This window comes from Onychomys torridus, chromosome 19 (genome assembly GCF_903995425.1).
Source record: "Onychomys torridus chromosome 19, mOncTor1.1, whole genome shotgun sequence".
Lineage (NCBI taxonomy): Eukaryota > Metazoa > Chordata > Mammalia > Rodentia > Cricetidae > Onychomys > Onychomys torridus.
Genome location: NC_050461.1, coordinates 32425726 through 32569904, shown reverse-complemented (window position 1 = coordinate 32569904; position 144179 = coordinate 32425726). Strand labels below are relative to the sequence as shown.

General features: G+C 43.3%; 2 protein-coding genes across 2 annotated transcripts; one reads left to right on the top strand and one right to left on the bottom strand.

Moving 5' to 3' along the window:
- The first annotated feature begins 24912 nt into the window (after positions 1-24912).
- Slc2a12 (solute carrier family 2 member 12) lies at positions 24913-82435 on the top strand. The gene is made up of 5 exons (XM_036168673.1): positions 24913-25151; positions 44830-46170; positions 67204-67326; positions 71502-71634; positions 80715-82435. The coding sequence occupies exons 1-5, from the start codon at positions 25037-25039 to the stop codon at positions 80866-80868; spliced, it is 1866 nt and encodes a 621-aa protein (XP_036024566.1). The 5' UTR covers positions 24913-25036; the 3' UTR covers positions 80869-82435.
- A 1859-nt stretch (positions 82436-84294) lies between these two features.
- Positions 84295-110216, bottom strand: Tbpl1 (TATA-box binding protein like 1). Its single transcript, XM_036168674.1, has 7 exons — positions 109889-110216; positions 91452-91630; positions 88967-89049; positions 88756-88819; positions 86864-86967; positions 86682-86776; positions 84295-84831 (listed from the first exon to the last, which is right to left on the bottom strand). Exons 2-7 carry the CDS (start codon positions 91584-91586, stop codon positions 84752-84754), a joined length of 561 nt encoding a protein of 186 aa, XP_036024567.1. The 5' UTR covers positions 91587-91630; positions 109889-110216; the 3' UTR covers positions 84295-84751.
- Between the last annotated feature and the right edge of the window lie 33963 nt (positions 110217-144179).

The window sequence follows — 144179 nt, the reverse complement described above, 5'->3', positions numbered from 1 at the left end:
GATTATCTCAGCCTTACAGTGTCTCCTCTGTTTATCAACAGAGACAGAATTGGAACTCTGGCCAGTGCCTTTTTCTGAGGGTAAACTATCCGACAATGGAGTTTGAGAAGTACGTTACCTAATCCTTATACCTGACGCTTCTCTTCCTGGCTGTTGCCAGGCCCAGGAAGGAAATACAGCTTTCAAACTTCTGCTTTGGAGTCATCATTCTTGCCAGGGGCCTCTAGCTGGGGGTGTGACTTTCCGGAATGTTGAGTCAGGTCACTCTGTTGTAAAGACAGGAGGAGATTTGGGGGGACCTTTTTGGTTCATCTCCCCTGCATCTGATGCCACACTGCTGTCACGTGCTGCTTCCAACGTCATTTATCAGGAGACTGTAGAGCTTGAATGGATAAATGGGCAAGTCGATAAGGCATCATCCTTCGATTCTCTTCTACGGGCTGTTGCCCTAGGGGATAGATCAGATTGTGTTCTCGTACTGCCGTCACAATTTTAGGCTGACTTCCAATCCTTTATCCATTTTTTTTAAAAATCTTAATTAACATCTTTTGAGAGAAATGTGTATTAGGAAATCTTTCTACTCGGGCTAATATTTGCCGAAAAAGTATTTGTGGCTTCAGAGCTGTCCATACAACTGTTAATAGAAGGGCAAAGCAAAGAACGGAGACTTGTAAAGACCCTTGAGGATTCAGGAGAATCAGGTGATGGGAGCTAGGGAAATGATCTTCAGCCAGAGACCTGTAGCCCCACCACCACCACCACCCGTTCCCCCACCCCCTTTTTGTCACCAGTTCCTAGGTAGAATAGCATCTCTTCCACCTACCATCTTGAAGGGTTACCAGAAGTTTAGAGGAACCCCATGTAGGCTGACATGGAAATTGGTGTCTTCTCTTGGGGCTTTAATCATATGAATGAAAGAATTTAAGAAACAGACTAATTAGGACACTCAGGGACAATTTTGTTAGCCTTTGAGAGAAAGCAACAAAGCAGGCGATCTGTGAATCTCCACAACCAGGCAGAGGAGGAAGGTGGAGAAGGCGAAGAGATGAAGTGATGCTGTGTGAGTCAGGCCAGCAAGTTCAGCCTCGGAGGCTTGGCAAGCAGCCTGTGATCGTGAACAGCCACACCATGGAAGAGAGGTATTCTCAAGAGAATGAGTGAGGACAATCAAAGTGTCAGCAAAAGCATAAGTAGACTTTAGCTAGGATCTAAGAGAAAGATAGGAAAGAAAAAACAGACAGTATGCTTCTCTGAGTTGGGACAGACATGGAGAGGCTGCACCAAAGCGACTTTGTAAGTGACACGCTGAGGGGCATTCTAGAAAGAACAGGTACATCATCTCATTAAAGGAATCATTATTCTTCCGTTTCTTTCATTGGCACGGCTTTAAGAGTTGCAGCCTTTCTGAGAAGAGGTCTCTTAGCCAGATGATCGACGTACCCAAATGGATTAAGTGTTTATTTTTATTTTACGCATATGAGTGTTTTGTGTGTACACAATGTGTGTGAACTGCTCGTGGATGCTAGAAAACGACTTCAGATTCGCTGGAACCGAGTTAATAGAGTTGTGAGCTCCCATGTAGGTGATGGGAACAGAACCCAAATCCTCTGCAGGACCAGTAAGTGCTCTTGATTGCCTAGCCATTTCTAGCCCCGATTAACTCTTAAATGGAGAGACGGTAGTATGAAACCTTCTAGGATTTGGAGCCAATCAGAAGGTCATGTCTCTCCCCAAGACCAGACATTTTCTATTCTTTTGACAGAGCTTTAAGGAGTACCAAAGGTGATGTTTACCCTTCCAGTGTTACCAGGGAAACAGGGGTTGGGATCAAAGGTAGCAATGCTTCTAAGGCTATGGTAGCAGAAGGACAAGCAAAGTTGGCAGGAAACAAGATCAGAAGTTCCACTCACTCTTCCCCTCAGCCCTAGGTTAGAATATCAAGTTATCGGTGCAGGCTGTTGCAAGCCTAGCTGTTGACGAGGGGGATGGGGTATGTTAGCTGGCAGGCTGTTGCAAGCCTACCCCTTGGCTAGAGGAAGGTATAGGTTCTCTGGCAGGCCCAGAAAATTGCTATTTCCCAGAAGAACACTACAGGAATATTGCCAAGTTGAGGACACTTGGTTTTGGGCAAACATTTAGCCACTTCACTGAAAGTCAATGTATGTCTCTTTGTCTTAAAGGTTTGAACTTACAAGGATTATTTAATTTTCCCAACGTCCAAACATAAGGATCAAACATTAGAATGTATGTTGTTTTGCCCTTGTGTTGGTTATTTTTTTAATGTTACTTTCTACATCCATGGAACTCTTGGCAGTAATATCAGCTGTCGTTTACTGAGGAGCATTATGTTCAAATATTGGCTTAAATCCTGCTTATGCATTAACTCACTTCATCCTCATGTGAACCCTAGGAGATGGATGGGTGTCATTATTATCCCATTATAGAGATGAGGAATCTGGGCATAAAGAGGCTCCAGAGTTACCAATGGTATAGCTATTATGGAAACCAAGTCCCAGAGTCTGCCTTCATACCACTTGGCAACAAATCAATGCAAAGCCAAGTGGGGTTTTATGATGCAAACCCTCTCCTCTTCATCCTGTTCTTCTGGACAGGGTTCAGCAAAATATTTAGTGAACAAGTTGGTCATGACTTTGCCTCAGCACTTAGAGACTATTAATTGGGGAAACAGAGCAGTGAGTTATTACAGCACTTTCCACTGAAGTCTTGCTGGCAATACAGCCTTGGGAGCAGAGAGAAGGGATTCTTGTCCCATCCTGGAACATAGGAGAACAGTAAAGGCTAGAGTACCTGAAAAATAGGAATGGGTAGGCAGCAATGAGGAGAGAAAAGAATGTGCCACCTCGTCATTACATTCCCAGTACCAGAAGGTATAAAATACAGCAGGGCTTTACAGAAACCCCAAACCAAGACTATGCTCTGTGGTGGTATTGTGTTCCCCAAAATATTGTGCACCCTAATAAATTTATCTGGGGCCAGAGAACAGACAGCCACTAGATACGGAGGCTAGAAAATGGTGGCACTCACGCTTTTAATCCTAGCATTTCAGAGACAGAAATCCCTCTGGATCTCTGTGAGTTCAAGGCCACACTGGAAACACACACCTTTAATCCCAGGAAGTGAGCCTTTAATCCCAGGGAGTGATGGCAGAAGCAGAAAGATATATAATGTGTGAAGACGAGAAACTAGAAGCATTTTGGCTGGTTAAACTTTTAGGCTTCTAGCAGCAGTTCAGCTGAGAGCCATTGGGATGAGGACATAGAGGCTTCCAGTCTGAGGAAACAGGATCAGCTGAGGAACTGGTGAGGTGAGATAGCTGTGGCTTGTTCTGCTTCTCTGATCTTCCAGCATTCACCCCAATAACTGGCCTCAGGTTTGGTTTTATTAATAAGAACCTTTAAGAATCCTGCTACAATGCTCATGAGACTATGGAGTTGCAGCTCCTTCCCATTGCCTCTGAAACCACCTTCACATCTCCTGTGTTTTTTTTTTTTTTGCATGTGTATATTATGTATATATGCATGTTCTCATGTATGTGGATACACATGAGTGTGGAAGTCCAAGATGGACATCAGGGTCTTCCTCACTCACTTTTCACCTTATTCATTGGTTCATGGTCTCTCACTGAACCCAGAGTTTGTCAGTATGGGCTATCAAGCTTGCTTCAAGGATGACATCTTTGCCTTCTGAGTGCTGCAATAACAGGTGAACCACTATACCCGTCCAGTGTTTCCATGAGTTCTGAGGGTCCAAATTCTAGTCCTCATGCTCATACAGCAAGTGCTTTACAATTGAGCCATCTCCCCAGCTCTAACTTCTCATATTTTGCGTGGTTTTCTTCTGGCTATGGTAACTCTAGCATCTGTGAGCTTGGACCTTCCATGACCCTGATACCAAACAATCAATTAACCCAAATCGTCACCATTGTAACAAGTACAGTAGAGTGATGCCGATCACCTCCATTCTCTCTTCCACCCCACTAGACAGAATAGAAATCTGCATATCCCAGACTTCCTTGCCACAGGTTTGCAAGGATCAGTTAGCTGCACTTGCATGAAGGCAGAGATAGTTGACAGGGGAGCTTCTGCTAGCCTCCGGGACCAGACAGGTCTGGGTTTTTCTGACGTTTTCTAGAATATATAGCTTCTTATGAACATAGTTTTGGGAGCAAAGATAGTCTAGTCCTAGAATAAAGCAATGAATTTATTTATTCTCTCTCTCTCTCTCTCTCTCTCTCTCTCTCTCTCTCCCTTACTTCCTGTGGTGTGTGTGTGTGTGTGTGTGTGTGTGTGTGTGTGTGTGTGTGTGTGTCTAGAGGTCAAAGTCCAGTGTCTTTCTGTATCACTTTGCACATTACTTTTTTGAGACATAGTCTCTCACTTTATCAGGAGCTTGCCATTAGGGCTATCCTGGCTGGTCAGTGAACCACAGAAATCTGCCTGGTTCTGCTTTCTCAGACTGTGATTTTAGATGTGACTAGCTATGCACAGCTTTTACATGTGAGCTAGGAACTTGAACTCGGGTCCCTATGCTCACATAGCAGGCATTTGACCTCCTTTCTGCCCTCTGCTATACGGCAGAAGCCTGGCCTTGGACTATTGATTCATTTCCCACCACCTCAGAGTGCTAGAATTCCAGGTATGGACCACAATGCCTTGCTCCCTCCTTCCTGTCTCCCTTTTTTTGTTTTTTAGGGACAGATTGTCTCTGTAGGCCAGACTTCAAACTCATGAGCCTTCTGTTTCTGCCTCTCAAGAGCTGTGTGTCATGGCACCTGACTAAGGCAACAACATATTCCTGTCCATTGCTCAATTTGGCAGCTTAGATGCAGGAGTTCAGCCTATGTATCAGGTCCACATTGTCCTGAGATGTGTTCCCGAATGATCAGAATCTGATTCTTCAGGCCTCACAATAATGGATTATAAGTCCTACAATTCCTGTGTTGACTTCCTTTCTGCTTAAAGTTCCTGCCCAACTCTGATGGACACACTTAGTCCCCAACTCATTCACAGAGAAAGGATCTGAAAAGAGTGCCTTCAGCTAGCCCTTGCTTCTCTGCCCATGCCTCTTGCCATGATTTTTTAGTTTTGTTGGAGAGGTGGAAGAGAATGAGAGTCCCAGTGAGTAACAAGAGAAGAGCATCTAAGAGGGAGGGGCTCCAGGTAGGAGCCTATGGGTTTGATCAGCAGAGTCCAGGATAGGACCAGATTACAGAGCTAAACCAGAAAAAGGTATGTCTGCAGGGTCAGCTCACATCAGGCCATTCAGGTATTTTAAGCATCATTAAGGAATTTTGAATAATCCTTAGAATCAATGGAAGCTGATGAAAGGTTTGTCATTTTGGTTGTAAGTAAGCCTAGACTCCAGTGACTGTGCCATCTCACCGGTCACGATGAAAGGTGTTGTGGGATATTTGTACACTGTGTGAAGATGTATTCCTGTGATTGGTTTAATACAGAGCTGAACAGTCACTAGCTAGGCAGGAGGTATAGATGGGACTTCAGGGCAGAAAGAAAGTGGAGGAGGAATCTAGGTGCTCAGGAGAAGTGAGATGCACTGAGGGAGCAGGATGGGCAGGATAGAGATAAGATTAAAAAGCCACAAGGCAAAATGCTGATTAATATAAATGGGTTAATTTAAGTTTTAAGAGCTAGTGGGACAAGCCTAAGCTAAGGCCAAGCTTTCATAATTAATAATAAGTCTCCATGTTGTTCCTTGGGAGCTGGCTGGTGGAGCAGAGAAAGACTTGTTACAGGAAGGCTTGAAAAATTGGAAGCCATTTAATAATTTTGATTTCAAGTCTGGCTTGGTAGTCCATGCCTAGAATATCAGCACTCAAGAGGCCGAAGAAGAAATATTCAAGGCCACTCAAGCTCAGTCTGGTCTGTATAGTGAGTTCCAGGCTACTGACAGCTACATACCAAGATCTTATCTCAAACAAAACAAACCTATCTAGATTTAGACCACTGTTTCTCAACTCATGGTTGCAACCCCTTGGGAGAGGGCCGCATATCAGATATTTACATTACAATTTATAATAGTAGCAAAGTTACAGTTGTGAAGTAGAAATGAAATAATTTTATGGCTGGGGGTCACTACTAAAAGGTCACAACATTAGGAAGGCTGAGAACCACTGATTAGACTAAATCCTTCTTGACTGCAATATGAAAGATGATCTTCTGAGGCAGGTGTGAAGACCTGTGCTGTGTGGTTGAATCTGTCCATGTGGGAGGTGGGACACAGAAAAAAAACAAGATGAGTGATACGTGGCAGAATGTAGATTAATATAAATAGGTTGATTTAAGTTATAAGAGCTAGTTGAGACAAACCTAAGCTAAAGGCCAAGCTTTCATAATTAATAATCAGTCTCTGTGTTGGTATTTGGGAGATACCTGGAGGGACAGAGAAAGACTCTTTAAAGATCACATCTGATGTGGGACTCAAATATCCAAACATAAGGCCTAAGAAAGGTAAGAAAAGTTCTAGACAAGGAGCCCATTGTGGGTCCCTAGTCCTGTAGTCTCTCAGGCCGGCTGCTGCTCAGCGGACACAGATGCGGCTTCTAGCCGCTGCCTGTGGGTTGAAGCCAGCTTCCAGCACCATGAACCAGCTGCATGCACTAAGCCAAGCTGTGCAGCGGCTGACATGGCAGCTTAAGATTTGTGTCATGAGAATGTAGCAGACACTTAGTAAAGCCAGGTCCAGACACAGAAAACCTCTATAAAAGGGCATGTTTTTTGTTTTTTGTTTTTTTTTAATGTGCTTAGACGCTGAAGAAAGAGAAGAAAATGGGTATAGACAGTCATAGGAAAGATAGTTTAAAAAAATAATAAAGGCTTTAAATTTTTTTATTCATTTAACATAACAACCACAGATCCCCCTCTCATTAAAAATAATAAAGCATAATAAAGTGAGTAAAGCAATATAAAAAAATAACCCATGTAAAGATGGGAAATATACAGAGTTTCTGGATCCTGTATGGTGTTTGGTTGACTTTGAATTTTTAAAATATGCTAATGTACAAAAAACAATAGCTGCTGAGAGACATCAGATTATGGAAACTGCTAAATTGAACCAACTTATCTATTTTTTAAATGTCTTAACTTCAAAATGGGAGTAAAAAAATATCTTGTGTTGAGCAAGAGGATGTGCCTTTGTTTCCAGAGGAAACAAAAAGTTATGGTTCTTTTAAAAATTAATATAGATCAAATTTAATTGGAGGATACCTCCTAAAAGTCTTGGCTACAGACCTTAAAAAAAGGAAACCAACATAGACTATAGGACAGGTATAACTGAAAGTTTTCCTGTGTCCCACCTGGTCTGAAGCCACTCAGACCCAAGTAAACACACAGAGGCTTATATTAAAACTGCTTGGCCATTAGCTCAGGCTTTCTACTGACTAGCCCTTACACTTAAACTTAGCTTATTTCTGTTAATTTATATGTTGCCACATGTTCTGTGGCTTTACCTGTGTGTCATTACATGCTGCTCCCTGGGTGGAAGGCTGGCATCTCCTCACTCAGCCTTCCTCTTCACAGAATTCTCCTTGTCTGCTTATCCCACCTATACTTCCTGCCTGGCTACTGGCCAATCAGTGTTTTATTAAACCAGTGTACAAAAGCATTATCCCACAGTAGACAGGTGACATATATGCTGATCCCTCTACTATAGAAACAGCTCTGAGACTGGATGAGACATGATAAATCTTGTTGGCTACAAGTTCTCATGACTTATTACTATGTGCCATCCTTTCATATGGCATGGATAGAGATTTGGTTATGCAATCCAAATGAACTTTTAAAGTTGATAGATATCATTTACCTGTTCAAACATAAAACAAAAAAATCATCTTTAACTAACTTGTACATGCTGAACATTCTGTACTTGCATATATATATATAATGTCTTTAAAAGTTTATGTGTTTTTGGAAAAATGGACCAGACACCAATAAAGACAAATAGCCCAGGTAATCCAGCCTCTCACAATGCCTCTGTTGTAGTTTCCTCAAAATTCTACATCCAGAACAACTTCAAAGTTGCTAGCTGTGATGGTCCAGCCTCACAGACTATCCAGCCAAGACTTCAGATAAGCACTACACTTTCTCATCGCACAGAGACTAAATACAACAACAATACAGCTAGCTCTCCCAGGACTTGACCATTATCCCAATTTTCTCAGAGTCTCCCCAATGATGCTGTTGCCCCCAGACAACAGGAAGCAGTCTAGAGAACATGACACTCACATTCCCAAGAGGTGGGGTGGACAGCTTTTGGTCATTCAGTGGGTGTTTATCATCATTTAAGGAGGTTGGTTACAAGTTGTTATTGGTCATGATAAGGGAGAAAACTAAACAAAGGAGATTATATTCTAGGATCTTATTCTGAAAAGAAAAAGGGGGATATAGAATAGAAGTGATGGGACAAAAGGGTGGATTGTTGAGTCTACTTTTGAACAACCACTAGTCAAATATTTTACATTGGTATAGATTTTTGTACATTGATTCAAATTTAAGGTTATTTTTTGATACAACATATTTTATATATATAATTCTACTCTTGTTTAATGTATTGTACCTATGCAACTCATTAAAAAATGTAATGTAAGGTTCTAGTCCTTGAAAATTATTATTATAAACCATTTAGGATAATTAAGAAGTGCAATTTAGTAGTTAGTCATCTATAACAATCAAACTTGTAGTCATGTTTGGTATGTCTTCAAGGTCATTTTGAAATATATTTTAGATAGACAGATGGTCTTCAAACACTTCAGAAACCTACAGAATGCCATATGGCATTTAAGATGTTTTAGTAACATAAGGCTTTTCACGATAGTGAGACATCTGCTCCTGGAAGCACCAACTTACTTAAAAAAAAGGGGGGGTGGGTAATGGGCATTGAAGAACCTCTATATGTAGTTCGCTTTAGTTGTAGCAAAATTCACCACTGGACAAGAAAACTGCCCTTTCCTTGACTGTTGACAGTATGCTGTACAAATTGAACAAACAGGACACAAAAGAAGGTGACTGCCAAACTTTGCCAAGACAAGGTAGGACAGCCCTTCAAAATTCCTGCTTCACAGAAAAGTCTGTCAGATATTATAGGCCAGTAGGCCAAAGATGGATGCCCCAATGTTGCAGGAACCTTGAATGACTGCCTAGGCAGCCAGCTGTTTCTGTCATTTCTATAGTTTTGAAAGTACCTTACTCTGTACTTCCTGTTTATTCTCTGATGGAGTTGAAATGAGATAGTTATAGTTACAGTTTTCCTTGTAACTTTGAGTTTTCCAAATTCAGAAAAGAAAATCACAAAAGTATAAAATGTAATAAGGTCAAGAGATACAAAAACTTAAATTGTTTATCTAAGAAAATGTTTTGAGGTCTAAGAAGGTAGTTCTTAGGATGGTAATACAATTTCAATAGAAAGTAAATTAGATACAAAACTTTAGACTCACCAAGATAGGATAGATAATGGAGTATTTTCTCTAAATTTGCCAAATGCAAATGGATTGGACATTGTGAATATAATTCTTACCTGTATACAGTTTTACTATGTTATATTTAAAACCCTTTCCTTTTTATTTAGACAAAAAAGGGGGAAATGTTGTGAGATATTTGAGTACACTGTGTAAAGATATGTCACTGTGATTGGTTTAATGAAAAGCTGAATGGCTGATAGCTAGGCAGGAGGTATAGGCAGGACTCCTGGGCAGAGAGAAAATGAGGAGGAGAGGAATCTAGAGGCATGAGAGAGATGCCAGGAGACACAGGAGAAACAGAATGGGCAGTACATGGCAGAAAATAGATTAATATAAATGGGTTAATTTAAGTTATAAGAGCTAATTGAGACACACCTAAGCTAAAGGCTGAGCTTTCGTAATTAATAATAAGTTGTCTCTGTGTCATTATTTGGGAGCTGACTAGAGGGACAGAGAAAGATTTGTTATAGGGAGGTGATAAGACAGTCTAGATTTAGAGAGTGGCAGTGGGGATGCTTGAGTAGACCCAAGAGGATTTTAGCAGGCACAGTTATATGGGAAAGCCCACATTTTCAAAATGTATTCACAGGGGATGGATTCAAGTTTTTAGGTCCAGGAATTGATAAAATGTGAGGCCTCTGTTTAAAACAAAAATTCAAAATTAAGTATTCATATTTGAATATTTCAATAAAATGTTAGGGAGCTATCAAGTATTATAAAATTTGTACAATTGGGGAATTGCCTGGTCTACCTCTCTAGTCCTTCCCTCTTTGTGTTGTGGCTTGAACCTTTGACTCTTTTTGTGACAATGTTTCTGCGGCAATTCCTACTATACAAGTGACCCCAATCAACCAATTGTGCCACTGAAACACTGTTCATTATTCTCTATAGAGAGAAGAAAGTAAGCCCAGGTGCCCTCTAGCATATCTCTCCTCCACAGCCCTGGAGCCACAAGCCAGTTCCAGATCAAGAGACATCATCTGTCTCAGTGCCTTGTGATGTCTCTGCTTCAAGAATGATGGGACATGTATCACTGGAGTTAGAGTCAAAGGTGCAGAATTCCTGAATGTCCTTTACCGGGGTGGGTAGCTGGAAAAAGCTTATGTATATATAGGCATGCTTGTGAACTATGTATGAGAAGCCAAAATCAACCCTCAGAGGTGATGCATACCTATAACCCTACCTACTAAAGAGGCTGAGGCAGGAGAATCACAGCAAATATTTTCCTGTTTGATGGACCCAATCAGCTCCCAAATAGTCCATGGTTCCATTAAAAAAAAAGTTTCAAGGGCTGGAGAGATGACTCAATGGTTAAGAGCACTGACTGCTCTTCCAGAGGCCCTGAGTTCAATTCCCAGCAACCACATGGTGTCTTACAGCCACCTGTAACGAGATCTAGTGCCCTCTTCTGGTCCGCAAGGCCACATGCAGGCAGAATACTATATACATAATAAATAAATATATATTTTTTAAAGTTTCAAGAATATACATCAAGTCCTGGACAGGCCACTCTTGGGCACACACGCATTGTGTTGTATTAGAACATGTTGCTTTGTCCCAGTCCATTGTCTATACAGCTGTCTGTGCTTATGCAAAAGAAAACAAAATACAAAAACAAACAGGTACAAGTGTGGGAGGGTGGACCTGGGAGGAACAGGAAGTGAGTGTGATTGGGTGCATTGTATGAAATTCCCAAATAATCAATAAAAATATTATATTGGAAAGAAAGATCATAAAAAAGGGTTAAGCAATTCTCAAAAAATGTTCATGGCCCCTAGCAATTAGGGAAATTCAAATTGAGACAATGTTAAGATTTTTATCTTATCCCAGTCAGAATGGCTAAAAATAAACCTACCGTATAACCCAGTTATACAACTCCTTGGCATATGCCAAAGGACTCCACCCATATTTGCTCAGTCATATTCATTACTGCTCTACTCACAATGGCTAGGAACTGACCTAAGTGCCCCTCAAATGATAAATGGGTAATGAAAATGTAGTACATGTGCACTGTGAAGTACTATTTACTGCCAAGACAGATGAAGTCACAGAGCTGAGGACCTGGAGCACACCGCACAGCCTGGAAGCAGCCCAAGAGGTTGGAGAATGTCTTTTCCTGGTATCTCAATTGGTCTAAACTCTTTGAAAACCCTCTGTTCAGGTACCAAGTCCATTTTTTTAAAATGGGCCACTCATTATTTTGGCTGTTTGGGGTGGGGCTCTTCATATATTCTGGATATTAGTCCGCCATCAGATGTATAGCTGGTAAAGATTCTCTCCCATTCTGTGCACTTCCTCCTCACTGATTGTTTCTTTAGAAGCTTTTTAGTTTTATGAAATCTCACTTGTCAGTTGTTGACCTTAATTGTTGGGCAATGGGGGTCCTATACAGGAAGTCCTTTCCTATATAGGTGTAGGATACTATCTATGTTTTCTTCTAGCAGTTTCAATATTTCAGGTTTCATGTCTTGGCCCATTTGGAGTTAGTTTTTGAGCAAGAGGATTTGGAAATGGGTCTAATTTCATTCTTCTACAAGTGGGCATTCAGTTTTCTCAATACCGTTTGTTGAAGATGCTTCATTTTCTGCAGCATATTATTTTGGGAATCATCGTCATATATTAAATGGCTGAAGTTGCATATACTCGTGTGCGTTTTTCAGTTCGTTCCAGTGGTCTCCATGTCTTTTTTGTGTTGGTACCATATTGTTTTCATTACTCCATCCCTGTAATATACCTTGAGATGGACTGGCAACTTTTCCAGCATTGTTCTTTTTGCTCAGAACTGTTTGGCTATATGGAGTCTTTGTGGTTACATATGAATTTTGGCATAGTTTTTTTTTCTATTTCTATGAAGAATGAGATGAGGAATTTAATTGGGGATGCATTGGATCTGTAAACAGCATTTGGTAGAATGGTCATTTTCAAAATGTTAGGTCTACCAGTCCATGAGCATGGGATCCCTTTCAGTGTTGTAGTGTCTTTCTTTGTCTCTATCTTCAGAAGTCTAAACTTTTCATTATAGACGTCCTTCACTTCCTTGCTTAGGTTTAATTCCTAGATTATTTTCTTTGAGTCTATGGTGAATGGGAGTGTTTTGTGGGTTGTTTTTCTTTTTTTAAACAAAATCCCAATTGCTCAATTTTACCAATAAAGACACGGGAGCCAGATGCTGCGGTGAAAGCCTGCTAGCTCAGAGAAGCAGAGAAAGCACTTGGCTGACCTCCCTCCTCTCCCAACATCTTTGAGAAAATTGTTTTCTTCCCAAATAAAACTCCTCAAACTCAATGTCCCTCCCTCCTACTTCCTGGGCGTCTCTCTATCCATCCCCTGACTCCCTCTTACTCTCTACGGTTTTTTTCCCTGTTGACTGGTGGCTTGTTCTACTTCTTAGTCTATGGTTGAGTTTATTCAATCCTGTTTACAATATTCAAGCAGAAAGCTCTTGGATTAAAGGTGTCTGCTAGGTCTGAGCCACACCACAACTAGACACAGATTTTTCCAGCAAATAACATGATCTTGGGATCCACAGTGTGATAAAATATTCTGCAAAAGGAGTATGCCCATGATCTCTTTCCTTGTACATTTGTTGTTGATGTATAGAAAAGCTATTAATTTGTATAAGCTAATTATGTATCCTGACACATTGCCAAATTTGTTTATCATTTCTAGAAGTTTCTGGCAGAATTTTGGGGATCCCTAATGTATACTATTATGTCATCTGAAAATAGGGATAGTTTGACTTCTTATTTTCCTATTTGTAACCTGTTAATTTCCTTCTTTTGCCTTATTGCTGCAGCTAGTGCTTAGAGTATAATATGGAAAAGGTGTGGAGACAGCAAACAGCCCTGTCTTACTCCTGACTTCAATGAGATTGCTTCAGGTTTTTCTCTACTTAGGATGTTGTTGGTTGTAGGTTGCTCATACATAGTTTTTTTTTGTTTGTTTGTTTGTTTGTTTGTTTGTTTTTTTAATCATGTTGAGGTATGTTTCCTCGAGTCCTATATTCTCTAGGGCTTTTATAATGAAAGTATGTTGGATTTTTTTTTTTTTTTGTCAAAGACTTTTTCTGCATCTATTGAGATGACCATGTGGTTTTTGTCTTTAAGTACACTTATGTGGTTTATGACATCTATTGGCTTGCATATGTTGAGCTATTCCTGAATTTCAGGGATAAAGTCAACTTGGTCATGGTGGATGATCTGTTTGCAAGTTGTTTGGTTTTTGTTTTGGATTTTTTTTTTTTTTTACATAATTTTTCTGTGTATCCTTGGTTGTCATGGAACTCACTCTGTAGACCAGGCTGGCCTCAAACTCACAGAGATCCACCTGCCTCTGCCTCCTGAGTGCTGGGATTAAAGGTGTGCTCCACCACCACTCAGCCCGTTTTCAGGTATTTTCTGGAGCCTTTTTTGTTTTTGTTTTTTGAGACAGTGTTTTTCTGTGTAGCCCTGGCTATCCTAGAACTCATTCTGTAGACCAGGCTGGCCTTGAACTCATAGAGATCTGCCTGCCTCTGCCTCCTGGGTATTGGGATTACAGGTGTGTACCACCACCACCCGGTTTTTATTGAACATTTTAAAATCTATATTCCTCAGGGATATTGGTCTGTAGAGCTTTTTTAATTTATTTTTTTGTTATGTCTTTACCTGGTTTGGGTATTACAGTGATAGTGGATTCATAGAAGGGGTTTGGAAGTATTCTTTCCTCCCTCCCAGACTGCCTTCCTTCCTTCCTTCCTTCCTTCCTTCCTTCCTTCCTTCCTTCCTTCCTTCCTTCCTCCTTCCCCCTCCTTCCCTTCCTTCCATTGTTTCTTTCATAGTTTAAAAAGGATTGGCTATAGATATTCTTTGAAAGTCTAGTAGAATTCTGCTGCGCATCCATCTAGCCCTGGACATTTTTCAGTTGGAAGGCTTTTTAATTACTATCTCAACCTCCTCATTTTTTGTGAGTCTATTAAAGTTGTCGGCTTCTTGGTATAATTTTGGTAGTTTGGATAAATCTAGAAATTCACTCATTTCTTTTAAATCTTTCAAATTTTGGAGTGCATCATTAAGTCATTTGTTATTTCTAGTTTAATGGTGTATAGTTTTTAAAGTTTTCCCTTATAGTATTCTGAATTTCTTTGGTGTCTGTTGTAATATCTCCTTGTTCATTTCTGATTCTGTTAATTTGGGTCCTCTCTTTCTTTTGATTAGTTGGGCCAAGGGTCTGTCAGTCTTATTTATCATCTCAAAGAACTAGCTATTAGATTTATTGACTTTTTGTATTGTTTTCTTTGTTTCTATTTCATTAATTTCTGCTCTGATTTTCATTATTTCTTGTTGTCAATTGGGTTTGGATTTGGTTTGTTCTTGTTTCCAAATTTTTGAGTTGCATTATTAAGTCATTTATTTGTGCTCCTTTGTTATTTAATGGGCCATGGAGTGAGTGGGTTCAAGCTTTGCCATATTCTTTGCCATAGTAACAGAGTCCAGAGGGCTGAAAGCTTGAGATGCGTGGTGCCCTGCCTGTATCAGATCCTCTAGGTGAGGCTGAAAGGCGGGAAACCGGGTTTGAAAGATGAGATGAGTCCTCACTCATGGAACACAAGGGAGGAATCTTACCAATGGGGTGAAGAATCCACAGCAGTCCTCCAGTCAGAAAAGTGATGGTGTTAGGTAGTACAGGGTCCCAGCATTTCTTGGATTGTGGGTGGGCGGGCAGGTAGGAAAAAAACACAAGGGGGAGCCTGCTGAGTCATGCAGCACAAATGTATAGATATGGCACGAGAGGCCTTGTGGCCTGGTGGGTGAGGGAGACACGCCATGTAGATGTGGTGGGCATCTATGTGGCATGGTGGACAGTCACTCACACCATATAGACACAGCACCCATGTGGAGAGTTTATTATAAGAGAGAGGGGGAGGAGGGGAGGGAAGAGAGAGAAAGCAGAGGTGTGCACACCTCTTGGCGGGAAAGGGAGGAAGGGGAAGAGGAAGAAGAAGAAGGGAGGGGTTTTTCCTGCTTTACGTCAGGACGCAGGGTGGGTCCCCGAGGGGCAGGCTAGAATGCCAATACTTAGAGCCACAAATTTCCCTTGTAGGACTGCTTTTAGTGTGTCCCAGATTTTTGTTGTTCTTGTTGTGTTGTGTTTTTATTTTTACTTAGTTCCAGGAAATTTTTTATTTCTTCTGTGACGCATCCATCATGAAGTTCTGAGTTGTTTAACATCCATGGGTTTGTGTCTTTACTAGAGATTTGTTCACTATCAATTTAATTGTGGTCAGATAGGATAACGAAGTTATTTTGACTCTTTTTCAATTTGTAAAGGTTTGTTGTGTGTCTCAGGATATAGTCTATTTTAGAAGAGCTTTTAAATAGAATATTATTCTTTGAGTTTCGGATAGAATATTCTGGAAATACAAGTTAAGTCCTTTTGATGTATGATATCATTTAATTCTAATGTTTCTCTGCTTGTTTCTTGTCTAGATGACCTGTCTATTCGAGAAAATGGGGTATTGAAATAACTTACTATTGATGGGTTGATGTGACTCCATGTCTTTAAATTCAGTCGTATAATTTTTTTATGAAATTGGATGCACAAGAGTTTGTTTAGGATAGTAATGTCTTCGTGGTTAACTGTTCCCTTGGTTAGAATGAAATATCCTTCTTTACCTCTTCTGTTTAGTTTTGGTTTGAAGTCTATTTTGTAGATATTAGGGTAATCCAGTGAATAGGATTGCTTTCATCGTTATTGAGATGTGTGTTATGGTCATTATGATATTGATTTTCGTGTCATTTGTCTTCTTGATGGTACTTTGTGTTTTTGTAATTATAGCTTTGTATTTCTTTCCACAGTCTCTTGGCTGTCTTTATTCATCTCTGCAGTCTGCAATATTGCTTCCTGTCTTTTGTTTAGGGTTGGTTTGTTGGATACAAACCTTTTAAAGCTGTTCATATCGTGGAAATTTTTTTATTACTTTTTCAACTAGTGCGGGTTATTGGGCTGGGTGTATTAGTCTCAGTTGGCCTTCATGGTCTTCTAGGACTTGGAATGCCTTGCTCCAGCCTCTTCTGGCTTTCAGTGTTTCCAATGAGAAATCAGCTGTTATTCTGATGGGTTTTCCTTTATATGTGACATCATTGTTTTCTTCTTTTTTTTTTTCCTTGCAGCTTCCTGTAGTTGAAAGTTTTCTCTGGTTCCTCCCTGCCCCACAGTCTCTCAGCTGCTTATAAAATAATCACTCAGAGGCTTAATATTATTTACAAACTGTATGGCCTATGGCAGGCCTCTTGATAGCTAGCTCTTATATCTTAAATTAACCCGTTTCTATTAATCTATATTTTGCCACATGTTCCATGGCTTTACTGACCTGTTGGCATGTTGCTTCTTGGGCGGCAGGCTGGCATCTCTCCAGACTCCACCTTTCTCTTTCCGGTCTCTCTCCTTGGATTTCCCACCTGCCTCTAAGCTGCCTTGCCATAGGCCAAAGCTGCTTTAATTATTAACCAGTGGGAACAACATATATTCATAGCATACAGACAGACATACCCCAGCAGCTTTCAATAGACTTTCTTTGTTCTGTATACTTAGTATTTAAATAGTATTTGACATGGGAATTTTCTTTTTTGATCTTGTCTATTTATCTTTTTGTATCTGTATGAGTATGTCCTTTCTTAGTTTAGGAAGGTTATTCTGTATGGTATTGTTAAAGATCTGGTCTATGCCATTGACTTGGGATTCTTCTCCCTCATCTATTCCTATTATTTGAAGGTTTGGTCTTTTCATATTGTTCCACATTTCCTGTACATGCCTTCCTCTACCTTCTCTCTCACACACACTTGTGTGTGTGTGTGTGTGTGTGTGTGTGTGTGTGTGTTAATTTTTCACATTCTTTTCTTATTCAGTCTGGGTCCTCTACTTTATCTTCAAAGCTTTTCTTTGAGTTTTCTAGCTGGGTTATTGAGTTTTTCAATTCCACCTTCATTTTAGCCTGAGTCCTCTTCAGTGCCTCTATCTCCTGACTGAATTCCATTTTCAAGTCTTAGATCATCCCTATCACTTCGGTCAGTCTTACGGTTCTGTTTTCTTGAGCATCACTTGGTCGCTTAGTCTCCTTAACTTCACTGAGCCATTTCTTTGTGTCTTTTTTTAACTTCTTGAATCCTTTGATAAAGTTTATTATTGTTTTTTAAAATTCTGTGTCCTAGGGTTCATTTAGGCCAGTGGTTTTCAATCTTCCTAATGCTGTGACCCTTTAAGACAGTTCTTCCTGTTGTGGTGACCCCCAACCATAAAATTATTTTTGTTGCTGCTTTATTTTTTTTTATTTTTTGTTTTTTGGTTTTTCGACACAGGGTTTCTCTGTGTAGCTTTGCGCCTTTTCTGGAGCTCACATGGTAGCCCAGGTTGGCCTCGAACTCACAGAGATCCACCTGGCTCTGCCTCCCAAGTGCTGGGATTAAAGGCGTGCGCCACCACCGCCCGGCTCGTTGCTGCTTTATAACTGCAATTTTGCTACTGTTATGAATCATAACATAAATATCTGTGTTTTCTGATGGTCTCAGGTGACCCCTGTGAAAGGGTTGTTTGACCTCCAAAGGGGTTGGGACTTACAAGTTGAGTACCACTGATTTAGGCAGTTATCATTGGTAAACATTTTCATAGGACTAGTAAGTTTGGGAGGGGAGGATACTGGCTTGATCGTTTATATTGTTTTTTATATTGTTTGTATTTTGTGATGAGATTTGGTCATGTGGTCTTCTTTTGTTAGTTCTGCATCTGTTAGAGACAGAACAGGTTGGGGAAGGCATGGGCAGGTTGGGCCTAGAGATTGGAAATGACTTAGGTGGAATGAAATCAGGTGGACAGAGGGGACCAGACTGGTGTGCAGGGCATGCATCCTAGTCCAAGCCTGGAAGGTATGAGCAGATTCAGACTAGTCCAAGACCCAGAATGTACGGCTGGGTAGAGAGGTTGGATGTGGCATGGGAGGGGCCTATGTATTGTGGGGTAGGCAAGGCCAGTCCTCTGGGTTGGTTTTAGTGAAGGCAGGGGTGGCCTGATAAGGCTGGAGTACTGGATTTGGAACTCAGGCTTGATCTGGTGAGACAGGGAGAGTGCATGGAGAAAGGAAGTGCAGGGTCTGGCTGGGAGGAGAGGTTGGACGTGGTGGTAGTGTTCAGCATTTTTCTGCAGGTCCTAGGGTTGGAACTCAGGCCCTCAGGGCTCAAAGCGTGTGCTTTACTGACTGTGCCATCTTCCAAGTCCTCCCCTTCCTTTCGTTATAGCTGTGTTGGCTCTTGTGAGAGGTGAGGAATGAATGACAGGAAATAAGGGAGCACAGAGAGGGAGGAGCCTTCCCATCTTGTGCTTAGGATACAGGCTTATGCACATGGGGCCTCTCAATGGGAAGATGCTGCACAGTCAAGGAGGAAAAGTGCATGCCAGGCTCTAAGATGTCCACAAGCTCAACATTTAATGAGTTAATTGGTTGATCTTCTATTTATTATTTCATTTATTTATTTTAAAAATTGTATTTATTTTTTATTTTTTAAGCTGAGGATCGAACCCAGGGCCTTGTGCTTGCTAGGCAAGCGCTCTACCACTGAGCTAAATCCCCACCCCCAGGGTTTCTTGTGTAGCCTGGCTGTCCTGGAACATGTTCTATAGAACAGGCTGACCTTGAACTCACAGAGATCCACCTGCCTCTGCCTCCCGAGTGCTGGGATTAAAGGTGTGCGCCACCAAGCCCGCCCCTTGATGAGTTGATTTTAAGACGTTTTGATCTTGAAATGCTTATTTCATTAAGGTTTCTGGTCCTAAATTTCCTTCGGTTGTTCAGATTATTTAAATGTGAACAGTGGTGATATTTCTGTGTAGTACCCTCCTCCTTGACTGGCAAACAGGAGAGGTAAAATGAAAAAGGCCAATACACACTGCCTATTGTTACATGTAACAGAGCAAATGTTCCTGACATTCCTCTATGACAGGAAGATTAACTTAAAGAAAAGTAGTTGGGTAATACTCACTATCCAAGTGGCATGAGAACGGTACTGAAGAAATCTTAAACATTAGAGATAATTTATTTATTTGAAAAAAAAAAAAAAGAGCTACCAAAATAAAAGTTGCGCTCATTTTATGTAGCCAAGTCTACAGGCCAAACTAATAGAGAAGATGCTGGTGGAATTTAAAGAAATATTATAATCTCTGGAGTAGCCTCATTAGTAGTCTAAATGTACCCTTGTGCACATTAGAAAAAAAACTGACCCTGTCTCAAGACATTTTTGCTGCTATATTTTGAAAAATGCGGGTTGGGGATTTAGCTCAGTGGTAGAGTGCTTGCCTAGCAAGCGCAAGGCCCGGGGTTCAATCCTCAGCTCCAACAACAACAACAAAAAAAAAGCATGACTTTTCTTCAGACCTATTATACATTCAATAACAGTGATATTAACTCTGTGTGTGTGTGTGTGTGTGTGTGTCTCATTTCCGCCCCTGTGAATGATAAACAAGCATCTACCACTAGGCTGTATTCCCATGCCACAATTTTTAAGACTGTGTTTTTACACATGATTTGCCATGTGTAAATTATATTTTATTTTAATTTTTCAAAGTTTCCTAGTTGTCTTGAACAATATATATGTATATTTTTGAAGGCTTGTGTGAAAATATTGAGTATATAATTTTCTACTGATTTTCCTACTTCAAATAACAATATCAACATTTTCTCGTATTGCTTCATTGTCTTAAGAATGACTAATATATAATATTAAACACAGTGGTCATAAAATGAATTTAACTATGCTCACTTTGTAATTTAAGGAACTTTAAACAGTCTGTTATGAGTCATAAAACTCTAAGCATATGGAAGAAACACTGAAAATACTTAGTTAGCATCCAGGTGTGGTGGAAGATACCTATAATCCAAGCACTTAGAAGGCATAGGCAGAAGGATCAACAAAGAACATGATCATTCTGGAAAGTTCCATCACATCTCCTCAGAGGAAATTGCCACCCTAACCACTAGAAGTAATAATATTCTTGTTTTCCCCATAAATCAACTTTACCTATTTTGAACATTGTGTTTCAGTCCAGCCAGATATGCAGCGACTCTATCTCAAAATTTAAAAAAAAAAAAAAAAAAACCAACAAGGAATCATTTAGAAAGCAAAATTACAGATAGCATAAGCAAGTGATAACATAAATATCCTTCCAAACAACTATGCCCGAGTGGGTATTAATTGGCATATGACTAAGCAAGAACCCTTGTTTGTCTAAGGATTGCATTTCTCCATTTGTGTTTATACTGCAGTAAACCCTTTTAGGTTGAAACCTCCAGAGGTGTCCACATAAACAGTGATGCACTACAGAGAAACAGCAGGATACAAAGGCAAGCATGTAGGTTTGGAATCAAACAGGCTTGGACTGCTGTGCCCTGAGATGTTATGTTCTGCAAAAACACTTGCTCTCATAACAGCTTTATTTATGATAGAAAGGAGCTGAGGACAGCGCAGGTGTCCATAAAAGGAAATGAATAAATTGGTGTGTTCACTCACATTACAGACAATGAATTGATAGTGTATGGACAAACATGGGTGAATCTCAAATTAAGCACAGTGAAAGATGCTTTACATGAGAGTCCACACTCTTCCCTCGAGTAAGTATTCAGAACAAGTGGAGGTGATTTACTTGCCAAACAACGAGAGCAAACAAACCACCAGAGGTTGGGGTGGGAATTTGCTCAGAAGAGACTCGGGGAACTTTCTAGGATGCTGGTCACGTTCTGTGATGTAACCAGGGATTGGGCTGTGTGTGCTTTCCTGAATGTGGATAATGACATTCTTGGGCTTTGTGCTCAACACTCTATGTAAAACTTTGCCGAAAGAAGAAGAAACCTAAAGAGTGCAGATCTCTAGTGAATTATACTGCATAGAAGGCATTACAACTACTTTAACTGTAACAAAAATGAACATATTTCAATAGGTAGAGGGCTGGTAGATAGATAGGTCAGTGGACAAACAGTAAAATCCTGTTATAAAATGTAGGATTTCATGTATGATTCAAAATTTTCATAATCAGACATTGGAAAATATCTTTTGATCTTGAGCATGTTTGATACTGTTTTGAGTTTTACTTCCGCATAATGAAGGCAATAATATTTCACAAAGTAAAGCATCTATTGTGCCATGTTGTCATTTTGTAAGCCACAATGTCTGAAGATTTGGCAGCCCTGCCTATGAAGTGGAATGTGGCAAAATTATTGGTGATCTGAGCAATGGAGTGCCTGTCTTCTGGCGGCTGGTTATATATTCTCTGAATGGAAGAATGTTGGCTTTTAATGTTGGCATGAATGGTTCAGAGTCCATTGGGGGCATCCTGCAGTGGTATTTTCCCCAAAGAGAAAAGTGAGAGTAGAACAAAGTAATTTTCTAAGCCATTGTAATATGGGTTTTGATGTTTCAAAAGCTTAGTCCTTTGGCCCCCTTACAGTTCTAATTGAGATCACTCATTTATGTGACAGATATTTGTCGAGCATGTACAGCATGGCAGGTTTCCTCCCAGGAGCTAGAAATAGGGAGATAGAGGAATGTACAGAAATCTACAGCTTCCTGCCCTCTTGAAGTTCACATTCTAGTAATGATAAGCTTATTGGATTCACAGGGATCAGTCTGGTAGCTGTAGGGGCAGAAGTATGGGGTAGCGTTTCTCAGCACCCATCATGACATGACAGTCATGACCGGCACAACCATAGCAAAAGACTGGCTAAACCAAGTAACCATGGCACATTCATCTAGCTAAACTTTTATGTGGTGTAGGCACCTCCAGAAATGAAGCTCTCAACACCCATGGAAAACTGTTCTCATTCTTGGGTTCCATGAAGAATGGACAAGAGAGCCATGTAGAAATGTGAATGGACCATAGGGTGTAGTCTAATGGTGACAAGTGAAATGGAATTTCAGCAAGACCTGTGTGTTCACATTCTTGGCCTTTCTGCATAGCATTCCTTCTGAGAATTGAGTGAGATCTTGCTTCAAGGGAGAATGGAAAAGGCAACCCAGGTTCTATTGCCTGCTTTGAAGAAGGCCTCTAGCGTCTATGACTAACCAGAAGCTTGGGTAACCAGAATCCTGATCTCTATCAATTGCTTTGGGGGAAATGGAGAAGTGAAAAGGCAGAAGGGCGGAACAAGGTCAAAGAAACTGCTTCTGAGGGTTGAAAATACACAGCACACCCTGGCGCCGCACTTCGGAGGCAACTTTGATGTAAGAGAACAAAGTGAGCACAGGCCAGAGCTTGAGATAGCCAGTGGCCTTTGTCAGGCCAACAACAGCGAGACAAGAAACAGAGTCATGCCAGGAGGCAATGCGGTCAGTGACGTTGTTTCCTTATTCTTCTTGGCTTCTGGTTTATGCCTATGGAGTCTCTGAATAGTATAGTTACAAAGAGCAGACAAGGATTATTGAGCCACTCACAACCATAATAAGGCATCCTAGAACTGGGTTTGTCTTGTGCCTACTCAACCACCACAGCAAACAGCACAAGACTTCCTGCTAACATTGGTCCAGTGGTGATGATGGTGGTGGGTGGTTATGCCATAAAACAAAGCATTTCTACAAGTCATCCAAGGCAAGGATATTTGTCCCATCCCATGCTAACTAAGTTCATTATAGCTTCTGAGCAAGAGAATATGGTAAATGATAAATTCATTTATCTGTGAGCCTCACAGAAAAATCCCGCCACCCCTGCAACACACCTGGGAACAAATAAAAGTAGTTTCTTCAGCCGTTTTGTATTCTGAACTCTTTGGTGTTGCTACATTAACTTGGGTGGGCTTTGAGCTTTATTCTCTTAGCAAGGCATGAGCTGTGTATTCAGGGCTTGGCTTGCTCTTCCCGGTATGATCAGCATGTATACAGCAGGCATATAATTAACACTAGTTGAATTATTACAGATCTGTTTCCACTTGCTCCTGTCTTTCCTAAGGAATAATACAGAAGTGACTAGTGATGGGGGGCGATGAGAACATATGATCCTAAGGAAAAACTTGGTTATGACCCAGAGTGTGGGAAATAAGCAAAACCAGGTCACTGCCTAGACAAGTACAGACCTGCTTCCCTTGCAGAGGAACAGCTAAGATGAAAAAAAAATCTGTAGGTCACGGCATCTGTTAAGGTCAAGAAGACATACCAGGCTGGGATGCTGGAGAATTACAGTGTGAGCTTCCTGAGCCCAGCTCCACTCCTAATAACCTTGAAAGAGGAGAGAACACTGGGTATGCTGTTGGTTGTTGTTCTGAGGCTCCGAACCCAGGGCCTTGTATCGGAGTGCTCTACTACTGAGCCACAAGCCTGCTCTGAAGAGCTCAGGCAAGTTACTCACTTCCATTCTCTCTAACAAGCTTTATTTGGGAAAAGAATCACTTGGGTTCATGTATATAGCAAGCATAATGTCTGTCTTACAAGCACTTCATAACATTTGGGTTTTCACTCCAGATGATGTCTAAGACGAGGCCGAGGGTTTTCAATGGCTGTGATTTGCTACTACAGAGCCGAAGGTAAAAATATCCTGTCTGTTTGACTGTTTATGTAAGTACAGATTCACAAACCAGTAAAACACCCCTCCCACTGGTGTCCTGATTTGTTTTATATTACAACAGCCCGAGTTGTCTCTGAATACCGAGCAAGCGACTATCCTCCTGCTAGCCAAGCCAAGGAGCAACCTGACAGAGGAGCCACTGTTTGCTCCTCTCTTCAGGTCAATTGTGCATTTTGTAAATGGACGGCTTTGCTATAAACTCGGCCTAGAAAGTGTCTAAAGAACCGATGCGTTTGGAGTTGGGCGCAGGCCTTCATTGTCCCGCAGGCCTAGAGCGAAAGCTATGCAAGGCATTTACCTAGACCCAAATGCCGTTGAAACAAACGCGTATTATGTTTTGTTTAAACTGGTGAGTGTCGTGGCTTTTAGGGTAACAGGCTTACTTAAAAAAAAAAGAAAAGAAAAGGAAAGAAAAATGATACATTTTTCCTTCTGGTATGTCTTTACATAAAGTCTTCCTCTGCGAGGTTAACCGATACCATCTGTGGGTGTTTGTTCCCCACTCTCTCTCGGCTTGCAGACTTGCATCTAAATCTTCACGCTGCTGTTTCCAGGCTTCTTTTCACATTACAGGGGGTGGAACACAAGAGCTAGCCCCTAGCCGGTGGCCAAACGCTGCCTCTGAGCCCCAAGTCTTCACCTCTTGCTTCCAACTCGCGTCTGAAGGCAAAACAATCCCGGAGACACGGCCCTCCCCCTGCTCGTGATAGGCTGCTGGGAATAGCAACAGCCTCTGTCACCGAAAAGGGCAAAGCCTTCGGAAATAGAAACAAAGTTGGTTACAAATCACACTGGCTTTGCCCCGAAGGTTCTCCCCCCCCCCGTCCCCGCCACCCCACCCCACCCCCGCCCCCGAACCCCTCCCACTCTGCTTTAGCATGCTGCCCATGGGGACGGTGACCACTGCTGTCAGAGCGGTGGGTCGGGGTGGTCCGGTGGCCAGGGAGAAGCTCTAACTTCTACGTGACCATGGTACCTGTTGAAAACACAGAGGGCCCCAATCTGCTGAACCAGAAGGGGAGAGAGGCGGAGACCGACGGCAGCTGCGGAGCCAGCGGCGGCCGGCATCCTGCCTGCGCGGGAGGTAAAGTGAGACCGTGGGGCCGGCTCGGGTGACGGCCAGCCGGGGCGAGCCCGTCGCCGGGAGCCCCTCGGGACCGTGCGTGTGTGGGAGTGCGGGTGCGCGCGCGTCACGGGAGCGCGCTGGGTGCGTGGAGAGAGGAACCCCGGGTTTGGTGAGACGTGGAAGTGCCCCCGGGCTGTACGTGTGAGGACTGCAAGTCTCCTTGGGACTCTAATTGGGCGTTAAGACCTGAGTTACATTGCCGCCGCTGCTGCTGCCGTGGGCTCCCATCAGTTTGCTTTACATAATGCCGTGGCAGACATACGTTCTTCTTTCTTGGAAAAGGCGGATCAGAGCCTCATTTGGGAGCACACACTTTTTCACTGATGGTCGCAAATGGACGGTGTGGAGCAGGCGGACCCTGTGAGCATCGCTTTTTTTTAAAAAAACAACCGTTTAAGTAGACATCATACCGTTATTGGTTATGGAACAACACAACTTTCTTTTTAACTTGTGTTACTCTTTGCTCCAGATGCCTCCTTTGCTTGTCCCTGCTTTCCTGGAGACTTGCCTTTCAAGATGAGATTCATTGAATACTTTTTCCTCCCCCAAGAGAATGTCAGTAGTTTTCATTGCATTATCTGTGCTAGCCTAGATGTTTATCTTTGCTTCCACGTTTACAATGGCCAAACACATATCCCAGCTTTTAAATTTCTTGGTGCTTCTTTTTATTCATCTACTTGTGTTATAAGATACCAAATACAAATGACCCTCTCCTTCCCACGATTAATACCTTCATTGGCTCCACATGCTTCAATCATACATTCCATTCCCATGCTGCCTAGTAGAATGTCACAAACAGTCACCAATGCTCAGTGACACAGAAGTCACTCATTGCCTTTCATCTGGGAATGGGTCTACCCAAGGATGTTGAAGCTGTGGGTTTGCCTGATTTGGGCACAGAATCCACAAAGCCGCCTGTGGAAGTTAAGTGGTCCCACCGCAGGAACAGAGATGCTGTCTTCTTTCCTGCCTTGCTCAGGGGCTTAGCCTGCTCTTCTCACCCCCACCCCCCACCCCGGCTAGTCAAGAATGGATCCCTGGGGCCATCTTTGAATGTAGCCCTCTCTTTCCCCAAGGCCTTGTCCGCTGACTGGAAATTCTGTTAAGAGCAGGCAAGGGGAATCAGGTTGGTGGTTAGAGAGGTCTTATCTCCAAATTCCTGAGAGATGAGCTTCAAGAGACAGCAGAGCTCTGAGGTGGTGCTGACGGAGAGCAAAGGGTCAATTAAATGGAGTCTTTGTGTCTCAGTATCATAAAGAAGAAGAAATGTAACTGCCCAGCCTGGCTTCTGCAACAACCCTTAGAAATTGACTGTTTTACCACCCACCTGTAATGTCAGTAGGAGGATTTAGGCCAACCTGGACCTGGATGACATAATGAGCCCCTGTGGTGTTCCAACACACAACACACACACACACACACACACACACACACGCACACACGCATGCACGCACGCACGCACGCACGCACGCACCGCACGCGGGCACACACACAACTTTAAGGTAGCTTTCACAGAAGGTACACATTCACAATTATCTCCTTGGAAGGTGGTGTATAGATACATATCTTGAACATATATCCAGAATTTAGTGTAAAGTGCTACTGCTTATATCATTGTAAAGAAATAATGAATACCTCAAATAAGCTATCAAATTTAATTCCAAATGAATCTTCATTATGTAGAAGAAAAAACCCTTAAGTTTTCCCTAGTATCTCAGATGGATACAGCTTTGGGTTTTGTTAGATATAGTTTACATTTAGATGAATATAAACCTTTTAGATTTCCCTAAATTGTCATAAGTATCTCCTGACACCTCAGAGCAATCTTACACATATATGTATAAGTGTATCATAGAACCATGCTGTATGGCATTAAAAAATCACCTAATGTTTCCTTCTCTAATATTGGGATTATATTTTAGGTCATTTTAATTAAGAGGTTGATGTTTATTGAAACATTTACCAAGCGTTCCTTTTGGCGTCTTTATATTTCAAACTCATAATAATTTCTTTTACCCGGGAAATTCAGAGTATTTTAAATATGCTTGGCAGCTATAAGCATAGTTCTGTATTAAAGTTTTTCTATATTCCTGGGTGGAAAAAAAAAAGCAAGAGAAAAGGGGACTAGGTTATATAACCCAAGCTAAGGTGCTTAAACCATGTAAGATACTGAAAAAGCAAATAACAACAAACACAAAAAGACCACAAACTCTCAGCTCACCCACCTGTACCCCAGTGCTCCTGCACACATGGAAAGCATTTTGGCAAGTCAACTCTTTAACTAAAAAGGGTGCTTTGGGGGCTGGAGAGATGGCTCAGAGGTTAAGAGCACTGGCTGCTCTTCCAAAGGTCCTGAGTTCAATTTCCAGCAACCACATGGTGGCTCCCAACCATCTACAATGAGATCTGGTGCCCTCTTCTGGCATGCAGGCAGAACACTGCATACATGATAAATAAAAAGGGTGTCTTGTCTTGATGAATGGACGCTAATGAACTTCATTGTTCTTCCAAGAAGCCATGACTCAAAGTGAATACATTGTCAGTAAAATTTACAGCGTTCATGGACACATTCTAATTGACCTTCTGAAGGAGGGTCAAGTTCAATTTCAAATCTGGATGCCTACACCTGTTGACAGATACAGGTGAAGGGAGACTATGCAGCCAGGGCATCTTCACAGGGTGGAAGGGGGAAGTTTCCAGAGGCTGGTATGGAACTAACTTCAGAGATTTCTTGGCTAGGAGCTTTGATCTCTGCTCCTTCAACCTCAGCTCCCATGCTTTCCTTATTTTGACATCCAAATTCCTGGCCAGAGAGAGGTCTGGAAGTCTCCTTTGTCTCATCAACACTGGTTTTCATCTCTCTCTGCCTAAAATGGTCAGAAACCAAGAGTCATGTTGGTCGTATAAGTTCAGGTTGTTAGCACTGAATTGAATACTCTGGAACTGACCAACGCAGGACTGGACTCACAGACCCTCTGGAGGGTCTGCTGTTCATCCCTCTGAAGATATCAAAGCCTGGGACTTCAAAAACACTTCCACCCCGAGGAGCTGTTTTTAAAGATTTTAAAGCTGTGAGTGCTGAGATAATGTGTGCAGGTAAATAAGACTGTCCCCAGTGTCCCCTCAGGCTTAGCCTAATCTGGAACATCTGAATGCAGCTGGTCTGGCTTTCTTGGGCTGCCCACCTGGGAGTCTTCATGGAAGAAACTTGTGGGGAACCAACTCATTTCCAGGGAGGAGAGAATCAGGCCAACCAGCTGGGCTTGATGTAGACCTCTGATTGTGAGAAGATGGATTGGAACGATAGGTCTGTTACCTTGCAAAAATATAATGAGTGCCCATGAAGTACACACACTCACACCCACCCCGCCCACCCCCCCCCCACACACACTACATAAGTAAATGTAATATTTTTTTTTTTTTAAAATGACAAAATTACTGAACCGTCAAACCAGGTATTTAACAAATGGATGCCGACAGCAAATTGTGGGCATACATAAGGAAATGATAGGATTTGGGAACATTGATTTATAAAGAACTAGAGGCCTTCGGTATAAGGATCAGACCAGTTTGAAAGGCAAACACCTCCCTTTGGGGCCAGCCAGCTCCTCTTTGATGTTTTTTAACCTCACTTGGAAATCAAGCCAGAATTCTAACTTGGGACTTCAGCTAGATGTCAGGCTTGAGAAAATGGCTCCTAGAGGACTTCCTAGGAAGGGGATATTGGGATTTGCTCTACCACCAAGGCACACATAGAAAGTGGAATGCTCTTGTCCCTTTCTAAGAACAAGCTGTCACCCAGAGAGAATGCAGAGACCTTGTCCCTTTGCCACAGATCCTGGGCCAAGTGCAGCCCCAGGAGCAGCAAAGGCAGGCACACAGGCTGTGGCAGGGAGTTGGCAGACATGGCCATAGCTAGGGCAAGAACAACCAGCCAAGCCACCTGCGCAGGCCGAGACTGTGCCGACATACACCTGCATGCTGGAACTGGTTTTTATAACCAGGGTCCCTTCTGATAGGCCAGTGCCCTGTCCCAGGTGTTAAATATTACCAACATTGCCCTGCTCTTTGCCAGATTTGCCACAGTAGCTGAAGCAGCAGATTCCAGGGACGTGCTTGGTGGTAACGGACGGGACTCTCAGGTGAGCTTGGGAGAACATGCCTTATGAGTGTTCCAGTGGACACTTCTCCGTGTGCGCGCCCTTTCCCTAGCCAATGGATGTAGCTCTCAAAATACCATGGAGCAGCCTGAGCAAATACTGTGATGTGCATAATTACAAAGAAATCCACTTAAGTTGACATGGAGCTTTAGACTTGTTAGATTTTAGTTTTCTTGTACAAGTAGCCTGGGAAAGATGGCTCTTAGGGAACATTTGCTCAGTAAGAGGAACCCAAGCACTATTTAGCCTCCTCGTTAAAAACTTCTGAGAGCCCCACACAGCCCTCCATCTGTGAGCAATGAGCTTCCACAGCTGAGCTGAAGCGGCTATTTATCCAGAGTGTATGAGCAAGAACTGGTTTTATAAGATTCTGATGGTGAGTAGTCAGAGCTCACTATGTCAATTTTTCCTTGTGAACAGTCTTGGCCAGAGGAGTGCATTACCAAATACTTAAAAAGCACCAAGTTTGGGGGGGGGGGAGAAAGGGGAGAGCTGCGTAGCTCCTTCAATCTTCCCCAAGGACTCTGCAAAATACCAAATGAGGACAATTTCTCATCTTGTAGTCCCTCAAAAAATATCCAATTTCAGTTCCAGTCACAGACACCAAATGCTCTCAAAATACTTCTCAGCTGAAATGGAATCAGACGACCAGCATCATAAATCATAAACTTCTGTGAGCTCTTTCTATGTCGTTCTGGTTTGGTTTTGTTCACTGGCATCATTGTCCTTTCTACCTTTTAGCATGTTCATATGTACGTTTGCTAAATGGCTATGTCTCGGTGACATACTAGTTATTTATGTACTTTGAACAAAAGCATTAAGACTTCAATAGCTTATCACATAATCCTAATGCCAGCAGGTCCCATTGTATTTGAACAGTGACCTATTTTATAGAATTCTATCAAAGCGTTGGGGAGAAAAGTACAGTCCTTTTACTGGACTTATAGGAATTTCTTTCCCTTGATAAACAAATGCAATTTAACTTCACACTCCACTGTGGAAGATGTTTTCTCTTGAGAAGTTTGTGAGTCAGCTATTAACACTGCCCCAGGCAATAGGCAATGTCCACATAACTTCATACACAATGTTTCTGCACTTTTGTGGACCTTGGAGTTGGGAGCTATGAGGCGAGCTGATTTGGAAGCCTGCTTGAAATAGCATCTTAAGATGCTTCAGATGTGTAAGACTTTTTAAGAATGGGAGGGGGAGTTGTAATTAGGATCAATTTGCACAGCAAGAGAGCATTCCCATGCTAATAAAATATTTTATTTCCAATGGGAACTAAACTGTAGAAACCCACAAGGCAAAAAATCATAGAAAAAAATGTTATGTTATGTTATGTTTTGTTTTGTTTTGTTTTGTTTTGTAATGCAACTCCATTATTCAGGGATGTGGGTTTTCAAAACAAGGGAATTCATAAATTTATGAAAAGGCATGGTTATTATGCTGGACATAAGGCATCATTTTATTTCCTGTGATATCATGTAAGAAACTGTTTCAAGCTTTACTTTTTTTTCATAGTTTAGTAAGTATGCTTTATTTGAATGAGACTCATGTGGTGTCCATACTTGGTGATTGGTGCCAACTATCTCTTGTGTGGTTGTCTCTCTCTGTCTCTCACTGCCTTGTGCCTTGATCTCTCTTGCTAGTTCTTGAATACGTCAAATGGTTTACCCCGGTAGTTTCCTATAGTGTAATTTTGGCTGTCTGCATGTTGGTGAGTGAGTGCAGCATGTTCCTGTCCTTCCTGTGTTTACTACTCATTACTAGATGAATCTTCAGGCGCCAGCAGGTGTAGGCTCCTTCCAGTAGGACAGAGCATATCACAAGAGCTGATTTGGTTGGTAGGCATGGTTGCTGTTACCAGGCTCAGAGGTCCATAAACCCACTCTCTGTTTCCCATCTGAGGCCTGAAAGAGTTCTTTGTCCTTTGATAGGTGTCAAGTAGGTTTTGATAGGTGTCGAATGTAGCCTTTGTAGGTTTTTTCTTTTTTTGAGCAGCACCTTTCAAAAATACCCACATGATTTCATTTTACATCAATTCAGATTAAAAGGACTTCTGTGAAATGAGTATCATGGGCCAAGTACTTCAATGACAATGTCTCTTCTAACTCAATTTTTAAATTAAAAAAAAATTTTATTAGTGTTTTGCCTGTATGTATGTCTGTGTGAGGGTGTTGGATACTGGAGCTGCTATGTGGGTGTGGGAAATTGAACCCAGGTCCTCTGGAAGAGCAGTCGGTGCTCTTAACCGCTGAGCCATCTCTCCAACCCCCCACGAGATCCCTTCTAATCTCATAATGACCACTGGAGTAAGATGAACCCCATTTCACATGCAGAAACTGGGCAAAGAACAGCTGACAGATACTCCCCACATACTGCCATCCAACAGTCACTCTTGCAGCATGAGAAACTGAGTCATAGGATTTCATCCTGTGACCGAGGTCACAGAGGAAGAGAGACTCTTGACTCTTGCTGATCTTGTCAATGTCTAGCCACTAACTAATCAGGCACCCTGATTCCAGCCTGTACCTCCACTTCTGAGCCCCAGGAACCTGGAAGGGAGAGGCAAAGTGCCCTGTTGCCCATGTTATAGGGAGAGCAGGGGGCAGCGCGGGACTTCAACCACAGAATCCTGGATCTTGATCAATCATATAACCAGCACTCTTTCAACTTCCTGACCTGCCCAATCCAGAACTGGGGGTTAAGCTCATCCAAAACTTGACAGCATTCTATTTCAGAGAATTCCCTTAGTTTCATGTTCATATATATATATATATATATATATATATATATATATATATATATTTTTTTTTTTTTTTTTTTTTTTCCTTTACAAAATTTTACGTTCTTGGGCTGGGTAAAATGAGGACCTGGGCTAAATTCCCAGCATCCATGTAAAAATTCCCAGTTCTGTGGCATGTACTTGTAATCCCAGCACTGGGGAGGTGGAGGATCTCTGGGGTTTGCTAGCCAGCTAGTCTAATCTAAATGTGAGATCCAGGCTAATGAGACCTGATCACGAAGGGCATTCCTGAGGATGACAGCTGGGGTGGTCTTATGGCCTCTACATGCACCTCCTGCCACGCTCTCCCCCCAAGCCTGTGCACATGCAGAGGCATGAAGGATATCATAAATTCATAAATAACACATATTGTTTTACCCATCAGAGCTCTGAGCTGACTGACAGTGCTTGCAAAGTTCTGAATAATTCATAATAGGTAGGAATTATGCCTCTCTATATTATAGCATGACTATCAGAGATGCTGCATATATAGCAAAAGGATTGTCACCAGTGGTATCCTGGGAAACTCAGTGCTCACTGGAGTCACCAAGGCTGGTGGTACTGACCATCGAGATGAGCTTTGTTTACCATCTGTGCCCAAGTCAGGGCTACACATGGTATGCATGTGATTGGTCAATGCACAGGATGAATAAAGAAGGGCTTGTTGGCCGGGCAGTGGTGGTACACGCCATTAATCCCAGCACTCGGGAGGCAGAGCCAGGTGGATCTCTGTGAGTTCGAGGCCAGCCTGGGCTACCAAGTGAGTTCCAGGAAAGGTGCAAAGCTACACGGAGAAACCCTGTCTTGAAAAACCAAAAAAAAAAAAAAAGGGGGGGGGGGCTTCTTGGAGTCAACAAAAGAGGATTTGCATTCAGAAATGTACTGAGCATGTACTGTATGAGAGACACATTCTGTGATGCTTCAAGGTAAGAAAGGATCTAGCACAGTACCCCTGCCTATGGATTTTTAACAACTCATCTAAAATATAAAAGTTATGCATGGCCTAATGTCATGCTGAGCAACTAGGGACTGTTGGACAGTGGACCTGTCTTTTGATGTTAGATATACAGATGTTCTTGTGATATATTTGTCTACAGTTCTGTGGTGTGTGTGTGTGTGTACACTTTTTTCTATTTTTTTTTCAAATTTTTTTCTTTTTTTTTCTTTTTGGTTATTCGAGACCGGGTTTCTCTGTAGCTTTGGAGCCTGTCCTGTAACTCTCTCTGTAGCCCAGGCTGGCCTCGAACTCACAGAGATACACCTGCCTCTGCCTCCTGAGTGCTGGGATTACAAGTGTGCGCCACCACCACCCGGCAGTTGTTGTTGTTGTTGTTTTTTTTTTTTTTTTTTTTTTTAAGTAAGAACAACTATCTTTCTTTTTTGGATGCTGTATAGTTGTCACATGGGTCTAAAATTTACTCTGTTAAACAATTATTTAAAAACTGACCAGGTCCAAGGCCGTGGTCTAGAGCTCCAAATCAGAAGCAATAAAGAAGGGGTATCATGTCCCCCAAACAAGTAGAGAACAATGACAGAGACTCTTGATGTCGAGATACGCACGCGCATGTGCGCACACACGTATACATTTAAAAAAAGTGTAACTGCAAACTGAAGCCAATAGTTTGTAGAGCCTTCTAACTGGAGAGAATAAGTCAGCTAGAAAACTGGATCAAAGAGGATGGCGCACTCAGGGAGTGGCAAGGATTTCCGTTTGGTGGGAGCAGCAGGTCTGGAGCAGGGAAAGAAGTCAGCAGAGGTATCTGGAGCTGCAGGCAAGGACTGCAGGGGAACTTGGACAGACGCAACTCCTGGGAGACAGCCTACATCAGTTTAGAAAAGCCCAGCGGAGTGACTTCAAATTCTCCAGCTCTCCAAGGTCACCATACTTTCAATAGGAAAGTCAAGCTGGGCTCAACCCCCCATGGTTCCATCCTCAAGCCTCCAGCCCTCAGGCACACAGTCTCTGTGGGACTGTGACTTTTCTGACCACGCCCCACCCCACTCCCCGCGCCCCAACTTTGTTTTCCCTGATTTCTTGCCCTTCCCTTACAGCTGCAGAATTTTGGTTTGATCCTCACTATAGCTTATAAGAACACTGTAGCCTTTCCCTTCCCGGTTCTCAGATCCCAGCCACATAGGCTCTGCAGAAATTGATGAGCTCAGCAGACTATCATGCAGGCACATTCTTAAAACTGTTGTCACAGCCACTGCAGGGCATTTATTGCAAACTTGTTGTTTTAAAATCTTCAGGCCAGTCCCTCACCAAATTATACCCTTGGCTTTTTTTCCCACAAGTCCCTGCGAACTGACAGTGTGTTCTAGCCTTTTCTACCACTGCACCTAGGTCTTGGACTTTTAGCCCTTCTTTATTGATGCCTCCCTGTTTCTCTCTCGAGATTTTCCCTTCTCATATGAAGTATCTGGGTCCTGTCTCTCTTTGTCTCCCTGGCCCATCTGTCCATTGGCAGAATCCCCCATGAGCCCCTCGCTCTCTCAAGGCCTATGTGACCACCCAGTCCTAAATTTTAGAAAAGATGTCTCTCTAAAATTGCTCCCATTATAGGATTATATCATTTATGTTCTTCCCATGTTTAAAGATTTACAAAGCACAAAAGGAACAGCACGCCTTTAATCCCAGCACTCGGGAGGCAGAGGCAGGCAGATCTCTGTGAGTTCGAGGCCAGCCTGGGCTACCAAGTGAGTTCCAGGAAAGGCACAAAGCTACACAGAGAAACCCTGTCTCAAAAAACCAAAAACAAACAAACAAACAAACAAAAAACCCACAACCAAAACCAAACAAACCTGTTAACTAGTCCCTCATGGGAATTCTTTATTAGACAGTATGGACTTTCAAACATCCCTATCTTACCATGGCTCCCGGCGAGGCAGGACGGCTGTGGGGATGTTTCTGTCAAATTCCTCTTTTTTTTTTTAAGATTTATTTAATCATTGTGTATACAGAAGAGGGCGCCAGATCTCATTACAGATGGTTGTGAGCCACCATGTGGTTGCTGGGAATTGAACTCAGGACCTCTGGAAGAGCAGTCAGTGCTCTTAACCTCTGAGCCCTCTCTCCAGCCCCTGTCAAATTCCTCTTAACCATCTGTTGAAACCCGTGTAGACACAGAAACACAGGCAAGTAGCTGGAGCACTGGAAACCAGACACAGCTGTCGGTGAGTAAGGTACCACACTCAGTAACAGGAAGACGCGACACTGACATGAGCCCAGGAGAGACACGCTGGACTCCTCGAGGTCCCACCGGACGTCTCCATGGTGGAAGGGTCAAGGAGAGCAGCTCCATAGGAACTGACTTCTCCAAGCTTCTGCCCACAGCCCAGCTCTTCCCCCACAGCCCAGCTCTTCCCTTTTTCATCTCTCTGATTTTCAGGACTTCCTCAAGTCTGGCTGGGGCCCCGGAGAGAGCATCTGTGCTTTAAAATAGGCAGGCAGGGGGAGGCAGGGATAGGCAGGGGGAAGCAGGGATAGGCAGGGGGAGGCACGGGGAGGCAGAAGAAAGGGAAAGGAAGGCAGGGGAGGCAGGGGGAGATATGGGAGGCAGGGGGAGGCAGGGGAGGCAGGGGTGGTGGAGGAAGGCAGGGAGAGGGAGTCGGGGAGGTAGGGGGAGGTATGGGAGGCAGGGGAGGCAGGGTAGGCAGGGGTGGTGGAGGAAGGCAGGGAGAGGGAGGCAGGGGGAGGTAGGGGGAGGTATGGGAGTCAGGGGAGGCAGGGTAGGCAGGGGTGGTGGGGGAAGTCAGGGAGAGGGAGTCAGGGGAGGTAGGGGGAGGTATGGGAGGCAGGGGAGGCAGGGGAGGCAGGGGTGGTGGAGGAAGGCAGGGAGAGGGAGTCAGGAGGAGGTAGGGGAAGGTATGGGAGGCAGGGGGAGGTAGGGGGAGGTATGGGAGGCAGGGGAGGCAGGGGGAGGTAGGGGAAGGCAGGCAGAGGGAGTCAGGGGGGAGGTATGGGAGTCAGGGGGAGGTATGGGAGTCAGGGGGAAGCAGGGGAGGCAGGGGAGGCAGGGGGAGGCAGGGGGAGGCAGGGGAAAGCTGAGGAATCACTGGAGACACCAAACCCAACAGAGGCATCTTCATTGACTACATTTGGAATTGAAATAAATTTCTTGATGTGTTAAGCCCCAGGTTTTCAGGTCTCAGGGTTCTTATAGTAAAAAGGCATCATAACTGGATTGTGAATTAAAAAATAATAAAAAAAATCAGAAAATCTGGTAATTGGCCAGTACATTCCAAATACAATAGAGAAGAATGAGGTTTTTTCCTCACTTACCAGAAACAAATTTTAGAAACATATTTTTGTTCTCCAAATAATTTCTAAATTTTTTTTAATTTTTATTTTATATGTATTGGTGTTTTGCCTGTGTGTATGTCTATGTGAGGGTGTCGGGTACCTTGGAACTGGAGTTACAAATACTTGTGAGCTACCATGTGGGTGCTGGGAATTGAACCCGGGTCCTCTGGAAGAGCAGTCAGTGCTCTTAACTGCTGAGCCATTTCTTCAGCCCCTCTCAAAGTAATTTTTATAACGATGAATTATTAAAAAATTAATGGACAACCTTAATTAGGTGGCTGTTTAACTATTACTAAATATCTGAGGCAGGCCAGCTTTATTTGTTTAGGTTATGTTTTTAGAGGCTGGAAGTTCAAGGCTGAGGACCTCCCCTTAGTCTGGTGAGTTGTGTGGATCCAAAGGTTATAATGTTGGCAGCACATGTAGTATGGGGGAAAAAAAATCCTGTAACAAACTTGAAAGTCAAAAAGAAACACAAGGTCAGGATCAGGCATGTGTAAGAACTTGCCCACACCAAAGCTCACCCAGGAGTTGTGTGTGGCCGTGCATGCCTGTAAGCCCAGCATTTGATACATGGAAGCAAGAGGATCCAGGAGTTCAAGGTTATCCTTAGCTACAAACTATGTATGAAACCAGCCTGGGCTATGTGAGACTCTATCTTTAAAAAAAAAAAAAAATGAAGAAAGGGAGGGAGGGACGGACGGAGGGAGGGAGGGGGAGAGAGAGAGAGAGAGAGCGCGAGCGCGCGAGAGAACCAAAACCAAAAACACCCGTTCTACAATATCAGTATTCTCTCACATTGACAAGGTCTCTTGTGACCTAAGGACCTCCTACTGGAATAACCACCTCCTGCATTACTGCACTGGCATCAGCCCTCCAACATATGTACATTTAAGGGACTAACAACATTCAAACCATGGCAACATCTGGTGAGGATGAGTGGGCAGAGGTGAAGACAGAGCTGGTGAACCGGAGGTGAGAATTGGCCATCACGAGGCATGTAGAGAGCGGAAAGAATAAAACCCCACAGAAGACTGATTTTCTGAATCCATGATGTGGTAGAAGAAAACAGTTAGAGGGGATAGGTACAAAGATAGACATGGAAGAGAATAAGAACATGTGTAAGTAATATATAATATGGCGGGAATATAGTAGAAGAACTGTTTTCTGAGCAAAAGGACTCAACAAGTACGTGGAAATTTTCACAAAAGCAAACATCTCGGCTTATCCTGATGAAGCTGTGGAAGGAAGGAAAGGAGACAAGAGGGAGGAAGAAGGAAAGGAAGTTACACTTCCAGCCACACTGGACGGGATAGTCAATACCACAGTAAATCCAAATGTAGGCAGGTACTAAGCTACAAGTGGCAAACAGTACCTACCTCTCTTGCCAATAGAATAGAGAGAATATTCGTTTCCAGAAAGGATACCAGTGAACGTACCACCACGTCGAACCTGGGATTGGAAGAACGAAGAAGCAAGCAATGTAGCGCTCTCCTCCTTCCTGGAAAAGTCAATCTACGGTAGCTGTCGAAGGAGGTTGAGTTTCCGTTGGTCTGGATTTTGCTGTGTGCTAAAGAGACTTTTAGAGGTGTAGGTAAGGAGAAGGCCTGTAGGAGTTAGATGTAAAGCCAGTGCCCAATATGTACCGCCACAGGATCACCACACATACCACAGGACCCAAAGGCAGCAGCATCTTGGGGCTTAGGAACTCTACACTACAGGTCTCCGTGGAAGTGGTCTCTAAAAGTTTGTGTACGCTCAGCCTCTGGGAGTTCATGTGCCACAGACTTCCGGCTAAGCCAGACTCCTTCCATTGTGAGCCATCCTAGGTAGGGCCTCTATGCCGAGGCTATGTAACCTCTTGCTGTCAGCATTTCTGGCCTAAGAAGGGAAGTCTGGGAGCTTCTGAAGAAGTGGAGATAGATGAGCTACAGCCTCAAAGATGAATAAGATTTCCTGGAACACAGAGCAAAGATGAACACTGATGGTTTGTGAGGGATGGTGTAGTGTGAAGAGCCACACCAGTCTGGGAAAGAATGTCGAAGTTTCTGGAAGCAGTAAATGATGTATAACTGGGCCAGAGCATTTGCTACTTGGAGAGGGATGTAGAATTTGAAAGCCTGGACCCTGAGAGGGAACTGCGAGCCGCAAGTGTGGGCAGGCCGGCCGGCTGTCACACAGGACAGGCCTCCACATGAGTCTCATGTTATTGCAATACAGATACACACAAGACTTTAGAGTCCCCACAGTGGTGTGATATTAACAAGCTAATAATTGTTCTGAAATGTTTTGGAAATGCCGGCAGTATGCTAGTCAGATAGCAAGCAGGTATGTAATTATAGAGTTCTGCATGTGAGCTGTATGTAATGCTGCAGTGTGAAGGGGGAAATGGAGGTAGAGCGTTTTGCGGTGCTGTTTCTATTCAGAATCAGCAAACCCTGATCGTCTTACCAGGTGCAGAAGATTAGGAGTGAGACCAGAGAAGCGTGGCGAACAGGGCTTGGCCTTCAAGTTAACTTTTCCGCCTAAACGTGAGGGTGCATTAGGTCCAGGAAGCAGCGTGTCTCATGAGACAGGCCGGCGGAGATTTCTTTGCACAGAGGGGCTGCCCAAGGCGGCAGAATGCAGCTAAGCAGGGTAGCATCAGCACTAAAGAGGGTCCTCCGAGGGGTGGGGGTTGGGGCTCTTGAGGTGGCTGTTGAAAGATGAGTTGGGATCAAAGGCACCCAGGACGAACAGGCATAGAAAGCCGTGAACACAAGGCTCAGGCTGCTTGAGGGGTAACGGCAAGCTTTTCTCGAACAATGCATGGAGGAGGGTTCCTTAAATCTGAGAAGCTTTCACAGTTGGTCAAGCTGTATAATCACCTGGCTGCTTGCCAAGGAAACCTGTGTGTGCCTGCTTTTCAGCCCTCGGTGGGATTTAGTGAGGTGGCAAGTAGCTATTGTGTGCCCATTATGTACATACGCCGGGATTGGCATCTGGGGAAGAAAGGGAAGAGGAAAGCGGGCAGAAACTCAAATATTGTGGAAAACGGAGCATCCCGTGTGGAGAGTGTGGGCCACAGTCATGGTTTCATGTGACTCACGGCCGAGCAGAGACAGTGAGGCTATTGTTGTGGCAGCCAGAGCTGCTGTCCCCTGCCCAGTGCCGCCTGTCAGCTGGCTGTGTGTGTTAGAGCTCCTTTGCATACGGCTTCTTGATTGTGACCACCTCTTCAGAGCACCTTGGGAAGGACTCCTCTCCGCATCAAAAGGCATCAAGACTTTTCCAGTGCAGGTGTGGGCCTTCCAGCAAAGTAGCCAGAAGACACAGGGACGAGCATAACCCAACAGCCTGCGGGGGGTCTCCATAGTCCCCATGTCTGCCATGAGTTTTCTACCCTCCGCTTGCCTCAACTTAGAAAGCTGAGAATTCCCTGTGGCACTTTCATGGAGAACAACAATGTGAATGAAGGGAACCGGGAAGCAGGGCCGTGACAAAATGCTTTGGGATGCTGGCAGCCAGCTTTTAACTTGACCCCAGGGAATGGTTTTTGTTATTGTTGTTGAGGTTTTGTTTTTGTATTAATTTTGGGTGTTCTTCTTCTCTGCCCTAGCCCTGGCTACTTCTCGAACCGTCCACCTGCCCCCAAACTCTTCCATTTGTGTTTTGACAAACACAGACTCTGTCTCCTGCCATCACCTCCGGCTACATCCAATTTTGTTCTGTTCATGGCCAGAGCTCTTGGAAAAGTTCTGTCTACTTCCTGGCATCTATAGGCTAACATTTTGTTCCTATCATCATCATTAGCCAAAAGTAGGCCCAAAGAGAGGCCACTCTGTGTGTCTCTTCATGATTTGATGTGAGAAAGCAGTACCAGGAAATGTTCTCTGCTGGAAGTCTTGAGAAGTCATGGGTGGCCATCTTGAAAGCATTATTTATACACTGAACGAGTATTCCAAACCCAATGGGATAGCCTCAGGATTGAACTAGAACATTAGTTGTCATAGGTCCTGCAGTAAGGTGAAGATAACAGTTTGGGCTAGTGCACCTTGAAACACACACAGTGGGGACAATTCAGATTTTAAACAACTAAGTCCCTGGTTCTTCCCACCGTTGGAAGCTCTCCCCACACAGGGCTGAGGTCATAGAATAGCCTACTGCAAGGTTTTATCCTTTTAATGGCAAATTGGCCAGAGATAGACAAAATAGAAAGAAGGGCCATGAGAGAATAATACGCCGTGATGTACACAGGTTAAAGTAAAATGTTTCAACAATTCATAGAGAAATGCTATCATTATTCCCTGCACAGTTATCCTCAGTGTTCCAGGTCTCAAGGACATTGACAAACCGGGATGGCTTCCAGACCCTCTCTCTATACATATTCCTGTTTCTCAGTATTTTGTGCCCTGGCTAAGGAAAGAGACAAACAATCCAAGTGTAGAAAGTAGCAGCAGGAGCCAGGCCCCTCTTCTGTAAGGAGTTCTTCCCAGGCCAGACCACCCAAAGCTGCTACCCGCTCCATCCCCTGCAGAGCATCAGCGGAGGGGGCTCTTGAATCACCAGAAGCCCCCCTTGTAGGAAAACACTCTTTTCCATCTACCAAAGGGGAAAGCAAGGAAGGGGATGATAGCAGCGATAATCTGTTCCCCAAGTCATCTCAGCTGTCAATTTCACTACCTGCTACCCGTCCCTGCGATCACCCTTGTTGCTGCCTCACCTAGGCTGCCTCCAGAGTTTCATTCTCCAGGGTTACCAGTCGCATCCATCAAAGGCCAGTGACCAGCTGACAAACACACGCATACACACAAGTCCACGTCGCAAGCACAGCTAAAGTCAATAATGGCAAAAGGAAGCATGGGTAATGGAATGTGCTTGGGCTGGCAAGACACCTCAGCAGGTAAAAAGCACTTGCCACACAACCTAGATTCCCGAGTTTGATCCCCATATCTCAAGATGCAAGGAGAGAACTGACTCCCAAGAGTTGTCCTCTGTTCTTAATATTTGCACATACCATATTTCCTAACACACACACACACACAGAGACAGAGAGACAGAGAGACAGAGAGACAGAGAGACAGAGGGACAGAGGGACAGAGGGACAGAGGGACAGACAGAGAGAGAATACACCCATACTTATCCAGTTATGAGGATTTCACCTGATTCACTTTGCAGTAGAGAAATTTACTGATGGGAATATTTAAGACTACCTGGGGAAAAGGTGTGTGTGGAAACTGAGGACATAAATGGATCTGTAAGAGCCTAAGTCATTTTGTAGATGGTAAAACAAAACAAACATAATAAATAAGAGAAATGTCGCCAGGTGGTTAAATTTCTTGAAGGCCAAGACCATATTTGTTTTATTTCATGGTGTGTGTGTGTGTGTGTGTGTGTGTGTGTGTGTGTGTGTGAGAGAGAGAGAGAGAGAGATAGAGAGAGAGAGAGAGAGAGAGAGAGAGAGAGAGAGAGAGAGAATGTATTTGTATGTATTTTGGCACCTAGAAAAGTGCCTGCTAAGTAATAGTGCTTAATAGTTATTTTCTGATTAAATTAATTACTGATTCAGTTTTAATCTAATGGTTTAATCCTTATAAGTTACCTTTATTTGATGTGGATTATTTTATTCTTATTCTCTCATCTTACTATTCATGGCTTTATTTGTTTATTATTTATACACATAATCTTTGTAGCCCAGGTAGACTTTGAATTCTCTATGTAGCCAAGGATGACCTTGAATTTCTGATCATCTTGCCTATACCTCCAGAGTGCTAGGATTATAGGCATGTGCACCAAACTCAGTTTTTATGTGGTTCTGGGGATTGAACCATGGGCTTTGAGCATGCTAGGCGAGCATGCTACCAACTGACTTTCAACACCAGCCTCTATTTATTTATTGATTTTTAGTTTTCCACTTTACATATTCCACTAAATACCTTGGCTGTTTGTGATGTGAAGTGACTGGATCCCCTTAATTTGACCTGTTTATTTCAGGAGAGCAGAATAGTTTTTCGGGTTTTTTTTGTTTGTTTGCTTATTTTTGTTTTGTTTTGTTTTTGTCTGTTTGTTCATTTGAGACAAGGTTCCTCTATGTAGGAACTAGACCAGGCTGACCTTGAACTCACAAGAGATCTGCCTGCCTTTGCCTCCTTAGTGCTGGGATTAAATGCACTCAACACCATGCCCAGGTTGAATAGCTTTTTTAAAATGGCACCCTTCCAAACCCAGGCAGAGTAAAATGGCCTTCCCTCAGCCTGTGCTAGCTGTGCCCACGTACTTGTTCCCAGCCTACCCAGCTCAGTTTTACTGCTTTTACACAATTGTTCCTGGCCCTTGTGTTGGAGGTCTCAAGGTCCCCAGTCTTAGCCCCACCTCTTCCCCTGTGTTCTGTCTTCCTAAGTGATCTCACCCATTCCCTTGCTTTTAAACACCACATTTGCTAATCTCTCCAGCCTTGATCTGCCCCGGGGTGCTTCAGATCTACAGGTACTCAGTTTCCCTCTTGGACATTTTTGTTTGTTTGTTTCAAGACAGGGTTTCTCTGTGTAGCTTTGTGCCTTTTCCTGGAACTCACTCTGTAGCCCAGGCTGGCCTCGAACTCACAGAGATCTACCTGCCTCTGCCTCCTGAGTGCTGGGATTAAAGGCGTATACCACCACTGCCCAGCTCCTTTTGGACATTTTTACCTTACAGGGGAGATGACGAAAACATTTTAGTGAGTCCAAAATGAATCTTCTGATGTTCCTGTCTCTTGTTACTATGTACAAACAGTTCTGTTCCTGACCTTTCCTAGGATATGTTGCACCAGGCAGTCTATACAAACTTACCTATATATATTGAGTATTGTAGAAGCATCCACTGAACTGTTCAATCGAAGGGCCACTTGAGGTGCCAACCCACTTGTCCACCTCTGATTCATGAGAAATTGCAGGCATGGGTACTTCTTTGGCTTGACAGGGAGTCTTGTATTTGTTGACTTGTCCCCAGTTCTACCTGAGCACTGAAATCCGAGCTAACATCATCTCTTGTCTATGATGTCCTTGGGACCAGTGACCAGTCATGGTCATTGGAGACTTAGTCTCCCTACTGAAGCATTAGCATCTCCCACACCAAGAAAACTGTGGTGCTCATGCTTTCTGACTTACTCAGTGGGTATGCAGCCCATGATACTTGGAACACGATGAAAGGTCTCCCCATGGATTCTACCCTACACTTTAGATAGGTGCCTCCTCTGTGCCTATCTCAACTCTCTGTCTTTCCCTACTGGCAGGCTCATATTGCCGCACACACACTGTGTGCAGTCCTTCTTACTGCTCCCGAGACATGACAAGAGCTTCTCTGTCCTGTCCTAGAAATGGCTATCACTATATATAACCCCAGCCACCACTTCCTGTTTTGTTCTGTTTGGTCTTGTCACATTACAAGATCCTATATATGTGTGTGTGTCAATATACATCTACATATATCTATATATCTGCATACCTGTTGCTGAAAACTAATAACTGTTCACTTTTTTCTCTTTTCCCTAAGATTTTACATTAAAAAGAATTCCAGCTCCCCTTTGTTTCCCTTTGTTGCATTCCACCTTCCTTCTTCCTCTCATGAGCAACAGGCATTGTGGGCGGCACGCCCTACAACCCATTTTTCCCTTCCTTATTGCTAACACAGTCTTGACTTTGCTCAAGCATTTATGTTCAAGAATCCAACTTTTTTTTTTCCAGAGCTGAGGACCGAACCCAGGGCCTTGAGCTTGCTAGGCAAGAGCTCTACCCACTGAGCTAAATACACCTCCTCCCACCTCTGCTCCTTTTTCCAAGACTCCTATGAGCACTGGCAAAGGTCAAATACAGCCTGATGGTGGCCACTGAGGGGTGAAGGCAAGAGACTGGGGGACTGGTTTCTGTGGGCCCCACAGAGCCAGGAAGCCTCACCTCCTACTAGAGGCCCTTCCCTTCCTATCTGCCCTCAGAGGTTTGTCTTTCAAGAACTGGGTTGGGCTGGGACAAGCAGGTTATCAGGACATCTAATCTAATGCCAAAGGCACACAGTAGCTGGTACCCTTTCTGTTTAGTCTTTATTATCTGCCAGCTGCTTATCTTGCAACTACTTACTCTTAACTAAAAACAATACCAACATCCTAGCCAGAAGGAAGCCAGACTTCATAAACGCCTCCATGACTCCTAAACAACAAAGAAAAAGGAAAAAAAAAAGATTTTTCCTTCTGTTGTTAGTTATCCTTTTGGGCTAGTACATTATTTTACCATGGTGTATTACTTTACCATGGTTGTGTGTATGTGTGTCTAAGGTCAGTGTTATGAAAGCCTGACCCAACGGTAAGTCTGCATTAGGATGTGGCATGTTAGGAATAGCCTCTCCGAACTGATTTCACGGTTTCTTTTTCTGTTGCAGGTTGCAGCATGTTTACCTTCCTGACATCTGTCACTGCGGCCATCAGCGGCCTCCTGGTGGGTTACGAACTTGGGCTCATCTCGGGGGCTCTTCTTCAAATCAGGACCCTGTTAGCCCTGACCTGCCATGAACAGGAGATGGTTGTGAGCTCCCTCCTCATTGGGGCCTTCCTGGCCTCTCTCACTGGAGGTGTGCTGATTGACAGGTATGGAAGAAGGCTCACTATCATCCTGTCCTCCTGTCTCCTAGGACTTGGAAGCTTGGTCTTGATAATGAGTTTGTCCTACACAGTTCTGATCATGGGACGCATTGCTGTAGGGGTTTCTATTTCGTTGTCTTCCATTGCCACTTGTGTGTACATTGCAGAGATTGCTCCCCAGCACAGAAGAGGCCTTCTTGTGTCACTGAACGAGCTGATGATTGTTATCGGCATCCTTTTTGCCTACATTTCAAATTACATGTTTGCCAATGTCTCCAATGGTTGGAAGTATATGTTTGGTCTTGTGATTCCCCTGGGGCTTTTGCAAGCCACTGCAATGTACTTTCTTCCTCCAAGTCCTCGATTTCTGGTAATGAAAGGACAAGAAGAAGCTGCTGGCAAAGTTCTCGGGAAGTTAAGAATGATCTCAGACACCACCGAAGAACTCACTTTGATCAAATCTTCCTTGAAAGATGAATATCAGTATACTTTCTGGGATCTGTTTCGCTCCAAGGACAACATGAGGACCCGAATCATGATAGGTCTGACACTGGTATTTTTTGTACAAACCACTGGCCAGCCAAATATACTATTCTATGCATCCACTGTCTTGAAGTCTGTTGGCTTCCAAAGCAATGAGGCAGCTAGCCTCGCCTCCACTGGGGTTGGAGTGGTCAAGGTGGTTAGCACCATCCCAGCAACCCTCCTGGTGGACCATGTTGGTAGCAAAACCTTCCTCTGCATTGGCTCCTCTGTGATGGCTGCTTCATTGTTGACCATGGGTATTGTGAATCTCAACATCAACATGAACTTCACCAATATCTGCAGAAGCCATAGTCCTCTTAACCAGTCCCTAGAGGAACCTGTGTTCTATGCAACAGGGAACCTGTCAACCAGCAACAGCAGTCTTGGGGAACACTTTAAAGGAGTCACTCCCCACAGCAAGGGCTCATTTATGCCCATGGGAAGTGGCGTGGACCAGAAAGGGGAGTTGACCTTCACATCTTTACCAAATGCTGGACTGAGCCAAACAGAACACCAGATAGTCACAGACCCTGCTGTTGTCCCAGCTGTTTACAAATGGTTGTCCTTGGCCAGCTTGCTTGTTTATGTCGCTGCTTTTTCAATTGGTCTAGGACCCAGTAAGTACTTCATTTATTCCTTTGCTCTTTCACTTGGTGATTGTTTTGCACTGCTTTTAATCAGTTCGAGCAATCTACTCAGAGTCTTGTCACATGTAGGCACAGGAAGCAAATGAGCATGCTAGTGGTACCTGATGTGCTGCAAAGGAGGAAGATGGGCCTCGTGTATACTTGTTTCTGAAAAGCACAAAGCTCATATTTGTTCAAAGCATTAGTTACTCATCACTATTCTCTTTACAGAAGCATACTTTAGCACAATTGACCAGGGGTGAATCAGACCTGGAAAGAGATTCATTGTTTTATGAATGCAACTTTATTGAGGTTGCATTGTATTCCATGAATCTCTTTATGGGTGGAAGGAAAAACAATTAATTGTTTAGATTTTCTGAAAGATATGATGATTGATGCATTCCAGTAATAATGAATAAGAAGTGAACTATGAGATGGGAAGAAGAATTTCTTTGAGTAAGTTTTATTTACTAGGGCAATTTTCTGGGGAATTGCCTGCTCTTTCATTAAATGGGAGAATGAATGTGTAGTTAGTCCCATACAACACAATCCAAGTTGACTTACAGACACCTACCTGCAAGTGTCTTTCATTTTCTAGACTTGGACTGTTCAAACTCAGAGCTAAGATAGTTGTTTGTTTCTGTTCTGTAGTCTTTTGACTCACAAGAAGTCTCAACCATTTTGTAGGGAGGTGGTGGAGGACCTTTTGTACAGGTCACTAGGGAAAAAAATGCTTAAAATCAAGAGTAGTGTTTCTCTAACACTCCTATCTCTGATTCCATCATCCTCCGACTCCCTTCTCTCTCCTTGCCTCCCTCTCTTTCTCCTCCCTCTTTCCACCCTTCTTCAATCCCTCCATTTAGTAGAGTTAGTTTTGAAACTAACTATAAGGATCAAGGTGATAAATCTTCTCTAGTAAAGGGAACTATTGACAGTTCCAGACCAAGAGGCATGTATAGGCTCGCCATTGAAGAAGGGATTCTGTGGGGGAATGTCACTCTCCAACACCATGTGGAGGAGTGTCTAGAACGAAGACATGCTCTAGCCATTCACTGCTAACTCATTAGCTATGTATTCAGGTGATGTCTGTCAGGGAACTTGATTTTAACTGACCAGGAGCCATGCTTGAAGCTGGGAAGCAGTCATGAACAGGCCAGATCTTGTTCTTATCTTCCAAGAGACTGGTGGACTAGCCTATGGTACAGCCCCTGTGTTGCCCTCTTAACATCAATCAGTAGAGTTGGCCTGCTTGATCTCCGTCAATTAATACTCTTGAACTTGCTGCATTAGCCTTTCTTTCCCTAATTCTATTACCTCATTATTTAAGTTTTACACCTACTTCTAAAATATCAGTTTCTATATAGGATTTTTTTTTTTTTCAAATTCCAGACAGGTAGGAAGGCAGGGATCTGGTAGATCCTGTACTGTGCCAAGTCAGCTGAGACAATTGAGGACTAAGGAGCTATAACTAGGTTGGGTAGCCAAGAAGAGGCAATCTTCTGGCAGCATAGGTAGGTAGACCTCCCCATATATGCTGTGAAGGAGCAGAGAGTAAATATTACTATGCCCTAGCCTCTGATTATTCTGTCTCATTCTTGATCCTGATTATTAAGACATATATAGCTTATTTTCAGAAAGTTGTTCACTCATGATATACTTATGTGATGGCTCTAGTTCTTAACTAATGACAGTTGGTGAAGCATCATTTTTATTTTTATTTTTATTTCAAGAAAGGCTTCATATTCTACAGGAGAATAAGGTATGAGTGTTGTCATATACCAAAGAACAACTTGACCTTGTTTGTAATTTTTTTCTGTATAAGCAAGCACAGTGAGATTTGTCCATCTGATAAACATTACATGATGGTTATGGATATACTGGCTTTCTTTGCCAGAATCTCTTGTCTTCTATGTTTATCATGAAACTAAAAAATGTTTCTTTTATATAGCTACTTTTTTTTTTATCCAATTCTTCGAAATATCAAGAGTTACCTTAGAATCTGAGTAAAAGCATAAAACAGGTATGCCCTCATGGTTTTAACTTAGAAACCCTCTTCAGTTGAAAGAAGTGATGTTGTAGTACACAGTGTCATAGAGAGTCACTGATCTTGAACTTTTGGAATCAACCTATGTAGGGAGTAGAGGAAGCCCTGAGTGAGTGAAGTCCTGAATGAATAAATGTGTATTTTGACATGAGCAAGGCCTGTCCAGGGCTCAGATACCAACAGCTCATAGTAAATTGTCAAAGCTGTTACCCATTTGGGGCAGGCAAGGCTTTCCTCAGAAGGCTGGGAATGTGTTTATGAACCATTGATCAGTGTGTGTGATGCCTAGCTATTGTAGCTTCTTCCTCCCTGATGGTTACAGCCTGGGACTGCTCACCTTCAGAGACCCCTACAGAGACTAGCTAAACCTCCCCTGTCCCACATCCTGTACATAACAAACACCCTGAGATTCCAGGTTGCCAATGGTTAGAGAACCTCTGCTCTACTCTGGCCCCAGCTTCATTGTACATGTGTCTGTGTGTCTGTCTTTTCCTCATTTCTCTGCTGCCCCTAGCCAGGGTTCAGGGACCCGAGCCACTCAGGACATGGACAAACCTATTCACCAGTAGAGTCTTTTAACATCATGTCACCCTTCTCTCTAGATTTTGGGATATTTTGAATGCAGTGCATTCTCTACCCCAGCATGTCACTTACTATCTTATTGCGTTAGAACAGAGGTCCCCTCTGTAGGAAATCCAGTTTGATTTTGGAAACAATAAAAGGTCCCTTGTTAGTTACCTTCTATGTCCCCTTAAAGTGCGCTCTGCTCTTTTTAGTTTTAAATGCATTTTAAGCTTAGTGTTAGGTATTGGAGATGAAGGGCTACCCCCTCCAGTAGCTCATATGTGCTAGGGCTTGGTCCTCAGCTGGTGGATCCAGTTTCCCCTTGGTCTTGATAGTAAATGTTAAGGAATTAGATGGCTTTCTATCACCGTGACAAAATATCTAAAAATCATCTTAAAAAGAGGGAAGATTCTTTTTGCCTCACCATGTCTGAGTTTTCCGTCTAGGATCACATGTCCCTTTTGCCATTGAGCCAATGGAGAGGCAGTGCGTGACAGGATAGACAGTGCATAGCCGAGGAGAATTCTCTTCATTGACACCAACAGAAAGAAGGGAGGAGGCGAGGATTCTCACATCTCCTTCAAGGGTGTACCCCCTAGTGGCTTTCCTAAGAGGGTCCACCACTTTCTAATGGCACTTCATGGTAGGCCAGAAGCAAGCTCTCAACACATAGGGGACACTCCAAACTCAGACACAGCAGTCAGTTATTTTTAGCTCAGTCCCATCTTTGAAGAGGCATTGGGAATAAGAGTGAATAAAAATAGTCTTTCATACTTTCATTGGGCTGTTAATACAACCCGCCCCCCCCCCCCCCCCCCCGCCCTGAGACACAGTCTCTCTCTTCTGAAGTTCTGCTATAGGTAGGTAAGTGTGTGTCTTTTTTAAGGCTAAGCTGCCAGGGGGAAAAAGGATAATGATCTTTTTAAAGCCTTTGATATATATTTACTTGGATAACTGAACTTTAGAAAAATATTGAACATGTGCATCAGTTAGAATTCAAGTTCAGCTGATACAGCAAAGACCAAAATAATAATAAATAATAATAAACAAGCTAGACATTCCTTCCTTCTTCTTCTTCTTTTTTTTTTTTTTTTTTTTTTTTTTTTTTTTTTTTTAAACTTACCAGCTGGAGCTGCATAGTTCTGGGTGCTATGGTGGTGCTCAGGGACAGGCTCTGGGAGCCTAATATAGGGTCTGGTGAAGCTGTAGGCTCCTTCTTTGTCATGATGCCTGTTTAAATACTGAGACACATTCAACAGTGTCACCAACCTTTACTAGTATGCTAGTGAACCCTTCAGAATACGCCCAGTGTGCACAGTACAGCCAGTTAAAGGAATGTCAGGTGGAGCAGGGCCAGGGTCATTATCCATGGCCATGTGGGTAACTTCAGTAGGGTGGGATCACTCCGGGTGATGAGCAGATTGAGATTTTTTAGTACACCCTGTCACTGTGTATGTGTGTGTGTGTGTGTGTATGTGTGTGTGTGTGTGTGTGTGTGTGTGTGATTGTGCATGTATTCACATGTGCTCTTGCATTCTTGTTTGTGTGCTGGACCTTGTGTACCACAGCATTCCTGTAGAGGTGAGAGGACATCCTGGGATGGCAGCCTTCACCTACCTTCTTGATGGAGTCTCTTGGTTACTTTGCTGTTGCATATGGCAAGGCATCTGACCCATGAGCATCTAGGGATTCCCCTCCTGCCTCCACCTTGCATCTCACTCTATGAACCCTGGGATTGTAGAAGCTTTGCCCAGTGAACCATCACATACCTGGGAGAAGCTGAAGAAGCAAAGGTTAGGAAGAGGGAAAGGAAAAGATTTAATAAGCCCCCCCCGGGGGGGGCGGTAAGCTGGTAGAGACATCTGCGGAAGGCTATGGTCTCTTTTTTTAATCATGGCCCGGAATATCTGCAGGGTGGAAAGAGAAGCTTAAACCAGAGTAGGGAAAAGTTAAATCTACTGAACTTGCCATAGTAAACTAGGAGTGTGTGGGAGGGAACCGCAGCCTGCTCTCATGTCTTCTCACATCAGTTCTGAGGACACTGGCCATCTGCAGAGAAATGGCTGTGTCTCTCCTGTGCTTGGCTTTGGCCTTAGAGAAGTTTTAAAGGCAGATCTGGCCAAATTTCCTGTTTCCTACTCTCAATAAGGAGACCCACGGTGTCATGTGGCATGGAGGCTAAACCACAGTGGTATTGAGGGCCTAGCACTAACCAGCAAGCTTGGCCTGTGGCTTTACTTTGGGCTTCCAAACTCATGCAGATTTGTCTTCCTGAACACTATCACCCATGATGGTATGGGAAAGGGATTCTGGGAAATGTAGTCCCATCTTAGCTAAAGTGCTGCAGCAAAGAATCACCATAATATAATCTATGGACTAAAAGAGAATACATGTGAATATAGAAAAATGTATTTCAAAAGGTTAAGGATTTTGAATTTAATCCTTTGGTTTGAGACACATTTTATAAATAATCAAGACGTTAATTAGCCTTCATTCTATCCATTTTTATAAAACAAGGTGAGGTCATTTCATTAGTATCTCATGGCTTTCATTTCTTTAGCTAGAAAACTAAGAGGTGTTCTTGACTAATGCACTGTGAAGGCGTTTGTGTTTGCTTTCTCAGGTTGTTAATTATCTCTCTTAAGTTGAGGGGTCTCACTTATCTCCAGTTCTCTGGTCACTCATGGCTTCCTGTTCCATCTCGCCTCCATGGGTATGAGACTTTTCTACTTCAGGGCTTCTCCAGCAGCCAAACAGGGCAAGGCCGAGGCTGAATTCTTTCTCCTCTTACATCAGGGCCCACCTTCACTTCCCCGTTTTTTGTTCCACAGAATTGCCACACCTGCAGCCTCTCAGGGTTGATTCTGGAGGTTTTTCTTAGTCCAGTCAGTGACCAAATACTTGGGCTTTCCCTCAACAATGGATCCTGTATTAATTGATTTTTTTTTCCTATTTCTGCCATCCTGCCGTAGTCCTATGGGTTGTTGTTGTTGTTTGTCTTTGCGGGGGTGGGAGGGTTTTGAGACAGTGTTTTGTTTTGTTTTGTTTTGTTTTGTTTTGTGGATAGGAGGGTTTTGAGACAGGGTTTCTCTGTGTAGTTTTGGAGCTGTCCTGGATCTTGCGCTATAGACCAGGCTGGCCTCGAACTTGCAGAGATCCGTCTAGCTCTGCCTCCCGAGTGCTGGGATTAAAGGTGTGTACCACCACCACCCGGCTATCCCTACCTTCTTATTACTAAATCACTGAGAGCGTATCCAAGTAGTTCCATTCCAGGTCTTGCTCACACCCTTCCATCTTCCTTACATGCCGACTTTACACTGTATCAGAGAAATCAACTGCTTTCTGAAAAGATAGTAATTTTTTTTCTTTATGGAAAGGAAGTAAGAATCTGCAAAAGATTCTGAGGTCACACAGGTTAAAGTCTATAGGCCCAGGTTTCTTTGGCTCATTCCATACTCTCTACCGTGATTTAACCCATTCCTGAAAGGGAAACTCAGTTTCTTGGGGCCTTCTATCAGCTCCCTGAACTGTATCAGGGCATCTGTGTTGTTAGTTACATTGGAGACTAAAGCACTCTGTAGCCATCATTCACACAGAGGGACATTGAAACTCCACGTACATGCGCAGTCAGTGAAATGCAGGCATTGCATGGTGAGGTGATGTTTCACCCCTTAGGGCTTCTTTATTTTCCACTCTTCCCCCCATCTCTAGTCGAGAAACACAGAACACATGTAGTGTCTTCCCTCTCTACTCATCCCAATCTTTCCTACCTTTGAAGCTTCCAAAAATCTCTATGAACCCACTCAAATTTCTTTTTTTTTTTTTTTTTTTTTTTTTTTTGAGCTGAGGATCGAACCCAGGGCCTTGCATGGCAAGTGCTCTACCACTGAGCTATGTATACAGCATGTATGACTATAGGCCAGAAGAGGGCACCGGATCTCATTTCAGATGGTTGTGAACCACCATGTGGGTGCTGGGAATTGAACTCAGGACCTCTAGAAGAGCAGCCAGTGCTCTTAACCTCTGAGCCATCTCTCCAGCCCCTCAAATTCTTAAAAGGCCTGTGTTTGTATGAGCTATTAATGTCTCATGTAGAGTTACTCAGTTCCAGGACACGAAGAGTCTGAGTTAAAAGGTAGAAACCCTGAGTTCTAATCCCAGACCTTTCATTTATTGATTTACGAGCCATTTTCTACTCTCAGTTGTTCCTAGTCAGTGGGCATAGGAATGTGGCATCTGCTAGAGAGGATCGGTGCATGCCAGGTGAGCCAGTGTGTTCAGGATGCCACAGAGCACAGGCCTACTGCGGACGACAGTGCAGCAGTACAAGTCAGTCCTTGCGTGGCAGCTTGCATTGCTTCTGTACATTCCTTTTGCCTTATTCATTGGAGAACAGTTAGTAGATCATGTGTTCCTGGAAAAAGAAAATATGGGTCTTGTGTTTTTTTCTTTCTGACCTTTTTAATGTGAGTACCTTATTATAATTCTGCTTATAAATCATGCCAGGTCACATTTGGATTGTGAAGGGAGCTGGGAAAAGGCATTCAAACTAGGATGTAGTGCAGCTCAGAGTCAGCTCTAGCGGGTGGGTGAAGGACCCAACAACTTTGGAATGCTACTCAGCCAGAGCAAGTCCTCTTGCTGCCAGGCACCATCCCGAGGCTTTGTGCAGAACAACACCTCACTTGAGCATGACTTTCAAAAATCTGGTTTTTTGTTTTTGTTTTGTTTTGTTTTTGTTTTTATTTTTTTATTTTTTTGCCTATAAGCAAAGAAGCTGGGAGACAGTCACACTCAGAACCAGCTGGGAGGCAGCTAGGGCATGTTTTTTTGTTAAGTGCCAAAGAGCATCCTGGATTTCCTTGGGCACCTTTGCTTTTTTGCCACAACATGGAGCAGTTAGTCTTTTTGAGATCTTCTAGGTCCAAAGTAGTGCTTGCTCCTGGATGGGGAAGCTGACATGGAAGGCGCTTAGGATGCGAGAAAGGGATGAACTCTCTCGCCCATCCCGTAGTGTCTAACTCAAAATGGCAGCTCCAAGGCCTGGCTCGGGTGTCACATGGGAGACTGGGTCATGCTGTGACAGAGGCCAGCATCTGAATCAACTCTCCTGACACGAACAATAACATCCCACTGTGGCCTGGGGATAGAGATTTTCCTAGTGTAAAGAATTGTCCTTTAGTGGCACACACTTTTAATCCCAGTACTCAAAAGAGGCAGGGGCAGGCAGGTGGGTCTCTGAGTTTAAGGCCAGCCTGGTCTACAATGAGTTCCAGGACATCCAAGAGATAAGGAAATCCTGTCTAGAAGAGCCAAAATATAAAAAAAAAATTGAAAATTTGCCCTTTATTTTGCAAAGAGCTAGCAACTCATGTCTATATCTGTGCTGTGATTTCTTTTTCTTTCCTAAAGAAAACATACCATAGGGGAATTCCATTTCGATACTCAAAATCTTACTGTAGAGCTTTGGCATAAACTTCGAGAACCAGTTAGAGCTTCACAAATGTTATTAGGAGCGAGCTTTTCATACCAGATTTGAACACATTATTAAACGTATTAGCCCGGTGTGAGTATTGCTCAAGTATGGAATTTAGAGATTTTATTACTTGTCAAACAAACAAATCCTTTGTATAAGTAGAGGTGTAACGGGGCAAGTACTTGCTGTTCTAAAGCAACATTAAAAGGAAGATTAAACTATCCTTATTAAATCTTCTTAAGTATGCGTTGGCTTAGAGCAACATTCTTTAATTACATTAGATCATAGTGTGGCTCTCTTCTGCCAGGAAAGCGCTGCTATTCTTAGGTTAAAGTGGATGCCCCGAGTCATTTTGCTCTCAGCTCCTCTCCTTCTCTAACTGTGAAATAACAAGGTTGCCTTAGGAGCTAGAATTTAGGAGGAAGGGACCTAAATGTGGCATCAAGTAATGCTATGTACTTCCTTTTCTGCACTTGAAATAGCATTCTGTGAAGGAGTCCACTGCCTTCGCCCATCTGCTGGAGGGGTTCACAGGACAGAAGAGAGAAGAACTCTTGTTTGTGTTTGTGCAACTAATAGCCAGATTCTTGCATGAAACTAAGTCAGGACACAAGCCTCACTGCCATTGTTCAGGAGACTTACTGAATAGTCAACTATTCACGCCTTGCCCATCACTTTGACGTAGGTTCGAAGTCCTAACCCAACTTTCCCAGTGCGTGCTCAAGGAGCTCTTGACCATCATTTGAGCTCCTTTTAATTACTGAGAATTTTTTAGCATACAATCACAGGCTCTTGATATTATGACAACATCTACTTAACGCTCCCCGAGTAAAGACGAGCCAAACTCAGAGCCTGTTGTTATTATGTCATGAGTTCATTTGAGGTAATATCTGTGCAGAAACCCAGTCCCCCCTACAACACCCACTGGATCTCAGAAACAGATATGTGTGGCTGTTCTTTTATCTTTTTTGAGGGCAATATTTGTACATCTGTATTTACTAACAAATATCAATCACTACAGAATGGTATACAGCCAGCATACAGTGTAACATATGTAACAATAATTCTTTTTTTTTCAGTCCACATCTTCATAGAGCCACAGTTCATTCTATGTCACTCTAAATGTCATCACCACAGTTGCCCCTAATCCTGTATGGGTTCGGCTCTCCTATACTTGTATCTCCTAGACATTGGTCCATCCTCCATCATACTTTCCTTTCTTAACAACCTGCTCCCCCGACTTTCCACTAGTGAACTCAGCTGTCTAGGCTTCTCATTCCATTCCTTGACCACCATCTCCCAGGGGCACGGGTGGCTGTTCTAATCCCAAAATTCCCATGTCCATAAATTAATTCTCCCTTCTCTCGTTCCTAACTATCTTTTCACCAGGAGCAGATGTAAGGAAGTTTTTCTCCGGGTCATAGACTAAGTTAGGTAATGAGGCTGTGACTATCACCCTTCAACTAAACTACCCTTATGTCATATATTCAAGTGGCACATCACACCAAAAACTGAATGACAGGTGACGTCAGAGCATCCCTTCTTACATTGTCTACCAGCTCTGGAGCGCAAAATAGGCAGGAATAAGCATATTGAAAAGGCCAAGAAGAGAAAACAGAGGGAGAAAATGGTGAAAATCCTCCATTCATTCATCCAGCAGGGGGATGGGGCACAGCATGGCACACGTGGCATGGGCCAAGTGCTGGACATTCAGGTGTGGATGGGAGAGGCCCCACCTTGCGTCCGTGGAGCCAGTGATGGAACCAGGGATAAGGACGACAATGAATACATACATAATACAGGTTCAGGGCAGAACAGTGTTCAGTTTATGTGAAAGCAAGGGCAGCAGACACTAAAGGGGGGTAAGAGGAGGGGTGTCAATGGAGGAGGTTTGCTTCAGGTAGGAAAGTACAGAGGGTGTTTCTGAGGCCGTCCTATTGGGGTAAGTTTTGTATAAAGCAGTGTGGGTATCTGGAAGAGGGAGTTTTCAGCTTGGATAAATGATGGCAGGTCAAGTGCCCCCAAGGATGGACATGAGCATGAAAGATTAGGAGAATGTAAAAAAAAAAAAAAAAAAAAAAAAAAGCCAATTGAGTCTGTATGCCATAGTGCTAGAATTTGGATGGGATTTTTTTTGCCTGGGACTTCCTGTCTCAATCAAGCTCCACAGTGGAGGAGTCTGGGCAAATAAATTAATCTGAAATTTTCGGTTTGCTAACCTGGACAGTAGGCTGGTTGGGGGACAGTGGTGTCAGACTTCTGATTATGGTCTAGACATGGGAAGTTCAGATACTGCCAGCGCTGATGTCAGCAAGCACTCTGCTTAAACCACCCAGGGACGGACACACAGGAAGTGCTCCAGGGCTCGCTAGTGATGTATGATGTCACCGCCAGCCTCACTGTCCTTCCGATCTCAGTTGGACTGATGCTATAGACATAGACCTGCAGCTTTGAGAAGTGTGGCCCATCATGGATCACCTGTAGTCAAGGTTTCCTAGGAATCCAGACAGGTTTTCCAGGAGATCTCGATGGTGAGAGTAAAAGGTGTAAATTTAGCCAAGAAACAAAATGTTCACTCGTCAAAGTCTGTGCAGTTAATTCAGACTCTCAGTTTGACGCTGTGGGCAAATCCTTTGGTGTGGGCCCTGGTTTCCTGTGGTTGTGAATCAGTCCTGGCATCTAGAGAGGGTGGTAGGTGGGAGCCTATGGCTCACATGGAGCCCCCATGTGCATTGGGCCAAAAAATTCTACTCCAATAAAAGTACTCAATTGAGGGCACAAAGCCATCTCTAAAATTTGATGTGTAAGGAAGGTTAAATTTAAAATCAAGGCCATTTTTATAGTGCTAGACAAAATGCTGATTTCCAAGTTTTTCCATTTTGTTCTCCAAGTATGAGACCTAATTCTCCTTTTAGAAAAAGATTTGAATTTAGCAGTATCATGGACTAATCATGCTTACTTATTTATTACTTAAATTTATTAACTTTTATTTTCCTTTTCCTTTTTCAAATCACACTTCTTTATATGTGTGTATCTGTTTGTGAGTAGGCGGTGATGGTACATGTATGTCATTGTGTATATTCAGAAGTCAGAGGACAACTTTTGAGAATCAGTTTTCTCTTTCCACCATGTAGGGGTCCTAGGGATTGAACTCAGGCCATCAGGCTTGGTGGCAAGCACCTTTTACCCCCTGAGCCATCTTACTTGTACTTTCATGATGTAATATGTCTCTATACATCTAAGACCTTCTTTTTCTTTTTTTTGAGACTGGCTCTTACTATGTAGCTTAGGCTGGTCTCAAATCCATATCCTCCTGCCTCAGCCTCCCTGAGATTAAAAAGCATGAACCACTATGCCTAGCTAAATCAAGTATCTTAAAACTTGATGCAAAACAAGCAAAGATTTGAGGCAAGTTATTTGTAATTTTTTTCCTAAGGGAATTATGTGACAGTCTAAACCTGGGACTTGGAAAAAAAAAATTTTTTTTTCCTTTTTTTGCTCACCTGACTAGTATTAGAGCTTGTAGACATATTTTAGTGAATTATCTTAGCCTTGAAAATTGCATTCAATTCCTCTGGTCTGAATGGGAAAGTACAGTTAATAACTGTAATGAAAGATCTTTAGAGAAAGATCATCCCCTGGCCAAAAGTAATTAAGGTGTCAGTGACTGGAAAAGAGCTGTGGTTTTACCCACTTGCAAGCTAACAGGTTAGCCTGAATGTTCAGACAAGATGTAAGACTCCTTGGTCAGAACATAAGGCTATTCATAGTAACAATGAGGAGGATATCAGCACTTATGGCAGAAGATGCCCAGGCTTCCCAGGTCAACATGATTATATATAAAATAGCTACACAGTTGATGGGCCACCTGACAGAGGAACCTAGAGCCTGGAAAACCCAAATCTTTGGTAACAGAGACAATAAGTCAACCTGTTTTCTTCCCTGGAGGCAGTATTTTATTTACTTCACAGTAACCAAAGCTGTCCCTTTCTTCACAGGGAGGTCATTCAGCTGTGTAATGAAGCCTTAGGGGGTCTGTAGCAAAGATCTGTCAGAGCCCCTGCTCACAGGCATGGAGGAGTGCCAGAGACACATGGAAAACTGTCTTCCAGCTCACTTATGTTAGAACTCAGATGCCCTCTTCTGTTTCCCAGAGTGCTTGAGAGCTCAAGGTGCCCCAGCCTAACCTGTTGCTTTGTTTCATTGTCAGAGCTGAACCGGCCCTTTGGAGGATGGTATCAGTGGGAAGCAGAAGAGTCATCCGCCATAACAGTTCAGTTTAGAGGGCCGAGCCAGATAGCTCTGGCTCTTTAAAGACAACTGCTCATGTGATGCTTACAAAGCTACAGTTTATGACAACTCCAGGCATGTGAACAGCAGGTTCTAATTTGGAAGTTTCCTTCGCTGTTCCATGCCAAACCCATGCTGGGTTCAAGACAAAGGTTGACATTCCAGAAGTGCATCATGTGTTTCATAAGAGATCTTGATCAGCTCTGCATTTCCTCCTGGGCCCCAGGCCCCCAGTGTTCAGAACCATCGGCGTCAAAGACTTTTCAAGTGTTCATCTTCCTGCTACACTATGTTGGTTGGATAAAAATAGGGCACATTACCGAAATAATAATAATAATAATAATAATAATAATAATAATAATATTATTATTATTATTATTATAAATTATTATTTTTATTTTGCTGGAGCTGAGGATCAAACCCAGGGCCTTGCACTTGCTAGGCAAGCACTCTACCACTGAGCTAAATCCCCAACCAAAGATTATTTTTTAAATGGTAGAATTTTAACCTCAAATGCAGGTAGTACAGTAATATTCACATAGTGGGTGTGATAAGTGTCCCTCCCTTTAATATCTTTAGAATGTTTTTTCCTTTCAGATATGACCCACATTTGCACAATGGTCACTGTTCTTTTCTCCCTAGTCAGCTAGGTTTATTTGACTGAAGTGAGTTATTTGGCCCTTTGGTGCTGGTTGTCAAAGTGTATCAGAAACATTACACCTGCCTAGTGCTACCCTAACTTTGTGGGGAGTTTTCTGACAGGGGAGAAGCTTACAGAAATTTGGGCATCTTTAGAGTTAGAAGATCTAGTCGTGATGCTAATGAAACCAAGAGTTCTCCATGGTGCCTCTGTATAGCAGCAGAGCTGAACACACAAAGGAATGGCGCCGTCCATTCTGTGACCATTAGCAACTGTGCACACAAGACATGTGTTTAGCTTCCAGACAGTGCTCCCATTATAATCCTCTGTCCTGGAACACTATATCCTGCATATCAGACACATTAAAGAAACAGATTGAAGTTTTAACATTATCTTAATAAGCACAGACATTCATTTGTTACTTAACTGTTTTCCAGAACACATTAAGAATTGTTCCAGGGAGCATTTGGAGCAATAAAAACCACAGTAGTTCCCTAATTGTAGCATTTATAATGAAAGCAGTACAGTACAAAATACTACATCTACATACAATACTTCAAATGCCATGTCCCTCAAGCTCCAACTAGCAAAGAGAAATTCCTTGCCAGTCACTGAGTTTATATTTGTATTTGTTTGCATTTTGAGTGTGGCTTCTGTCTTTTTAGGATATATGTATTGTACTCTAGGAGAGTCCTCCAAGATACTTCAAAGGAAATCAGTTTCCAAAGCTTTGACTTTAAAACAACACATTTCTTAAAAATTTTTCCTTCCTAAGCCAGATATGGCAGCACATGTCTGTAATCCCAACACTTGGAAATCGGAGGCAGAAGGGTCAGGAGTTCAGGGTCATCTTTGACTACATATTACACACAACTCTGTCCAAAAAAAAAAAAAAAAAAAAAAAGCATAAAATAGGGGCTGGAAAATGGCTCAATGGGCAGGTATGTTTGCTTTGTCAATAGAAGGACTTGAGTTTGAATGCCTAGCATCTACGTTAAGAGAAGAGTGTGCCTGTACCAGTACCTGTAACCCCTGTAACATTGGTGAGCAGAGAGAGTTAGATCCTGAGAGCCGACTGGCCAGCCAGCTACATAGTTCAATGAGCGATCCTGTGCCAAGGCAGTCAAGTGAAGGATGGGGGGGGAGGAGGTGAGGAGACAGCCAACATTGCTCTGGCCTCCACTTGCACACACATGGGCCTGCACACCCACTAACATACATGCTTCCCCTATACACACCATACAGAGTGAAAATTAAATTGCCCTTCCTGTCTTTTTAGTTATATATATTCCCCTATTTAAAAGAAAGCCATTTATTACTCCATCAGAGTTACTATTATTAGATACATGGCAAAAAAGACACTTGAAAATATTATGTAGGTGTTGAGAAATGACTCAAATGACTAGATAATAGTCCTTTCATTTCCAGTGATTTGCTTTCAACAAAAAAATAAAGAATGACCTAATCAAATTACCAGCTGACAGATCATCACAAATAACTTTGGTTGTTAATTCAAAGAACTGAGTGACATTGTTAGTTCTGAATTCCTTCAACTCACCACCTATTTTATTGAGGATAGTACATTTCATCTATTTCAAAAGTGGAAACATAACATATCACTCTATAAATAAGTGACATTCTCCCACAGAAACATGATAAACAAAAATCTCTCATCCATCACGTGAAGGTGCCTGCAATACATTATTTTTGTGTTCAGTAATTTATAAGCATTTTGAGATGCTTTGATCATGTACTAATTATGGTGTTAAGACATTCAGAAAAGAAAAACCAAACTATCTTAGAATATGTAAAACTAAACTTTAATTCAGTTTACGTTTGTAACTTTTCCCACTGAAATGCTTAGGGCATTTGCTGAAAGCATTCTGAGCTGACTTTGCAGGCTTAAGTGAAAATATGCTTAAGTGAAAAAAAGTTTCAAACAGGGATGGCATGAAGTCCTACTGGAAACATCTAGAAGTGACTGCTGAACAGGGTATAGACATTGCATCCTCTGCTAGTATGTAAATCGATGATGAAAACGTTAATGTGAATTATAAGTAACAAAAATACTTAGTTCTTCAAATCTCAAGTTACTTTTAAGGCTACATGAGTGAGAAAGGGTGAATTTGAAGCCCTTTCCTTTCCTATTTTTTGGTGCCTGATTTAAAAAAAAAAAAAAAAGGCAGGGTCCGTTTTTTAGTGGGGCATAGTGGAGCACACCTTCAATTCCAGCACTTGGGAGGCAGAGGTAGGTGGCTCTCTGACGGTTTGAGACCAGCATGGTCTATGTAATAAGGAGTTACATGGTGAGAAGCTATCTCAAAAGGAGGGCAGGGGCTTCATTTTAAATTTAATTTTGTTTTAAATTAAGAGCCATTCTGTTTCATTCAGTTTCCCCTAATATACTTTCCTGAAAAATCATTCTGGTTTTTTTTTTTTTTTTTTTTTTTTTGAGACAGGGTTTCTCTGTGTAGCTTTGCGCCTTTCCTGGAACTCACTCTGTAGCCCAGGCTGGCCTTGAACTCACAGAGATCCACCTGCCTCTGCCTCCCGAGTGCTGGGATTAAAGGCGGGCACCACCACCGCCTGGCGTCTGTTTGATTTTTTGATTAGGAATCCTTAATTGGGAAACACAACTCTTTATTTCATTGCCTGTGTTGGTTTGTAATCTAAGCAAGTTTTGGGTAACATTCGCGAAAAAAGTATTTGTTTTACAAAAGGCCATGAGTGGCACAATTCAGGGACACTGAGGGAACCCACAAAGAAATGAAAGTTACCTGCTCCTCTTCAGGTTGGAGCTGGTGGTCTCTGGTAGAATCTGTTGTTAAAAGATTAAGGAAAAGATTAACTCTCAGGAGTAAGCATCTGGTGGGAAGGGATAGTATATTTCAGCTCCTATTCCCTTTTGTTTTATATTATGTGCATTGGTGTTTTGCTGTGGGTAGCAGGTCCCCTGGAACTGGAGTTACAGACAGTTGTGAGCTGTCATGTGGGTACTGGGAACTGAACCCAGGTCCTCTGGAAGAGCAGTCAGTGTTTTTAACTGCTGAGCCATGTCTCCAGCCCTCCTATTCACATTGTAAGCACCTCTTTGCAGGAGAGCTAGGCGTGGCATGTTCTGCTTGTAGAGGCCATAAAACCATGGGGCTTGGATTTACTTCTGCCACGTGCAGGGCACGGCTCCCTTGGCAAATCCACCTGCTGAGCTCTCTGCAGCTCAAGTGTGGAACTCCCTCTGAAGTCGTTAGGCATTCTCTGGCAGGGGTTGCAAGGCCTCAGTGAGAGTTTCAGACTCTGGGTTCACACGCCAGGTGGTTCAGGGAAAACTCCTGCCAAATGGAAAGTGTGCCCAGAGAGCTGCAGGATTTAAATCTGAAAGCGGAGGGCGTTAAATGACAGACAGGTTTTGTAGGAGAAACTGGGGCAGTGGCCAGAATAAGTAAGAGGCAGGGAATACTCAGGGGGACTTACATGGGACAGAACTGCGACCTTCTTATCCCTCCCAATCCAAGGCTGTATCCTCACAGAGTGACATCAATGTATTTGTCTCTCCTGGTCTTTTGGTGACACTCTGTGTCTGTAGACTCCAGCTGGATCTGGCAAGTTCTTGTGGGGCCCTGATGAACTGATACCATGTGATACAGGCTTTCCATAGCTGTTGGTTGATTCCAGTCCCCGACACACTCAGATTTCCGTAGTCATGACAGCTTAGAGGTGACATTAGGGGCATTTCTGGCTCTGGCATGTAGAGGGGTACAAATGGCTGCAGTGGTCCTGTCATAGCAGGACAGAGGTAGAATGATCGAGTCTGGGTGAGATGCTTTATGTCTGCTGAGTGGTGGCGGCAGTGTACACAGACTTGCTGTACTGTATGTGTTGCGAGCACTCTGTGGAGTAGACAGGACAGTGCATCTTCCTCTGGCCCGTCACTGGGGTAAGGAAGAAAGAGTATGCTCAAAGGCACCCCCCTTTTCTTCCGTGTGCCGGTGAAAGAGAACAGTCCCATGTAGCAGGAGATTGATTTTCTTTGGAAAGAAAATGGGCCTTCTCATTGAGGCTAAAAAGCAAACACTGCGCCTGCTATTACAAGGGTCACTATATTGAATCTCCATGTTCGTGCTTTTGCTCTTTCCCTGTATACTAACGCCGAGCTCTTCCGTTTCTTTCTGCTCTGGGCACTCACAGCATCTTTCGAGAAAACACCAAGACACGCAATATTCTTGCTCTGTCTTGCTCCTTGGTCTGGCATGGGAAGCCATTCTTGCTGCACATTCAGAGTTTGATTTTGCTCTCCTGGGACCTGAAAGCTTGTGATTTTACAGTTCCATCGTCAACATTGAAATAATACCCTCCTTACTTTAAATTGACCTGCTCTATATGGGTTGGTTAAGCATTCATTTGACCATTGCTACGACGTCCAATTTTGTCAATACTATATCAGCCAAGTTCAGTCCTTTACTTCTTCCCATTTAAATCAAAAGGGAAGCAGAAGCTCCAGCAACGATGCATTTTTATTTTTGGAAATGTCAAGTGCAAGGCTTGACTGACAAGTTCTCACCAGAACATAAACCGAGGAAAGTCTGTTTCTCAATCTTTAGTTCATTACCTGGGCTGGTTAAATTGCCCCAGGACTTGGTTAAGCTGCTTCACTGTTTGCCTAGGGTCAACTTTCTGAGTGGTCTTTAGTTTTTTTGAGACAAGACCCTAGCATTTCAGACACAGCACATGCCATCTGTGACCAGTGCTTTTTATGATCATCTCCACCCCCTTTGTTTTTCTGAGACAGAAAATTCTAGGAGGGCCTTGACCTCACTTGTGGCTGAGGATCACCTTGAACTCCTGATTCACCTGCCTCCACCTGGAAGTGCCACCATGTTTGGTTTATATGGTAGAATGGATCAAACCCGGGGCTTCATGCATGCTAGGCAGGTATTCCACCAACTGTGCTAAATCCTGTAACCATCCTGTCTTGCCTTTCTGAGGCCACTTGGGTTCTGAGGAACTCAGCAACACCCAGCCACTGAATAATTCCATGAGGCCATCATGACGAGAAATGGAGTTTGAAGTAGGTTGGATGGGTGTTGAGAGAGGGCTGGGAGCCGGATCATGAAGACCTGAGACAATCCTTCTAAAACAAAATAAAAGGGTGTACCTTGCCCCATCTTCTCTTTCTGCCTACTAAAACACAAGGCTTCCGAGGCCCCCTAGCTCCACCAAAAACCGTTCTCAATACCCATGGTAAGCAGTAGCATGGAGGGGAGAGTATTTAGCTTTGAGAACTGAAGTTAAGCCCTAGCATCATGACACATAGCTGTAACCTAGACACTCAGGATGCTTTACCAAAGAACAAACAAAATGGTTTACCTACTTTTGTTGTTGTTTGTTTGTTTGTTTTGTTTTGTTTTTCGAGACAAGGTTTCTCTGTGTAGCTTTGCGCCTTTCCTGAACCTCGCTCTGTAGACCATGCTGGCCTTGAACTCACAGAGATCTGCCTGGCTCTGCCTCCTGAGTGCTGGGATTAAAGGTGTGCACCACCACTGCCCGACTGGTTTACCTACTTTTTATACTGTATTTGCCCAGGGACTAGTCTTTATTATAAAAGGGATCTTTTTTTTTTTTTTTAAAGAAAATTTTTAAATTCATTTTACAGACCAACCACAGATCCCCCCCCTCTTATCCCTCCTCCGACTCCCTCCGTCTCCCCCTACTCCCTTCCAGTTTCTTCCCCCACCACCAACCCACCTTTCCTTCCCCCAAAATTCCAAAAAGGGTAAGGGCTCCCATGGGGAGTCAGCAAAGCCTGGTACATTGAGTTGAGGCAGGACCAAGCCCCTCCCCTCTGCACTAAGGCGGAGCAAGGTGTCCCACCAAAGGTAGTGGGCTCCAAAAAGCCAACTCATGCACCAGGTATAGATCCTGATCCCACTGTCAGGGGCCCCTCAATCACACCAAGCTACATGACTGTCTCCCCTATACAGAGGGCCTAGTCTAGTCCCATGCAGGTTCCACAAAGGCTTCTTTTTTAATACACAGCTGCCATTTACCCAGAGCTGGGTCTTCCCCCTTAAAAAGCCCAAGACAAGGTCATCTGAATACTAAGATGAGTTCATTAAGAGGAACATGATTGGCACATGCCTGTAATACCTGTACTTGGGAGAATGCAGGAGAATCAGGAACTCAAGGCCAGCCTTGGCTTTGTGGCAATTTCAAGGTTAGCTGGGACTGTATGAGACCTTGTTTCAAAATAATGAGGGAGAGAGAAAAGTTATTATTCAGGAATATAATCTTCAATAACCTGCCTCTTTGAGTGCAGGGGGGTGGGGAAGGAGAGGTGGAGATGAGAGGGTGGAGGGAATGCCATTGTTTTCATATATTCTCTCTTAATTAGAACAATGACAGTCCTGTTGCCTTTGTTATGATTATCCTCCAGGTCTCCAGGGTAACCTGGTATAGATTCACTTGGAAGCCTACCATGCTTTCATACAATTCTTTAAAAATCAAACAAAACAAAACAAAAACAACTTTAATGGTTACACCCAGCAGATGTTTTCTCCATAGCACACGCCTGTGACATGAGAGGCAAATTGCTCAGTTGGAGACTCTGCTGACTGCTCAGTCCTGAGCCCCTAGCCTCATCCGGCTTCTTCCAGGCTAGGGTTACATGGTTGGTGGCTACATAAACAGCATCTTTGCAATGGGTTTCCATTCTTCGGTCTAATCAGATGCTCTTACATTCACATTTGTTCATTAATCAACACATATTTATTGAGCCATTACCAAGAAAGCATATTGATTTAAAGAGGTCAGGGTTCAGGTTCAGGAACTTTGTGACCTTGGCAAGTCATTAATGTGGGAGCCCATTTTTAGGTTTCCTAGTGGCTTTACCCAGCAGGTCCACATAGAGAGTATGATTAGGACCATGGGCCTAAGTGCAGGTGTCTGAGATGGTCTGCACCTGGCTGTGCTGGGGGTGGGGGGAGGTCTTTTGCTCCACCCCTTGGCATTCCTTTAAATATCCTAGGGCAGAGATAGTTGAGGACTGATGCATTAGGATCCAGGCCCTTCTGAGTCTATACTGTATCTTCTTTTTCTCTCCCCTCTTCATCTCTAACTAAGTCTCTTATCCCTCATTCCTCAAGAGTCCCTGGGGTAAATAAATGTGGGGACTGGTCCTCCAATGTTAACTCCCCAAAGCTGCAATCCTTCCTCCATGAATGAAAAGCAGCAATAGTTCTGCTTGGACGGGGTGGGTAACGTTCAAACGGGAAAATGTAGAGGTGTTTGTCAAGTTAGCCCACAGTAAGAACCCATCTGTTTGAGCCAACCAAATTTGTGAGCAGAAGACAAGCAAATTTGCTGTCTTCAGACCTTCCTAATCTAATCAAGCAGAGCCCACAATGCTCCCTGTCATTCAGATAATAAAATGTCTTCCGATCAATTTTGATAGTAGGAAGAGTCTCCTTCCAAAAGTTTAGATGTCTAGTCCGGTATTACAATCAAATCTGGGAGCAATTTAATTTAGGACTTCTCTCTGCCCAGCTTCCCCCAGGCCTTGGCGCCCAGTTGGAAAAGGGAGAGATAATATGACCTTTCACCTTTCCAGCTCTGTTTCCTACTCATTCATTGGCTGTGACTTCAGAATTCTCCAAGGTGAAAGAGAGGAAAGTTCACCATTCTGGACCCACTAAAGTTGGGAATTTGGACCTGAGGCTCCTGTGCCAGATAGATATCCAAAGCTTGTTTGCACATGCCATGGGCATTTTTTCAGGGCTACGTTGTGCTGCCTCCTCGTGTTTATAATAGCCATTGTCAAGCTCATCCAGGGTTTACCCTGAAGCCTTTCTCCCTTGGCGAGGAGGGGGTTCGTCATTATCAGGGCTGTCCTGCTGAAGTGAGAGACCGCCTTGACCTCCCACCACAAACCCAGGCACAACTTGGAGAGAGACCAGGGAAGGGGTGTGAAGGGTCTTGGTTAGGTTTGCTGACTCATCACTCTTCCCTTTCTTCCAGTGCCCTGGCTGCTGCTCAGTGAGATCTTTCCTGGTGGAATTAGAGGCCGAGCCATGGCCCTGACCTCTAGCATGAACTGGGGCATCAATCTTCTCATCTCTTTGACATTTCTGACGGTGACTGGTAAGAAGTCTTTTCCATTAATGTCTTCATAATCTTCATAGAAGTGTTTATTGTGGAAAATTTAAAGTATACCCCAGAGTAGAGAGGCTGGTACTGAACCAGCTCTGTCTATCACCCAACCTAAGCAGCTTTCAATCTTGACTCCTTTCTAACCCTACCTGCTCCCCTTATCAGGTTATTTTGAATCAGGTCATATGTATGCATTTTGTTCATTGAATTTCATCATGGGTCTCTGAAAGTTAAGACTGCAATGTAATTATCATCCGTAAAATATTAATAATCTTCCCTAGTATCACTCTGTTCACATTCTACCAACTACCTTGGAGTTATATTTTTATTCTTTGAGTTATCTTCAAATATGTAATTTACAATTGAATGGAATGTCTCATCATTGGTAGGCTGTGTCTCCATCCTTTCTACTAGACTTTTACCCCCTTATGGTTTGTGGAGAGGAACTCACTGGTTGTACAGATTTTTGCAGGATCTGGATCTTAATGGTTTTCAGGTCACATGTCCTCTTGTCCTTTGTGTTCTCTGTAAGTTCTTATGTAGATCTACGTGGAGCCTTGAAGGGGTGAGTCTCTAGCCCATTACCACACAACTTGGCAGGTGACACAGGATGCTCCCAACCTGGCTGCCCACCCCCATCCCAGGCCATGTGGAACTCCCTTGATGCTTGTCACCCAGACTCGAGGTTTTCATTCTTCCAGTCTGCCTAATTTTTTTTTGGGGGGGGACGGTTCGAGACAGGGTTTCTCTGTAGCTTTGGAGTCTGTCCTGGAACTCACAGAGATCCACCTGCCTCTGCCTCCCGAGTGCTGAGATTAAAGGCATGTGCCACCACCGCCTGGCAATTTTTTTTTTTTTTAACCCAGAATGCTTCTCTAAAGCGAGATATCTTCTCACTGCCATTTAGCTCCTCTGAATGTGGATCTTATATAAGGCAAGATGAGTGGTTGAAATTTTTATTTTTAGTTCTCAAAATGATGAGGTGGTTCACTAGCACCTTGCAAAACTGATCACCAAGATTTTTGAAATTAATCTCTCTCTCTCTGTTTCTCTGTGTCTGTCTCTCCCTCTCTTACACACACACACACACACACACACACACACACACACACACACACACACACATTCTGTTATTCAGTTAAAAAAACATGGACTAAAAATGGTGACAAATGACCTGAATCTCTGTGGGAAGACTCGCTGACCTAATAGATGAGCTAAGGAAGAAAGAGGTAGACCCTTGGATGGGCTCTTAGCATGCATCCTGGGAAAAAGGATTCTTTTTCTTCTCAGTGGTGGTTGTCTTTCTGAGAACCAACTTGACTATGTAGGATAGTCTGGCCTTGAATTCATGGCAATCCTCCTGCTTCAGCCTCCTCCCTCAGCTAGGATTATAGGCATGAGCTATGCACAACCAGATCTAGCACAACCAGATCCAACTGGTATCAGAAGCCAGGAATGATCTAAAATCTTTGACCTCTACTCAGGATGTCTAAAGATCTCTAAGTATCTTCAAAGATCCAATTTTTAAGCATGGATTGGGATGACCTAAAAGATATGAGGTTTTTTTGTTTTTTTTTTTTTGTTTGTTTGTTTTTTTTTTTTTTTTAAACATGGCAACAAGCCTTTGGAACCAACATTTTAGTGGAATGTCATCTGTATCAATATAAGCATACTGCTCCTGGTAAACAGACAATGAATTTAGTACACTATTCTGAAAAACTAGTTGAAAATTGCAGTACATAGTAGGCTGTGGTAATGCATACCTATAAACCCATCCCTGGAATGCTGAAGTCGGAGGATGAAGGATGAGTTCAAGAACATCCTGGAAAACACAGGAAAACCCTATTTCAAAAGACAAAAATCAAAAAAGGGGCAGAGTATCCACTAAGAGAGGACGGCCCAGATAGTAAGAGCCTGGCTCCTATGCTCTGTGGAGAATGGCTGGGAGCATTCTGGGTATTTGATGTGGATCCAAGGACTCTCAAAGGGTAAAGACACAGACAAATACTTGAAGTGTGTATCACAAAAACCAGGTCAGGAGGCGTGACTCACTGCACACCATCCAGAAGACAAGGCAGAACATCCTGAAAGGCAGATGTGGGGTCTGAGTAAGGGAGACAGTATGGCAGTGAGGCCATGGTCTCTCTGTGACTGCAAGTCTTCACACAGAATGAGGAACAAGTTCAATGAGATAATCTGTTGAGTATTACTAATTCCAACTAATTCTACAAGAATTAGATTAGGCAATCCACCTGGCAAAACCCTGGACTAGCAGCAAGAAAAACAGAGACAGGACTGATTACAGCTGCCAGAAAGAACTGCCCTGGAGCTCAAGAGATAGTTCAGCAGTTGGGAGCACTTGCTGGGCAATTATGATGATTAGAATTTTGATTCCAGCACCCACCACATCTGGCACACACCTGTAACCCTAACTCTGAGCTGGGGCAGAGGCAGAAGGATATTTGGGGCTTGCTGGCTTCCATCCTAACTGAGAAGACATGAACCGCAGGCTCTGGGAGAGACCCTGACTGAAAGGAACATGCAGAGAGCAAAAGAAGATAAGACCTGATGCTTTCAGACCTCCGTGTGCACAGACAAGCATACACATGTGCGCGCGCGCGCGCGCACACACACACACACACACACACACATCTTAAAAAAGAAAGGGCTTTGTCTTCCTCCTCCTTGCTCCTCCCTACCTCAGCATAGCTCACCCACACGTGGTTACTATGCTTAGATCCTTCCACACTGAAGCTATAAAAATGGCTTCAGTATATAACTACTCAAGTCAGTTTTTTCCCTGACCAACTGTGATTTGTGGCTATAGCTGTTAAGGGCTATTTTCAAATGCTGCCTGCAATTCGTCCATGCACATGTGTAAAAAGAGCTAGATACTTCTCCACTGTTCCCTGTCATCCTGAACGCTTGCTGCTGGTGCAGGGGGACAGCACAATGTAAATGGACAAACTTATATGCACCTGAATGGGGTCATGTCCAGTGTAATGTACCTTGGACTTGGCCAGTGATTAGAAAGGGATTATATCTTTGTTTAGAAGTGGCCAAGAGAGCTGACAAGTGAAATCCATCAAAATGTTGAGGATAGTGCTTCTTGCTGATAATATCTTAGTCAGCAGATTTCTTTCATTGGCCCCATTATCATGTGTTCGGCTGGACCTAGAAGGAAGCTTTACAAATATGTTGCTGGCTATTAAAAATACTGCTAACATAAAATAATTGATTGAAATCAGGGTTAAAAAGGATGAGCTCATTTCAAGAAAAGTCCACCTGCACAAATGTGTCATTAAAAATGGCCAAACTACAACAGTGGTGATCCCTAGAGGGAGTCAGGAGGAGGTAAGAGAAAATTGGCCTTGGGTATTTGTAGACTTCTGCATTGAAGTTTTGTTTTTTTGCAATGGTGATGTTGAGCTTTAATTGTTAACTTTACACAACCTAGAAACACCTTGGAAGAGAGTCTCAGCGAGGGATTGTCTATTTTGGGTTTGTTTGTAGGCATGTCATGGAAGATTGACTTGATTGGGCTGAGTCTTCCCATATCAATTGACAATGTGGGTGGCACCATTCCCTAGGCAGGGAATTCTGGACTATATATATACAGGAAGCAGGGTGAGCACTAGGAAGAAAGCAAGCAAGGACCCATGCATTTATTATCACTTCGCTTGACCATGCGTATGATACTTTAAGTTGCTGCCTTGATTTCCCTATAGTGATGAATTATAAAGTGGAGTTTATAAAGAAAGGCCAAATAAACCCTTCCTTTCTTAAAATGCTTTCAGTCAGGATATTTTATCCCAGCAACAGAAATAAAACTAGAACATAAGTGAACATGTGCTCTTTACATTAATAAAGATACATTACCACGTTGAAAAAGAAAAAATATGTGCACCCAGATAATGGCTCTGAGTTTAATTTGTGATGGTTAAAAGACTGCTATGCATTTTACCTAAGAAAGCTGGGGTAGTATTGTAAAACTAAACAAAAAGAACCCCGGCGATATTTTGAATTTGTGAATCTTATTTCCATGGAGACTAATAGCACGTACAAAGATACATAGGGCTTCCTACAGGATCTGAGCAGTGATATTCACAAATGGGATCAATGCAGCACAGAATACATTTCTAATCATTTTCTTTTGTCCCTTATAGATCGCATTGGCTTGTCATGGGTATGCTTCATATATACAATCATGAGTCTAGCATCCCTGGTTTTCGTTGTTCTGTTTATACCAGAGACAAAGGGATGCTCTTTGGAACAAATATCAATGGAGCTAGCAAAAGAGTAAGTATCACTGGTCATTGGTCAAAATGCGGTTTTTATATGTAAGTAACAATACCTGAAGTTATTTTAGAATATTCCCTTTGCTGCAAGATGGCTTGTATAATTCTAGCTCCTTAGCCTTGTCCCAAATGTGCACAAACCATTGCTTACCAATATGCAAGGCTTTTAAAACTTTATTTAATGATGAGAAAGAATTCCAAGCAGGGCACAGTACTATATGCCTGTGATCCCAGCACATGGGAGGCAGAGGCAGGATGATTGAATTCAAGATGACCCTTAGTTACACAGTAATTTTTAGACCAGCTTATTGAGACCTCATTTTAACCTTCTTCTTTGTCCAAGAAAGGACTTCTTCATTTCTAGCTTGTCACCCAGGAGGCCACCTTCGTTTGGGGTACTAAGTAGCTGCTGGGACATGATTCCCATACTGGGCTAGGACTATAGATGTTTTTTAGCCCTTCATCTAAAACAGGCTCAGGGTTCTTTTGAGCCCAAACACTTAGGGCTATAATTGGCAGAAAAACTCTTGGTTCTAAATGTCTATAATTCCTTATAATGTGGCACTCTCAAGTTAATTTTTGTAAAGGTAAGGAGTGTCTTACAGGATTAAGGCATTTAGAATTAAATTCTAGGCATTTAAGTGAATTTCACATGGAGAGGTGAGATAAATAATTTAACTGGCAAGTGGGCCATGAACAGCTTTCAGAGGCAGGGCACTGAGTTCTAACTGCTCAAACTTAATGGCCTGAGGGAGGTGATGGCCACCATCTAGGAATGAAGGGAAATGTGTTCTTCTTAGGAGTAAATTACAGTGGGAATGGGGCCATACTTAGTCCTGGGCCTTCCTACAAAGGAGGAAACCGTATTATAGTTTTGAATAGGTTGTGACTTTGTGTCAAAGCACTGGAGAGACAGGGATGGTGACAGAAACGGTGACAGTGACACCCTAGCTTCCATCTGAGGGAAGCTCCAGGCTGATGGATGAGCTGGTGGTGGGACTATGTGTGCAGATGTTCACAAAGGCCAGCCATTTAGTCCTGTGTTACCCGGGGCTGCTGTGAGGAGACGTGTGGAAAACATTCACTTTGTTTATGAACCTTGACGTGGTTGAAATCTTTAAAATAGTTTACTTTGCTAAGCAAAAAACCATAAAAACAAAAACTTTAGTCAGTTCAAATCATAAGTTGACTATCAAGTTTGGGGTTGCATTTTACTGCAGAGGAGGCCATTTTTAAGAAAATACAAATGAAAATGACTAACGTATAATGGAACAAATGTAGTTGTTGGGAAGGCTGATTGGTTAGGTAACTTGCATGAGAAGATTGGGTATGAGCATGTAAACCCTTCCTCCGACCTGCTGGACAGCATGTAGCCCAGGTTTTCTTTCTGTTTGAGTTTCTCAAAACAAGCTGGCCTTGACATCTCAATCCTCCAGCCTCCACCTCCCAACACAGAGCAGGTTTTTACTGAGGGTCATAAGATGTAGCTCCGTCTGCAGTCAGTTCATGCAATGGGAAGAGGGAGTGGTAAGGATTAAAATGAGACATATATACCAGCTACCCTCATCATGCTCTTATCTACTTCATCAGCTGTGACTCAACTCCTCTTGGCCAGTCAATAGACAAAGAATTAAAGCCAGAAGTGCTGGTACACGCCTTTAATCCCAGCACTTGGGAGGCAGAGACGGGCAGATCTCTGAGTTCCAGGCTAGCCTGGTCTACATAGTAAGTTCCAGGCTGGCAAATGCTATATACAGTGAGACCTTGTTTCAGCCCCCACCCCTGCCCGATAAGGAACTGAAAAAGTAGGAAACGACAGCAGCTGTTTTGACTTTACGTGGTGAACAAGAAATCAGATCATCGTGGTTTATACCCTGTTGGCTAGCACAAAGATAAATTACTCTTTTTGTTTGAGGATTTCATTGTATAAAAGTTTCTTTCCTCCCAAAGGAGAAGATACTAGAGCTGAATCTTGAAAGGGACATTTAGGTAAAGAAGATATTGGGGGCAGGAGTAGGGTTACACCCAGGAATATTGTCCTCAGAGCTGTGCTACAAAGGTTGACGTGCTTTTGGGAGACTGGGAGATGAACCCAGAAGCGAGAGGGGTCAGGCAAGGTCTTTGTCTATCTTGGTAGAGTTTGAACTTTATTTTAAAGGCAGTAGTGGGTTTTTTTTTTTAATGCATTTGTAGTGTGTGTGAACCATGCCCATGTGTTTGAATACTTGTAATCATGAGTATATATAAAGAGGCTAGAGGTGGGCTTTTGTCCCCCTCTTCCTCTATTGCTCTGAGCTAATGGCTGTCACTGAACTTGATGTTCACTGTTTTAGCCAAGCTGGCTGGCTTGGATCTTCCCAACTCCACCCCTCAGTGCTAGGGTTGTAAGCATGTTTAGCCATGCCCCATTTCTACTAAGTACTGAGGGTTTGAACTCTGGTCTTCACGCTTGTATAGAACATGCTCGTGGCCATGGAGCCGCTCCCCTAGCAGATGAGTTCCAATAAAATGAGATGAAGTGACCAGAGTTCAGAAGGAATGTTCTGACAAAATGGGAAGAACAGGAGTCACTGAATGAAACGATCTGAGGTTTCAGATGAGAAGATATGAAGCTGGACGTGGTGTAGCCACAGAGCCTATGAAACTGGGACCTGGGCAAGAAGGACAAAGAGGTTAAAGAGGGAATTAGAATTGCTCTCAGGCTTCCCGGAACCAACCTGCCAAGTATGCGATAGTGAAATTTAGGGCAGCAAGGGGTGGGAAAGAGGGGCCGGTTTAGGAGAGGCTCTAGTGGGCGTTGGGCATGGCTCCTGAGTTCCATTTGTACAGATCTCCTCTGAGATGCTTATGTGACACACAAGTGCAGGGGATGGCAGGTTAGCATGCACAGAAATCTGGGACTTGGGAGAACAGCTCTAGAGCTACAGATCTGGCAGTCAACACAGGGACATCGGTGCTAGGCAAGTGGTCAGTGGCAGGGTAAGAGACATTTTGTAGAGCCCAAGCAAATTTTGGCAGCTGCTTAAGAAAATATTTAAAAAACATCATCAGTGCATGGTTATGACTCTTTGGCTTGAGCAAGTGAGAGACCTCAGACTTGCATTTTATTGCCTTCATGGTGAATTCTGTTTGTGTGTATATACTTTGAATTACCCAACTCATATAGGACTCATGTAGGACAAAAATGTGCTTACAAGCTTTCCAAAGGTTCTGTGACCAATAGTGAAAGACTGTTGAGGGAGAGCAGGATTGAGTGGCTAAGTGAACTGCTACTTCATTTAACAAACTGGACCTAACTAGGGGCTTATTATCAATACCGTGTTTCCTTCAGAAGACTGACTTTTAAAACTTTTCACATTAGGCAGCTTTCAAGTAGAGGTGTCAAGTGAAGCAAACTGCAAATCATAACAACTTGAAGACAGAATCTTTCTATTTAGTGGGTTTCTAGAATGTTCCTTGACAGTAGGAGTTGGGTATTTAAAACTCAGCAAAACTTATTCAGCATTCTTCATGGGGGAGAATATTAAGTGAACACACTTGTGACTTACGGCTGTCTGTGAGACCACATTTGGTACTTTTGAGTCAAGTAGTTACTCAAAACCTTAATCCAGGCACTGTCTGAGACAGTCATGCATTGACAGGAGGGAGGGAGTCTAAGAAAAGTTATTGTGACCCCTCAACAGCACTGTGAGCCCAAACAGATGAGGACACTGGGACAGAGACGTGGGAAGATGATGACATGCCATTCTGGGCTTTCAACTCAGTGATAGCAACAGCGGTACCTATCAGGTGCCTGCTGCTGGGGGGGCGGGGCATGCCCTGAGATCTGTGAGGAAAAAGAATTCTGCTTTTTAACTCCTGATTACACAACACTAAAGAGCTGAAAGCTTTTCTCTGCTTGATGCAGGAGGTTGAGAAATGCTTTTAAAATAAAAATGTGTAAGCAGCCTGGATTATGTAAACTGACAAGAAGTGTTGGAAACATATTGGTAAGCAAGGTTCCCTGGAGAGAAATGCCAGAGACAAAAGTTTGTGATCTGAGCACGGGATCAAATTAACTAAGGAAATGTAGGGCAGTGGAAAGCCCATGGAACTTGCTAGTACATAGAAACTGAAGTAAACTCGAGTAAACTCGATCGAGGAAGTCTGCCATGGAGCTGAGGGAGTCATTAGGAATTTAGAAGTTAATAAAACAAATGCACCGACTTTTGTCACCAGGGTAACCAATCCTCATGTGTAAATCCCAATCGTTTTCCTAAGGACTAAGAAAGGAAACTATTTATATTATCAAATGAATTTTAAATTTGATACTACACGTTGGTTAAGATTTTCCTCTCTCCTATTTAGAGTTGGCCCCCACCCCAGCCCCAGTTTTTACAAAGCTGAGAAAACAAATATTCTTCCAAGGACGCTATAAAATATCCTTATAAAATAGTGTGACTCAGCTGAGAGTCAGGAAACATAGCTGCCATCATGTAATTTCAAAGGGTTTTGTTTGGAATGTCTGCCCTGCCAACTGCTACCCCAACATGTAGTATCACATTTAAAATTCATTTGACAGAGGGATGCTCGCTATATTCACTTTTTTCAAGGGTGATTTTCCTTACTCTTTCCCCCCACTTAGGTGAAAACAAACCAGTTAGTGTTTTATTAATGGTTTAGCTCCAAAGCCTTTTGATTACTAGCAGTTACGGGGATGTGTCCATTCCTGTATGCGAATGGGCTGCTTCTCAACGCGGAGAGCTTGGGAGATGGTCCTCAGTAACGTGGTTGTCACACATAGGGACCTGCTTGATTCCCAACACAGGCGTAAAAGAGGGCTGGCAGCAGTGAATGCCTGTAACCCCAGCCTTGGGGAAGTGAGGACAGGAAGGAGGGAGGCTAGCTGGCCAGGTCTGTGAGCTCCAGGTTCAGTGAGAGGCTGTGGAGGGATGGGGGAAGAATGCCATCCAACGTTGGCATCTGCCTCCACAGGAGCATACAAAAAACAAACACACACATAAAAACAAAACAAAAGCACACACTAAATAAGTGAAAAAGTTAAGTGCATATTGAGCATTTATTATACACTAGCCACGGGTGTAGGTGCTGCAACCAAATTAGCAATGAGAAAAACAAAACAAACAAACAAATCCGCTCCCAGGACAATGAAAATGGGCTGATTCGCTCCTAAGTGGTTGGGGCGGGGCAGGCTTCAGGTGGCTTTGCTAAGATGACCTTTAGGATACAATCTGGGTGATCAGCCGCCAACCCAGGGAGGTAAGGGGACAAAGAATGCAGGTGGAGGACTGAGTACAGAGGCTAACTTGGGACCGGGCTTGGCCTGTTTCCGGCAGGGCAAGAGCTCTAGGTCAGAGCCACTGGGGGTGATAAAGTAGGCTGAGCAAGGAGCTGGTTAGTTCTAGCTGGGTGGGAAGGGACCAGAAATTTTAGCCTGGGCCGTGACATTTCAAGTCAGGTGTGTTGTGAGAACGAACAGCCACCTGGCAGCCCAAAGCTGGGGAGGCTCACAAGCACAGTGCTGGCCTCCGATGGCCCTTCCTGCCGCAGGGAAGTCTTGAAGTCTTCTGTGCTGGCAGTTGGCAGACTTGGTACTCAAGCCAGCTCTTCTGGTTTTGAAGAATCAACTGTATTTCTATGACATCAGCCCCATCATACCCCGTCTCTTCTCCGTTTTCCAAGACTTCCTGTTTACTCCTACATTCTCCACATTATGTTATTGTACTTTTTATTGGCATAAATAGAAACTTGCTGGGGTCTCACTCTTTACCCCTTCCTTTTAAAGACAGGGTTCTATGAATCCCTGGCTGGTCTTGAACTCTTTATGGAGTTGAGAAGAACCTTGAACATCAGATCATCTTGCTTTCTACCTCCCAAGTGCAGGGGATTGTGTCCCAAATGTACCCGTATGCTAGGGATTAAACTCAGGGCTTCCTGGACGTTAGGCAAATACTCTGCCAAGTGACCTACATACCATTTCTCCCATCTTAAGAAGGCTATGTCTTCCAAATTTGCCATTTCCTTATTTATAGCAAAGTTCTTTATCAATTCTGCTCATTCCCCCTTTTCATCAGCTGCCCCAATGAGTCTTCTATGGTTACCAGTTCCCTGAAATGAGATCAATTCTCAGTGCTTATTTTAGGGGAGAGTGCAATAGTTTCTGAAGTAACAGCTTTGCCACGTGTGGGCCCCCCCCCACTTCCGGCTGTCTCATTTCTCACCAGATACCTGTCCACACCTGGGTCCACGTCTTCTCTGTTGGGGAGCTTGGGCTTCCTCTTGCAACTTCTCCATCACACCCTTGGCTTCATCTGGGCCAGTGCCATGCCCTCTGGACCGTGTACAGCGGGAGTTGGAATTCATCTTTGATCTCCCTCCTAAACTTGAGGCGTGCCTACTCATGTCTTGCCTACATCTCTCTTCATGCTGAGATAAGCTAAGCATGCTAATTCAACCCATGATGGCCCAAAGAAAAGTCCCTCTCCACATTGCTTCAGACCTATTTTCCTCACTCTATGCCAATGTCTTTCGTTTGCTGAGGCCACAAATGCCAGTCCTTCTCAAATCTCTCCCCCCCACACCCCACCTTCTGTCTGTTAGGCTGTGCTGACTCCTATTTCCACAGGTATCCATTTCTTCCATCCTAGTCTTGAGGTACCAGCAACTCCTTTCTTCGTTACTGTTAGCGGTCACCTACCTGGTCCCTTTCCCCTAACTCCCCACTCCATTCCTTTGTTCCCGTTCCCTAGGGGTTCCTCATGGAGAGAAAAAGCCAGAGTTTATGCTTTCTGCTACCCTCCCCCTTTCAGCCACCCTCACCCCAGAACTCCCCAGGCACACTCAAGGCAGCAACTTTTTCATGGCCTTCCCCTAGGTAGGTATCTGCCTCATAGTGCCACCCCCACTTTCTTGCCAATCTACTTTAAATCAGACTCCAGACCTACTTTATTTCAGTTAACAAACATTCCTTTGGCTTATTAGCTATCTCTCATTATGTTTAGTTCTGTGAAAGCAGGAATTTATATATTAAAAAAAAAAGTGTTTTACCTGCATGGGTGTATATGTACACATATATTCCTGCTGCCTGCAGGGGCTAGCAGAGGGCATCTGGTCCCCCTGGAACTGGAGTTCCAGACAGTTGTGAACGTCCCTGTACAGACTGGGGAGCATGCCTAGGTCCTCTGCAAGAGCAACAAACAATCTGAGCGAGTAAACCACCCCAAGGGGCAGCAGGACTTTTCACTCTTCGTTCTTGTTCCTCATCACCTACAACAATCAACCCCCTGGTTTGTAACGAAAGCACATTGTTGAAGGCACGAATACAGAACAAAGAAGCTGGATAGCGGAGGGAGGTGTGGCCAGGATAGCATCTAAGCTTCACGTCTGAGAGAGTGAAGCCACAGTGACAGGGCAGCCCGGAGGGGCCTAGGTTTCATGGTGCACGGATAACTAGTCATTCTGGATATATTAATTTGGAAATGTTCATTAAGACACTAACAGAGACACATTATATACATTATATAGGCAGCTGAATATGAATCTACATGTTAGAGGCTACTGGTCTTATGAAACCAGATCATTCATCAGAAGTAGAGGAGAATGGGGTTCAGAGCTGGATCAAGCCCTTGATTCTGCCAATATTTAGAGATAAGAGATTGGGGGGGGGCATGGCACACACCTTTAATACCAGCACTCGGGAGGCAGAGGCAGCCACATCTCAGGGAGTTTGAGGCCAACCTGGTCTACAAAGTGAGTTCCAGGGCTGTTGCACAGAGAAACTCTCTCAAAACACAACCAACTAACCAACCAAAAGTAAAGAGATCACCAAGGACCAAGAAGGAGCCAATGGTGAGGACGGAGGAAAGTTAAAGGAACAGAGTATTACTGAAGCCAAGTGCTCCAGATAGTATGGGTTGGGAAAGTCAGGCTTGAGACTCCAGGCGTCTTAGTGAAGTAGGCACTGATGCTCACAGAGGGACAGGAAAGAGAACCCAAGTGAGGACATCCCCATAGTCCTGCTATGGAAGAGACAAAGGTACAGGCAGATCTTCCACTTCCCATCACTACAAATCACCCAGGGGCCTGTCTTCCCTTCTCTTATTTCCAAACAGATCTTCAGTCCTTGCCCAGGACTCTGAAACCCCAGGGCGCCTGTCACCCACAGCTTCCCTTCTCTTACAAATGAAATTTGACTAGTTCTTTTAAGGTTAGGGGCATAGCCCTGAAGCAGGGCTTTAGGAGGCCACCTGGCGCAATTCCCTAAGGCAGCTGACTTTCCTCCTCTTTGGAGACACTTCAACACCACCTCTCACTTTCTGTTGTGACTCTCTTAGTTGAGGCCATCTGTGAAGATCAGGCTTCCAGTCTCCCCCATACCTTGTCTAGAGACCACAGCCATCTAAGTACGGCCCTGGTGTGTTCTGGGAATCTTCACAAGGATTCCCCACTTGAACTCCAGTTGCTGAACATCTGATCAGCAATTCCTACCTCCACTCTCAGTCACCTTTCCATTTTCTCACCGGCACTTTTACACCCTCAAGTCACGTGCTTCTGAATTTCTCCTAGGAAAGCACAAGGCCCTTGGAAGCCAGAGTACTATCCAACTCCACCCACACTGCCCACTGTGACCTATTTCATTCCCTGTGGAAGAGAAGACGGTTCCAAGGCACTCCCCTTTCTGTTAAATGAAAGGGGAGAGCACACTTCAGGCTGGTGGGAATAATCTGTGCTGTAGAAAGGGGAGGCAGAAAAATGCAAGCAAATGAAGCAGGATTTGCGGTGACACTTTTCTGTGGTAACATTCAGTTACTCCTGGAGTCCCGGCCTCTAAAGAGGGGTGCCGTGGCCGTGTTCTGAGAGGATGGCTGCCTACCTTTCCTCTCTGCATGAGATTGACCAAAGGCTGTAGGTACATATCAGAATTCTCAACATATTAAGGCTTTACCATAAAAATGTTTTTCCATGAACTAAACCCCATGACAACCCCAGGGTGATTTTTAAAATAATAGCGCGGCAGATTTCTTTCAAGTACTATATAAACGAAGAATGACATTTTCATTAACGCCTCGCTCTCTTTTTCAGGAACTATGTGAAAAACAACATTTGCTTCATGAGTCATCACCAAGAAGAATTAGTGCCAACACGGCATCGAGAAAGAAAGCCCCGAGAGCAGCCCCCGGAGTGTAAAAAGCTGTGTGGACGGGGACAGCCACAGCAACCTTCTGCAGGGACCTAAGGGGCTCAGATCCTTACATTACGGTGCAGGGGCAGGACTAACAGGGGTCTCTGCCATGGTTTCCCCTCAATGTCATGGAGAAATTTTACACGGACACCCTGAAGCTAGAAAGACAACCTTTAATTCCTCTTCCCCAAGTGGGACCTTTGCCAAACGGCAGACGAGGCACCACCAGTGCCCCAATGTATCAGGCAAAACAAAACGAAATCCTGGCAGATTCAATACCTTCTACCTTCTCTTCAGTGCAGCCTTTGGAAAGACCACGTTCTAGCGACGAGGCCAACCTCTGCCTTAAGCTGTCTGTGTAGCCTCTGAAGACACTCCTTGCTCTGGGTCTTCTGTCCAAACACTGTGGATGATTCAATTGCACCTACGTTGTAGATCAGGATGGTGTTCTGGGTAAGACCCTCGTGACAACTCAAGTCCACCAGCACCAAGATCATGCAGCTAGTACACCACACGTAACAAAATACTAGTTAATCAAAAATATTCTTTTATAAATTTTATGTCAAATTTTTTAAATGCTAAGATAAACCATTTTTCCCTTTTTAAAAGTGATTAGAAAAGTCAATTTAAAAATCCTGGGACCATATTTATTTAGAACTAGTTTAGTGAATATTAGAAAAGGAGTCCAACATAAGGTTATTATTTATCCCGATCTCTAAGCAGTTAGGTTTAAGTTATAAAGTCAAATCTATAAAAATTGCATCTTGGGAAGGCACTTGCGGTAGGTAACCTGTAGCAATCTGCAGCTTTCTGCATCCTTCCCGGTCCTCAGGAATCTCTCTACCTCGGGCTGTGGCAGGCAGCCTCAGTGCTCACTTTCAGATGAATGCACACAGAATAAATGGACACCCACATCAGGATAGATCCCTCTGTCTTTTCTGTGATATACATTGATAAGCCGTACCAGCAAAGTGGGTTTTTACCCACAGGATGCATTTCTCTGGCCTGTTTTTCCAGTTGAATTTTAAGATTTGACAAAACATTTCACCAACAGAATTTGCATATGACAGAAAACCTGTGATAAAGAATCTTGACTCATTCAATAAATTACAGATGGTACACCGAAAATAACCCTTAAGGTACAATCAGCCTAACTTGAAAAATAATTCAAAGTTCTATGAACTCCCCCTCAAAGGGCTCCATATCCCTTAATTTGGGATTTTCTTCCTTTCCCTACCAAATGGTCCCGGTCTGACAGAGAGGTCCATGGCCCATCACATTCCCGTCTAGTAAAATGCAAAGGCTTGAATCCACACAGAGCAACAGAGAAAGCAGCACCCCCGAGCCTCAGGGGCATGACGGGAGGGCCTGGTTCTGAAATGTATCAGCTGAATTAAAGGAGGCAGGAAGAAGCCGTGAGGAAGGGAGATTTAAATCTTGATTATGTCGCGGTGTATCTCACATCAAGTAAGAATGTGTGCTGTTTTCTGTTTGTTGTGGGAGGAGAAGGCAAGGTGTGTTCTGTCGAGCATCATTTTAAGTTTACTGCATCTGGAATTATATGCCACGTTAAAAAAACCAAAACCAAAACCCAAGGCAGGTTATCAACCTAAGCTTTTTTCCTTTTCTTTTTTCCTCCAAGTATGAGATTAAGATATTTTAAAAATTGTTAAATGATTTTAAACATATATGGACACGCATATTTGCCTTTTTGGTATTCCTTGTGAACGGTCAAGAAACAAGCAAAGGCAGCACATTACTAATGACTTCAATGTAAGTATCATAAACGGTCTATTGTTCTATTACCCCAAGAATGGAACTAAACTATCTGGTTTCCAAAATAATGTTTTACCCAGTATTTGCCCCACCCCACCCCCAGCACATGAAGCCTTTGGTTTTCAAAAATAAAAAGGGGGAATACTTACACTTTGTATGTCTATATTCACAGTTTTTATTTATATAAAAATGATACAGTACTTGTAGAAAAGCAGGCGACGAGAGGCTCACTCACTCCAGCTTTGTTTAGGGGACTGCCCAGGAAGCTGCCAGGGAGTGCCCACACAGCAGGAGAGTCCAGACTCGATCATGCTTCCTTCACCCCTCAGACCATTCCCAAGAGCTTCAGGTCGGCCTGGCTTTCACACACTGAGCATGTGACGTCATTTGGATCTGCACCTTCCCCATACAAGTCTCTGCCTCATATTTGTATTTCTGTGTGTTTGTGAACACTGCAAAACAGGAGTTCACTGCTAATCAAACAAGTGGGAAGACCAGAGAGCCTTTAGTCTACCTCTAACAGCATCCCCACCCTGCCCCCCAGGTATTAGGATTTTGGCTAATGATCTTAAAACAAAGAAAATAAAAACAAAAAATTGAAGACTTAAAAAAAATCACAGTTAACTATGGGAAAAGCAAGTATAAAAGTTAGCCTTTGCTCTTACTTTTTGAAGGAGCGAAAGGCAAGGTATGGCGGCTTTTAGGAGACAAAACTGACTACAGATTCCTATGTACTGTTTGTTCAGTGCTTAAGCTAGCCTTGTAAGAGGTTCTATGTAGAAAATGTACTAAGCACAAAGGTGTAGATGTTGCAAGCTTTTGTGAAAAATTTCAAACTATATTAATTCAGAGTTTCATGGGAAATAGTTTAGTTTATCTGGAATCTAATTTTTGACTCTACCTGGCTCATTTGTAGGTAAACCCACTACTGCTTACACTAACACCTGTCTGATCCTGCCTTTTCAGCCAGAGCTCACTCATTGGTGAGGACCATGTTTCCTACGAATATTCTAACCTTCAAATCAGCGTTCACATACTCCAGTCATCCTTCACCCCCACTTACTAAGACAAAGGGAGAGCAGAGATGAGCTTGCCCATGGCTTTCTGCTTCAAGCAGAGCTCTAACTACACAGTGGCACAGATATGGCTTGTGGGCACTTCTTGTTAAAACACAATGTTATCAACTTCCGACAAGACTTGTGGTGTAGCCTTGAGCACCAACCTAAGACCTGCAAGAACCTCAACTCCTTAATCTACAGCAAGGCTCTGCAGAGTCACAAAGGTAATACAAGGTAGTCTAGCACATCTTCCTTCCCATACCCATTGAGAGAAACAGGCCTCTGTAAAACTACAATTGCTTTGCTTTTAAAAATCCTTTAACATTTTCTACTGTATTAAATTAGTACCACAGATCATTACTGTTTACCTGTGGAGTTCTACCCTAGTTACCTAGAGCTTATATACATGTTTTTTATTTCCAATCTTCAAGGAAAAATTTTAATTCGTATTTGGTAACAGATCATGAAAAGATACTATATACATGTAGCATACACACACACACATACATATATCTATATATACAAACACACTTCAAAAAGAAGCCCACATACTTTAGCCAAAGTCTAAGCCTGCATAGATTTTAAAAAATTTTGAATACAGTTTGTTTAAAAGAGGAAATGGTCAATGAAAGTTACAGAATGAATATGAAGAGAGATCTTTTCCAAACTTTTATTTGTGCACATTCAATTTAAAAAGGTAACTTTTACAGGTTCTTTGGTGCCCATATTCAGCATACAAAAATGTAAAAGACTATTCACAAAGAAAACACATTAGCTCCAACTGGAAAAATAAGGATAACAATAAAACCATTTTCGGAAGGTAGTGCACACTGTGACAGCTCTGCCTGTGGGGACATGAGAATTACTGCCAAAATAAATAGAACGTCCTTTTGTAAAAGCAGCAACGTCATGTCTTGTAAACTTCCTTTTTATATTACAGCAAAGTCTGAAGTAAATCCAAAGGGACTGGAGCTTACACTGTAGCCGTGAGTACGAGTCTATTTCCTCAGTCACTGTTGGTCCACTTTTCCTTGTGGTTGAGTCCAATGTGCAGCAGGGTTCAAGGTGCTCAGTTAGAGACTAACCGGTCAGCCAAGTGTGAGTTATAAAATTTCCTTCCTGCTTTCAAACACAAATGGGTAGACCTGCTCCACAGCAGTGGCCACAGCCTTTACATTGGGCCCTGTAACCAACAGAAGGAGGAGAGGCTGAGAGGAGGAGCCCACAAGAGGGGCAGCCGGGGAAACTGACTTCCCAGAGTCAAGACACTGGGCCCTGGTTTAGAAGCCCGGGCCACTGTTCAAAATACTGCACTTACACACTCCTGGATGTCTAGAATCCCAGCAAGAACCCAGAGAACAGGTTGTCTAGACAGTTAAAACACAAGTTGGGTGCTTCAGTTTGGGGCACTGTCATGAAAATCTGCTCTACCACTGAGGGGGACAATCGGCACTGCACCAGTGCGGGAAGGAAGGACAAACTGACTAGACACTGGCCGTCCTTTGGGCCACCGTCACCAGACAAGACTCAATGGAGGGGCACAGGCCATGAGGACTCAGCCAAGGATACAAGGGTGGCTCCTAAACCCCGGCTCTTACATTCTAGGGCCTAAGTCTCTAGCCTCACTCGCTTGTACTCAGGTGGCTGGCAGAGTTCTGGGGAAGCATCAGGTGAGGACGCGATGCTATGGAATAGTTCATTATGTGGTAATTAACCCACAGACCCTGGATCATTTAAATGGGCAAAGGAAACACTAAAAAGGAGAACTGGTTTCTTAACTAGTGAACAAAACTTGTTTCACTAGTATATAATCACCTCCTGAAGTCATGAAAAGCCAATGTTAGTATAGTGCTCTCAGGAACTATCCATTTCATAGGACATTTCAGATGTGTGTATACACGGCATAAAAATCAGGTCAACTGTCTTCAGCTTGTTAGGGTGTTTAACCAATCATCTATCAATTCAATAATTAAACACTGAAAAGGAATGATCACAAACACAATGCATAGTAATTAACCAGGTTATTTTTCTTAAATTTGTTATGATGTCTTATTTTCAGTTCAGTAAGTATGCTCTGGGGGTTGGGGCATGTTAAGTCAGAGTCTCACTCACACTATAGCCCTGGCTAGCCTGGAACTATGTAGACCAGGCTAGCCTCACAAAGATCTGCCTGCCTGAGTGCTGGGATTAAAGGCATCAGCTACCACCCCCAGCATATTCAGGTTTCTTTAGGTTTACATTGGGTTTTTCTAAACTTAATAGAGACCTAATTATACATTGAGACCTCTCAGAAACCTAGGTTCACAAGTTCAGAAGCATTTGAAATAAGAGAACAATGAAACTGATCCTCACTGCCCCATTTTTAAGATTGAGGTGGGAGCCCAGTGAGTAGCTTTGAAAGGCCCCAGGAAGATGGGAAAACACAGCATCAGTTAAACAGCAGCTGATTGGTTAACTCTTCATTCTCTTAAGAACTGAAGAAGCGAAATTCAAGACTAGGAATCTATCTTAGCTTAATTTTGTTTTTGGGACCTGACTCCTAAGCAATGTCCAAGTATAATTTATCATCACAGTGCACTTCAAAACCAGCCTGCAAGCTAATGCCTCCCTGGACATGCATGCCTAGTGAAGCCACCTGTCCTTCCAACTACTTAAAAGAGAGTACAGCTGTGCACTAGGTAAAACAATTAGAGTGTGGGAAGTAAATACAACCACTCGGGACACGGAGAACGAGCCTCATTAGGCTGAGGGTAAAGGCAGGCAGACACAAGACAAGCACAGTAAGATGATCTGTAAGTAATACAAAGGTAGGAAACTAACCTCCAGTGCCTAGAGTCAGGAGACTGACTTCCTATGAAGGGTAAAGGAAGTGACTGTAAGAGACAAGTTAGACACTGTTCTTATCTTGTTTTCCGACCTCTGCCTCTCAAGTGCTGAGATTGCCCACTAGACGCTGTTCTCATCAATGAATCAGAATGGGTATCTCTTTTATCATTCAATCCAGAGCAATTGTGGCTCTATGTCATACATTACCTGTCACTGTGATACTTCCTGTTGAAAATATCTGTAATGTAGCTCTTAGAGACTTTATCCGATAGCACACAGCAGGATGAAGTTCGGGTTCATAGCTATATAAAAACACAATCATGTTTTGTTATTTAAAATGAATGGCAGCTTCAAAGTTTGTGTGCTGTCTTGATTCTCCAAAGACCTACCTGGCATGAGGTCTATTGTTCTTGGTGAATTCTGGCAAACGGATTTCAAAGGGCATGTTACAAACGGCCAAAACATTCACAACCTTAAAATCTGTAAAAATTACCTATGGGAGAGAAGTAAAATTCCGTAAATTATTTTGAAACATACAAAAAAGTGCTTCTGAAGGTAATCTGTACTAATTAAAAACCCTCAATAACACCACTTTTAAATGATTGTATAATTGAAACTATGTATGCCATCTTTTAAATTTTAGGTATAACTTAATATTGAAAATGGGATATTTAAAACAGAAAAGAGCAAGGAAAGGAAAGGGGTTCAAAAGTCAGAATGGAAAAGCTGTCAGAGAATTCAATTCACAGAGAGGGCTGGGCTCTTAGATTCAATGCAAAGGCATTTCTGTGGGCTCAGGTAGATGTCAGTGATCCTTGGGATGAGCCAGTCAAAAGCTGCTTTTAAATAGTAGAGATTTCTCTCCACACTGGTAAGCTTATGCTAGGGAAAGAAACTTCAAAGCTGAAAGTAATATATTTTTTTAAATAATTTTTTGTTGTTGTTGTTTTGTTTTTCAAGACAGGGTTTTTCTGTGTAGCCCTGGCTGTTCTGGAACTTGCTCTGCAGACCAGGCTGGCCTCAAATTCAGAGATCCGCCTGCCTCTGCCTCACGAGTGCTGGGATTAAATTCACGCACCACTGCCCTGCATGCAAGTAATTATTTTCTTAACATTAACAGCTACTCCTACCAACATCTTCAATTTTTTTATCTTTTTTTTTTTTTACATTTCTCCTTCTCTTTTCATTCTCTCTCCCTCTCCCCCCCCTCTCTGTGTGTGTGTGTGTGAGTGAGTGTGTGTGTGAGTGAGTGAGTGAGTGTGTGTGAGTGAGTGTGTGTGTGAGTGTGTGTGTGTGTGAGTGAGTGTGTGTGTGTGTGTGTGTGTGTGTGTGTGTGTGTGTGTGTGTGTGTGTGTGTGAGTGTGTGTGTGTGTGTGTGTGTGTGTGTGTGTGTGTGTGTGTGTGTGTGTGTGTGTGTGTGTAGGTACTGGGGATTACACTCCATGCCTTACACATTCCAGGCGAGTCTCTACCACTGTGCTATATATACATAGAAGCCCAGTTGAACACTTCCTCCCAAACCGCACTTCTGGGTGACAACTATTCTCCAACCCAGCACTTGTCCGAAGCAGCAGAAAGCTAGATCCACCCCACAGCTACACCTCAAAGCTCCCTCTGCCACTTCCTCACACACTGTGGCCCCACTCCCCACGGGCAGTCACTTCTACTTCTACCCCTACACAAGGACATCTCATCTTCTGCTTTATTTGCTCACTTGAACATGACCTACTAAGGCCACTGTAAGTAGTGATTTTATTCACACTCTGACTGTAACAAAATACTTGAAAGTTGAGAAACAGCAATGGGTGACATTACACATGAGAGGGTGCCCCCCCCCCACTATGTCTGCATCAGCAGGGTTCTACAGCTCTCTAACCCTCCCCATGACAGCGTTTCTCTGTAGCCCTGGCTGTCCTGGAACTCGCTCTGTAGATCAGGCTGGCCTCAAACTCACAGAAATCTGCCCGCCTCTACCTCCTGAGTGCTGCGATTAAAGGCATGCGCCACCACTGCCCAAGACCAGCTAGTCTTTAAGAGACCAGAAGGCATTTCCTGAGAAATGTATGTGTATGGTAGAGAGGTGGAAAACCTGGAGTTCAAAGAGCATTACCCTGCAAGAAAGCAAGTCTCCACGGGAAAGCAATTTAGGGAAAAACCAGGATCTTTTCCAAATCCCCACACACTTAGTTACCAAATTCTTGAGATCCATTTAGTCTATTAAACTTTTTAACTTTATAAAATAAAATCATTGAAAAGTACGCGTATTTTTGGAAAATGTTACCTGAAAACCGAGTTTCTGCAGACTACGGGCTAAACGTCTGGCCCCAAATTTAGCTTCTTCTTCGCTGTAGATGGAGTAAAAAAGATGATTAGTGGCGCGGACGATGCACTCTACTGAAGGCATCATCGACCGAACCTGACCTTCGGTCCTGGCAAACGTCCTCCCCGTGGAGAGCAAACCAAAGGAGAAAGCTTACCCAAGTGGCACTCACCTTGTTGCTCCAGTGCAAATAATTTTTCCTGAGGACCAAATTGTAGCTGTAATCCTAGGTTTCCTAAGCTTCATTAATACTTTCTGGGGAAAAAAAAAAAAAAAAAAAAAAACCAATCATCTAATAAGCATTAATCTTCAGAACTGTTCTGTCCTATGTGCCCATGTCAACATGTGACTCCAAGCTTATACAAGGCTGAAAGAACTGTTCATCAAGTCACCATCTTGAAGTCAAGTTCATACTCAACACAAAGTCTGAAGACTGAGTTACAAGTGTGTTAACAGGCCTCAGAAAACGGTCTGCACACATCTGTCCCTGCAGAGTTCTTCCCTTGCTTGATCATATGCACATTAGCAAACTAAACCAATTCAATCTGAGGAAGACTTAAAATCTGCCAACAATGTGTGATCCTACAGTCTGTGTGGGGACTACAGACATGGGTTTTGGCACCTGACCCCCTGTGTATTCCTTCTTTGTTAAAGGAAGATAATAATTACTAACACATTTCAGAATCTTAGTTGGCCGCCAACGAGATTTTTTTTTTAGCTGAATTTAGTTCATTCTTAGTTTCTAGTTCTAAGAACTTGAGATAGTTTACTTAGGGTACACTGGCATTTAGCTTTTAGAACGTAAATGAGCCTTCAGATACAATCCTAACTTAAAAATCTTTTGTTGAGTGTCGATGGTATGCCTGTTCATGTGTACATGTGTACAGGCATACACCATGGTGTGTTATGTGTGTGCAGGCGTACACCACAGCGTGTCTTTGTCCCTGCTTTCCACTGAGTCTTGCCTATTGCTCATTGGCAGGCTGGCCCATGCCCTTGCAGGGACTTCACCTCTGCCTCCTTTCGACCGCATCTTAGCACTACATGGGTCTGAGCATCCTAACACAGCAAGTAATTTACCCATTAAGTCAGCTCCAAACCCTCCATTTGAAAAGTTGTGTAGTCATTGTAGAGTGCTGGTCTTTATAAGGCCACTGCTTTAATAAGTGTATCATGGACTCTCATCATATTCATCACCTATGCTCTGTCCTTTCTCCATGCTCCCACTTCAAATAGTCTCCTTTCTTTTTCCAGTCTTCCTTCTGCTGTGTCATATGTGCATGTTATGTATGTTAACTTGAATGGTTTATCTATTTGAAAATCAAGAATCCAAAAATTAGAGAAAGTATGTGATATTCGTTTTTCTGAGTCTAGCTTATTTCACTTAATATGTTGACTTTCATTGCATCCTTTTCCCAAGAAATGACATACTCACTGTATATTTATGCCACATTTTCTTTATCCTTTCATATCCTTATGGACACCTACACTGGTTCTGTAACTTAGCTATTTCCACAGATGCTGAATTTTCAGTTCAGCGGTGTGTAGGGGTCTACCTCCCCCACACACACTTTTTCTGTCCACATTCTTGCCAGCTGAATGAGAATGGCCCATAGGCTCCTATGTTTGAATATTTGATCTGCAGTTGGTGGAACTGTTTGGGAAGGATTAGGAGGTATTGGAGGAGGTGTGTCACAGGGGTCAACCAGCTTTGAAGTTCAAAAGTCCATGCTATTCCCAGTGTCAGTCTCTCCCTGACTCCCAACTCTGCCCCATGTTGTGGATCAAGAGGTGAGCTCTTAGCTACTGCTCCAGCCCCGTGCTTGCTTGCCTACCTTCCCACCAGGAGGATCTTAAAACCCCTGAAACTGTAAGCCTCCAATAAACTTTCTTCTATAAATTGCCTTGGTCATGGTGTCTTAAACAACAGAAAAGTAACTAAAACACCAGTAATCTTGCTGTAGTTTTATTTTGCATTTCTCACATTTCTAATGTTAACTGCATTTTTCAACATGAATTTTAGCAAAGCCAAATGCATACCACATACCTACTGTCATTTATAAAGCTGACACCAAATCATTAAGATTTTGTTACATTTAAAAGTGTTAAGTGTTATTATTAATAAGTAATAGAGTAATAGGTTTTTTTTTTTTGGGGGGGGGGGGGGGAGCAGGTTAGAGACAGAGTTTTTCTGTGTAATCTCTGGTTATCCTGGCACTTGATTTATAGACCAGGCTGGCCTCAAACTCAGATCCGCCTGCCTCTGCCTCCCAAGTGCTGGGATAAAAGGTGTGTGCCATCACCACGTGGCCCAAATGTAATAGGTTTTACAAAAACGTAAACTCTTAAATTTAGGTTAGGATATGAATCATATTTTTTAAGTAATTTATTATTAAAAATATATCTTAGCTAACTAAAAAGGAACAGGAAAATTTACATACAATAAACATTCAATCAGGGTATAAAGCCACTAAGACTTGGAGTGAGTGGCTACCCCCAGTGCCTGCCAACTCCATGAGAAGGTACTTCTACAGGGCTCCTGCTGTATCAGTTACAACCAGCACAGAGCAAGGTGCTCACAAATTCTCTGTACATACTCATGCACAGCACTGTCAGATTAGGCTAGATAGCACATATTCAGAAATTTCGATACTTACTCCAACATCACGCTTATAAATGACATTTGCTCCCTCCAAAGCAATCTTCCTTAAGTTCAAATGGCATCTTGTTCTAAAAACACAGACTACATTTGTAATTAAAATGTCCAATGCAACATCACTGTCTGCATCCATTGGGGTAGTTTAAAAACTTAGTTTCCCACCACGAAGATCACATCCTGGGAAATAAAACAAAATAAAGTCATTGACCTTGAGTGTTCTGCTAATTTGTTTTTCACAAATATTCTTAAAACTAAAAAAGAAATATTACCAATATTACAAGAATCAAATCATGTTTCCTCTTACCACTAAAAATGCTACAATAGATAAACATATTATCTTTAAATAACTTTCAATCCTGTTAAGTGAATAACTCTTCCATATAAGATCCTGCCCCTATGTTCCAGGTGTGCTATAGTCAGACTCCAAGCACACTGCAGTCAAGGGCTACACCTCACGGTCCCAATGTCCAGTCATTCCCGAGGCCTTGCAGGCACAATACAAAAAAAAAACTAGTATTTTACATAAGGATCCAATTATGTGATGGGCACAGTGGCACCTGCTGGTAATCCCTGCACTTAGGAGGCTAGGGCAGGAGGATGGCCCCAAGTTTGAGGCCAGCCTGGGCTACATAGTATGACCCTGTCTCAGAAAATTAAGAAGTAAAAACTTACAACACCTATATACAACCATATAGTATTCAATTCTATGTACCAACCATACCTTAATTTCACTATTTTTTCTTATACTTTTGGACTTTAATCTTTCATTTTCTGTTCCATGTGTACATCTGAGCTCCCTTTAATCCTTTACTTAGGGTTAGTGTATTCACATTTGTAAGTAGGATTTTAATGGTTATAATTACACACACACACACACACACACACACACACACACACACACTTTTTGTACTGTCCTATCTGAGTTGAGTATCAAGACTATGCCAGTCTCAGAAAAATTAGGGTAGTTTCTTATTGCTTAAAATTCTCCTGAAAACAATATAAAAAAGCTTATTTTCAAAATATTTGAACTTGTATTTGCTTGAGATTTTTTGAAAACTAATTCAGTATCAGTAAGTATTTTGGGATAACTGGTGTCTTCTGTAGTTGTGCTAAATTAAAATTTCTGTATCCTCTTACTTTTTAATTTCCAGGGCACAGAATTTTTCCTGGTTTCTTACTGGTCCGTACAAGCCTCAGCCACAGCACCGCTCGACCACTTTAAATCTGGAGTCACTCTCCTGTGCTTTTCTGTCCTCACACCTTGCTGACACGTCTTTACTGTGGTTGAGTTGATCCTCTCTGGATTTTTTTTGGCACAAGCTTATTTCATCTCCTAGATGTGCTCAACTCATTTCCTAAATTCTTACACTACAAAATACTTGAGCTTGAGTTCCTTTTCCCTCTTTTTGCATAAACTTCGAAGGCCATTATAACCTGGTGGCTCAGTGTTGCTTTACTGGGTGTATGTTTTCAGTGCCTGTCAATTCTAATAACACCTATAATTTTGTCACTGTTGTTCTTGGATGAATTATTTATTCTGGGTTATCAAGATTTAGAATATGTGCACACTTGTGGAACTGCTGTCAACCAGCAGTGACTGGGCCAAGCAAAGACTAAACAAGATTATACACAGAAACTGGTAATGACCCAGACATGCTGTCCCCATCTAAAAGGGGCTGGTTAAAAAGAGAATCACTCAAGCCAGGTGGTGGTGGCACATGCCTTTAATCCCAGCACTAGGAAGGCAGAGGCAGGCGGTTCTCTATAGATTCAAGGCCGGCCTGGTCTACAGAGTGAGTTCCAGGACAGCCAGGGCTGTTACATAGAGAAACCATGTCTTGGAAGGGGAAAAAAAAAAAAAGCATCACACATACTATGAAATATTCTTTTATTGTTTATGTATTTAAATTTTATATCTATGTGTGCCACGTGTTTGGAGGAGCCCTCAAAGGTCAGAAGAGCCATCAAGTCCCCTGGACCTGGAATTACAGAGGGTTGAGAGCCACCGTACGGGAGCTGCAAGGCAGTAAGCACACTGAGTCACGGGCCACCTCTACAGGCCCCAAGACTACTTTCATGAGTAGTACCAAACACAAAAGCTCTGATGGATTCGTGTTGTTTGGTAGTATGTAGAGTTGTGTAGAGATGGGTCAGTGGTTAAGAGCACTTGCTGACCTTTCAGAGAGCACGAGTTCAGGACCAGGAAGCTCACAAACATCTGTAACTCCAGTTCCAGGGGATCTTACAGCTCTGGTCTCTGTTGGCACACATACATTTAACTAGTATAGGTCCCGATAGTTTATTTTGGTTTATAAATTTAAATATACATGTATATTTATATATATGTCAAAATGTTAACTTCTCTATTCAGAGAATTAGCACATTATAGTGACTTTTTCTTCCTCCATTTCAGTAGAATCTGGATTTTGTTTTTTAGCCAGGCCTTCACGTAGCCTAGGTTGACCTCAAACTCTATGTACCTGAGGATGAACTTGAACTTGTAATCTAACAACTGAATATGAATTTTTTTAATCAACAAATACATACTAGGATTACAGTTAAATAATAGTTATGTCTATTTTAAGTATCAACAGCTTGCATACTCACTGCCTGATCATGTGTTTTGTCTCATTTTTCAAGTAAACACCTAGTCTGAGTTTGATTTGTCAAATATCTCCAAATAAAATGTTTAACGTCACAGCTGTCCTGTTTTCCTGAAATGCCGTGTTCCCAGCACTCTACACAGTGCACTGGGGAAGCTGACAGCCTCCCCGCTTTGCAGTGACAGTATGGACAACACAGCACTTATATTGAGGTCTGGCTCTGGCTCTCTAGCCTGGTGGTTGGTATTCACTGCAGCTATTGAAGCAACTGCAACCTTTGATCGCCTGGCAAACACTGCCACCTCCCGGCTCTGAGGACAAACTTCATCAACAGCAACCACACCACACTTTCCACATGAGAGTTAAAGGGAGAGGCCACAATAAGCACTGTCATAAAAACAAAGCAAAAATAACCCTAACCTCCTATGGAGGACCAAAAAAGTAAAACGAAAGCAATCCGCTTCTACACAACCAAAGAATCGTGCTACCCTAAGAGACGGGTTGCAGGTGCAGATGGTAGAGGAGCCTCAAAGGCTGACCACAAAATTAGCATCTATATTTGGAGAAGTGCAAAAGCAGGGCAAGACTGGTAACAGACAAGTTCCATGGCCACGCAGGCCCACTCATTAGGTCCCGAGATCCCTCTTTTCTAAGTCAGACAAAGCAACACAGTTCCAAACCAACATCAGATTCTCTATAAAGCTCCCGAGTTATAGATGGGAACACAGCCATTTTACTCCTTGATTCCATCACACCATCCAGCAGTCCGCACTCCCCTGAGAACAAGAGAAAAAAAAAAATCGTATTTTGCCTTTTAGAAAAAGAATGTTCTTTCCACTCCGAGAAGTAGCATCAACTGCAGAGGAGGGCTTGGTCATGCTGTTTGCATTAGCTCTGTGACACTGGTCAGTCGCCAGCTTTCTCCAAGTCTTCAGTTCCTCTTTTGCAAACTGGTGATATCATATGTACGGCCAAGGGAGGGTCAAATAGCGTTATCAAGAACACAGCAAGTATCATGTACCAAAGTTGTAGATGGATTTACAGTAAATTATGGTAACTGAACATTTTTGAATGAGTTGACAGAAAACTCGAGAGCCATTAAAGCAACAGATGGAAAGGACCAGATCCTAGGGGTCAACACACCAGTGATGGGCCAGTAGCTGGTTAGTAGAGTTTTACTGAACTCAGCCATGCTCATGTTTCCATAATGACAAGAGCACAGGTGAATAGTTCTGAGCAAGACTCGTAGGCCTAAACTATTTACTATAGGCCCCTAAAAAAGTTTGATTCCTTGGCCAATCCACTAAGGTATACCCTAAAATATTTAACACTGAAAAACACAAAGTCCATTTTTTAAATTAAAAGTAACAAAAAGAATCCATGTAAAAAGGTCGTTGACTGGACTCTGGTTGAAGAAACCAAAATAAAAGACATTTAAAGGGTAGCACCAAAGATCTACACAGATCTAATGGACATGAGTGACATTAGGGAGTGCCTGTGACTTTTGTTAGGTGAGGGATAACCCAGACATCCACAACAGAGCTTTACACAAGTATCCAGGAGAGAGTCTGTGACTTGTTAGGTGAGACAATGGAGGGAAAACAACCCAGACATCCACAACAGAGCTTTACACAAGTATCCAGGAGAGAATGTCAGCTACCTCATCAACTTGAAAATACAAGAATCTTTCCATATCAAAACTCAGTAACAGATTTCTTGGGGTCCAGGGGGCTTTCGGTGTCTGAAATCTAGCCACACAAATCTGCACAATCTATTCAAAGGTGAGTGTCTAGTGGGAAACAATGAAGACATACAATACAGACAAATTCAGGACTGATACAGTAAATCCTGTTTTAATTCTAGCACTACTGTCATTTTTCCATACATTATCTCAAGGCTAAACTTCCTGTACTCTCTTTACTCCACCTTCCTGTTCAAGGGGCAGCAGGGGGAAAAAGGCAGATCAGTGTGAGGCCATAGCACAGCCCAGAAGAGAACTGGAAACCTTTAGCTTCTTTGGAGGTGACTCGAGAGCTTAGACATCAGATATCAGTCCTCAGAGTGACAATTATTATTTTTTGTACAAGTATGCAAAAAAAGAATTTATAGTATGCCCGGACTCACACACAAAGCCACAGGAAAGGCTATGGCACCGGTATTATCTACAACACGGAGTAAATGCGGAAGCAAGCATACGCATGACACTAAAGTAAACAACGTTCGCCATGCACACCTCCACCTACTAACTGTACTTATTCTAACTATAGACCCTAATGCCTGTAATATAGACCCTAATGCCTGTAAACCCAGCACCTGGAAGGCTGAGACAAGGAGACCACTGCAGGGTCAAGACCAACTTGGGCCACACACAGTGAGACCTGCCTCACAAACAGCCCGAAGACTGGAAAACAGATGGCATTCATGTAAATAAGTTGCCTCACAGTGATAATCGTGGTTTTTGGTTTGTTTCTTAAAGCTACTCTACAGAGAAGGCCAGCAAGATACAGAAGGTTCAGCACGTAAAGGCTCTCACTGCTACCAAGCTGGACAACCTGAGGTCCATGCTGGGACCCACACAGTGGAAGAAAAGCACTCCAGCAAGTTGTCTTCTGTCTGACCTCCACACACCTGATGTGACCATGTGGGCATACACAGAGAGATAACTATAAATGAAAGAACATTAAACAGACAAAACTCCACAGAGAGCTATTTCTTATCAAGAACACTTCTCTGATTGTTGGCAACTATCTATTGAAGGCACGCACAAAGCAATATAAAGTGTATTTAATGCTTCAGTCACTGTCTTTAGGCAATGGTGTCTAAAAGGCAGTAGGAGAGATTTAAACGCTATTCCTGTTTGCAATGAGACCACTACTAGAAGACTCCCCTCCAGGCTGTGCAGCTGTCTGGGGACTGTGGCTTGCTGCCACTGCCCTGCCCCCCAGGAATGAATTTCACTACAGCCACTGCTAGCCAGGGAAAAGAGATTCAAACTCTGAATATGCTTTCTACAGAACACAGGTTTTGTACCTTGGTAAGCTGAACCACAGGAGACCAGAAGCCATCCACATTTTATTAAATACAAATTTAAATTTGGGGGTTCAAACATAAACATACACCAATTCCTTATTATGCACAGACAAAACTGACTTTAGATATATTCCTTAGTATTTTAAATAAACTCTGCGATAGTTAATCTCAATTGTCAACTGGATGGTACTAGCATCATCTAGGAGATGAGCCTCTAGGCATGCTTTAAGGAATTACCTTGACTGGCTTAACCAAGGTGGGAAGACTCAGCCTCTGTGGCAGCAACATTCCCAGGCTGGACCCTGGACTCTTTAGACAGAAAAGAAGCTGAGCTTCTTGGACTATGGATGTGATGTGACCAGCTGTCCTAAGCTCCTGCAGCCGTGACTTGTGAACCAAAATAAACCTTGTTTCCCTTAAGTTGCTTTCAGGGTATTCTGTCCTAAACAGAAAAGGAAACTGAGACACACTGTCTGTCTGTCTGCCCCTAACTCTCTATATGTATGTATACATTTTCACCTCTTTTAGAGACAGAGTTTCACTGTATAGCCCTGACTGCCTGAAACTTATTTAACAGACCGGGCTGGCCTCAAACTCAGAGATTCACCTGCCTCTGTCTCCCAAGTGATGGGATTAAAAGCACATGTCACCATGTCACCACACACTGCAATGTGATTTTAAAAGAAACATGTCATTTCTGATTGTATTTGAAATAATCAAAAGGAGAATAAAAGTCACCCATAATCATTATCACGGTTAAGTTTTTCTAGGCTACTGGATTCATATATTTATCTGAGCATATTAAAAAACACTGTGATCATATACAAGTGCTACCTTATAAAGTCATGAAGGGATTTTGTAAAAATCTTTTGACAAGAAAAGCCCTTTGACAAGGGCTAGAGATGACTCAGTGCTTAAGAGCACTGGCTTCTGTTCCTTCCACGTTCACATGGTGGGTCACAACTGTAACTCCAGTTCAAGGAGATCTGACACCCTCTTTTGACCTCCGTAGGCTACAGGCAACATGTGTGATGCAGACATACATACAAACAAAATAAAGCAAAAAATAATGATAATAACAAATCTTTTACAACTTGAGATACAAAAAAAATAGCAACACTGAATTAGTTGATTTTTCCTGGGTATTAATAAGTAAACTCTTTAAATACTATTAATCACTTACAAGTCTTTGAACTTTTGTTTGTTTGTTTTTTATTACAGGGTTTCTCTGTGTAGTTTTGGAGCCTGTCCTAGAACTCACTCTGTAGACCAGGCTGGCCTCGAACTCAGAGATCCGCCTGCCTCTGCCTCCCGGGTGCTGGGATTAAAGATGTGCGCCACCACCGCCCAGCGAAGTTAACTGTTTTATATCGTTGGTTCATTTTCCTTATTCATAAGGCTCATATATAAATATCAGCCTGCTTAATGTGTTCCTTCTGCTGAAACAGAGTTCATTGTACTAGTAAGTTTAGACCATGAACAAGGGCGGGCCAGCACGGAGAGTGGAGACTTAAAGGGAGAACAGGAAAGGCAGTGACAGGTCAAAGTGTCACCTTGGCCATATGAAGGATTCTCCTATCTGTCCCAGCTGCGGTGGTGAGCTGGAAGTGTGGGGTGGGAAAGCCATGCGTTTACATCTATGCAATGGGAGGATTGGGAGATGAGCTGGTAAGGAAACCTCATCATTGGTCCAAGGAAGAGTGGACCAAGGTAATACTAGTTGACGAGGAAAAGTTCAGCTGGGTAAACGCTTCATGACAGATACAGGGATGAGAAATGGGGAAACAGAGTGACTTCAGGTCTCTGGCTAAGCTTATCATTTACTGACACTGAAGGGAAGGGCAGACTGCCCAGGAGAGGGAAAACAGGTTAACAATTTATTTGGGACATTTTGAACTCCCAAAAGTTGTGATACTTCCAAGGATATACAGAATAAATCATCAGGAAAGTATCTACCTTTCAGGCAGGGTCTTGGTCTGGAAATGAAAATCTAGAAACTCTAATGTGCAAAGTAATTAAAATCATTATGAGTAAAATTGAAAAAAAAAATGTAATTGAGAAGTCTGCCACTCAAGACAAAGCCAGAGTGTCCTTATTCTGAGTTCCATTACCATGTTATTGTGCACAGCTCAGTAACAGACATTTCCATTCTGTGAAATCTCTCCAGTGAAGTCTGTCCTGTTTGATTCTTCTTGGTAGACAGAGGCTGCTCAGAAGCACCATCTAATTCTTCTTCTGTGTCCCAGCCTTGGCATGGTTCCCAAGGCACTAAACACATTCAATAGAATGTGTAGAGTTTAATTGTTCTCTCACGCACACACAGGCGTGCAAGAGCTCAGCAAATTACTGAGTGAAAACAATCTTTTATGATCCATTCGACTGGGGGAAAGGTACTGACCAGGTGCCTTAGTGCCCTCGCGTGTAAATACAGCACACAACCTGCCAGAGTGACAGGGCACACATGGGAAACACTTAGCACCACACTTGCACACGGTAAGCCTCAGATTTAGCTGTTCTTGCTGTTACTATTATTATCTTTCTTCCTCTTCCATGAGCAGAGAAATGTTCAAAAATGGAAAGGGTTTCTGGTGATTCATTATAGTTGTCAAGCTTTGGAACACAAAAACACTTCATGTGTCTTCAAATTTAAAAGCAAAATAAAGCATACAATTTTGATGTAGCTGATCAATAAAATTAGTATGGGGGGGGGCCTACATTTAGCCACAAATAAAAAATCCCTCTAGCCTTGATAAACTACTTTCAATCAAAACACATGGTGACTGCTGACTCTGGGAGTCTGGATTGGGAATGAAATGGTTGGTTAAGAAGCAGCTGTGTGGGAAAGTGTGCAGGACCATCAAAGACTGATCAGGTACCACATATTATAAAATAACTCTGCTAAATTTGATTTAGATTCCCACAGAAGCCACAAAACTCTACATACTACAGGTTCAGGCATTAAATTTGAAAGTTAAGCTTAAGATGATCATCCATTTTAAGGTCCTCTTGAGCGAGTCTTCCATGTGTCCCTATTTTCACTGACTACAGACTGTTGTTAAACCCTGAGAAGGGATGGGGTGGCTCATGCCTGTAATTCCAGTAACCAGAGGCAGAAGCAGGAGGGCTGTCAGGAGTTAAGGCCACTACAAGGTGAGTTCCAGGTCACCCTGGGTTACAGAGACCCTGTCTTTCTCTAGCTCTGTCTACTCCTTAAATCAGATTCCTTCTTCAAGTCTAAGGTAGCTCATGAGAAGTTAAATTAAAATTGCAGCAGTTAGGGATACCCTAAAACTGGATAAAGACAAACCTCTCTGTGTGCTTGAAGAGGTGGTTGTTTTCTTCATGTTTTTAAAGCTATGTCCTAAATCATAGTCCTCCTGGGGCTTTCTGGGCTTCAGCTGCAATCTATGAACTTTATGGCTGGCTCCTAGGTCAATCTTGATCTATCAGAGACTTGATTTCCCATTTCCAACTACCTACTAGGTGTATCGATTAACTGAACCAAGTCACCCAAACAAGACTTACCAACCCATCAGAAACACTTGACTTGGCTTCTTCTAGTGTTACTATATGAAGTCACCACCCAACATTCACTCATCTCAGTTAAAAATGTCAGAATCTTAGACATGTTCACTCATGTATGGTATCCCAGCACTGTGGAGGCTGAGGCAGGAGGACTGTCATTAGTTTAAGGCTAGCTTGAGCTACAGACTGTTACAGGTTAGCCTAGGCTGGAGTGAGACCCTAGATGAAACCCACACCTCTTCCCACAAAACTTCAGACCCCTCCTGGAGGTACCCTTTTTCTCTTCTGCTCAGTTAGCTTAATATCTAGCTTCTTTTCTGTGTCCAAAGCAACAACTTTATTTTAGGATTTCTTGCACACCATTATGGCAAAAGCAACAATTTTATTTTAGGATTTCTTGCACACCATTATGGCAAAAGCCTCCTGCTAGAGCTCTTCTCTGTTTGCGATCTCCAAAATCTAGTCCATCTACCCAATAACTACCGGAATTATCTTCCCAACTCTGCCACATTCCTACTTAAAAACAACAACAACAACAACAACAAACATCCCTTGGCTCTCATAGACAGACAAAATAGGATCTAATCTACTTGGCTTGGAATGCTGTGTGCTTCCCACCTCCAATTTTCCTTCTATAACTGAATCTACTTAAAACACACCCTTACAGCCTCTAGTTTATAGCATACTGCTTGTACTGGCACAACCTTTCTGCCTGTCCCCATTTCTTCCACTAACTAAGTCTTTCTTACTCCAACTGCACATTTAGTGCACAACTAAAGTCAACTAAAGCCTGTGGGACACAACTTGGGAAAAATGATCAGGGAGGAACTCTTAGCACGTACAGTCTAGTGGTAAAAGCAGACCACAAACAGGCCAGCAATGAAAATAATCAGAAGTGTGACCTAGGAAATGCACGAGATGGGAGAGCTACTTTGGGAGGAAGGATGGAGGGAAGTAATTTCAACTGTCTGGAGAAAGGAGACTTGAGTCTTCAAGGAGATCTTAAGGAGCCAGCCCATGGAAGTGGAGGACATCAGCAAAGGAAGGGATCTATCTGTCTGTGTCCTGTCTACTAGACAGCAGATTCCAGACCTCTCAGAAACAGCTCAATTTAAAGGTCTTTAGCTCTTGGATCAGCAACTTGGTTGAATACTTTTGGAACAAATCAAGTAACTGTGTGACTAGGGACAAGTGGAAAGAACAGATTTTATTCAAGGTGGCAATAAGTATCACAGAAACTAAGATTTAGACTTATCTAAAACAAATGGTACACCGAGAGGCATGTATTCTCATTATATACAGTACTTTTTACATCGGCCCCTCCCAATTACTCCCTTCTCCATTTCACACAAGGATCCTCAGGCTATTCCATAAAAACTGGTCACCACAGAATGACCAACCTGTCAAGTCTCTTTCAAGACACTATTCATTTCATAGATAATGGTCTTATTCCTCTATTTAGACAAACTAATATAGGTTTACAGCTAGACATGGTGGCCCTCAAGTGTAATCTCAGTAACGGGGGAGCCAGAGGATCACCGGTTCAAGGCCAGTCCCACCTCAACCTCAAGACAAACAAATACACAAACACACACTGGTTTCAGACATCTGAAGCTCTTCTAATTTTAACAAGTGAAAAACCCAAAAGCTAAAATGGATATGCACATTTTTAACACACACACACAGCTAAATACTCGCTGCTTCTCAGAGGTATGTCTGAGATATACCCAGGCTGTGTGGTACAGCCTACCACTCCTAGGCTTACAAATGTGTGCAGAGTGATTCCTGCCTTGCATCCTAGAGGCAATGGTAACAGGATGGTGACTATTTGTGTATCTAAGCAAACCTAAATAGAAAAGATACAGTCAACATACTAGGTGACAGGAAATTTTCAGTTCCATTACAATGAAATCACCATCATGTATGTGGTTCATCAGTAACCACACCTTCATTAGTGTATGAAACTGCTCAAGTAGGTCTGCACAGCAGTGAGTTTTTAAATTCCTGACAAGCTTCAAGTTGTCATAGTAGAACTCATATTAGCAATATGCTGCTGAGAAGATGTGAGAATTATTCATGTGGATTTTTATTTTGTTTTATGCAGCTAAGGATGACCTTATACTCCTAATCCCCCTGCCTCCACCTACCTCCCAAGTGCTGGGATTACAAGCATGAGCCATCATGTCTGGCTTATCCAATTTTTTAATATGCTATGCCACAGATAATTCTCCTTGTACCTCGATAAGACCACAGAACGCAGTACCTTTCAGAGTAGCACTGCACATCTGCTGTGGATCTATATATTGAGGACTTCTTTAGCACGGCTGTGCTTCCGTGACCTCCCTAAGCATGGACAGCAGAGATCCGGGGTGTGGCCAACCCACAATCAATGAAAAGCTGCTCAGGACCACTTCACCAGGCTGACTGAAGATACAGGTGAGGAGATGTACAAGATACATAGTGGCTGTAAGCAGGACAGGGAGAAAGGCCCTGGGGCTCCAGAGAAGAGTCAGCAAATCCAACGGGATGGGTGAGTCTTGTTCCACCAAAGCCTCAGGTTCACTGTGAGTTAGCCAAGGTTCAGACAAACCATAACCCATCTTCATATCTGCACCCTGTGTTCTAGATTAGCTTTATAGCCTTGTATCTGTACAACAACATCTGGTCCTCAAACAGTACAGTGGAAAGAACCCTTGGGAAACACTTAGCGGTGTATCAGAACTATCTCCAAACCAGCAAGTTCTGTTGTAAAGAGCAACATGACATAGAGTCAGGCATTCAGTCTCTCACACCACTCAGCCTTCCTTTCTTTTTGAGACAGGGCATCAATATGTATCCCTGGAATTAACTATGTAGACAAGGCTGGTCTTAAACTAAGAGATCCACCTGCCTCTACCTCTACCCACTGTGCTTAAAGCCATGAGCTACCAAGCCAGGCTCAGGACTTGCATTTTCAAAAGTATTCTGACACTGTCCTCAGTATCTGAAGTTAAAGGAGCTATAAACCTATGTGGGTTTTTGTTGCTGTGTCTTGGCACAAAAGCCAATCATTTCTCCTCATTCCCTCGGCCCCTAATACATCTGGGATCCATCCATGTGGCTGTGAAAACAGGGTTAACACAACTTGATCAATACAGGATGGATTCTGACTAATCTAGTTGCTCAACTAAATCAACAGGATCAAACTGACTTCATTTTCTTTAATCAGGAGAACAAAGTCTTGTCTCTGAATACAAACATACGTGCTAATCTCATGTGTAAAATGCCGCTGAAACATGGAAAAGGGAGTTATGGAACTTCACCCCTATGTATTTAAAACATTACACACCTTGCTTATTGGTGTGTGTGTGTGTGTGTGTGTGTGTGTGTGTGTGTGTATGAGAGAGAGAGAGAGAGAGAGAGAGAGAGAGAGAGAGAGAGAGAGAGAGGGAGAGAGAGACCCCTGATGATTAAACTCAGGGCCTCACAAATCTTAGGTAATAACTACCACTGAGTTGAACCCTCAGCTAATACAGTTTAATGATGGTATATTAGGTATTTTATAAAAATATTACTTGGACAAAAAACAGGACTTAGATATTAGACAAAATAGAAGACAGAAGTCTGAAATCCATTTTGTTCAAGCAAAAATTTTCTTTTTGACACAGGGTCTTGCTCTGGCTGGTCTAGAACTCAGTGACACTCCTGTCTCAGTCTTCTGGGTACTAATATTACAAGCATGCTCCTCCAGGCTCAGCTAACTTCTTTTTTTAGTGATTTCAAATGTTCAATTAAACTACAAGACTTGGGCTTAACTTAGTTAGCTATCTTGACTATAATTATCAAATTACTTCCCTGATTAGGTAGCCACAATATCTGGTTTGAACCTTACTATCAAAAAAAAAAAAAAAAGTTTTTCAGTTCTAAAGCCTCTGTAATCACTGGCACAGACCACCAGCTTCAGCTAGTTCTAAAATTCTAAGAAAACTATTTTACAACAATTATAGTGACAAGGGAAACTCAAATTAAATGACTGATATGGGCACTAACAAACTTCAATTTATCATCAATTAAGTACACAAGTAAAAAGGAAGGTCTTCTAAAGAATAATTCTGCTAATGAATCAATGGGGCTATTTCTTTTATTCGGAAGTACTATACAGCAAAGCAGTCGGGTCCACAGGGAAACACACTTCAATAGCTGTAACCCCGAGCCAGACCACGCTCTGTGGGTCTGCCATAAGTGATAACCAGATGCTCATGTGACAATCACAGATTTGAAGAAGCACCCCACCACACGCACACTAACAGCTGACGGCAGAGATGAGTTCAACAGGCTGGGATCAAAGGGACCTTCAATAAAGTAACAGACAGTCTGGGAACAAAAGAAAGGAATCAGCGATGTGATGGTCCCGTAAACACTGTAGCAACACTGTTCACAGTACCTGCTCAAATGCTATCTGAGTCCTTCCACTTAAACCTCACAGCAACCCTTTCATGTACAGACACTAACTCCATATTGCAGACACGGGAACCGGGGCTTCGTTCGGCAGGTGAAAGACACCTGTCAAAATGACGTCACACCACTAACACAAAGCAGAGCCATGATGCTGAACGCAGGCAGCTGCTGGGTAGGCATAGCCCATACTTTTAAATGTCATACCAACTCTAACTCCAAGAAAAACACCGATCCTATCAAATTACCGCCTTACAACTAGGAGCTTCAAGCTTAGAGCGGAGGGAAGGCTAACCCCACAAAAACGACTTAATGTTTTACTTCTAAGATGCTGCAAGTCTTCACCTAGTGAGGAAAACTTACCCTTATCTAGGCCAGTCTATACACGAAGCTGTCTTTCTTGCTAGGCACCATTAGTACTGTCACAAACAAGTCATGAGAAAATGCTACCCTTAACACACCATCTAACTTCTATCTTGTGTGTGTACACAAATGGGTTCATGCCTGTGTGTGCCTGAGTATGGACATGCATGAGCTACAGCATGGAGATCAGAGGCCAACTGCAAATATGGGTGCCCACCTTCTACCTAGTTAAGACAGGTTCTCTTTGAATTCACTGCTGCCTATGCCGGGCTAACTAGTCTACAAGACTTCAGTCTCTACAACCCTTCTAGCCACAGGACCACAAGACTTATAGCCACACTACTTCATCTGACTTCGTGTGGATTCCTCACACGTGCAAGCCAAGTGCTTCCCCCACTGGCCACCAGCCTAGGCCTCAGCATTCTTTCTCTTGAGTGAATACTAGATGGTTCAAATAAGCTGGAGCCAAACTTTCGTACTGCATGGAAGGGGGTGAAATCTTAAAAGTTTCATTGACCTCATGTGAAGAGAGAGATCTAAACTGCCCAAGAAAACACTTTGACGTAATTTTTAAATATTTCATTAAGATCCCTGGTAACATGTTTCCTTGCACAAACCCAGCCATTTAAGACAAATTATCTTCTGTGTAACCATTAATCACAAATAAAACCAAGTGAGCAGAATTTCCAATGTGACCCGAATAATGACATACTTCTGGAATCTTCCCAACTATAAAAGCAACACATTCTCTATGTCACTTTCTAAAGACAAGACATAATGCATCATAATACAAAAATCACATCTGTTGAGATATCCTAGAAGACCCCAGGTCTGTCTCAACTCCTAGTAATCTCCCACAATGGCACTCCTAAGATGCAAACAACCCTGCATCTATCCCTCAAGCTGTGGTGGTTGGTCATTGTTTCAATTGCTTGGATTCGTTAAAACAAAGCCCTAATCATGTCTCTGATGTTCTGGGTGCTTATAACTTGCACCACTACACAGAGAAGAAGTTGGAATGTTACACAGACAAAAAGTTAGGTTTCAGAAAGGCACTTCTCTGGGTTCCAACCTTGGCACTACAAAAAGAGGCTCTCTTTCATCCACTGGAAAGCCCTAAGTGCAATAAAAATAAACATGTTTTCTCCATCTAGTAAACAAGTTAATCTCCAAAAATACACATATAGAGGATATGAATGCACAATATGATGACTCAGTGCTGACGGTCTAGAAGCTTCATTTATATGAGGCAGGAAGACATCTACACACCAACAATTATAGAACCAACAAGTACATATAGACTATCTAAAATTGAAACATACATCAGCTATATTTGTGGCCCATGTTTGTCAATTCTCTGTCATCTACATACACACACACACACACACACACACACACACACATACACACAGCACACTTCAAGTTGCTCCAGTCAAGAAAGAGGGGAAATGAAATAGATAAATAAAATTTCAGTAAAACTTTATAGTTCAAATGTCAGTTAAAAATCTAAAGACACTGAAAGTTTTAATTTGGAGACATGATGAAAAGTTTCTACTCTAAACTCTTTCAAAGTCAATTTAAACTTCATTTTTCATAGTAATAATTTCATCACATGGTTGATGATGCAACAGAAAGAAATCAGTCACCAGGTTACTCAGTGGCCTCCTTTGTTTAAAATGTCCTCATGCCCACTCAACTATACTATACAGAATTCGTTAACTTTTAAAGAATGTCCCATTTCTGACGAGAAATGCCATGTTCTAAAATACTGTTATGTTCCATGATCTGTTGTACCTTATACCAAATTCTGCATGCTCTACTCATAGATATATCTACAAAAATTTTCATGATACTATTTCCCACCTGAAGAAAAATGTGTGGAAATCACTCACGCACTTCCCTTAAAATTGCAAAATGTAGTTTTAGTCAGGTATTCAGATGCAAAATGGTAAGAAAAGATGGTGTTAAATACAACTTTAGACTAAGAGCTACAAAAATCTTAACGTTCAGTTTATAACACAATAATGTCTGCAATACCTTTTTATCCTCAAAAACTGTGACTGTCTATAGTAGTGCCACACACATTTCTTAAACACCTCTTATGATGAAGAGCCCAAATATTTTCAATAATTTCAAATATTTTCAAATGATTTCAATAGTCTTTTGAATTGGAATGGGTTTACAGCTAACAGTTATTCTAAAAGAATATAGAATATCTGACATGCCCACTCCAATTCTCCAAAGAAAAGGATTAATATGAAAATGCAACAAAGTACCATTAATGAAAAACATACACAAGCCCAGGGCATGTGCTGAAAATTCCTTAAGAGGCAGAAAAAAAATACAAAAAGTATAAAAAAAAAACCAGCTTCGATCAGAACACAAGTAAACAGAGAAAGTAAGAAGGTGAGTGCTAGGGTCAATACCACAGAAAGCAGAACCTGAACTAATGAAAGGAAGAAGCTAGACCTGACTTGCATTCAGGGACCAAAGGAGACAGAGGTCTCAGCAAACGGTCCAGCTGTACAGTACAACAGTTTAAAGGTAGCTCTGAGGTGGAGGGCGTTCCTTACACACACTGTGAAGAAACCCCAGGGGCTCAGGACCACAGCCTCCAGTGGGGTGATCCCCAAACAGCCTCCACAGAATAGCCATAAAATAGGTAGCAGTCTCACTATGGCTTCAAAAATACTGAGTTTAAAAACCTAATTTGTTTTCCAATGTTCAAATTTCCAATCCTTTTAAAAAGGAAAAATTGTTCTTTCCATTGTAAACCTGGAAGTACTTCAGCTAACAACACTGGACCCAAAAGTCCTGGTTAGAAGCTTAAAATGAAAACATATGACTAAAAAAAAAGGGTGCCCTGTCTGGTTCTTGTTTGGGAAAGCACAGAGCAGCAGATCATTACAGCTTCGGGTACTCATTTTGGGAGCACAGAGTATAGGAGAGTTCCCGACGTCACGATGATATCCTTCTGCTTAGGAGAAGCCAGGCTTAGCAAGGGACACACTGAACCCGTGGTTGACACACTGCCTTTCTGATTATCAGCGTTGTTTTCATCACTGATCTCCCATTTTGTATGAAGGTCTTTGTTCCTACTGACCACAAAAATGTTTTTTTCTGTGGAGCATGACCTTTCCTGTACCACAGAGAAACTTCACTCACTGATGGAAAATTCAGTTTTATTGTTTTCTCTGAGACAGATACATATCTCAGAAAGACCTAGAACTTATTATTATGTACCCCAAGTGGGCCTTGAACTCAAATCCTCCTGCCTCAGCCTCCCAAATGCTGGGATCATAGGCATGTGCCACTACACTCAACATAATATGGTTGAGTAAAGCACAGAAGGAATAGTTTGCGGTACAAAGCTGAAGAACACAAACAGATGAATATTTCATTGGGCATATCCAAAGCCTAAATTAATTCTTTCAACCTGACAGTGCTTAAAGTCACTTCTTGATCTGAATGGGCTGCTATTTTCTCAAACTTGGAAAGAGACTGCAAATTATGGCCGGAAGACTGAATGCCCTTCTTACATTTCCCTTTTTCAATTACCTCAGGGAATCTGTTATGGTTTCACACACAAGTCACAATTCTAAGGCATTCTTCTTAGCCATAAACACACAAGTTCACACTAGTCACTGCCAGGGTCGCTCTGGAACCGCAGGTGACAGATGCAAGTCAACAGAGCTCACAGATGTGTGGACTGGCTGCAGCCTGACTCTTCCCTGCAATGTGCACACTGGCAGAGCCTGCAGATGCGCGCAGCTCGGCGAAAGGAGCGTTTTCTATTTCAGTCATTTCCTATTTTATTTACTTCTAGGACCCGTCCTGGCGGTTATGAAGCGATTATCTCCCCCCCCCCCCCCCCAACACACACACACACACACACACACACACACACACACACACTCTCATCCTTGCTCAAAACCTATTCACGATTCATTTTCTCTTCCCGCCTTCCAGATCCGTCCCCCCCACCCCCGAAGCCTAATTCGGCTGTGACTATTATTATAAAGCGGGGCTCCGAGCAAGTGCCAGAATCCAGAGGCGGCCGCGCCGCTATTGGAGGGGGGGGAGGGAGCCTTCGCGCCCCTGCACAGGGGCCGCCGCAAGTTTTTCCGAGATGCAGCGGACCCCTAGCCGAGTGGCATGGGCCCCTCTTTACCCCAAAGGGGGGACGGGCTCCACGACGGGGACCATCCCTGCCGGTCTTCGCCGGCGAGGCAGGGGCGCCCCACCCCCCCCCCGTTATCCTTCCTGGGATGCCCCAGCCGCCCGACCGGTCCTCTTCCCGAGCCGGTGGCCCCGCGGCGCTCCCTTTGCTCGGGGTCCCCATGCCCGCACAGCCCACCGCAGCCCGGCGGGCGCGCACACGCACGCCCCGCGGCCCGCCGCTCTCTCGGTCGGGCCGCCCCGGGGCCCGCCTCTCCCCCCCCCCCACCTCCACCCCTCCCAGGACCGCCGACGGGGTTACCGTGGGAAGACGGGGCGGTCGCAGAGGACGCGGCGGCAGCGCTGCTGCCGGTTGCGTCGGACGCGGAGGAAAAGCTGGAGGAAGAGGATGATGATGAGGCGGACCCGCTCCCCAGTCTCCATGGAACTCCCGCCCCGGCCCGTTGCTAGGAGCCCCCGAGGCTCGGGCTCCGTCTTTCGTGCTTTGTTGTTCCGGGTACAGGGCGGCCGCGGCTTCCCCGCGACAATAAATAGACTAGACGCGGGGGAGCATAGAGACGGCGCGCGGCGGGCTAGAGCGCCGCCAGACCCGGGCGCTCCAGGGATCCTCGCTAGCCGCCCACTTCCGGCTCTCGCTGCTCTCCCCCTCCGCCTCCGCCCTCCCAGCCCCAGCCGCTAAGCTCGGGCTCGCCTTCCGGCTTCCTGTGGCTGCCGGGGAGGCCCTTAACCCCCAGGGCTGGGCTAGGCGGAAGTGGCCCGAGGGCGCTAGGAGCTCCGGCTGCAGTTTGCTGTGGCTCGCCCAGGGTGATTTTTTTTTTTTCCTTTTTTTTTTTTTTTTTTTTTTTTTTTGTAACCCTGTGCTTGTTTTCAGCTGATCGCCGGCGAGCAGCGCAGCACAGATCGGCTTTAATGGTTTTGTTGTTGTTGTTTTAAACCAGAACCCATCGGTTTATACAAAAGAACTCAGCTAACGGCCCTCGGGCCCGAGTCCAGAACCCGGCAAGTGGCGGCGGGGGTCCCCGGCCTTACTCAGCGAGGGCTCGGCGGGCGCGGCCGAGGCGTGTCCGTCGGGCGGTCGCGGCGGGGCAGACTGGACGCTTGGCCACGCACGCTGGCCGGTTTGAACGGCCGCAGCGTGCCGAGTGCGCCCTCGGGACCCCTCGGGGCGGCGTGAGCCGTGCTGCGGGCGGAGCGAGGCTCCTAACGGCCCCGGAGCGCCGCCGCCGCCGCCGCCGCCGCCGCCTCCTCGAGGCCCAGCCTGGCCCGGCCCTCTCCCGCGCTGGCTAGCTAGCTAGCCTTGCACGGTGGAGGTGGCCAGCGGGCAGCCTGGGTTTTGGAAAAGGCCACGCGAATCGGGTTCCTAAATGGTTTGGCCTCTGACCGGGGCCACTTGGCCTTTTGAAAATGACTTGGGCCGACGACATCTGAGCGTTTGGGAGTACACAAGCCCTTGAGAATTTTATGATTTGAGCAATAGCCAAGGATGCCTGTTTATCTCTTCTCCCTACTCCGAAGAAGTGTACGCACAAAAGCACTTGAACGTTTAAAAGCCCAGCAGGGCAGATTTGTTTCAGTCCTCACACTGATTCATTGTTGAGCGATAGCGAATAAGCTGTATCTTGTGTGGAGTAGAATGGACAAGAAGTGAGAAAGTCATGCCTAGTTTTGAGTCGTGGAGACTAGTTTTGACAGCTCTAAGAGGGATGGGACTGAGGAGGGAGGGAAAGGGGATGTTGAGGTCTGGCTAGCCGAGGTGTTAACAGGAATAGGGCACGGCAAACACAGTTAGGAAAGAGTGCCTGCAGATAAAGTTGGAGGGGAGCTGAGACCTGAAACCATCTGTGCCTTTCAGACAGGAGTTTGAATTTTCTTCCAAATGCTAAGGGAAGTGAGATTTTTGTGCTGGAGAGTGACAGGGCATGATTTACTAAGGAAACGGCACCAGAAACGCTCCATTTCCAAGAGCTACTGTCTCTGCTTAGAAGGCAATTTTACAACAATGGTGACTGATTCTAAGGTCTTTTTGAGATACCTTCCTTCACGGAGCCCAGTGGGATACCTGCAAGGCAGCATGTGTTATTTTGGATTGCCTTTTATGATAGCCAAGGAGCCACCTCTTTGTAGAATTGAATATAGTCTCCCTGCAAGACCCATTAGCTGTGGTGCTGATTTTGATTGTTAGCCTGATTGGATTATTCTTAACCCTAGATGATTACTAAAGCACGCTTCTGAGTGTATCTGTGATGGTGCCTCCAGACACAAATGGGTTGCTCTCTCAATAGATTCATTAAGGTATGGCAGCATTATTTGGTGGTAATGAAAGGTAGGTGAGGCCTGCTTGGAAGAAGTAGGTCATTGGGCATGTCTTTAGGTGATGTATCTTGGTCTGGTCCCTTCTATCACTTCGTAGGAGGATGATGGGAACTCTTCTACCAGACACTCCTGTAAGTCCTACAAGAGACAGGTAATTGGATGAAAATTACATCACACCACCAGGCATAGTTCTTTCTGCCAGTGGGCTGTACTGGTGGCACCAGGTATCTACTGTGCCAATTAGAGCAATTAGCCTTTTTGTCTCCCATCAAGTTAATGCAAACCATGATTGTGGAGACCAGGGAGCAGGTGAGGCCAGAGCTTTCTCATTCCTCAGGAGTCCACCTCAAAGTGTTCTGAAATGCCCTCTTAGCATAAAGACAGTCCCTCCCATTATACCAAAAGAGTGGTAAGTGGCTTAGAGTGGATAGAGTATGTTGTTATGCCCTAGCTTCCTAACAGCAGCCTGTCCCCTCCCCTTCCTCGCAGACAGAGTCCATGACAAGAGCCACTGACTTAAGCTCTCTGGAGACTGGCAGAATGGTTAGGCTAGTTTCCAAAAAATAGAAGGGGAAGGATCATACTCAAAATTCATGTCTCTGTGAGATTTCTGATAACAAGTGGATGGAGTTCCTCAAGCTGACAGCCACGGAAGGGTCTAAGGCATTTCTAGAAATTTCTCAACAGAGCAAAGGGTGCCTAAGGTGGTCCATTTCCCAAGGGCAATGTCCCCAGGCTTCAGACCTGGTAGAAAGAGGAGTTAGGTTACTTTCTTCCTGAGCCTTTGAGGCAGAATCTGATACAAGGGAAAACTTGGAACTCTGGTTGGATGACCAGAGATCTTGTTTCCTTGCTGTAGAAATGAGGTCCTCACTCACTTCCTCTTGTTGGGAAAATCTGGTAGATGCTCATCACCATCACGTGTCACTTTTCCTTGTTTATTCTCCTCTTTCTTTCTTTGTTTCTCTGTGTAGTTTTTGTGCCTTTTCCTGGATCTCACTCTGTGGCCCAGGCTGGCCTCGAACTCACAGAGATCCGCCTGCCTCTGCCTCCGGAGTGCTGGGATTAAAGGTGTGCACCACCACCACCACCACCCAGCCATTCCCCTCTGCTTTAGCATGCAGTTGTATAGTGAGGATAAATTCCTCATTCATCACTTGGCCACAGCTGGAGCTGATCAAAATGGACAGTGTTCAAAGATGTCTGAATTTGAGCTTAAGTTCAGCAGCTGGATGAGTTTTCCGATAGTAGGGATGGATGACATGTTTGTGGTGGCACATGGGAGAGCTGATTGACATTAAGCAGAACTGCATTGGTGGGTGAGTGTGTACATGAGCCAGCATGCTTACACACACACTCCCATCACCACACACAGCTTTCATGAGTCGGTTCTCTCCTTGGGACTGAATTCAGGCTGTCAGGTTTGACAGTAAGTGCCTTCACCCATCTGAGTAGCCCAGGAAAACATTTTTGTTAGAATTTAAAAAAATTTTTTTTTTATTCTATGGGACACTTCTATTGGGAAGAGTGCTCCTGTCCCTTCTAAGGAATTCCTTCTCGCTTCTGGTCCCCAATCTAAAGAACAACCAAACAAGAACTTCTCTAATTAATAGAGAAGTGGGCTGCTGACCTGAGCTGGCCAACTAGATAGAATCTCTGTGCCATAATTGATTCATTGCCTCTCAATTCTAAATTCATTTTTGTTCCTGCTTGGTAAAGATGGATCTAGAGCAGTGGTTCTCAGCCTTCCTGATGCTGGGACCCTCTAATATGGTTCCTCATCTTGTGGTGACCCCCAACCCTAAAATTATTTCATTGCTATTTCATAACTGTAATTTTGCCACTGTTATGAATCATAATGTAAATATCTGACATGCAGGATATCTGCTGTGCAACACCAAAGGGGTCACGGCCCACAGGTTGAGAACTGCGGATCAAGACCCTTCAAAATAGCTTTTTGTACTAGCTAGCACGAGGTTGGATTTCCATTGGTTGAGAATGCTGAGGATAATAAAGTTTTCTTCCTACAGTATGTTCCGCCAATAGAATCCTATGGTGTAGAAGACCTTGCTAGAATCCACCTGCTGTAGCACAGGTGGCTTCTCCCCCCTCCCCAACCCGCCCCATAGGGGTCTGATGGATAGTGGTGAAGTCTCCAAGTTAGCAAAATTGAAGCAGTATTTGTTTGGTCCAGCATGCCAAAAGTGAAAGATAAAGCTGGCATGATGGCATACATCTGTCCTCTTCACAGAGCCTAAAGCAGGAAAATCACTTAAGTCTAGGAGTCGGGGCTGGACTGGGTAACATAGCAAGACCTTGTCTGGGAAAAACAAAAGAAAACGAAAACGAACACAAACCATGACAGACAGATAACTGGAATGAGCTAAAAGCAGTTGCTGGTGGTGTGTCTAGAAGGTCAGCAGTTCGGAAGGAGCAAGACAGGATTGGAAAACAGATGATGAGGAAGTCTGTGACATAGTTATAGGGGGCTTTCTGAATAGGTACAAGCTGTAAAAATATTTATATTCTAGCTGAGTACACACTACAAATATCCACTGGGAGACTGTTACTAATTAGGCAGGCACACTAGAGTACAGTAGCCAGATGATGGTCAGTCTCTTTGTCCAGGCCATCTCACCGCTGAATGAAGGGTCCTTTAAGCAGAATGGGCATGGTAGTAGGGAAGGAGGCTATATGTGTGCTCAGCAACGTGGACTTTCCCTGAGCGGGGGTCACCTTGGCAACACCATTGCCAAGTGCTTAATCTGTCAAGAGCAGAGAACAGCATTGAGTCTCTAATATGGCACCATTCCCAGGGGTGATGAGCTAGCCATCTGGTGGCAGGTTGATTACACTGGATCTCTTCCATCATGGAAGGAACAAAGATTCACCCTGATTGGAATGATCACATACTCTGGAAATGGTTTTGCTTTTACTGCTCATAATCTTCTGCCAGCTCCACTATCTGTGAGCTCACAAGATGCCTTATCTCCCCATCAGTGTGTTCTAGTCCACATTACCTCTGATCAGAGAACTCATTTCACGGCGAGGGAATTAATTGGGTTGGCCACACACACCAGTGGGAAGCAGCTGGCTTAAATGCACGGTGCAATGACTTATGGCAAACTGAGTTATGATCCCAGCTGGAGACAGTACCACGGAAAAATGGGATTCTGGTTTCAGGTCACATCACACCGTCTCTCCCATAAAAAGCAATGTCTGAATCAAGATGTGGCAGTGAAGGCGGCTTTTCTCTCATGGTGTCATCTAATAACCTCCTCCTTTTCTCCTTTGCCTGGGAACCTTGGCTGCTGCAGGTTCGGAAAACAGGCCCAGGGGGAGAATGCTTTCTATCAGGTGATAGGCCACTGATACACAAAGGCAATGAGACCGTCACCCGCTGTTTGGGCTTCTTCACCCAGTGAACTCAGAAGGCAGAAACAGGAACTATTCCACGAGACAGTGTGATGGATGCCGCTTTCAAAGGGGAAGTTTGCTTGCTTCGAGCTCAGTCTGGATCGTGGGCATCATCTTAGTGCCACCACTATTCTTAGAGTGGGGCAAAACACAAGGGGTCCGAGGACCTGGGCCTTTCACAAACGGTTTGGGTCACTTCGCCAGGCAAAGAAAAGGATCCTTAGCAGCCGAAGGTCTGGCCGAGGGCATGGGAAATACAGAATGATCAGAAGAAAAGGCGTGAGTATCAGTTACAGCCCCGCTACATGAGAACTGTAGAAACAAAAGGCCATGGTGTCCTTGCTAATTTGCTATTGGTTCGCTCTATTTGCCTGTTTGCATACACCAACCCTGGGCTTTTTCTTACTCCTCTATGGTCAAGCTGCTCGGTGGGCTCATTTCCCTAAGGTCGTTTGTGACAAAGCATCACAAAGTCAGTGACTTGGAAAACATGGAGAATGCGCTCTCTCCTAAGTCTGGAAGCCAGAAGTCTGGAATCAAGGTGTCAGCAGGACTGGCTCCTTACATGCAGCGTGGGAGGGAAGACATTACATGATTTCTTCTACACTCTGTCGGCTGCCTGGCAATCCTTGGCATTCCTTGGGTGGTGACAGGTCATTCTATCTCTTTCCCTCCATCCCTCCACCTTTTCTGTTGGCCCTTCCTCACAGAATTCTTTTTCTTACAGAAACACCAGTCAATGGCTTGAGGACCTACCCTTTACTTCAGAGTGATCTCACCTCAAGACTTCATGCCCGTTCCTCAGTTCCTGTTTCCAGATTAGGTTCCAGTCACAGGTCTTAGGGTTTAGGATTTCAGTGTATTTGTTTAACAGCTTTACTTGTTTATTGAGATGTTATTGACATTTGATTTAATTAACCCACTGCCAGTGTGCACACGGGTGGGTGTGAGTCTGTTCAGCAATGAAAGCAAGCATTAGCTCTTTCTTCTGTGTTTCCTGGGACAGAGTCTTATGTAGCCCAGGTTGACCTCAAATTTACTATGTAACCAAGGATAACTCAGAATTCCTGAGCATCCTACTTCTGCCTCCCAGTGCTGAGGTTATACTTATGAACCATCACAGCCGACTTGCAATATTTATGTTTTATTGATTATGTTCATTTAATTGACTTTTAGAAGGGCAAGGAGATAAATATGTGTTGCCAAACTGAAAAGTACAGTTGAACATTTTTGTAAATTAAATGAATAACTGAAGTAAAGTTAAATACTAAAATTCCTCTTTTCTTCCTTTCTTTCTTTCTTCCTTCTTTCCTTCCTTCCTTCCTTCCTTCCTTCCTTCCTTCCTTTTTTTGAGACAGGGGTCTCTGGTTTTCCTGGAACTCACTCTGTAGTCCAGGCTGGCCTTGAACACATAAAGATGCACCTGTCTCTGCTTCCCAAGTGCTGGGATTAAAGGCATGGGCCACTACACCTGGCTTCAAAATTACTTTCAAATACATACAAAATTATTGTGAAGATGCATTTTACCCTCTGGTGGTGGGGAAATTACCCACTTTATTTCTAAACTGGAAACTTAGTCATACATCCTTAGCAATGCAATTAAGTTGGAGAAAATGGATAGAGGTTGAAAGGAGAGTCCTTAGGCCTTGCACGGTTTGGGGTGGGTTAATTTTATGTCTTGTTAAGTAAGTGAACTCAAGCATTACTACCCACAGGAGAATAACACAGTGGATGAATTCCCTCTTAGTAGAAGGGGGAAAAAGACAAATGAGTGAGTAAGAAAATGGGCAGAAGTCAAGAGTGGATAATACAGACAGAATAGAACAAATAGAAATAAGTCTTAAATAGAAATAAGTTGTAAATTCCTGTGATTATAATAAATAGTCGTGCACCACAGAAAGTGTAATTGTAATAGATTTAAATAATTCAACTATATTCTGCTGTCATTGTTTAAATTCTTTGTATTTATTTGTTGTGTGTGTTTATCTGAGTACTTGCACTCGTGTGTGTGTGTGTGTGTGTGTGTGTGTGTGTGTGTAAGTCAGAGGACAACTTTTCAGGAATTGGTTCTCTCCTTGATAAAATGGGTTCTCAAGATCAAACTCTAGTGGCCAAGTTAGGTGGCAAGTGCCTTTATCTGCTAAACCAGCTCATGAGTTGAAAGGTTGTTCTGTGGATTAAATAAATAAGTGAACAAGAAAGAACTTTATCATCTTCAAAAGATTTGGTATATTCAAAAACAGAAATATGTAGGTAGGGCAGTGGGGATGATTTAATCAATAAAGTACTTGCCACACAAGCACAGATACCTAAGTTTAAATGCCTTATAACATGTTCAAAAGCCAGGCATAGTGACCCACACTGGTAATTCCTGAGCTGGGTATGTAAAAAAAGGTAGATCAAAGGGTGGTTTCTGGGCCAGTCAGCCTCACCTAATTGTCAAGCTCCAGGTCACTGAGAGACCTTGTCTCACAACACAAGGTAGACAGTACCTGAAGAGGAATGATAGAGATGTTGTCCTCTCGCTCCTCCTCCTCCTCCACACACACACACACACACACACACACACACACCCGCCACAAGCATGCACAAGCACAGACACACATGCAGCAGCACACATACATGTATACATACTGACACACCACAAAAGAATAGAAAGATGGTGGACAAATGAAAAAAAGCCAGGCATAGTGACGTACCTGTAGTCCAGCTACTTGAGAGGCTGAGCCATGAGAACCATTTGAGACTAAGATTTGAGACCACGCACATGGGGCAGGGGCGTCCAGGAAAATTCTAGTCTAAAATCTACTAGTCAGGGTCTGGAGAGATGACTCAGTGGTTAAGGGCACTTTTTGCCCATTTAGAGGATTGGTTTGGTTCCCAGCACCCACAAGTTATTTGTAACTAGAAGGTCCAGTACCCTCTGCTGGCCTCTGAAGGCATTTCACACATGTGGTACACAGCCATACATGCAGACAGAACACCAACGCATGTGAAACTGAAAAGTAAATTAGGGGCAGTCTTAACTTCACACAAAATAATAACAAAATATCCATAAAATTGCAAGTTAACATACATAAAATGAGAAATTGACAAAGTGACATCAGAGTGGTTAGGCTAGTAGACTTCTAGGAATAGAGTCTAGCTAGAAAGTTAACTTGTTATTTATTTGAGAAAGCAAAGCCTGGGATTTGCTGAATGAATCCCATTTAAGAAGCTAGAGAAAGACAGACAAAGGAACTCTTAGAAAATAGGAAAATATGGACCAAAGATAAATTCATGAAATAGTGAGACAGAAAGAAGAGTCTGTGAATTATTTGATAAGAAGCAATAAAATAGACAGTGTCTGAGAGAAGCTGACCAAGAAAAACAAGAGGTAAAGCCCAAGTAAAACCAATCAAGGACAAAAAAGGAGGTTCTGCAAACGTCAGCTATGGTAAAGACCACAGATAAAAAGGAACACCGTGGACAACCTCATGCCAGTAAATCTGAACATTTTGATGAAATAATAAAAGAAAAAGATAGCAAAAAACGACTCAGGAATGAAGGAATGGACCTGCAGATTCTTGGAACTGACCGAGCATACTGTTGGAAACTTCTAAAATGCTGAGGGTTTTCTTAAAAAAACAAACTAAGCAGAGAACAGGAAGTTGTGAGACTCAAATGAAGAACAGAAAAGAACCACACAGAGGAATGAACACTAGAAAGCATTCATGCTCCGCTGATTTTGAACTTTCCTTTTGATTTCCTCTTTAAATGCGATTGTCCAGAGGTTGCACAAAACAGGAAGCTGAACTGAAGGGCTTCTTGACGCAAGCTGGGACATAAAAGGGGCCTCTATCCAGAGGTAAGAATAAACTGGAAGTGAACAAGCTCCTGATGCTGGTTTCCACAACCTTGGAGGGCAGGGAATCTCTTTCAACTCAAAGTGGTCTCAGATCTCCCTGGAGGAAGGCAGAGTCCTACAAGGCTTCAGATGTCTCCTAGGAAGACATTTCCAAGCACTACTATTGACACGCAATCAGATTTCAGCTGACAATTGAAGAGACACAGCAAGATGAAGAGGCATCAATAGAAACGCCAAGTAAGAGCAATGGTTCGTTGAGTGAAGTGCTTGCCACAGAAGCGGGAAGACACGTGTTGGGATTTGCAGCTCCTGCCTTAAAACACTGAGTGTGAAGGACATACTTGCAAACTCAGTTCTTGGAGGGTCAAGATGGATGGAGCCCAGAGTCTTGCTGGCCAGAGGGCTAGTGGAAAAGAGCAAGGTCCCAACTTAGTGAGAGACTGTCTCAAAAAAGCAGTTGGAGAAGGCTAGAGGAAGGCAGCCTACATCAGACCCCGGCCTCCACGTGTGCTTGCAAGGTTAAGTACATTTGTACACACACACACACACACACACACACACACACACACACACACACAGACAGAGAGAGAGAGAGACTCCACACACCAATCCACAGATAACAGAAGTATTTCATGGACAGGTGGAAGAAAACCATGCACAAAAGCAATAAAAGTATATGGAGTTAATACTGTAGCTAAAAGGGAAACATGTAAATATGATAAAGAAAAACCAAACGGGACAAAAATGCAACTATATGCAGCTTACAAGACATAGCTAAAACATAAAGACATGAAGATGGAAAGCAGAAGTGTGAAACAATAGGGCACTCAGAATTAACCAAAACCAAATTAATGTAGCTAGGTAAGTGAGGTAGCTCTTAAAAGCAAGTGTTACCAGAGATCGTGAAAGTCACTTCAGACTGGAAAAATATCAGCTCCCCTGGGAGATTTTACAACCACAGAGAAACTAATAGGTTTTTACAAAGTAATTATTAAATTTACAAGCAGAGATCATTAGAGAAAACCACAATGATGATAGCCATGATAGTGCCGAGATTCACCTCCCCCACGGCCCTTGCACTTAAGGTTCAGGGAACATGGAGGAACCGAGGGAAGACAGATTGCAAGAGCCAGAGGGCTAGGAAGTCTGCTGTGAGACTGAGTCTCCTAAAAACAACAGAGGAGCTACACCTGTGATTCCTCAGCCATATGGGTGCCAAAACATGGCCTGAAAAGGGATAATGTCTACAGACGTGCTGACACAGAGTGGGAAATCTCACAGGACCTACCCCTAGACAAAGAACCACAGGCCACTAAGGACTGTTGAGAGAGGAGCACTGGCCTCTCCCAAGGATAAGCCCCTTACCCAGGTATCTAATACAAAGTGGTTAGCCCTGAGTCATATGCGCTCAAGTCATACTAACCACACACAGAAGCTTGCACTTATATATTTATGTGTATCTATTATATATATATATATATATATATATATATATATATATATACATACATATATGTGTGTATGTGTGTGTGTATGTGTGTGTGTGGCTTAATACATATTGTCCTAGTTAATTTTGACTACACACACACACACACACACACACACACACATACACACACATACACACAACATACACACACACATACACACATACACACACACACACATACACACACACATACACACACATACACACATACACACACACATACACACACATACACACACACATACACACACACATACACACACACATACACACACATACACACACACATACACACACACATACACACACATACACACACACATACCACACACATACACACACATACACACACATACACACATACACACACACATACACACACACACACACACACACACACACACACACACACACTCCATTAGTTGAAACAGAGTGGGGAAGACACAGAGGGGACTGTAGGGAGAAAAGGGAAGAGGGAAAGTGATATAATTATATTTTAATTTAAACACTTTTAATAGATAAATAATAACTATTACATTTATAATTATCTACTTAACAGAGAGTAACTGATTAAAAGGTAAGAGAATGTACAAATGATTACTGTCAAGATAATGCAGCCATTAAGAATAAAAATGTTGCAAACATTCCTGTATGCTAATTCACTTGAAAGCGTAGTAGATAAGGACCAATTCCTAGGAAATCATTTTCTCATAATTAAGATAATAAATTGATGTTCAGAACTTTTTCTACAAAGAAAATTCCTGGTTCAGATGGCACTTGTGGGTGGTTTTGTCAATTACTCAAAGAAGAAAAATAATTGCAACTTACAAATTTTAGCATAGAAAAATAAAGAGTAATTACAGAATCATTTTATGAATCTAGAACTTTTTGCTGCTAGCATGAAAATTACCAGCCAGTTGTAGTCAATATGCAAAATTAATGAATAGAGAATAGTGATAATTTTCTTATGAACTGGTCCTGGAATCAGCTGGTAGTCAGGGACAAAATCAAACAACCAAACCAACCAACCAACCCACCAAATCACCAACGACAACAACAAAACCAAACAGAATTTTAATCCATACCTTGTATTATACATAAAATTAATTCAGAATAGATTCTAGAAACTTCTAGGAGAAAACTCTTATGATACCAAATTTGGCAAATCTCTCATATCAAAAGGATATCTAGCCAGGCGGTGGTGGCGCACGCCTTTAACCCCAGCACTCGGGAGGCAGAGGCAGGCGGATCTCTGTGAGTTCAAGGCCAGTCTGGTCTACAGAGCGAGTTCAGCAGTTAAAAGGACAGACTGTTGATGAAAGCAGCCACAGGGGTGAATCTCAAGATAATCATGTCTATGGTAAAGGAAAAAAAATCAGGCAAAACTTGGCACATAGTACACAAAAGCATTTACATAAAGTTTCAAGAAATTCGAATAATTTATGATGACAGAAAATAGATTAGGAATTCCTTGGGGGTGACAGACAGGAATGGCAAGAAAAGTTTATAGAGGAGCCTAAGAAAATGTTTCGGAGTGATGAGGATGTTTGATATCCTAATTGTAGTGAAGGTTCCTGAGTACACACAAACATCAAAATTCATTAAGGAAGGAAGCTTGTAGTTAATTGTTGATTTTCTTCCAAGCAGCTCTCTGTTAGAGTACTCAGCAGCCACACAGAATGAAAACACGTCAAAGATACAAAGACTTAAAAAATATTATTGACAGAAGATACGGTCACGTATATAGAATATTCAAAAGAAATTACTTTTATTTATGTGTATTAGCTAGCCACCATGAAATAAAAGACACTATTTTAACTAGAGAGATCCTGTAGAGGAGTTTAATGAGCATCAATCATTGACAAGTTCATAGTGTGGACTTCTTTTAAAAAAAAAGAAAAAGCCGAGGCTGGGCGGTGGCGCACGCCTTTAATCCCAGCACTTGGGAGGCAGAGCCAGGTGGATCTCTGTGAGTTTGAGGCCAGCCTGGGCTACCAAATGAGTTCCAGGAAAGGCGCAAAGCTACACAGGGAAACCCTGTCTCGAAAAATAAATAAATAAATAAAATTAAAAAATTAAAAAAAAAAAAGACCCTCTAAAGAAACCTTCAATGAGGAAGTTAGGGAATCCGGAAGCCGTGCTTGCCGTTCAGGCACTTCAGACTGTTAGTAGTGCAGTGTGGTAACACACACAAGTAATCTTAGCATTCAGGGTACTGAGACAGAATTGAGAGGTCAAGGCCAGTCTGAGCAATACAGCCGGACCCACCCCAATAATATGAATAAATGAGCCGGGCGGTGGTGGCTCACACCTTTAATCCCAGCACTCCGGAGGTAGGTGGATCTCTGTGAGTTCAAGGCCAGCCTGGGGGCTACAGAGTGAGTTCAGGAAAAGCACAAAGCTACACAGAGAAACCCTGTCTCGAAAAACAAAAAAACCCAAACCAAACCAAAAATAAATGAGCAAATACATACATACATTTAAAAAATAACAAATAAAATTCCACTGTTTCAGCCCATTGGGGTTGAACGACAGACAAGTTCATCGGTGTAACAAAACACAATACCCTTCTTGTAAATAATAAAAACGTGTGCTTCACAGTTCTAGTGGTACAATTAAGACCCTGGCAGAATTCAGAATTGGTGCCTGGTAAGGGTTTACTGGGCAGCTCCTTCCCAGGAGCTCCTTCTCATTGTGCTACCGTGGGAAGGAGCAAGGCAGCTCTCTTAGAACTAGTGTGTGTGTGTGTGTGTGTGTGTGTGTGTGTGTGTGTGTGTGTGTGTGTGTGTGTAATTGTACTCATCCACGCATGTACATGTGGAGGTCAGAGGTCATTCTTGAGCAGGTCTCTTTCTCTGCTGCTCTCCACCTGACATTTGGCTCCAGAGTCAGGTTCTCTAGTCCGTGGTTCGGGTCATGCGGCTTTGTAAGGAGTCTCTGATCACGTGCCAACCTAGTTTTCCAGGAGTGTTTCCCAAGTTTTCCCTAAAAGTCTCATTGGGCTCCAAACTGGAATTGTATGAAATCTATACATCAGTTCAGGTGGTGGATAAAAAGATAAAAACGACTTCTTTTAGGTAATTGAGTTTACCTTCTTTTAGGTAATTGATGTAGTGTGAATTTGAATTTATGTATATCTTCTCTAGTGGAATTGTTTTTTGAGACAGTCTCTTACTGAACCTGGAGTTCCCCATTTAGGCTGGGCTGTCTGGCTGTCTCATCAGCCAGCAAGCTCTCAGGATGAGATCGTCTCCACACCCCCTGTGCTAGTGTTACAGGTGACTGCTGTCTATTCTATATGGTACTGGGCATCTAAACTGTACAGCAAACATTTTAGCCTCTGAGCCATCTCCCAGGCCCTGGGGTCTCTTTATAAGGACATTTCCCAAAATGCCACCTTGTACCAGCATCGTGTGATGGTTAGATTTCAGCAAATGTCTCTGAGTGGCAGTGGGGATGGGGTCTGAGGGGCACACAGGAGCATCCAGATCGCCCCATTCAACAAAGTTCTAGTTTGGGACTCTGAAACGTTGTATGTGTCTTTAACAGCTTCTCAGAGCCTGTGACATGCAGCTGGATTCTCGAACACGGTGCAAATAAACCTTATACCTCCTCACCTTGTCACGCTACACTCCTGCTCTCCAAATGGTGTGGCAAAAACAGATTTCCAAAGACACAACCACTTTTAGCAGAATCTATAAGATTCAGACTTTGGCTTTGCAGCCTTGGCTGGAAGTGACGGGGTCACACAGGCAGTGACAGAAAAGAGTGTCAAACAAGCTGTGGATAAACCAACTAGCAACAGACACGCTAGCAGCACACACTAGTAACAGACAGTGGACCGGCTGTAGTAACGATGTATGCGATTGGCTGGATCCACAGCATAGGCCTCTATGTGGAAATCAGATTAGTGAATTACATCAGGGAAGATGGACATAAATTCAGAGACACACTGTTTCATTAGATAGGTAAACTCAATTACCTAAAAGAGGTCATTTTTATCCACTACCCAAACTGATACACAGTTTAATATAATCCCAGTTTGGATCCCAGAGAGAGAGACTTTTAGGGAAACTTGGCAGACATTCTTTGAGAACTAGGTTGGGCACGTGAGCAGCCTTCCTTCCAAAGCTGCATGAGCAGAGCTGGCGCAGGGTCAGATAGATACACCGGCTACAGAAAGTGAATTGAATCAAATGTCAGGCTCACTCACACGTGGAAGCTGGACTTATATCAGGTGCTACCCCATGATTCTGGTAGATGACTCATCTGTACAGGAAATAAAATAAGACACCTACTTTATACCATATGGAAAAAAATCAATTTGAGGATAATTCAACACTAAATGAAGGTGTTGAGGATAAACTTTTAAAACTTTAAAAAAAATATAAAAGAAAACTAGACATATGTTTTAGGGTGGGTATATTTTTAAACAAGGTACAAAGCTAATCACAAGATAATTAAGTTATGAAAGGCTAAAAATAAAGTCCTTAGTTCATGTAAAAAATATCTTTATGGTTGCAAATAGATCCATATCTATCTCCATGCACAAAACTCAAGTCCAAGTGGATCAAAGACCTCAACATAATTCCAGCTACACTGAATCTCATAGAAGAGAAAGTGGGAAGTGGCTTTGAACTCATTGGCACAGGAGACCACTTCCTAAATATAACAACAGTAGCACAGACACTGAGAGCAACAATCAATATGGGACCTCCTGAAACTGAGACGCTTCTGTAAGGCAAAGGACACTGTCAACAAGACAAAAAGACAGCCTACAGGATGGGAAAAGATCGTCACCAAATCCACATCTGGCAGAGGGCTGATCTCCAAATTATATAAAGAACTCAAGAAACTAGACATCAAAATACTGAACAATCCAATTTAAAAAATGAGCTACAGAGCTTAACAGAGAATTCTCAACAGAAGAATATCAAATGGCAAAAAGACATTTAAGGAATTGCTCAACATCCTTAGTCATCAGGGAAATGCAAATCAAAACAACTCTTACACCTGTCAGAATGGCTAAGATCAAAAACACTGATTACAGCTTATATTGGAGAGGATGTGGAGAAAGAGGAACACTCCTCCACTGTTGGTGAGAATGCAAACTTGAACAGCACTTTAGAAATCAGTAAGGCAACTTCTCAAAATTAGGAATCAATCTACTTCAAGACACAATAATACCACTCTTGGGCATATACCCAAGGGATGCTCAATCATACCACAAGGACACATGCTCAACTATGTTCATAGCAGCATTATTTATAATAGCCAGAATCTGGAAACAACCTAGGTGCCCCTCAAATGAAGAATGGATAAAGAAAATGTGGTACATTTACACAATGGAGTATTACTCAGCTGTAAAAAAAAAAAAAAAAAAAAAAAAAATGACATCATGAAATTTGCAGGCAAATGGATGGAACTAGAAAGTATTATCCTGAGTGAGGTAACCCAGACTCAGAAAGTCAAACATGGTATTGTATTCACTCACAAGTAGATACTAGATGTAAAGCAAAGGATAATCAGACTATAACCCACAGCTCCAGAGAAGCTAGGTAATAAGGAAGACCCTAAGAGGGATGCATAGATAGTCCCAGGAAGAGGAAATAGATGAGATCTCCTGGGTGACCTCGGGGTGGGGTGGGTAGAGAGGAATGGATAGAGGATGAGAACATGAGGGAACAGGATGGTGGAGCTAGAGAGGGACAGAGAGGGAGAGCTTTGAAAAAGATATCTTGATAGAGAGAGCCATTACGGGTAAGGAAGAAACCTGGTGCTAGGGAAGTTTCCAGGAATGCACAAGGATGAGCCCAGCTGAGACTCTGAGCAACAGTGGAGAGGGTGCCTGAACTGGCCTTCCCCTGTAATCATGTTGATGAGTACCCAAACTGTCATCACAGAGCCTTCATCCTGTGACTGATGGAAGCAGATGCAGAGATCCACAACCAAGCACCAGGTGGAGCTCCGGGAGTTCAGTCGAAGAGAGGAAGGAGGGATTCTATGAGTGGGGGTGGGGGGTGGGGGTGGGGGTAGGAGGGATGGGGTGAGGTCATGGGGGTTGGGGGTGGGTTCAAGATCATGATGGGGAAATCTACAGAGACAACTGAACCAAGCTCATGGGAGCTCACAAACCCTAGACTGACAGCTGGGGAGCCTGCATGGGACCCAACTAGGCTCTCTGCATGTGGGAGAGAGTTGTGTAGCTTGGCCTGTTTGAGGGGCCCCTGGCAGTGGGATCAGAATCTTTCCCTGGTGCATGAGCTGGCTTTTTGGAGCCCATTCCCTATGGTGGGATGCCTTGCCTTGCTCAGCCTTGATGCAGAGGGGAGGGGCTTGGTCCTGCCTCACCTGATTGTACCAGACTCTGCTGACTCCCCATGGGAGGCCTTGCCTTGGAGGAGGAGGAAATGGGGGTTGGGAGGGGGAAAAGCCGGAGAGGGGGGGGGGGAGTGGGAGGATGAATGGGAGGGGGAACTGTGGTTGGTATGTAAAATGAAAAACATTTTAAATAAATTAAAAGAAAAGAAAAACATGCCTTTGAGTGGACAGATGAGCCACAATCTGCAAAACTTCCATTGTAATTTACATTAATGTCGAGGAGTTGGTCTAGCTTTCCAGTTTGTACGAACTTGGACAAGTCAACAAGAAAAAGCCAAACAAAGAAACCAAGCAAGCAAGCAAACAAAGGCAGTAGAAAAAGAAGAAAAAAAGAGATTTGGGAGCATTTCAGAAGAAACATGACAGAGCTCAGCAGGAATGAAGGAGGCCCAGAGATCAAGAACTCAAGGACAACCTAAACTACACGGCCAGAGCAAAGTAGAAGCTAGCCTGGGCTACAAGTGGCCCTCTTTCAGAAAGGAAAAGGAAAGAGAAGGGTGTGGAGGGAGAGGAAAAGAAGGGGGTTGGCTCCAGCAGCAGCCATGATAACATAAGTAAATAGATGAATGAGGCATGAAGAAGATGCCTGATCGTCTATCTCTTTAGGAACTGTGAGGGTAACTCTTGCATGGAGATGTAATATAAAAAAATGTTCATAGCTACATTGTTAGTAAGAGCAAGAAGTCTGAACAACCTGAAAGTTTCTTCCAAGTAGATGAAAAAATGAGTGTGTTTATAGAAAGGTGTATTATACAATAGTAAAGACTGAGTAAACCAAAATTTAAGCAGAAACACATGGATTAATGTTGAGTTTGTTGTTGAATGTCATGAGCAATCAATCAATTCAGAAATAAAAGGCAGAAATGTGGGACTGACCAGGCGGTGGTGGCGCACACCTTTAATCCCAGCACTCGGGAGGCAGAGCCAGGTGAAGCTCTGTGAGTTCGAGGCCAGCCAGGGTCTACAGAGAGAGATCCAGTTTTTGTTTTGCACATAATGGATTATCTGGAAAACCCAATACAATCCATTGAAAGTATCCATGAAGGGCCTAGAGAGATGACCCAGAGGGTAAGGACACTGGCTGCTCTTGTGGAGGACCTGGGTTCTGTTCCCAGTACCCTCATAGCAGCTCAGAATGATCTCTAACTCCAGTTCCATGATATCTAGCGCCCTCTCCTGGTGTTTGCAGGGGCTTCATGCATGTAGTACATACACATGCAGGTCAAACACCCATACTTACAATACTATTTTTAAAAAATCTGTGGAAACTGATAAAACACTAGTGAAGGAATGAATAAATACTTGGTAGTAATTGCTTACATTTGTTATTGGCTTTGTGCCAGAAACTGCCCAGTACTTTATATTCATGTTTCAATTAATCTTTACCACTCTGTACATCATGCTTTCTCTACAAGAATGAGGAAATGGCTCTTGCTGAGTAAGACTCGTAACTGGCAGGGCTTGTCTGAAACTTGTTTTCTATGACTCATAGCTTGTACCCAGAAAAAAACTGCTATCTTCTCTCTAAACAAATATTGACTTAAGATTTCTCCAAAACAAAACAAAACAAAAATCAGTGACCAGGAAAATTGTCTAGAGAAAATGTGGCTTCCTCTGGTGGCGGGCATTGTTCCAGTATGATGTCACCTGCCTTATTAAAAAGTACATGTGCCTGGGGCTAGAAAGATGGCTCAGCTCTTCCAGAGGTCCTGAGTTCAGTTCCCAGCAACCACATGGTGGCTCACAACCATCTGTAATGAGATATAGTGCCCTCTTCTGGCATAAAGTCAACAGAACACTCATGTATACATTAAACAAACCAACCAACCAACCAACAAATCTTTTTAAAAAGATTTATTTTTAAAAAAGAGTACATGTACCCCAGATGGGCCAAATACGTATGCAGAGTAAGTGAGAATGTATCCTCAGGTCTGCAGAGGACAAAAGAAAGATGCTTTAGGGTTAGGAAAACAGCTCAGCAGCTGAGCATGCTTGTTGCTCTTACAGAGGACCAGACTCAGTTCCCAGCACCCACACAGCAGCTCACAGCCTGTAGCTCCAGGTCCAGGGGACCTAGCACCCTCTTCCAACCTCCATGGGCACTGCACACACCTGGTGCACATACATACATGCAGGCAAAACCCCCATGCACATAAAAATAAAAGTAAATGTATCTTAAAAAAACAAAACAAAACAACAACAACAACAACTGCCGGGTGGTGGTGGCACACACCTGTAATCCCAGCACTCGGGAGGCAGAGGCAGGTGGATCTCTGTGAGTTCGAGGCCAGCCTGGTCTACAGAGTGAGATCCAGGGCAGCCTCCAAAGCTACAGAGAAACCCTGTCTCGAAAAACAAGAACAAAACAACAACAACAACAAAAACCTCACAAAACAAACAAACAAACAAAAACCCAGCTACCTTTAAAAACCAATCTTTTATATCCTCTTTCTTTTTAAACACCATTTAGACTGCCATGTCAGTATTATTATCATTCAGTTACAATATAATTGTAATTAATAATTGAAACTATGGCTTGATCGGATGTGTATGTTTTTGTATTTCTCCTCCAAGAAGCTGTTAAGGTTGCTTCCATTAGGAGCTGAATCTGTCTCGCTTCCTCTAAGGTGGCAGATGAATAGAGAAGGACTGATTTTAAGCCATCTCTCTTGGTGTAGATATTGAATACCTCATTCGTGTGTTCATTTTTCATCAGTGTTCTTCTTATCCTGGAGACTCTCAGACTCTCACAAATTTTGCTGAACTGATTGTTTTCACAGCTTCCCTGTGGAAAATGCTGGGAACAGCCTCACACTCTTGCCCACCCCTCCCTATCCAAGACATTACACTGGACTGTGCTGGGTGAGCCCAAGCTCGGGAGGTCCAGGTTCAATGTCACCTCTGTTTAGTAATCACAAATTAGGACGAGAAGAGACTTTAGAGGTCAATGAGTCCACACAGCTTTCTTACTAGCTCCTTCCAGAATGTCAGCTTTCACCAGGCGGCTTTTTCCTTCTTCACAAACCCCCAAACTCCCTAACAAGACAGATCCCTGCAGCAGACAAGCAGGACTTGAGGAACAAGGCTGCCCCCGTGTGGTGGGAAATGCAAACACGGGAGATTTACACAAAAGTGTGAGAAATAGGAAAGCTATAAAAGCTGAGCTCCCATTACCAAGAATGGTAATTTGCAAATTATTTGTAATGGGTATCAGGCTCTAATAATTGCAAAATGCAAATCATTTTTAGATGATGCCGGGAACTCATGGCACAACCCTGAGACGTAACCACGGAAGGGCCTAAGTCCCAGGAAGAGATTATAAAGGACAGGTGTTTTAGGTCTACAGACAGCCCCGCCCCTACCCCCCCCACAGTCTTATCTAGATACACATCGTTTTTGTTTTGTTAAACAGAAGAATGTTATAGGATATGTGATTCTTGAAATTCATGTGTTTGGCTTTTTTTCCCTCCACAGATAACATAGGGTACAGTCACCGTTGAGTGAAGGAAGTATTAAAATGCTCACACAGACCCTGCCTTCAGGAGTTGCGTGATTCTGTCTCTGCTTTCAATGTAGCAGAACTGTGTACTGAAGTCTACTCTCATTCAATTTTATGTTATGTCTCACTGTACAGCCTGGGTTGTTCTTAGGCTCGGCAGCTGTAGCCGCCAGAGAGCCAGGATTACAAATGTGCATTGTCAGGTCTGACTTATTATTATTTTTTGTTAAGCACAAAGTGGAAGCTTGAAAAACCTATTTCTTAAAGACACATCCTGAGTATATAATGGTTCTGGCAAGTTGATGCAGGATAAGAAGCACACAATGAAAAATCAGCCTGCCCAGACAGTACATGATGATGTTCTACCCCAGACTAGTGCACATAGTCACGGCGTGTACACACATAGCTGCCCGCCTTGACTGGAATTTGTGAGGATGGGCAGAGGGCAAGGTTAGAGGTAGGCTTCCCTGTTACACAGCTTAGCATCCCCAGAGGATGTCAGCTACCTCGGTAACTCAACGCAGCTGGAAAATAGATGCTCCTCACTTTAGATTTTTAAAATACAAAAGCTAGAATAGTTGAAAACGAGACAATTGGCACCATAGGGGAGGAAGAGCGGGTAACTGGAGGAGCTCTGGCCTCGTGGCATGTTCGAGAAGTTAAGTAAGCTCTGGCCTCTGACCTATTTGGATTCATAACCTAGCACTATTTAACATTTCCACCCTTCAGCTTCTAATCATGAGCATGAAATCACAATGCCTAGATTGTGATAAGGATGGCATCAAAGGACACACACACACACACACACACACACACACACACACACACACGATAATTAGCACTTCTCTAGCTCTTGCTCAGAGCTCCATAACTATTAGGCTAATAGAGTGACCCAGGGGCAGCAGAGACATGTGCACACCTAGATTCAGCGAGTCCGCAGCTCTCCTGAATTTTTAAGACATTTACAGGAAATATGTTATCTAACATAGTAGTCACCCAGTACCTTAGTGGAGGTTCCTGGAACTTAGCACATCTCCAAATTCCACTCTCTGGATGAGAAATCAAGCCTGCGTTTGTTAAATAGTGCACCAGTTTCCTAGTCACATGGACCCAAGATTGGTGACTCCAGATGCATCACTTACTAGTTGAGTGTCTTTGAACTTTGGTTTCCCCACACTCATAACACAAGAATTATAGCTACTACGCATACACTACTTACAAGTGTATCACATTAATTATGACACCAGAGATGTGATATAGGCAAGTACCTATGTTAGAGAAAACCTCAGTCACTGTTGTTTTTTTTTTTCTCTTGAAATTCTTTGATGATGGTGGTGATGGCAACAGAAAAATGTCCAAAGAAATCCTGAGATTCAGGAAGCTGGCAATTGGTTCACAAGGCCACTTAGTTTTCTGAGTAGAGAAATGAGAACACAGAAAGGCAATGATGTGGCAGTGGTCCGCTTACCAGTTTGATGCTTCTCAACTCCAAATCTGTGCACCCACGTCAGCGCCTGCTCCGCTGCAAATCCCGGAAGCGGAGCTGTAGTGTCCAGCAGCTCCGTGCTACACTTTGTCAGTAGAGGGCGCCAGAGGGACACTGCCGGAGAAAGCGCTTCTTTCTAAATGGCCTAAAGTCTTCTTTGCCGGCCCTTGCAAGTCAAGCTCGCGCTGAAGATGGGGCTGACAGTAGCGTTTAGCAGCTAGAACCCAGCACTTCTGGAGTGGGACTCTCCAGCCAGCCATCTACTCAGGTAGCTTTCTTTACAAGTACTCCTCTAGCGCTGCGTAGAAGACGGCTTTTTATTGAACCCAGAGGGCACATTCCCAGTACTGTCACGCAGCTGTCTTTTCCAGCTTGTCGGCTTCTGCCCACACCCCGGAGAGCTGTCTCCTGTGTACTAGTTCTAGCTTAAATTCCTAGGTACGGTTCTGCTAGATGTGCTGCGTGGATCAGCTCCCACCACCCACGGATCTTCTCCTCTTTCCAAATGACCTGGTGAAGGTCTGGACCCCGGGCGCCAGGAGACAGATTCTCTTCCATGGTTGTTTCCTCCAGATGTTACCCTCCCAGTTCGACCGCGTTCCCTTTACACTTCACCCTCCACTGTAGTTAAGTTTTAAAATGAAACTTTCATTGTTCAGGCTGCTCTCTGGTGGGGCACTGAGACTGTGAAAACACAGTGAACTCTGTTCTGCCACTGAAGAACTTTTTCTATAACCATATTTCCTCTGCTCCTTAGCTCCTTTACATCATCCTGAGATGCCCTGAATGCTTAATGAAGATTTTTGCTCCTTTATATGAATCTCATCCTTGCTATCAATCCATCCTTGGGTTAAGTGTAAATATCACTGAGCAGTGGAATGGATATTGATGGGGGCCTGGAAGTGTTACATCTCTTCCGGTTATTGGATGATTAACTGGGCTCATGTGAGAATCTAGCTCGTTCACTACAGCTTATGTTTCCAGCTGAGTGGGAAAGGCTGCTTGGAGGAAGCGGCATTTGAGTTGGACCTGGAAAACAAAGAATGGGGCTTTGAAAAACTGCAATATAAACGCCATCACGGGAACCACCCAGGCAGAAGGAAAGATACAGACACAGACACACAGACACACAGACACACAGACACACACAGACACACACAGACACACACACACACACACACACACACGTTCATTTGGAACCAATGGCTTGGACATAGAAAAAGTAGGAATATAGTTGAAAAGAAGGCAGAGTTGGGCATGGCAGGGTTTGAATGCTAGGCATGTAAGTAAGGGGGAGGTATGAGTTCATGAAGACTTGTATTGTAGAATAGATTAAATCAGGACCTAAGCAAAGTCACTTATAAAAAAATTATTATAGTAATCATGATATGAGGAAATCCAAACCTACAACTGAAACATGGGAAGGGGAAGTGGAAAAGAGGAAATAGATATAAAGAAATAATGTGAAGGAATACAGCCTCAGCTCCCAAATGGGTGGTTGTGAGAGGTGATCTTAACAAAGCTGGGTGTGCAGATTGTGTGTGGCAATAGGGAGCCATAGGGAAAATGGTTAGTGTTGACTTTCCAGTCTACGTGCAATGTATGTAGATCAAGGTGCTTGCCAACAAGTCTGATGGCCTGGAGTTTGACACCCGATCCCCCATGGTGGAAGGAGAGACCAGACTCTGAAAGCTGTGTGTGCACACGTACACAGGGACTCAGAATGAATAAGTAAGTGGGAAAAGATTGTAAAGTAGAGAATAATTTACAATAAGTAGGAATCACATGCTAACATGGTCCAAGCACTCTTTGCTTCCAGTCTTCCCTCGCCTGCTGGAGAAGGGTTCAGTGAGGGAGGTTACCCTTCATCCCCTAAGTGAATTTTTGGAGGCCCTTGGTGTGTCACACTGATTCTGAGACACTAAACATTTTTCTGCGCCCTAGAGTAGCAATCTAGTATTTAGGAAGACATTTTGCACTACATTGTGTGCTAAAACTTAGCTCTCCAGCCCAGATTTGCTGGGAGTGGAACAAGAGCACATAGTTGGCTCCTTGTCTTTCTCTCCCATTGCTCTCTTCCTTTACTCCTATCCCTGTAAGTAGGAAAGGATGCATCCAGACCTGTAGAGCAACATCAAGATCTTACAAGAACAAGGACTTACTGTAATTTGGTTGCATGGCTTCTGCATCTGCAGACATTCAGAGTTATCTCTGTAAACTACTGTTGCATGTCCCAGACAGATATAATGTGTCACAATAGGAGGCTACTTTAATCAACTTGGATTGAGCCCAAGATGATTTCATGCCATCTACCTGCAGAGGGTGACAAGCTCTGAGTGCCTGTGTTGGTGCAGCATCCTCATTCTGACTCTGCCACATAGGAAAGGATCCCTGTGACCCCCATAATTATCCCCTCTTGCCTCTTCAGGAATGGCATCATATTCTTTGAGGAACCCTCAGAATCTCCCTCTCTCTCACACGATGGTACTGACTTTTTTTCCCTTGGCATGAGGGTGGGATGGAGCTCAGAGCTCAGCCCCAATCACACGGCATCTTCTTTCAAAAGCCTCCCCCCAAACACTTCCTATCTCCCACACTTTCCTATCCTTTTATCTTCTTGATTGAGAGACTAAAGGGGTTCAATCTGTTTGGGGACCACCTTCTTCATGAATACTGCATAAGGGACTCTGCTTTGAGTCCGGCATCTGGCATTGCTATCTCAGTAGAAACTTTAGTGTGAACATTCTCTTACACAAAGACTATTTTCAGTAGTAAACTTTGAGAAATCTTCAATAAAGCACAAAGGAAGTCAATGCTATGACACTGAATTAAAGTTTACATATACAAATATAAATATAGTATAAAGATATATTTAAATACTTTAAACTATATACATTTATAAACTACATACACACACAAATGTGCTTTATTCAAATATTTAAAACGGCCTTCAGAGATTTGATACATTGATTTCCTATTGCTGCTAAAACCAAATTCGCCACTTAGATCAGTAGTTCTCAACTGGTAGGTTGCTACCCATTGGGGGGGTGGGGGGTGGGGGGGTGTGGTCAAATGACCCTCTGACAGGGGTCACCTAAGACCATGGGAAAACACAGATATTTACATTGAGCTTTGTAACAGTAGCAAAATCACAGTTCTGAAGCAGCAATGAAAATAATTTTATGATTTGGAGGGTCACCACAACACAAGGAACTGAACTAAAGGGTTGCAGCCTTAGGAAGGATGAGAGCCACTGGCTTAGATGGACACTGTCTTGCAAATGTCTCGCAAAACCACTGCCTTGCAGTTCCAGAGGCCATATTCAGCATCTCAGGGATTGGCCCTCTTTCTGGCAACTCTAGGGAAGAGCTGGTTTCCTCTTCTGATCGATCCTAAAGGCTGCCAGCGTTGGTCTGGGGGAGAAGACCATTGAATTGCTTTTGCACCTTTCAGGGGCTGGCTGGGTGAGTCATTCTTATAATCATTCTGACAGACTTTTTAATTTTTTTAATTTTTCCCCCTTCTTCTACAGGGAAGCACTTTTGTGACTTCACTGGTCCCACCTGGACATTTTAAAGTTAGCTGTAGCTGATGACTAGGCTTAGTATTCTTTCATTATGTAGATTAGTGCAGGGTAAACCAGTGAAGCAAAACCAGTAGGAGATCTATACCAAGAAATTTGTTGGGAGGAATTGGCTGACGGGGGCCGTTAGGATGGCTAGCTAGGAAGACATGAAGCGTAGGCTTCCATGCTCATTTGAGGACAGTCGCAGAGCAGAGGACAATGTAAGTTGCCTGTTGGGCAGGTTTCCAGCTGAGGTCACTAGCCGCCAGCCAGTCCTCTCTGCCTGGCTGGTGTTTCAGCTGCACACAGGCATGACCAGAGGATGGAGCCAGCAGGGGGCAGAAACTGAAAGGGTGAGATGCTCCTCCAGCTGTGGAGCCCCCAGAAACTGGGTTTGAATGCCGGCTCTGGCACCTGATTGGATGTGTCAGGCAAGACATTTAACACTTTTTTAGGGGTCCCCCTTTCCTCCTTTCCTCCTTCCTTCGTTCCTTCGTTCCTTCGTTCCTTCCTTCCTTCCCTCCCTCCTCCCTCCCTCCCTCCCTCCCTCCCTTCCTTCCTCACTCCCTCCCTCTCTCCCTTCTTCCCTTTCTTCCTACTTGAGATAAGGTCTCATGTGGCTCAGGATAGCCTCAAACTCTGAACTTGTTATGTACCTGAGGACGACTCTGTACTCCTGATCTTGCTACATCCATCTCTGAGATTCTGGGATTAACAAATATGTCAACGTTTTTTAATCTTTTTATTTGTTTGGCTTTTTTTGAGACAAGGTTTCTCTGTGAAGCACCGAATGTCCTGGAATTTGCTCTGTAGACCAGGCTGGCCTCTAACTCAGAGATTCGCCTGCCTCTGCCTCTCAAGTGCTGAGATTTACAGTGCATGCCACCACCACCCGGCTCATTTTCACTTTTGTAAACCAAAGCAAGTAGCTTATTGGGATGATTTGTTTTCCGGATTTGAAATTGTAATTTATTTCAGATATATTTTTATTGACATTTTATTTAATTCCACTTAGAAGCATTGGTTCAATATTTGCAAATGCAGTCCTGGTAACTCCTTTATAGTATGTAATCATCCAAGCAACAAGAATGGTGTCTACCAGCCACATCATGGGGTATCTCCTGCATTTCCTGCTTTGCATTCAAGTGAGATAGCAACCCATATCCCCCTTGGGAATCTAAACAAGGCATTCCTGCTAATGCAGGGAACCCTCTTTGCCTGTTAATGTGATTTAATTGGAAATTGAAAAGTGGAACATTACATTACATATCCTTTGTTCTTTTTAATAGCCCATTTCATTACAGATTCTTCCTGGTTTTTATATGTATTAATAATTCACTCTTCATTTTTGCCACTAAGTAACATTCTATATTGTATGGCCCCAGAAGACTCTGTTCCACAGTTACTCATTAGTGACAAGATGTCCAGGTTGCTTCTACTTTAAGGTTATAATGGATACATTGTTTCAGACATGCAGATATGGTATGTGTGTGTGGTGTGTCTCTGTGTGATTTGAATGTCTGTGTGTTTGTGTAAGTATGTTGGTGTGTATGTGTGTGCATGTATGTGTGTATTTATTTATTTATTTTGCTTTGGTCCTTCTGAGTATTTAGTAATAGCTCACTGTGGTAATACCTTGCATTTTCCAAATGGCTAGCAGTGATTAACTTCTCTCTTTTTGTGACTATTTGCCATTTGTATTCTTCTTGGGTTCAATGTCTGTTCATGCTTTGTCTCACTATATTGTTTGTTTATTTACTGCTCGGCTGTGTTGTGTTCACATGTGTGCGCACATGTACATGTGTGCATGTTTATGCACATGCATGTGAACAACAGAAATCTAGATTCTGCCAGAGATCAAGGCAATGGCAAGGTTGGTGTCTGGTGAGGGGACGCTTTCTGGTTTGCCGATGGCTATCTTCTCTATGAGTGACAGACTGCTCTTGGAAGGCCCCTTTTAAAAAGGCACTCTCCACCTGCAGTGGAGGCACACGCCTTTAATCCCAGCACCTGGGAGGCAGAGGCAGGCGGATCTGGAGTACGGTGAGTTCGAGGCCAGCCTGGGCTACAGAGTGAGCTCAAGGAAAGGCTCCAAAGCTACACAGAGAAACCCTGTCTTGAAGAAACCAAAAAACCAACAAACAAAAAAGCACTCTCCTAGTTCCCTTCAGTTGTCAACTTGACCATCCAGAATTATCTGAGGGTCTAGCCTGTAGCAGGAATCTTAAAGGGGCTTATTAATAAAAACAAATCCAATGCTAAGGCCAGTTATTGGGGTGGATGCTGGAAGATCAGAGAAGCAGAACAAGCCACAGCCACCTCACCTTGCCAGTTTCTCAGGTGATCCTGTTTCCTCAGACTGGAAGACTCTGAGTCCTCATCCAGAATGAATCTCAGCTGAACTGCTGCTCAAAAGCTTAACCAGCTAAAAGCTTCTAGTTTCTGGTCTTCACGCCTTATATACCTTTCTGCTTTCTGCCATCACTCCCTGGGATTAAAGGCTCACTTCCTGGGATTAAAGGCATGAATCACCATGCTTGTCTGTATCCTTGAACACACAGAGATCCAGGTAGATCTCTGCTTCTGGAATGCTAGGATTAAAGGCGTGTGCTACCACTGCCTAACCTCTATGTTTAATATTGTCGCTGTCCTATTCTATGACGAGTTTATTAGTGTGCACAATATTTCGGGGAACACAATACCACCACACTAGCCCACTGTGGTGATGCCATCCCTAGGAAGATGGGCTGGGGCTGTATAAAAACGGTAAATAAACAGAAGCCTGGGAGCAGTCAGCATTCCTTCACGGTTTCTGCTTCAGTTCCTGCCTCCAGGTCCTGCCTTGAGCTCCTGCCCTGGCTCTCCTCAGTGATGGACTGAAACAAACCCTTTCCTCCCCAAGTCCCTTACAGTCATGGTGTTTATCATAGCACCAGGAAGCACACTAGCACAGATGCTAATTCCATCCAGGGGGCCTCTGCCCTCATGACGTATTCACTTTCTGCAATCCACACCTCCAAACACTGCCACGGCGGGGATTGGCTCAACATCCAGCTTTGGAGGGGCATAAACATTTATTATACAGGAAATGTCAAGTCTAAGAATCTTTTGTACAGAATTAGAGCTCACAGATTGTCTCCTATGTTTTGTCTTCTAAACGTTTTACATTTTGTAGTTAAGTCTACTATTCACATTGAACTTATTTTTGTATAAGAATACCATTCACTGAAAGGAAAAAAATATGTTTGCTCCATTAGGTTGTTTTTGGTCTTTCATGTGTTGATACAAATTAGTTACTGATATTTCTCTGAGTTTCCTTTTGGGGTCTATATTCTTTTCCACTGACCTGTTCATCTCTTTGCAGTTAACTTTCTGGGTTACTGTCATGTATATGAGTTATGCACACTCTTTGTGTTACTGTGACATACAGAAGTACTTAAGCAAAGAGTCTGGTTCTTCTCACTTTCTTCTTCTATTTCAAAATTGTTTTAGATATTCCATTATCCTTGCCTTTCCATATCCACATAAATGCTGTCTACATCTGTAAAATCTAGTCAATGCTTATGAGAATTATTTTAAATCTTCATGTCTGCATTCATTATTTTTCTGTTGCTGTGATAGAATATCCTGACCAAAAACAGCTTGGGGAATAAAATAATTTATTCTGGCTTACAGCGTTAGCAGGATGTGGTCCATCATTGTGGGGTAGCATGGCAGCAGCAGCGTGAGGCAGGCAGGGAGCGGACCAAACACATTTCACTTGCACACCGGAAGCAGAGAGCTAGAACAGGAAGTGGTGCCACACTCTAAATCCTCAGAGCTCACCCTCAGTGATGTACTTCCTCCAAGTACATCACCACAGTGTTCCGTTAGCTTCCCAAACAGCGCCTTTAGCTGGAAGCTAGGTGTTCAAACACATGAGCTGATGAGGAACTTTTTATATTTGTGCCATAAGAATGTCAATTTGAAGAAAATAGACATTTTGACTAATTATCTTCCATGAATATGGTATGTACCTCCATTTATTTAGATGTTTTTGATTACCTTCAACATTGGTAATTTCAGCACATAAGTCTTGTGAATATTTTGTTAAATTTATGTCTCTTTTCAAGAAATTGTAAATAGAACTATATTTTCTGTTTTACTGACCACATGTTTATTGCTAGAAAATGGAAGTATAATTGGGTTTTATATACTCACTTTTTTGCCTATGACCATGATGAACTCTTATTGGTTTCAGGAGCTTTTATTTATTTATGTATCTGTTTGAGACTCTCTATATAGATAATAATGTCACCTATAAATAATTACCATTTTTCTTTCTTTCAATTGGTATGGCTTTTATTTCCTTTACTGCACTGTCTAGACCTTCTGGCTACCCTTATTACTACCTCCATTAAAGTCATAATAACTGACATCTTTGTCATCTTGAGAAAGTATTCAGTTTTTATGCATTTCAAACTTTCTCAATACGTTAAGTTGTTATTTTAATTGCAAAAGCATAACAAGATAATTCAATACATGTACACAACATATAATCAAATCAGGCAGGATAACACTTTTATTTCCTTTAAAATTATGCTTTTCAAATTTAATTAACATGCAATAATTGTACATGTTAATGTTAAACAGTATGACATATCAATATACACACAATGTATACTGATTCGATTGGGGTGATCAGTATTTTTTTATCATTATGCTTAGAACCTCTGAGTTCTTCTTTTCCAATTATTCACAAAATATGATGGTTATTGTAAACTATAGTTTTTCTGCTCTGTGGTAGATTTCTAAAGACTGTTATTTTTATCTAGTTGTGTTTTAGGACCCATTATCCAAACTTCAACTTTCTTCTGAACCCCTTGTTCTCCATTTCTCATTCTCTAGTAACCATGGTCACACACTCCAGATCAACCTACTTTTTAGATATCTGTATGAAGACAACGTGTAATGTTTGTGTTTCTGGTCTGTCTTAGTCACTTTTCATTTCTGTGACACTGTCAACATAAAGGGGGAGAGAGTCCAGCTCATTCTTTCTGAGACCTCAGTCCAGGATCAATTGCTTATACTGTGCTATAGTCATGGGAGACAGAACAACATTTTTCTTTGTTTGTTTATCTGTTGTTTCTTAGTTTTTGTGGGAGCCCACAGTGGCTATCTAGTGAGAACTTACTCAGGGTCAGAGAATCTGAGCTTGCTTTAACCCAACAGGGCTGCATAATAGGATGATTTGGCACAGGCGTGTTTACCAGGCATTTGAAAGGGACTACACTTGACTGTGTGGTGTGCTTTGATCTAGCAAGGGGGAGGTCTTTTGCCTGTTCCCTTGCCATGTTATATAAAAAAAAAAAATCTTTTGAATAAAGCCCGGAGGCTGTTGGGTATTGATCCAAGCCCTCCTGAAGCTATCCTGTGTTTCTGTCTTTCTTCATGTTAGCTAGGTCTCTCTTTCTGATAACTCCTCTTTCCTCTCTCCTCCACCTAAGAACCCTTCAAAAGGTGAGAGCAGGTGCCCATTTTTCTTTTTTCTTTTTTTAACTTTTCATTGACTCTTTGTGGATTTTGCATCATGCATCTTGATCCTACTCATCTCCCTGTCCCCTCGCTTCTGCCCTCTGCCCCTGCAGCATCCCCTCCAAAACAAAACAAAATGTAAAAGAAAACAAAAAATGAAGGAACAACTAAACAAACAAGTTCTCAGCATGGAAGCTGTAGTGTGGCCCAGTGAGTCATACAGCGTACTCTATAGTTCATACATCTTTACTTGTAACTGTTCATTGCAATGAATTGTTGGTCTGGTTCGAGGACTCTGGTTTCTGCAACCCTCTCCATACTGGGCCCTCAATGGGACTACTCTTGCATATCATGTTGGATATCCTGTTGTTATGGAGACCCTACAGCCTTGGATCTGCAGGTCTGGCCGGTTCCCATGCTCCAGCAGTGAAGAGACGAGGTGAATATTGGGGTGAGCTAACTCATAGCCCTCGTTCTCAGCCTCAGGAGGGTTGGCCAGTCCACCAGCTTTCCCTCATTGCCACCACCTGGATGAGCTCTCCATCACCGCCCTGGCTAGCTCACCCAAAACAACAGTCAGCAAGAAGTGAGGCCAAGCCATTTTAAGTAAACAAGAAGTCAGGCAGCGCACGCCCTTAATCCTATCACTTATCAGGTGTGGTCTCGTGTGTTCAAGGTCACACTAGGGAGCAGAGCCAAGTGTGGTGACACATGCTTTTAATCCCAGTACCAACCATAGAGCCCTGGAGGTCTGTACAGACAGACAGACAGAAAGTGACAGAGCTGTGTAGGAAGAGGAAGTGAGGTAGCTGGGCTAAGAGAGCCAACGAGCGGGCAGAACAACAAGGCAATAAAGGCGTGGGTAGACAGGAAGTAACACACATTTGGAAGCTGCAGAATTGGTGAGGTAAGGTTGGCTGGTGGCTTTCTCTATTTCCCTGATCTAAGGCTTTCACACACACACACACACACACACACCCACACCAAAAAAGAAGTGGGACCAATTCTCCTGCTCTCACACCCTTGGGCCCAGCTCACCTGCTCTCACACTACCAGGGCCAGCTCTACTGTTTTGCCCAGGTGGGGTACAGAACCCACTCTCCCGATTGCTGCAGTTGGTGAGGGGCAGGACCAGTTCTTCTGTTCTCATGACCCTGAGACTGGATCTCCAGCCTGTCCCAGGTGGCAAGCTGGGGGAGGGCATATTTCCCTCACCCATGCCACCACATGGCATGTGAGGGAGGGGAGTGGGCTGCTGTCTTGCTCTCATGTCCACAGGGCTGGCTCCCCTGTGACCCCACCAACAGGCTAAGCTCTAGTGTACTCCCAGGCAAGGTTTAGGGCCTACTTTCCCGTATGCCACAGCCGGCGAGGGCCAGGGCCAGCTCTTCCACCTGCCCCAGGTGGGGAGGGGTGGGGGAATGGGGAAGTCTTCTCTCCCTCACCCTCTTGACTGTATGGCAGATGAAGGGAGGGGCCGGATCACCTGGACCCCTGTCAACAGGGTCAGCTCTACGGTGCTGCCTGGGTGAGGTCCAGGGCCCACTTTTCCAGGTGCTGCAGCTGGTGAGGAACAGGGTCAGCTCAACTCTCCCACTTTCATGACCTCAGGACCAGATTTTCCCACCTACAGTAGGTGATGAGGGGTGAGGAGTGAGGGATGACGGGCAATGGGTGAGGGACGAGCAGGGTGTCTCTCTCTTACCCATGCCACCAAATGACAGACAATTGGGTTGTCTCTCCCACTCTCATGCCTTCACAGCCAGCTCACCTGCACCCTTGCCAACAGGGACAGCTCGACTGTGCTGCCCAGGCAAGGTGCAGGGCTGGTTCTCCCAAGTGTTGCGGCCTGTGAGGGGCAAGGTCAACTCCGTGCAGCCCTATCCTCGTTGTTTTTGGTGGTAACAGGAGCCAGGGACTTCAACACAGAACACAGACAGCTGTGGCAGGGCTACAGTCCCAGACATGGCTCGTGGCAGCAGTCCAGGCCCAGATGACACTGTGGTCCTAGGTGTCAGAGCAGGCCACTCAGATCTGTACGGCCCAGCAGAGGCTCAGCCCTTGGTCACTAACATGGCCCAGACCTCTGATGTGTGGATGGTCCTTGGTGGCAATATGGGCCATGGATATCCACACGTGAGGCTCATGTTGAAGGACACAGCTGATTACCTCCTGGTGGCAGAGAAGAAAAAAGAGGGAGGGTCTAGGTACGAGGCAGACATACCCTTCAAGGGCACACCTCCAGATTTAAACCGTAACATTACCATGGTCCCCAAAGACTCAGGTCTGTCTCATGATGCCTGTTACATCTAGTGCATCCCCAAAGCCTCAATAACTCCAGCGTTCCCCAAAAATCAAAGTTCAGAGATTTCTCTGAAACACAAGATTTTTAACTTTTACCTTTGAGCCCTAGAAAATGAAAGATACATGTCACATGGTTTTATATATATCAGAGTAAGAATTCCCATTCCAGAAGTGAGTGGTAGTATAGAAAGGGGGAAGGGAACCAAGCAAAGACAAACATTAAATCTGGCAGCTCTGTGCCCGGGATCTAGGGTACGTGGTGGCATGATGTGAGTTCCGAAAGGCTGCCTGTGATCACTGACTGCAGCTTTCCTGAGCTGGTATCTCAGGTTTCTGCCATCTCTGATATTGTGAGGTTTCTACTGGAACCTCACTCACAGCTTCCTGCATTGCCTTCATAGAGGCTGCACACCAGGATTCTAACACATGACACATTGCCCAGACTCCCAGGCCTCCCTTTAGAATCTAGGAGGAAAATCATACTGAGTGAAGTAGCCCAGACTCAGAAAGACAAACATGGTATGTACTCACTCATAGGAGGATACTAGATGTAAAACAAAGGATGACTAGACTGCTACTCACAACTCCAGGGAGGCTACCTAGTAAAGAGGACCCTAAGAAAGACACAGGGATCGCCCAACGACAGAGAAATGGATGAGACCTACATGAACAACCTGGATGTGGGGGAGGGGTAATGGAGGGCAAGGGTCTAGGGAAAGGAGAGCTTAAGGGAGCAGGAGATCCCAGCTGGATCAAGAACAGAAAGGGAGAACAAGG

What these genes read in the sequence shown, in the direction of transcription:
- Slc2a12 (XM_036168673.1), top strand. Translation starts at nt 25,037, where the DNA reads ATGGTACCTGTTGAAAACACAGAGGGCCCCAATCTGCTGAACCAGAAG. An exon ending in TTCAATTGGTCTAGGACCCA is followed by an intron (nt 46,171 to 67,203) that starts GTAAGTACTTCA and finishes CCTTTCTTCCAG; the next exon opens with TGCCCTGGCTGCTGCTCAGT. An exon ending in GACATTTCTGACGGTGACTG is followed by an intron (nt 67,327 to 71,501) that starts GTAAGAAGTCTT and finishes TGTCCCTTATAG; the next exon opens with ATCGCATTGGCTTGTCATGG.
- Tbpl1 (XM_036168674.1), bottom strand. Translation starts at nt 91,586, where the DNA reads ATGGATGCAGACAGTGATGTTGCATTGGACATTTTAATTACAAATGTA. An exon ending in TGCAGAAACTCGGTTTTCAG is followed by an intron (nt 86,968 to 88,755) that starts GTAACATTTTCC and finishes TCTCTCCCATAG; the next exon opens with GTAATTTTTACAGATTTTAA. An exon ending in AGGAAGTATCACAGTGACAG is followed by an intron (nt 84,832 to 86,681) that starts GTAATGTATGAC and finishes TGTTGGTTACAG; the next exon opens with GGCCCAATGTAAAGGCTGTG.